This window comes from Brachyhypopomus gauderio, chromosome 14 (genome assembly GCF_052324685.1).
Source record: "Brachyhypopomus gauderio isolate BG-103 chromosome 14, BGAUD_0.2, whole genome shotgun sequence".
NCBI classification, from domain to species: domain Eukaryota; kingdom Metazoa; phylum Chordata; class Actinopteri; order Gymnotiformes; family Hypopomidae; genus Brachyhypopomus; species Brachyhypopomus gauderio.
Window position 1 is genome coordinate 15,271,697 of NC_135224.1, and position 138,182 is coordinate 15,409,878.

Sequence of the window (138,182 nt, forward strand, 5' to 3'; positions counted from 1 at the left end):
ATGCTCAGCAAGACAGGTTGGGAGTTCATACTTGCCTTCTGCTGCTGAAGTTAAAGATATCATAATCCATATGCTACAAGCTACCAAACTGTTTATGAAGGAACTTAACAAATATGGCACATTTCACATTATTTTATGTATATGTGTGAACATTAGATGGCTAACGTTTCACTTTTCTGTATAGTATTTAAAGCACCCTGAATTAAAGACTTCAAATTCAAACTTCATACGCCTCTTTGGGTTACAAATTTAGCACAGACAACTGTAAGGTACCACCTCCATACAAAAATTATGTATATTACTTATTTTACAATCTAGATTAGTATAGCCCTCTGTGACAAATCTTTAAAAAGATAAAAACGCACCCAATTGAATAGATATATCCATTATAGCGGTTTAGTTTTTTATCGGCTTTTAAAAATAATTTTAATATTCCTAGGGATGATTTAGGCTACATGTTTTATTTTCAACATGACTGGAACAGGCAAGAAAGCGGTTTCCTTAAAATGTGGTGCGCCCTCTAGTGTCGCACACTGAGACTAGCACGGCTTTAGCAGTAGGCCCAGTCAGTCTGTTCAGCAGGCATAACTGAGGGCGAGTGATAATGAAGCTGAGGAGAATGACGTAATCCACTAAACCAAAGGCAGACGTGCGGATGAATGTTGGAAGAAAAACACATGGACACTCATTCCAGACTTTATTTCGCTTTTTATTATTAATTTCTTGCCTAATTATCTCTATGCTAGTCATAGCCAAAAATCCCCACGTTTGTTATCGGGGTAAATGAGGGAATGTAGAGGCTTTTTCTAAATCTTCTTCACATCTTTTTTTTTAACAGTGGGCCACACTGCTTCCGCAACTCTTGGTTGGCTGACGGCTTGAGGAAGACTACCAGATTGGTGGACACGATGTTTTCCAGCCAATGGGCACGCAGCCCATTAGACCGTTTCGTGCCCGCGGTACCGAAGGGTGCATAGCACCACTGTGATTCAACCCCACATCCTAGATTCCTTCAGGTTTTGCTTGAACCTGTCTAGACAAAGACACGTGCACGCACTCACGCACGCATGGGGACTCTCCCAGTATAATAAAACTATGTATAAATAAAAAGAACTCTCACCCGTCCTTGTAAAATTTCCCATTATTGCTAACAAACCTTGAAAAGTTATATTCTCGATTTTTTAAAAAGTTGCATTGTGGAGAAAACACTTGGAGAATAAATTTACTGATGCAGGAATAAACAAACAAACAAACAAAACAAAACCAAACCTCCCACAATACACTACAATCAGGCAGGAGACCAGAAACGTTCAGACACTTGCACCCTTGTCTGGACTACATTCAATTCAGTTCGTCTCATCGATCTGCGTCGCATCGTATGATCAAATCCTGTTCAATCATGTTCTCCCAGTAGATTAAATCTCACCAATAAATCTAACCAAGAATGTAATATCAGAGTTAGCGGTAGAGGGAGGAACAGCACGTTTTTAACAGCCCCTTTCAATCCACTGATAAGTGTGAAAGTTCACGTTACTTGCTACCTACACAAAGTTCGTTGTTCGCAACCTACTCTTAAACTGTTCCTAACGTTTCTACTGGGCCATGTTTTGTAGCGTCGCAAGGTCTGGCCACTTCTGCTCCGCCCAATCACGGGCCACCAGCCACAGTCACATGATGTCAACGAAGAACTCCCCATTGGCTGTGCTGCAGGAGCGGCGGGAACCGCTAATCTCGACGGGCACGTGGGCGAGGGGCCGCCCCGAGGGTGAGCCGGGCACCGCCCACGGCGCCCCACCTCGTGCCATCCCACGGGCCTGCGAGCGGGAGCTCCGCACGCTGCCCTCACTTGGTGGCGCTGCAGAGCGCTCGTTGGCCGATCGGTCTCGGCGGACGTCCGGGTCGGGAGCGTCAGGTGGCTCGGGGCCTCCGCCCGGCCTGAAATCGGCTGGCCCCGCCTTGCCCTCCGCCCGGCTCCAGCTGCAGTTCGAGCCGCTGCTCCCTGTAGCAGCAGAGAACATGTGGATTCACTTATTCAGCCCTGAAACCACCAGCTACATGATATTAACGAAGCAAGACAAACCTTTATACTACAGACTACCATTTCATTTCTTACATTTCATTCTCTTAATTCAGTTTTTTTCTTGAAGTATTCCTTTTATTTGTTTTATATTTTTACATTATATGCAAAAAAATATTTCTATATATTTTTGCAGTTTCATATCCTTGCTTGTGTAAAGCATTTTGTAAATTTGTGTATAAAAATGTCCTATGCATTATCTCGCCAGTCCTAACAAGACTCTTTAATGGTGACCAGCAGATCAACCCCATCACCCTGGGACATTGGGGGAGGTTAGGGGGCGTTACCTTCGCTGTGCTGGCTGCCGGCGCTCCCACCCCCTCCGGCCTCTGTGCAGGCGTGGGGGGCATCGTGCAGTGTAGGGGGGGCGGGGTAGTGGTAGGGGAAGCCCGGCCAGGGGGTGTCACCTGGGTTTATGAGAGGGGCCAGAGTGTCCTGGTCGGATGCCCCGCTGGAGCCGTCATGGTCATGCAGGGTCAGGTGGGCCATGTCTACAGACGGAGGGGCGGAGTTTCACTCCATCCATATTGAAATGCATGCGTTTTGTGCAAGGACAACAAATTCTAGAAAAGTGCAGGTACCCTTACCATGTACAGCCATAAATTAAAATAACTCATTGAGCTGACAATAGAACTACAATAGAAATGGTTAGAGATGAGTGGAAGAGTGTTTGCGCGAGGGGAGGGACTCACTGCCGGACAGGTCTCCGAACACATAGTAGCACTGCTCAGAGAAGGTGATCTTGTTAACAGTATGGCGGATAAAGCCCCCCTTCAGCAGGTTGCTGGCATACTTGCGAGCTTCCCGCCGGTCTGCAAAGCCCTCCACATGGTGGAAGAGCCAGTCGACCACGTCGGAACCTGATTGGCCAAATGTACACGCATGCATGCACGCACACACACACACACACACACACACACACACACACACAAACCCCATTTGGAACATTTCATATCTTACGGTGATCTCCGTCTTAAAAAAAAAAAAAATGTATGCACACACACATGTACCCAAACGGCATACGACTGGTTTTTACCTATGAAGGCGTTGGCTATCGTGATTTTCAGCCACATCCTGTCACGGACCTCCAAACCTGAGTCAAGACAGGCCATTGCCTTGGCAACCGTTGCCATGTCACTGTGGACAGACAGGTGGTAGTCGTCGAAACCTGGCGGGAGAAAAAAATAAACAGGCGTCCAGACTGGAGAGGGTGGTGGAAACCCAGACAACCACGCTGAAGCAAACGTGGAGAAAGGAAACAGCTTTCCATCTCGTCTGAAAATCTAGAGCTGAACATGGCGAGTTACAATGTACCGGTTACCATGACGAGGGGGAAATGGCTTCCAAAAGCTTGCAAAATGGGATTATAAGTCCTCACTTCTTTCTGAGTGCCAGGACTAAAGGCAGAACTGATAGAAATGGTGTGAAGATGCAAAATGGAAGGGAAAAAAGGTGTTAAAGTCTTTTCCACTGCCTGATTCAAGTTTAATGGCGGGATAAAAAACACACAGCGGTTCCCTTACGCTCGGTGTCCGGGGCAGAACTGGAGATGGAGGAGCTGGTGGAGGTCACCGTGCTCATGGACGGGCTCATGCCATAGGGTGGGTAGACACCCGTCATGGCCGCCGTGTGGGAGACCCAGGCGGCGGGGTCTATGGGCCGGATGGGCTCACCTGGGGGGCAGAAAGGTGGTGGTGGGGGGGGAGGTGTCACACACATTGAAACTAAGAATTTCACAACAAAATGTTCACTAATTGGTAAGCTACCATTTTTAAGCTTCTGCAAACCTATTCAACATGAATGAATCAATCGTCTACTAAGATCCAAGAGTGTCTGGTATATGTGAAACCGGACCTCTGTAAACAAAGGCATGCTGATGTCATGACCAGCCAGCCAGCCATTTGTTGTCCAGATTGTGTTTTATGGGGTTTTTTTTTTTTATGGGGGTGTTGACTTCACGTTCAACCAGTTTTGCACAAAACAATGCCCCCCCCCCCCCCCCTCCCAAAGTCTGTGTGAGTGTGTGTGTGTGTGTGTGTGTGTGTGTGTGTGCGCGCATGCACGTGCACGCTTACTTCTGGGAAGAGTGAAGCAGCTGTTGGGATTGGGATCCCAGCACTTTGCTACTGTCAGAGAGACGGGTCTGTGAAGAAAAGCAAACACACGCACACCCCACACACGGTTACACAGTTACCCCACACACGGTTACACAGTTACCCCACACACAGTTAGAGTTGAAACCAGGAAATACTAAAGTCCTAGACGAGAGAAGCGGCCAGCGGCGTCTCACCCAGGCTTGTGCACGATGTCCCTCAGGACCCTGACGGCGTCGTCGTTACACATGTTCTCAAAGTTGATGTCATTTACCTGCAAAAGGACACAAGATTCATTGAGCTAGAAGCGACTGAGCGGCGCACCCTACAGAATAGTCTGATCCATCTTAAAGCCCCGCCCCCACACCCAAATCCAAGCCCCGCCCTCACCTGTAGAAGCATGTCGCCAGGCTCGATCCGCCCATCAGCTGCCACAGCTCCACCCTTCATGATGGAGCCGATGTAGATGCCCCCATCACCCCTTTCATTACTCTGGCCCACGATACTGATTCCCAGGAAGTTATACTTCTCTATGATCATATAAAACAATAACAATAAAAGAAACTGAGTGGGAAAATGAGACCAATTAATCATATTCTACCCCATGCTTGGAGACAGTCTAGACCGTTTGTGCTGTGTTCCTGTTCACACAGACGGCCGCTTAAATGTCCAGCCGATAACTCACCCATGTTTAAAGTGACCGTGATTATATTCAAGGACATGGTGGAGTCCGTGATGCTGCTGAAAGAGGAGGACTACAGAGAGAGAGAGAGAGAGAGAGAGAGGAGAGAGAGAGAGAGAGAGAGAGAGAGAGAGAGAGAGAGAGAGACTATAAGTGTCTGAAATCAGTGCGTCACTCTGGAATCCACGTATAGGCCTGCACGACCCGGCCCGTGGCCTCACCCTCTCCATGTGATGAGTCTTGGGCTTCCGGCGCCGGCGCCGATGTCGTCTCATCAGACGGGACGAGCCGCTCTGCTCCGTGACACTGCTGAAACTGCGGGACACCGATGACATGACATCAAACGAACCTGCACTAGTCTCATGTGTATTTCATAATGCGGTCACTGTCTCCTGGCTACAAATTTAGCAACAGCAGACAGAAACCAAAATCTTTTTTTCTAGTCCAATCAGAACTCCACAGACTGCATACCATCCACGTTTGAAAGTAACTGGGGGTGTTCCACCAGTTCACGCGTTTGTGTACAGTCCACATCATATGACTGAGTCTGACCTAACCGCCATGCCCCTCTCCACATGCGGAGTTACTATGGGGTTCACTACTAAAACGGAGATGTCTCTGGGAGGAAACATCACAGAGCAACAGACTTTCAGCTACGGCCCCCATAAGGCATGTTGATATGGCACATCTAATTGCTCTGCGTGAGGGGAAAATTAAATAACGTTCAGACGTAACCATGTACACATAATCCACATATCACACTGCTGGCAAAACTTCCATTACACGGTCACTGATCCTGACTGGCAGTGGAATCATATTTAATCTTTCATTCTTAAGGATTCCTAATCTGTGCTAATATATTTATGTTCATGTCAAAATGTATGGGAATATTTATATTCATAATTCACACTGTCAGTTTCTCAGACTTACTGAAATTACTGTTAGACTCTTCTTTTAAGCACAACCTATTGGGCACCAGACCACCCCAACAATAGCCCCCCCCACACACACACACACACATGCATACACACACACACACACACACACATACATACACATACATACACACATACACACATACACACACTCTCACACGCACTGACTCAACACGTCCTGAACTTCCGGTCCCTGCACCTGAGCCCAGAACTGGGTTCATCCCAGTCCTACATCCTAGTCACAGCCCAAACACCTCAATGGATGCCATATGGCGCAGCTGGGGTTCTAACCTGCATGGTGGTCCTAAACTTCCTCTCCTTGTTAGCTACATTCCACTCAGAGCTTCAGTTCAACTCAGTAAAGAAGCTAAAATACACTGGCTGATTCACAATATTTGAGGCAAGGTGGAAAATGTGAGAGACGTACAATATTAGTCCTGCGGGAAGCTTCCGGAAGTGGGAGAGGGCGGAGACTCACCGGCTGGTGGAGCCATCGTCATCCGAGTCGAAGCAGCTACTGGACTCCAGCTCGCTGCTCATAAGGGAGGAGCGGCTGTCACAGACGCTGTAGCCCCCCAGCTCTGCCCCCCGGCCCACCCGCGAGTAGCCATTCATCCTGCCACCTGCAGGGGGCAGCAGTGCGGGGAGGGCAGGGCTTAGGTGGCTTTTTCATCCAATTCAGACAAATTCACCACCAATCTCAAAACACGTGATTTGGACACTTGATTCGTTACTCTACTGCTTGTTAAACTGATTCACACAAACACATGTTCACTGATTCAGACATTCATGGGCAGACTTTCCATTTAGATTTACATTTGCGTATTTAGAAAATTCAACTTTGCCTAGAAAGACAATAGTGTCAGTAGCTTTTTGAAGCAAACAAATTCAATGAGATTACTCACTATGAGAGTACACTTGGGTGCAGTACACACATTCATGAGACTTAATTTCATAATGCCTGAATTATGGTATCAGAACCGGGACACACTTAATAACCTGCCTGCAATCTCCCAATTCACACTCTATTATATGGCTTAATAAGGTAACCATAACGAATGGTCATGGACGTAGTTTTGATTTCATACGTGGGGGGGACACAACCTGGGGTGGCGAACTGTTGAGCGGGGGGGGGGGGGGGGGGGGGGGGTTGAATGAAAATTGTTGAGCGCTGTGAACAAAAATTGTTGAGCGGGGGGGGGGGGGGGGGGGGGGGGGAGCTCGGAGCTGCATGATCCTAGTGCTAGATTTGTCGCTATTTGGATATTGTTTTTTTAACCGTTAAAAAGTGGGGGAGACATGACTTCGTCGCTACTTAAATATTTGGTTTTAACTGTAAAAACTGGGGGGGACCAAAACCGGCTTTTGAAAAAGTGGGGGGGACATGTCCCCCCCGTCCCCCCCCCAAAACTACGTCCGTGCGAATGGTTACATACAAACCCAGGAACACAACGTGCATAGATATTCATATATCACACCCAACTTCTAGGTAACTGGTACACTTAATAAATTAAAGAGTCAGTAGCTTAAAGAGCAGGAGTAGAGGAAGAGGAAGAAGAGGAAGACATACTGGAATGATCGTGAGACTGCTTCTTTCGGGGTCGCTCCCTCTCCCTCCTGTGAGACACCACAGAATCCGTCTCCGTTTCGTCGTCCACACCATGCCGGCTGCCTGCAGATTTTGGACTGTGTGTGTGTGTAGAGAGCAAAAAATAAATAAATAAAAATCAAATCAACATTTCACAGCAAGTCCCCCATTTAAGTAAGTAAATCATTTAAGGCTGTTTTGACCGTTTTTAGTGTGCAGTAGCAAAACACACCATGAAAGATGTAATGAACCTATAGAAGATCAAAAGGAAAAATCACCACAGAGCTGCAGATTTCCAGCTTTCCGGATACTCACTGGAATGATGGCGGCCTGGAGTCCCCGATGCCCTGGGATCTCTCCCCGGATGGAGGACGCTCCAACTGACTCTCCGCCACCGAACACCCATCCGAGTGGGATCCATCCGCCGACACCAACTTCCAAGAGTACAAATGCCATTGAGTACAGGTCTATCACAGGGCACAACTACCAGTACGGCTCCAAGTTAACGAGAGTAAACGTGACAAATCGTGTCTGGGTTCCAGGCCATAGAAGTTCACCCTAGTGTGTGTGAATCGGAACTCCCCCTCCGACAAAACTCGGGCCTTTTGCTAATCTAGGACATCCCCAACACCTCATGCACGTTTGGAGAAAAAGCCGTTGTCGGGTTTCTGGTGGAGCCGGAATGGAAATGCAGAGAGGAATGTTTTTATGCGAGGACAACGCCTTAACAGCAGCCTTGAAATGTGCAGGTTCCAAGACTTCAATGGTCCCGGTTAAGTGATTAATGTCTTCAGCTGGTGCACAAACGAAATCATTGCCAACCAAAACTGCTTTTCTAATACTGTATTACACCTTCACAGACTGGAAGAACACTGCCAGAAGGGAGTGGTCTTAAGACTCACAATCTCGAGGGGAAGTCATTTTAATGTTACAGGTCCTTTGAACTTATAAATAACATTTTTTTTTTTGTTATGCAACATATCTCTAAACCGGCTAACGCTACATAATGGATATTTGCCAAGGACAGCAGAAACTCCAGGGTACAGAATTGCTTCTTTTCCAAAAACTAGTTCAGGGCACTGTAGAGAGCCCCATTATTTCATATTGATTCATCAAATCTTTGCTGTTCAGAACAGAGAGAAGGGGTGCTTGCAATTTGTAGCAAACAATCTAGCGTAAGCACTAAACACGCTTGGTGTGCAGGAACATGGCAGGACAGCAGGAGCGCATCAGCAGTGCCGTCTTTGTGGTACTTGTGGAAGGAAATCCTGAGATGATCTGTTCAACAATCCAAATATCTTTAATGTGTTTTGTTTCATCTACTGAATATGCAGATGATTAGGAGCAGATGATTTGGGAAATGAGAAGGAACTGGGTGAACTTTCAGTGCAAGTATTGAAGAAGATAACCCAAGCTTGGAAACCAGCACAAAACTCACACAAAACACCTTTCTGATCAATAGCGGTCAAGGAAAGGCATATAAAACGGATTATCTCCAGAATTTATTTTCTTTCTTTTTTAATGCTGCTCCAACTACAGTGCAACTTCCAATAATTCTTATCTATAGCTAAACCATGGGGTCTTCTACACAATCGAAGGGACTGATGACTGCAGAATGACGAAGCCTGTATAAGAGCGAACAGGGAACTGCACCCATGACAGAACCCACTTAACATTGAGCGCCCAAAAACCGCTGTGGAAAATGGAGAGATTTCCAATTCTCTGGTCTCGTTCGTATTCATGATATGCGCCGGGGTCTCTAGAGCCGGGGGGAAGCCCAGCTGCTCATATCTCCAGGATGAGTGTGGCATTTGCTGATTGTTTTACCTCATTATGCTAAGAGGACCTGTGAAGTATGCTGAACGAGAGGTGTGTGCTTGTGCGTGTCTGTGTGCACTCACCCAGCATATCACACGTCCATTGTAGCAGGGCAGTTTGGCGTTGTCATCCGTGATCTCTTCCTTGACCACCCTGCATGTGAAAGTGGAAGAAATTGGCGGGATTAGTAGATCAGATCACCAAACCCCACCTACCGTGGCATATCTGCCCAGCCAGCCCCGCCTAATGTGGCATCAATCAAACAACAGCTTGGCTTTTTACCCCAGGAGAGAAGACTGCTTGAATACATTAGAATAAGAAAATGTAATCAGGTTTAAAACAAAGGAATAGTAGAGGCTGATAAAAGATTACAGCAAACAAATAAAGCAAAAAACACACTCACTCAAATAGAACAGACAAAAGTAGGTCATCGATTAGGCAAGAGGGATACAGGACACCGCAGGGAGTGGGAGAGCCTGCTCCCAAACTCCGCCCATACCAGGCCTCCTCATTGTAATGGTCTGACCAAATAACAAGGAGAGGAAGGTAGAACTCTATAAACTAGCACTCCAAACAAAGTTCATTCTTGGCACGGAAAGCTAACTCTGCCTTGCCGACAACAAGAAAAACCGTTTTCAACAGTTGTCATGTGGGATTTCTCGAACGTGACTACAGGAGAGTGATATAAAGAAGCTCGGTTCCGACCCAGACAGAACCCAACTGAATGACCATGTTAGAAACTTTTGGCTACTTATGTAATTATGAGTATAATCCTTTAATTTATAGAGCTGATCCAAGAGTACTCTACTTTTATATGCTATAGAAATGTAGAAATAAATCAGACACAATTCAAACCATCTTCTACTATTCAAACATGCTATGATTTTTATTATTATTAACCAATTATAATAGAATGTTTTATTATGCTTCTGCAACACAGCCTCTATGAGCTGGTATGGCGTCTGGCATGAAAGGCAAATGTGAACTGCCAACAGCTCGTTTTCTGATTTACATCTATGGCAGGAGATAAAACATGTTCAAGTTCTTAAATGAGCTTTCTGAGGAGGAGCGTCAGGCAGCGAGAGAGGGTGGATCAAACTCGGGACATATTTCATGGTGGAGCACTGGCTGTAAAACTGACAGTGTGCCTCACTGCATTCCACAGCGATTCCTGCCTGCAGTTGTCTCAAGGCAGTGTTCCGTAAAGCCCTTAACGCAACGCGCAGATGAGTCAAGCGCTACAACAGCAATGGGGAAAGATCAGTGGAGACCCTGTTCAATAACGCTTGTGAGCCTGCTGTGCTATACGAACACAGAATTGCTTATAGGCCATTGCAGTCACTATCTAACTCTGTGCAGCCCTTAGAACAACAACAAAAAACCGTTGCATGGTTTATTATTAATTATTAATCATTCGCATTTTTGTGAATTAATACTAGGAGATTTTTTAACCAAGATAAAGAAGGGGTGTATTAAAGGGACATAAATATTTTACCGTGATACACACGAAGAAGATGAACTTGAATGGAAAATATCCGATAAATCGTTCAAGCCTTAACGGGTAGGTGGGCGGGGGCTGACGGGGGGGGGGGCTACATGTAATTTTGGGGACATATGGCTCTCGCTTTGCGCAGGCGCAAATTACAAAGAGCACATTCAATGGACCATATACCTCTTACTTTGATGCTTAAACGTGAATTGACAAAATCGCCTCTTAAAATTAAAACATAGGCTAATCGATGTATCTGTTTCATTCGATTACAGTTTTTTAAACACAAAGTTTAGGGCTATTAGAGCACCAGACTTAATGAAAATCTCAGGAAGACAGAATTTTTTTATGTAGTCATGGCAATTGACACGCACACGCCAAGCAGCAAACCAAACACGCAGGGAGCTCCTGTGACTTTGGGCTGGAGTGGTCTTCGCTTTAACACTTATATACACTGCAGAGTTGCCTGCACCCCACCTTGTGCCGTCAGTCCAAAAGCCATATTAGAAGGTAGTCCAATCTTAAAATGGATGCCGTCGGCAAAATCTGCACTCTATTCACCCCAAATGAACTTCTCGCTCTTAACACTTGGGAGTCTTTGGATTTCAAGTTAGACTACAACGCGTCAATAACGACAGACGATCTTTATTAAAGCTGCTGAAGATCGTTTTATCACGTAGCTCCAGAAAAAGAAAACCCAAACTATTCAAACGTACGTGAAACAAGCCTCTAAAACACGGCCGATGGCCAAAAAAACCGATCAATAAACAAGCTCACCCAAAGTCATCGTCCATAGATTTGAAGAAAAATTTGTAATTTGGTTTCTTGAGCGCATTTTTGAGGTCCAAAAGTGTGACCCTTTCGGCAGGGATGGGCAATTTGACCAGGTATGGAGTTTCCTGGTCGTCGAGATGGTAGATAACTTTGGTCTCCCCCATTGCAGACCGCTGGGGAGAAATGGACGGTGGTCATCCAGCCCGGGGTTCCCTCTGCGCCCCTCCGAGATGGGGCTCCTGCCTCTTCTCCTCGCCAAAGGACTTTTGTTTATCCCTTTCTTCCGTTGCGTTCGAGAGTTCCCAGGAATCTTAAACACGCAAGCACAACTATTCCCACTCACAGTTGTATCCGAAAATGCCTTTGTTCTCCTATAATGGTATCTTATTCCTAATTTCCTCTTGAAAAGAAAAAACAATGGCGAAAATCCGAAAATAAACGACTAACTTTGTATTGGAAACCCGTGGTTCCCAGGAAGCTTGTCCGGTCTTCTCACAGAAGGTTTTGTATTGCTTTAATTGATCTGAAACCGACTGGAAAGGGCAACGTGCTCCCTCTAGAGGAGAGGGGTGGGAGAAAGAAAAAAGTTTCATTGTACCCGCCGAAGACACGATCTCATCAAGTTACATTATTGTTTCTACCAAGTATTACAAAAAGCTCCGTCTCCTAATCTTACGAGTGCTGTTCAAATCATTTATTAGCACACTTCAATACCTACATTACCGTATGTAACCTACACAATACCCAATACGTGATTCTGCACCTGAATCGTTCGTGAGGCTGTATTTTCCCCCCATGAAATATTAGCTGTGTTAAATTACATTATACAACGCTGAAAATAAGACCCTCAACATTGTTACTATGAAATATATTCTCATGTTAATAGTGCCCTTGAATTTATACTTGAAATACATTTGTGAAACTTTTGAAAATTAACCTTACTGATTAAAACATTTAATATTCATGCTAGATTTCAAACTACATTTAAGGAAAGCAATGCTCACAGTAACAAAATGCCAATAAACATGAATTTCAAGATTCAATTTTATTTCATGAAGTCTTTAAAACAGACAAATAAAGCACTTTTTAGGCAAGATCTTTGAAGGGCACATCAGCTGACACCATCACTTAAAAATGAGGGCTGACAATAACGGGCCATTTCAGTGCACCAGGCTAAACAGAACTGGGAACAAGCATCCCTTCATGAGCTTGTGATGCCATCTCGGCATCTCGGGTGGTAGGTAGCAGAGAGACATCCTCCGTGATCACAGCTCAGCCACCTGTGATGAGAACAAGCAAAAGTGATGCCACATCTCCTGGGTGAAATCTCCAGATACAACACATCTCGTGCGTTTCATTTACATGGCATGCAAATGTTCTTTTCACGGCAAAAGCAATGGGAATTGGTGAGAAATTCCAGACATGCATCATGTCGTGTAAAGATCTGCTGTGTGCCTAAGATGACACCACATTCATCATGGTGAAAAATGAACGGGCAACACAAAGGCAAGTCTGAGCAGCTAACATGCAGGTCCAGGTTTCCCCAAAACTACTGGAAGACCAAGACTTGTTAAGTGGTAGAGCAAGTATAACACCAAATACAAACACACTCTCTCTCTCTTTCAAGATGACCTTAACAGTATGTTTTTGGGAAGCAAGGCCGTGATTTTTTTATTTATTTTGCATAGTCACTCAATTTGGGAAAGCCAAAGGGAAAGAACTTTTAAAGAGATTTTAAAGTACAGAGCATCCAAAATAAACAATTTTATGTCAAACTAGCTGCGATTAAATAGTTGCAATCTTATACAACTTTTACCTGGAGCTAACATGAATGTGGCTCGTTGAGGTAAACCTGCTGTCCTCGTGACGTCAGCCACAGGCCTCGCGCCAGCCACGAGGATTAAAATGGCCGCGGCCAGTGTGGCCATAGGCCACATTTCCACTGGGTTTACATTATCTGCAACAGAAAACAATTACAGATCAATTTGAGTAACAACGAGAGGTAACAGAGTGGACACAATCCCGAGACAGTGTTATGCATATTGAGTGTTTAACATGTTCTTGTCACAGCTATTACAAAAAATCACTATAGTGTATTTTCCGTGTTCGATTGTGCTGTTACAAGAGTTACTGTTTGCCTTATCTGACACCACATTCATATAGTTGAAAATGAACGGGCAACACTTAAAGGCAAATCATTAGTTAACGAGGTTGTATTACCGCTTTCTGCTTAACCATACCGACATGCTATTAAGTGTGGAAGATAAATTATTTTTAAATACACAAAGTTGGGCCTCGATTGTAGCATCTTCTTGTAGTCGAAGACAGAAACATACATACCTATTATGCATCACATAATACACAATGTAAAACGGTGAGCACGCCCCGATCTTCTGGATCCATGTGAGCAACTTCTGAGATCAGAATTTTTTTTGTCTAACTTTATAAGGACCCAATAGATGGCTACCGAAGCGCCAGAATAAAATTCACCGTTGGGCCGAATAAAGTACTCCAGGTGCCGTTAAGTGTTCGTGGGAATATGACAAATATTTTTTTTGAGGAAACAATAGAAAGACAGTATCAAATAAAAGTAATATTGCATTTTGATATATGCCTTTTATTTTAAAGAGATATTATTTTTAGTTGATCCAAATTCAGAATGAAACACTCATTTGTTTTCTCCACATTGCTCGATTAAGCAAACTTATTTTATTCATTTTTTAAATTATTATTATTTACGTTCTGGTTAAACGTGACTCTTCGTCTCAAATTCAGGCAATAGTAACATCACCCGTTGGCGTCCCGGTCGCCGCTGTAATCCGCCCGCCTCGGTAGGACCGGACCGGGCCGTTGGCGTTGGCAGTACTGGACGGTACCGGTCAAGCTCGAGCTGCGACACTCGCGACCATCTTAATGTCCGGCTAGCGCAGAGAGTATGTTGTGGTAGTTGTAGTGCACATTATACATCGGCGTACCGGTAACGCTACACGTATTCAACGTCGTTTGACGACCGCACAATTAATCAAGGGTAAGTTACGCTGTTATCTAGCTAGCTAACCGGCTAACTGTAGCAAGATTCAGGTTAAACATATCGTTGTTGGCATACTGGACAAAATAAGTTTGTAATTGACGTTTGTCGCAGTTAACTAGCTTTATCTGATGCTGACAGTCCACCACTGTCTTAAGTATATGGCCATAAATGTGGATGGTTGGCTGTCGCTGCTCGCTGGTTTAAGGGAGATCGAACAGTGTTAACAGCTAGGTTGACTAACCAGGTGGGTGTCAGGCCAGCCAGCCTCTCCACAGTGTCTAACAAAGCCAACTGCTATTTCTGAATCTATTGCCTTACGTGTCTGGACAGCTGCCTCGGTTACTTTTAGAAAGCCTCATCCTAAGACGGTTAACCCAGCTACACGTAACTGCATGCGGACTCTTACAGGTACCTGGACACACTGGAGAAATGATCATGCATAGAAATGTGTATGGGGAATCAATCACCTTAATATATGGAAGGAGACAAGTATACCCAACCTCTGGAGCAGGTTTTACGGTCCTCATCTTCACAGAAATCCAATCCCGCCACGCTCAATATGTGAACCATCTGCTGTTTTTTATTCGTGTAGTGAGAGGTCTCAGTTTGAAAACTAAGTATAACTAAAGGTTGAGTCCAGCCAATGCATTGTGAAATCGTTGGCAGAGGTGCTCTGCTCTCCAAACACAGCGCCTTATAGCACTTCAAAGTTAAATATACTCGTAATCGGTGGTAAAAGAAAAAGAAAACACACATCTGGTCGTTAATGTTTTTCTAACATACCTGGTTTACAGTCCCCTTGTCAGCCTTCCCTTCCTGTTGTGTATGTTAAGTTAAAGATGGATAGGAAACCCTCTTACTGTACCCTTTGAAGTCTAAGGCCTATAAAACCTTTAAAGGTTAGGCTACTTAAAAAAAGTTAGAGTATGTAGCTGCATGCTAAGGACAAAATCTCGTATTGTGCTTACACAGCTACAAATTGCATGATGCTTAATACTTTATCCTTGATTTTTTTAATGGTTAATATTTGTTAGTTGAAGCCTTGCTGGTTCGTGTGAATGCTGCAGTTCATCAAAGTACCCACAGACCACTCCTCTGAGATTGGTCAGGATGCTTATAGCATGCAATAAAAATGTGATTTTGTCAAAGGGTTTTTTTGTGAAACATAGATCCATTTGTGATTGTCATATTTTTCAGAGGCCAATAAATAAGGCCAAATTAATTGAGCTTAAATTAGTTAAATTCTTCTGTATGGTGTCTTATTGATTTCCTGTAATAACAGGAAACCGGTAGAGAAACTGCTCCGCCAGGTTAGACTTCAGTGCCCAACACATCCAGCCCCTTCATTGCCAAGTAGAATGAAGGATAAACCTACAAAGCCAAAGTGTAACGTAGGAGGCTGGTGGTTACCTAAGCTCAACTCCTATTACACTCGCTCCCATTATTACTGACCGCAACATTCACTTTGGCGGCGGTAGCTCAGCGGTTAAGTTACTCAACAAGTGATCAGAAGGTTACTGGGTCGAGTCCTGTCGCTGCCAAGTTGCCCCAGTTGGGGCCCCTGAGCAAGGCCTTTAACTCTCACTATCTCGAATTGTATTTGGTTATAATTGTAAGTCGGTTTGGAAGTTGGGCTTTTCTGCCCATCGTGTTCAGCTGCGACTTCAGTCTGACTTCCTGACACTCCAGAATACACATTACACTGTAACCCGCAGAAAGGAGTAGCATTGTTTGAGGCTGGTTGCATTCTACACAGGTTGCTGTAGATAATGAGATTATTGGCGTGAGAAACCAGACAGACTGGGAAAGGCATGGTGGCAAGGGACGGTGGCCTCGGTGTCAGGAGACAGCACTTGCAGCTAGTGGAGGAGAGACTGCTCCAGTCTGGACTGGGGTTAGGGTTGGTAGAAACGCTGAATCGGAAATTGGAAGAATATGGTTTCTGAGGAAACCGATCCTGAAAATGGCACAGAAACTTATCACAGAACTGCAGGTCATGTGATAACAGCCGGGTTTGTTTCAGCAGGTCATGTGATAACAGCCGGGTTTGTTTCAGCAGGTCATGTGATAACAGCTGGGTTTGTTTCAGCAGGTCATGTGATGACTTTGAGCACAGTTTCTACACATTTTCTGCCGTCGACTGACAGCATTTAAACAAGATAAAATACCGTTGCAGCACTGTTCACGAACACAGATCCGCAGCCAACAGCAATTTACTATTATATAATATTTTTTTAAAACCATACTCTGCTGTTTGCAATTTAGCTGTGAAATAAAGGATTTATTTATTTATAAGGAATTAATTATTTATGAAAAACGTGTCCAAAGAGGAGAGAAAAGTCCTGTCTAAATTCATAAAGTTAATTACTCTTTATCTTTAGAGGCTTTCAAATCACATGAAGAAGTGGATGAAAAGTCTTCCATTAGGCTGTGTAGCAGGTTGGACAGTGATTTACAGCTGAAAATCACAAGCAGAAGAATTAAGTGTTAAGTTAATGTGGAATTACAGCTGCATTCAGCAATGAGAAAAAAATCTGTCGAACTATAGTGTAAATTTCAGGAGTTTGGTGAGTGAGGTAGGTGAGAGTGAGAGAGAACAGGCAGGTGACGACCGAAGCAAATACAATCTCACTAAGATAGAGCCTGTTTTCTCACTGCAAAGGCTAAAACCGTATATTCCTTGAAAACAGTTTTTCCATTTTTTAAAATGTATAATTTATATGTATTTTATGTGTATTTGTCATCCACACATATCTGTTTAAATATGCTGTATATTATACATCTCAAAAACACTTCCTTGGGAAGCATGTGCCCAAAATCTCCATCATATCCACAAAGGTCCGTCTCACATGTGGCACATGGGCTGTGTGTTGAAGGGCCCTGTGGGCGGCTCAGCGTCCCTTTCTGCCTCCGCAGGGGTCCTGATCCGCACGACCCGAATGGAGGCGCACACATCCAGCCGAACCCTCTCCAGGAAGAGGAGGAGAGAGGGCTCCAACGGGGAGACGGAGGAGGGCGAGAGACCGCAGAAGCAACAGCGCCGCATGGTGGTAAGTTGTGTGTGTGTGTGTGTGTGTGTGTGTGTGTCCGATTGACAGGAATGATGCCTTTTCCCCTGCAGGCTCTGAAAGATCCTGCTCCCTATGCGGACCAGCTCGAATCGCTGGAAAAGAAGCCCTACAAACGCGTCAGTATGGAAGAGGCCCAGAGAGGCACACCACGTACGTTTTTCCCCTCCTACATGCACACACACTTTTCACTTTTGTTTGCATACCCCAAATATTTTCTTTCTGTCATTCTGTCTCTCTGAATAAGTGCTCGCGTGTTGACTCATGTTTGTTTACATGTGTCTTGTGATTTGATTTTTGTTTATTTTTGTGTCTCCCCATGGTGCAGCCTACAGGCCAGTGAGGGTGTATGCGGACGGAATCTTCGACATATTCCATTCAGGACACGCCCGCGCCCTCATGCAGGCCAAAGGACTCTTCCCCAACACGCACCTCATCGTGGGCGGTACGTCCATGCTTAACCACAGGACCTCCAGCCGTGTTAGATCTCATGTAAAACAGCATGCTCTGAAACTAGCCTCCTTGCCTCATGAGTAATAATCTGTTGGCGTAGTTAGTTTGGTTAATACAAGGTGTATCAAAATTAAGCATTCATATGAAACATTCATATAAAATGAGTGTTCAGGTTGTTCTTTTTACAAGCAACTCGTGCATTGTAATAGTTTTCATTAAAAATTAATTTCACTTGTACTCCTTTGCTGATTTCAAGTCTCACAAAGTCCATTACTTCTCTCACAGAACCTCATGAAAGTTCACTGAGCTGTAGGCTGCATTGCTGCATGCGACACTCCTCTGGCAGCAGGGGGCGCTGTTGTTTACATTGGCCCCGCCCCCCTCTCTCTTTCTCCGCAGTATGCAGCGACGATCTCACGCACAAACTCAAGGGCTTCACTGTCATGAGCGAGGACGAGCGATACGATGCCGTCACCCACTGCCGCTACGTGGACGAGGTGGTTCGCGATGCTCCGTGGACGCTCACACCAGAGTTCCTCGCCAAACACCGGGTGGGTGTGGCGGCCGAGAGGGCACCGCTGTCGTGGCACAGGCCGCAGAATGAAAGATTGGCCCGTTGGTGGACATTTAACGTGACACGATATTTACGCGAATATGGTAATCAAAGCATTCACCAGAAACGTAGGAGATTAATCAGTATTATCGTGATTTGTTAAAGGCCATGTTTACATATTGTGACCCTTTCGTGAACTTTGATCTCGGGATCAGGTCGGTATTTACATAATAAATATCAAAAGTATTTTGCCGCTACAGAAAAATTATTTGTTTGTGATTGGATGCCCTCAGATCGACTTTGTAGCCCATGACGACATCCCCTACTCTTCAGAGGACAGTGATGATGTTTACAAGCACATCAAAGAGGCAGGTGGGTGCCATGGTAACCAAATTCTCCTGTTGAATCTTTTAACAACGGACGCTGTCTGACACGATTTGTAAGATTATGGAGGTGACCGTTCCTTTACAAACCTGCATACTAGGCAAACTTCTGATGTCTAAAGAATATAACATTTTTGAACAGCAGACATTGTGACACAATTTGTAAGGTTATAGGTCACTTGAGGTGACCAAGTCCTTTACAGACTTGCGAGGCAAGTCTCTCTTCCTTCACCTAGTAACCATCTCTGATTTGCTAATTAATTTATTATTTGTACACAAGGCCTCGCGTTCCGTCTTCTGTGCCAATCTGTAATGGCTGCCATCGGTCAGGTCAGTGGATGGACTATCTTTGTTAACTTTGTACTTTTTCAGGAATGTTCGCTCCGACCCAGCGGACGGAAGGCATCTCCACCTCTGACATCATCACACGCATCGTCAGGGACTACGACGTGTACGCGAGACGAAACCTGCAGCGTGGCTACACGGCCAAAGAGCTGAACGTCAGCTTCATCAACGTACGTATCACACGCCGTCCACGCCCGTAACGGGCAGAGACGTGTTTCCATTGCATTTGTCTAGACGTGGAGTAACCTGATGAGACAGTTCTCAGGGCCCTGTAAAAAAAACACACAATAAAACGAGCATCGAGTGCATTCAAAAAGAACTTTAAATAAAAAACAAAAAAGCTCTGAATGAGTTTGTCATTTAAGTTGCACATTAATGAATCAGAGTATGTGCAGCCACAGAATAGATTCGTGAAGGTAAAGTGAATTTGACAACTGTTCTGTACGTGTTCCAGCCTGTATTGTGTGCTCAAGTCCTAATCTCACGCTACGCATCTGGAACGCAGCAGCAGATGATAAACACGGCAGGTGCTTTGTGTGTGTGTGTGTGTGTGTGTGTGTGTGTGTGTGTGTGTTGCCGTCACACAGGAGAAGAAGTACCACCTGCAGGAGCGTGTGGACAAGGTGAAGCAGAAGGTGCGTGACGTGGAGGAGAAGAGCAAGGAGTTTGTGCAGAGGGTGGAGGAGAAGAGCATCGACCTCATCCAGAAGTGGGAGGAGAAGTCACGCGAGTTCATCGGCAACTTCCTGCAGATGTTTGGCCCAGAGGGGGCGCTGGTGAGTGGCCCGAGGGACAGGCACCCACTGCAAACTCGTCTGGCGATAGTGCACTGGATGCTCCCCTCATCACTATCTCTCTCTCTCTCAGAAGCACATGCTGAAGGAGGGCAAAGGTCGCATGCTGCAGGCCATCAGTCCTCGCCAAAGCCCCAGCAGCAGCCCGACGCGCGAGCGTTCGCCCTCGCCTGCTTTCCGCCTACCCTTCTTCACCAAGGCCTCGCCACCTGGCTCGCCCGGCTTCGGGGACGCCCACCGTCAGCCCATCAGCGAGGACGAGGTGGATGATGACGACGACGACGACGGTGAGGACGATGAAGATTAAGTGAACCGGCGACGACTCCGCCCACGCGTTCCCTCCGCCCAGCGTGTACGCACACCGGCTGTCCGTCCCTCAACGTCCCTCAACGAGCGAATGAAACCAAAAACAAACACAAAAAAAAAGAAAAAGGAGGAAAAAAAAAAAACATGAGAAGCAGCCACTTCCTGCGCTGCCCATACGGTGTTAGGCAGAGGTCATGGGGGTAGAGTGTGTTCATGGTCCCGTTAGGAGCCATAACGGGCCGGGCTTTTACCCCTTCACCACATCGTCAGTGGGACTGGGGCTGGAATGCGGTTTTTAACCTAGTGTGATCACTGTGCATGGCAGCGATTCTGTTTCGTTTTAAAATTGAGTTCATGTCTTGCTCCAGCTGGTGTTATTGCTGGGAGCCGGTGTGCTACTTAAGGACAGACCTCTCTTCAAACCTGCCACACTACGGTTCTGTAATCATTGTCTCTTTTACACATGGACAAGGTCACGGGCTTAGCAGACAAAATCGTTTGAATCTGCTGTCGGATCACGTCTTTTCCTACCAAACCCATTGGGGGCAGTCAGAGTGAGAGTGTACTGAAACAAAGCTAATGGCACATTTCCTGTTTTGCACACTATAGGTCACTAGGTGTCCTGCAGCATCAATGGCTTTATATTATGCAGCTTGTTCCCATTTTTTATTGAATTTGAACGCATTTTGTTTTGGTTTAAAAAAATAATATTTTTAAATTTATTTAATCACGGTCTTCATTACCTTTACCTTTACTCCCTGGCTAATTTAAGGTTTCTCCGACTCCTATTGGACATAGTCATTGTTAAATTAGGTGGGGGTGAGGGTTGTTTCGTTATTGCTTTTCCATGATGGATTGGTTAAAACTGTCCTGAGAAACTGCTTGTCTGTCCGTGTGTCCGACCCTGTTGGTTTTCCAGCGCGCGGAACTGTTGCAGTAGCCAGACTGTTGCAGTAAACGTGCGCCATGCAGAAGGGACAGGAAGCACTTTACTGTGCCAGACTGGCGAGGCTTGTTTACTGTGTGACAGTTGCAGCTGCACTAATAGCCTGTCTGTCTTTGCCTTTTAAATTGGGTCTAGAAGCCAGATTTTCATAGACCTTCACCATATTTCTGTCAGGTTTTCAGGAATGTAAAAAAAAAAACAAGGAAAATTAAAAATAAAGTGATCTAAAGAATAAATATATCCGTGATGCTTTGCTTGTTAAAACTGTTGTAATACCCCTTGAGAAATTTCAGGTTCTCTCTCCCATCACAGCTCTTCACACAGGAAAGAGACAGGATTTCGTGACAGTGCTTTTATATTTTTTACTGAACTTAACCCTCAGCCTACCTCCTAAGTAATTGGAGATCAACCACAGATTAAGTTAGCTAATGGAAGTGAACCCTGGAAAGAGAGCCCTTCTGGGTGTTGGAACGGGGACTGTAGCACCCTCTCTAGTGACTTCCAGGACCTGAGGCTAACACTCCTGCATGGATACCTCTGACAACTAAAGAAGCTTTGGAGTCGGTGTTACACACACACACACCCCTCCCATGAAACCACCCTCTCTGTTCATAACAGCACCTTTCATTAGAGCACTTTCACATACAAATGACCCCTTTCACACTGTACAGAATTCTGCATTTTGTTTGTTACTTGGGATTTTTGCCTTTTTTTTATTCATCCATATATCTTGAGAAGGAAGGAGAGATACACATGGAGTTTGAGGACAGAATACGATTGGTCCCTCCGCTCGGACGTGGGCGGTCAGCAGCGGGTCTCGTATATGCCGCTGCGGCCGATGTAGCGCACCCATTTAATCACGTCGTGGTCGCTGTAGTTCAGCTTCGACTCGAACACCTTCAGGTAGCGCACCTTCAGTCCGGAAGGCGCAAACGGGACCTGCGGGCCAGGCGGAGCACAGGGACTGAGCATCAGGTATATATCGCCATACAATACAATTCCACATGATCCATGGCACAATGTCGCTTCTCTGCCGTCACACAGCACAGGTGCAAATAAATGCCCGTCAGTGCAGGAGCACATCAAAATATCGAATGACAAACACTAGTATGTCGTCGTGTAGTAATGCATGCCGTCGTGTTGACATTTGAACCCCGCTGAGACCACAATAGGTACCCTTGCGGGGAGAGCTACATTGTGAAGGTGTGGCTGACGGAGAAGAGGCTCACCTCAAAGTTCATCGAGATGGGAGGCCGCGCCCACTTCTTCTTGTCGTTCGTGGGCAGCAGTTCAATCTCGGCGCTGATCTGGGATTCCTTCATCCCAGCCATGCGTTTAATCCTAGAGCAAGTACAAGAGGAAGCAAATCCAGCGGCTGCCATTTTGAACACCATGGCATGGTTTTGAAAGCAGAACTTAGTTTTTAAAATAAATAAGGAATGATGACTGGATGGAGGGTCGTGACTAACTTCCACACGATGGCGTTCTCGCTGGCCTTGTATTTAGCCTTGCCCTTCATACAGATCACCTGCACGCCACTCGTGTTGAGGGGGGTCGGGATACGCACCTGGTCAAAATAAAAGTCAGCATTTAGAAAGCTCTAAATATACCATAACTCATTATTCGTCAGACTGCTTTTATTTTTAAAGAACAGAGAAACTCAATCACTTGATTGTAGAAGAAAAGCACTGAACAGAAAAGAAAAGGGTAGAAAGAACGAAAACTGCTTCAGCTTGCCTCGATCTTCTGTGCAAGGAGCGAGGGCTTGAAGTTGGACTTGATGACAACCTTCACCTCCAGCTTGGTGCGCCCGACTTCACGGACCAGTGGGATGACCCGGAAGGGCAAGATGATGTCCTTGGTGGTGCGATACCTGCGAGGTGAGACGTACACCGGGTGAGCGCGTGACCCCAGGGTGAGCGCGTGACCCCAGGGTGAGCGCGTGACCCCAGGGTGAGCCAACGGCCGGGCGGGACACTGACCTCATGAGCTCATACTCTCCATCGGGTGGGATGAAGCTGATGCTTCGCTCCGAGTCGAACTTGCTCAAGCGCACGCACTGGTGGAAGGTGCAGTCGTCAATGGCGATGGACTGCTTCCCACTGCTGGACCTCGCACAAGATAGGCAGAGTGAGGGTGGAGCAAACTACTAGTACTACACCATGACCCCTACATACACATGGACATGTAACGTGTCTTAATAATGGTTGATTCTCTTCATATGATGAGATTTGTTGAGGAACACATACCCAATAACAGCTAAAAGGCAAACTACGTATGTAACAATGGCAAAACAGCTAGTAGTATGAGAAGTAGGTGATGAGGAGTAAAATAAAGATGGCATATTGGGGAGTGGACATGAAGTCAAATATGACACAGTACCTTCCCCCTAACTCACTGAGGTACAGCAAAGAGAAGGAGAGAGAGGAGAGAGCAGGCAACAAAATCTTAAAGCAGCCCACACAACAAACATCCAAATGTCTCTTCTCAGATTCGTTTGGACACCTTTTTTAAAAACACAAGTCCATCCTGTAGAGTAAATCATAAGGGACACGTTCACCTTTTCCCGGCTTCGTCGCCAGCCCCCGCCTTGCCCTGCTTGTCGATGACGATCTTGTCGTTCATGCCAAACTTGCACTCGGGCATCCCGCTCAGGTAGCTCTTCATGACCACGCGGCCCGACACGTGCGCGCTCAGGACCTGGCCTGGAACCAAAAGGCTCGTCAACAAACTGCCGTTAAACTGACAAAAACCGCTAACGGCGCCGAGCCGACACGCAGCCAGCCACCGAAAACGCCTTGGCCGGAGCCCGGATGGAGCACTCCGGGACGGTTTCAGGAGGTGTAGGGGCGGTGACAGTGTGTGCACTGTGGCCGAGACGATCACAGGGAAGGTGGGTGATGGCAAAGGGGCGGAGCCAACAGCAGCAAAAATACCATTTACACTAGTGTTTGAGTGGGTTCCTGTGTAGGGCAGTAATAGTGCTTTACTGCTAGGGTTACTTGCCTGTCGTCAGGCAAGACACAGTTAACGGTTACTGCATTGCTAACCTTTGGCAGAAACACACAAGTCTCCACTATTACACCGTTATTAAAGCTCAAGTCCCCTAGGGGGCGCCACCTCACCCTGTGGAGACATGAGCAGGTTCACGCTCTCCAGCACGTCGAGGAACAGCTCGTTGCGCCGGTATTTGATCCCTTCGCGGCGCCAGCCGATCTGGCCCGTCACCTGGCTGGTGATCTGGGACTGCTCCTCCTTAGTCTGCGGATCCAAAAGACGCTCCGTCAGTGGCGGAACATCCACCACCGCCCCCATCTCACCCACATCGCCATCAACGGCAGGACCGCGCACGGCTCAGAGAGAACGCAAAAGTCTGCAGGATGTTGGTGGGTTTTATTTACCTGATGCTGTCCATTCAGGTCCAAGACAGAAGAACATGGAAAAAGAGAAGGACTGAAGTTACAAAACGTGTTTAAATGGAACAATGGAACAGAGGTTGTTGCTGTCTAGACCGGAGGGTGCTTGTGTAAAGCCTGGGTCCCCACCTGGCTCTTAATGCCCTGCTGGGTGATGAAGGTCTTGAGGGCTCCGGTCTCCGAGTTCTGAGGATATCCAAAATCCAGAATCTCTGTGCGAGAACACACACATACTCACAGTCATGAAACAAAGCATGTCTCAAAAATTCAACAGTTCACTGGCTGTGACCCAGACATTGTGGCCACCATTAATTGAACTCCAGTTATTTATTTAGGCAGCAGGCTAGATTCCTAGACAGCTCAGGGCGTCCACGGGCAGGCGTGCAGGTCTGCCAGCAGTGGCCGTGTTCCAGGAAAACCCAGTTAGAAGAAGCTAGAGTCTAAGAGAACCCAAGACCAGAAGGCCACCATATGGTAGGTGGAAAGCAAACTAGGCTAAAACGGAAAGGCGTGGAGGCGTCTGGGTGAGCGAACCGGGCTGATTGGTGACCCGTCACCAACGCAAACTCACCGTCCAGCAGCTCATAAATGAGCACAAAGTTGTTCTTGATGTTCTCCTCGCTGATCTTGCCGAAGTAGGCGGTCATGACGTCGCACATCTTGTAGAGGAACTCGAACACCATGGCGGCATTGACGTTCTGCTTGGTGACGGCGGCGAGCCAGATGTTGGAGCGCTTGACGTGGAAGAAGCTGGTGCGGGCGATGTTGGTGACGGGCGAGCGCACCTGCTGGCGGGCGTGGATCACGTTCACGCGGAACGCGTCCACCGCGTTCCTCCTGCGAGTGAGAAGGTGGGGGTGAAAAATCAGCAAAGGAGGCTGGGGAAAGGGGGAGGGGCTTAATCATCATCCGCCCCTTCTCCTTTGCTGTGAAGTTTTTGACGTGGTCACACTTCGTGGTTGTTCTTTAGGCAGAACCTTGTAAAGACTTCAGGAACCTCTAACATGTTATTAGCACATGTAGAACAGGAGTTCTGACTTGCCTTTTATAAATAGGCTGTAATTTTTAAGTTTCCTGCTAAGATGGGAAAACAGTAATCACATGCGGTCACAGACTACTACTTAATGAACGCTAATACCTTAATTACAAAGTAGGAATCCATGAAGGTTATGGGAAATTATGATCCATACAAATCTCTTGGTTGAGAAAGCAATATTCCATTCTAGAGTAAAATATTTGCATTTGATGCAGTTATATTAACTAAACTGAATGAACTTTGCACTGTGTACCAAAACCCCAGAAACCCTTGCAAAGAGCAGGAGCTCAGGACCACTCAACATCAACTTCATCAACCTGTTTGATGAACATGTCAATAAATTAATAACTTAATGAAGTTACACTCCTATCTTGCCTTTGGCAGCTCGAGACTTTACAAATCAACAAACTACACAACACTTTTACATCCAGTCAACACACTACTGAGTCGCAGCATGTGAAATGAAATCTCCTGCAGTCCCTTCATGGTGGCCAAGGACAGTGGCATGCATCATAGTCACTTCTAATTGGTTGTTGGGCATTGGGGGTAATTCTTTGTGCTCTCTTGATAAAACAGCTCTTACCTACTGTGACAGTAGCCAAAAGGGTGACAGTGAGACATTAAGAAGAGGATGAGAAGAGAAATAACAAGGACATTGGGATGAGACACATCACATCATGCACTATGAATAAAGACCCTGCCATCCCAAAAGGTTTTTACCAAACCCCTGATCTGTAGCAATTACTCTTCCTGAGAAATAATAAGTAGCCCAAGTAAATTGCCATATTTGTCAGCTGTGATTTTCACCCCAATCGAAATTTGTCCTCCACAAGACCGGGTTCCCCAACCACCAGACCCATGTCACAGATCATGAAAGTAAAAACAGCACGTGAATCAGCTTAAATCAGCAAAAAATCTAAAGCATAGCTTCTCCACACAGAACATCCTGTGTTTCTTCCTCTGACTGTGTCAGGGTGGCCTCTCTGAATAAGAACAATAGAACAACAGTATCTTTCTCTTGTATATCCAAATCACACTTTCCTGAACATGTCACCTTAAATGATTCAATCTCACCAGATTACAAGAACCAGCAGCTCATGCAGAAGTCAAGCAGAAGAAGTAATTATGTCTGTGAGAAACTGATTAACTCTGTAAAACACATTAATCCACTTCTACACCTAACCAAAACATGAACCAACTGTAGCTCAACTGCCATTTCATACAGCTTAAACAGCTGAGGTATATCTCTAGTCTCATATCCAAGATAATATATCAAAACAACGCGGGACTGCCCCTCCCAACGTACTCACCCTATGTCATCGCGGTACACGCGGGAGATAAGCACCTCCCCCTTGTGGTTGTAGATGAACAGTCCTCCAATCATGGTGGCTGCTCCTCAGACCTCACATTCCATGATGGCTTCCTGCACCTGAGGGGGCGGGAGAGTCCACACGCTCCTGAGACTCAGGTGTATGACAGCTACGCGTGTAGTGTTGTGTATGGAGCCTGTCTGGGGTGTCTAGTGACCACGAAAAAGCGAGAAGCTGTAGCCTGTTAAAGGTAAAAGCCTAACGTAGAGGGTATTATTTTGTCCACTAGTCCATCTGTAGGCACGCCAAGAAGGTTTAGGCCCTGGTTATTTACATTTCATGTTGACTTCAGTGAACCTGAACGAGTTGGTTATTCGTGAACATGGCGTGCATTTTTTATCCATTAAACGGCTTATTAAATTATACGTGTATGGACCATGAAAACAACGAAGCTTTACGAGGTTTTAATGTCTACCAACTCACTCCCGGCTAAGACTGAAACCTAACCTAAACCTAATTCTCCAGGAAAGGATTTGCATTTGTTATAAGCACATAGAAAATACGGCTTAAAATGAATAAAGCAGCCCCTGGTGGTACGTGACCAGTGACCTGGCCTGGTACGGGTATAAAATACATACATCTATTTCACGTACATTAAACCTTTCGTCGCAACACCATCTCTGGTCATGATAATAATGTTGTAAAGTGGAAGATGAGCCAAACAGGAAGTGTCAATCCACCGGTTTATTCGCAGCATAATTTGTAAAAGATGTCCGCCTTAACGGAAAGGCGAGTTCATGAAATGTTAACGTATTCCCTGCTAACACCCTAAATTTAGCCTGCCGAATGAATAGCCCTCATTACGACCAACACATTTTGACCTAAATCACTAGACCGTTTATCCAGCAATGTGCCATTTCTTTACGCTTCATTCGAGAGTTCGTGTTCACCCAAATTAGTTTTTACTATAATTGCGGATAATCATGACATAGCATATCTGTCGAGAAATAATACAGCTTTGTTAACGTGTATCGCTGCAAAAAATAAATAAGAAACGACCATACCTCAGTAGTGTCCGCTCCTGCAAGCGTGGAACTAACGTCCCGTTTCCTTGGGCTTTTTCAGGATCAAAGGGATCAGCGGGACATTAGACTCACCAACGCGAGTCCCTCCCTTGGCCAGGAAGTCAGCTGACGGTCTTGGTCGCGCATGCGTCGTGCGAGCTGCAAGATGCGTCGCCTTGCTGCTGGCTCAAAGGGGCCAGGTCACGGAGTGTCCTTCACACAGCATCCCCAAGTTTATGCCACGCTTTCTACACACTCAGTTATACTATACTATCACTTTCCCTCCCAGTTGATATTTACAGGTATTTGAACTATAACTTATCTTTCCCTGATATGTTAAATTAATCCAGCACGCGTCCAAAATTTTATAATTTTAAAATTTTATAAACGCCATTCAATTTTCATAGTTCCCTATACATGCTGGTTCAGCGCAGCTAACTTACTGAAAGTTATTTAGTTGCTGTAGGGACTCAAAACGCCCAACTACTTTTGTGTTAGCGACTGCCAGATGTTTGCAATCATTTGTGTAAAATGGGGTCAAGCTATTCATTTGAAATCATGCACTCCCATCCAGAAATGCTCCAAACTCCAAATAAAGGGTTAAACAGTCCCACCTTGTTCAAAGTGTTCGTGTATGGTAGCCTACATTTAAATTTGGACAACATTACTGATTGTTCTTAATAGGTCTGTTAGTAAAAAGGTCTGTCAGTAAGGCTTGTATTTAACTGTCGCTTTTCAAACGTACCAAAGTAGAGATTGTTATATAATATATAATGTATAGCCTATGCAGCCTATTATTTAACAGATCTAATTGTAATCTTTATGTGAAAGGGGTCTGATTTTCCTGTTTTTCCTAATGTCAGTCTGCAAATAAAACCAATCCTGATGCAAAGACAGCAAGACAAAACATCGCAAGCCATTCTAGTCATCAGAAGGTCACAACATTGTGGTATGAGCACGTGGGTTGATGCTATTTGGTCAAAACAAAGACTGTTTTGTCCAAATTCTCACTATCTTTGTTGTCAGATTTGTCACTGCTTCTCTATACTTATACAATGTTAGTGTATATAGTCTTTATATTCTCATTAATAAAAAAGATATATTTTTTTCTTTGAATATTAGTCAGGCAGTAAGGCACTGCGTTTTGGTTAAAAGTAAATGACTAAGGTAGCCTATCAGCCTACGATTTTGATGCAAACCCTGTCTAATTTTGCAGTGTTATATTGTTGGTTTCAGGAGCAGTGGGTTATCCACGTGTGGGCCATTGGAGCGGGTGACGTCAGCGGTGCAGTGGAGTATTTTTGCTGGCTAGCGCGAGAGGGAAGTAGGACTGGTGTGGCCGTGCGATTAGTAACATCATCCAGAGATGGGCAACGTTCAAGTGGGTAACGTTCTAGACCGGAGTATTTAGGGCTTTATCTAGCGTTAGTGTATTCTCTTTGTAGGTTCTTGTTCTAAAAAAGTGTAATTACAGATTACTGCAAAATTATTGTATACGTGTAATTTATTATTGTTTAATATCATGCGTAGTTTTGCGTAGTTGCTGTTTTTGGAACACTTGTCTTAGGATTTTGGCATTGCGATTGCATTTCCACTGTTTTCTCAAATTTTTACATTTTTATTTTTCATTTTTATAAACATGCGTATTAAAACCTACATACGAGGATGCAGAAATTAACTTTTTACATTTATAATAACTTTAATCGTTGCAATCGTTTACAATTGCTGTATGTTAATGCAATATACGAAACATTTTTTTATAATCAGTACGCTTTATAATTGTTATCACAGGCAGTGGGCGTGGCTAAGGAGATATTTCTCCGCAGCAGCGCACTTAGCCAGCCAGTGACTCAGCAATGGGTGTATGACTACACCCTTTCCGGGGTTTAGCTACAGTGTCCAGCTTAAACAATATATTTAGATAATTTTTTTATTGATACCATTTTTTATTGATACTGATGACTCCTCAGGCATTCACTAGTGCTACGAGCTTTATATGCAACAATTTTACAATATTGGGTTTTGGTGTATGTCAATCTGTGTTTCTCTCTCATCTTAGCCCACAATTGTTCCATATGAGGATTTTGATGTGGTGGCAGATATTAAAGCTATACGCAAAGCCTGCAAGGGCATGGGTAGGTCTACACAAACGCATGGGTAGGTCTACACAAATGTCAAATCCTGCAAGGGCATGGGTAGGTCTACACAAACGCATGGGTAGGTCTACACAAACGCATGGGTAGGTCTACACAAACGCATAGGCATGTCTACACAAATGTCAAAGCAAACTGTATGTAAAAGGCACAGGTCCTCAGTCCAGTCCTTGGAATCTCCCAGCCAGGGTTCAAAAGAGCCACACCCTGATAGCTCTGCAGCTTCTGATTACCTGCTCCAGGTGTATGAAGATCTGGAACAGCACAAAAACCTGGTCTGGCCTAGGGACACCAAAGACTAGATTGAGAACCTCTGTTTGAGGGCTGGAGTTCAGGTCATGTCATGGAAATCACGAAACTGTGCTGAGGTCACAGATGATGTCATTTCCTCGTGCAGGTACAGATGAAGAGATCATCATCGCAATTTTAGCAAACCGCTCCGCCACCCAGCGGGTGGAGATCAAGCAGGCGTACTTTGAGAAATATGATGATGTAAGTAAGGTTCCGTCTTTCCTTACAAAACCACATAATCATCAAGTTTTGAGTGTCTGAAAGCAACACTTCTGCAATAAAACAGTATTGCGTGGATAGTGGTTATTGTAGAGGCTGTCATTTTAGATATCTGCTTGTATTTTTAAGGAATGTTCAAGCATTTCAAAAGTCCATGTAAAATGCAAATTTCAGAGTCTGGTTAAATTCTCATAAGAGCTTGTTGTAGCCTATAGACTTTATTCCATTTATGTGAAACATCATGGTGTATTATTACCTTTACCTTTGATCTTTGCACTCTGGGTGAATGAAAATGAATGCTTGCCAGATTTGGTTCATGCATCCATTTTTCTTCATGACGTGGGAAAATTACATATTTCTAAAATAATGATGTGCTGGTATCCAGTGTTCCATGGCTGATATAATCCCATTGGCACATTTGAAAATGGAATGGGAAGTTGCCATCTAACATTAGCATTGACCTCAGACTAGAATCAACGAGAGCTAACCAACAAGATTAGCTGTTAAGTCACATGTGGTTTGACTAGAATGCTCTCCCATAGGAGCTGGAAGAGGTGTTGAAGAGTGAGCTGACAGGAAGCTTCGAGAATGCCATCATGGCCATGCTGGACCCTGCTCCCGTCTATGCCGCCAAAGAGCTGAAGAAAGCCATGAAGGGGGCGGGGACTGATGAAGACATACTGGTGGAGATTCTGTGCACCAGCACCAATCAGGTCTTTCCATGATTGTATTATTTTACATAAGAGCAGCAGTCACTCAAACTTCAAACTGCAGGCATTTGAGATTTTTGAAAATCTAAAAATACATTAAAGTGTAAAATGAATGTACAATTTCTCAAGCAGTTATACATGTAAGAATCTTTATCTTAAAGGTTTTTACTCCATATTGAAGGTTGCACCTCATTTGTTTAGAGCGTCTTAAAGATACTTTTAAGTTTCCTCAGGCTGTTCAAGGTTAAAAAAATATATTCATATATTCAATTGAATAAAATTTAAGGCACAATTCTATAGAACTTCACAATGTAATTTTTGCTGTTTGTTTAACCAACAGGATATTGTGAATATTAAAGAGGCCTATGCCCAGGGTGAGTCTGGATCCTGTATAAATATGAGAGAGAATTAGCCAGCACCATCATTTGCACTGATGCTTTACTGCTAATGGTTCCAGATAGATAGATAGATAGATAGATAGATACTTTATTGATCCCAGAGGGAAATTCCTGAACCATCACTGTGAGATGCAATGCAACAATGAAGGTAAACACCGTTTGTGTACTGTGATCCATGCAGTACATGGGCAGGAGTTGGAAGCTGACATTGAAGATGACACAAGCGGAGATGTTAGAAACCTGCTCATTTCACTCCTGCAGGTAAGATTGCAATATACAATACGTTACTAAGTACTGTTAGAATCTTTTGGCGTATGTACGGCTACAGCTACGGCTACGGCTACAAGGTTGTACCTCATTTGTTTAGAGCGTCTTAAGGATACTTTAAAGTTTCCTCAGTCTGTTCAAGGCTAAAAAAATATATTCATATATTCACATAAAATTTAAGGCAGAGCTTTTCTATGTAACAGAAACCTCGCACCAACACTGCCTAAAGAAACAACATTAACAAACATATTTGTAAAAACCCAGGGATGTTTGGCCCAGAGATGTTTGGTGCAGCAGAATTGTATTATGAACACCATTCATAATTCCACCAAGTATGAGTTGCTGAGCCACACTTCTCCTCTCATAGGCCAGCAGGGACGAGAGTTACGAAGTGGACGAAGGCCTAGCTGAGCAGGATGCCAAAGCACTGATCGAGGTGGGTCTGGACTCCGCCCCTATCAGTAGTTTGCAGCAGGGCCCTCTGTGACACCGTGTTACTCTGGTTTCTGTAGGCCGGGGAGGCTCGGTTTGGGACAGACGAGTCCACTTTCACCCACATCCTCACACGCAGGAACTACCTGCAACTTCAGGCCACCTTCAAGGCCTATGAATCGGTATGAATCAGTTCTTTCTGACATCAAAAGAGTTGGAATTGTGTTATAAATTATAAGTGGAATATTATGGATAGGCTTAAGCATTATGATACAATTAATATATAACCATATATTAAACTTTACTTTCATTCCAGTAGCTTCTTAAAGGAGTTTGTTTTGTTTCTGTTCAAATGATCTCTGTACAGTTTGATTAGGTTACATGAGTAGAGTTTTCAATATTGTTTCCACTGATTTCTAAGCATGTTTTTTGTTTTAACATTAACAGCTCAGTTATTTGAATAATTTGTTTCTCTGCCAATGTAGCTTTCTGGAACAGACATTCTCGATTCCATCGACAGTGAGGCCACAGGGACATTAAAGGACTGTTACATGACACTGGGTAATGTTTCATGATTCTGAGTAATGTTACACGTCTCTGGATAATATTACATGTCTCTGGGCAACACTACATGGCTCTGGGTAACGTTTCATGATTCTGAGTAATGTTTTATGTCTCTGGGCATCGTAACATGTGTCTGGACATCGTAACATGTCTCTTGGCAACGTAACATGGCTCTGGGCAACGTTACATAACTCTTGTTAATGTTACATGACTCTGGGTAATGTTGCTCTTGTTGACCATGGCCTCCACTGGATCCCTTGGATCCTTGTAGTGATCACTGCACTTGTTTTGCTGTGTGTTTTTATTGTTTTACACTTGTTTTTGTTGTTGTGCTCTCTTGGTGGATCAGTTCGGTGTGCCAAAAGCCCCCAGCTCTTCTTTGCTCGTCGCCTGAACGCAGCTATGAAGGGGGCGGGGACAGATGAGGACATTCTTATTCGCATCATAGTGGGACGCTCTGAGGTCATTTCAAAGAGAAACATTCACACTTCTGATTTAGGCTATTTTAAATAATATTCGTTGTTTTAATGCTTGTTTTTCTCTTGTGCACCAATAAATAAAATTCCAGATTAATACTATTGCTACCATAAATCCATAAATTCTCTATTCTTCTTCTTTCACTGGTTAAGCCATAACAGTGTCAACAGTGTGAACTCAGTCAGAATACAGTTTTTTGTTGTCATTTTTCCATTGGTTTACAGGTTGATTTGGAAACCATAAAGGACATGTATCTGGAGAAATACGACATGACTCTGAAGGACGCCCTCAACTCTGACTGTGGGGGAGACTTCAAGCGCCTCCTGCTGGCGATACTGCACTGAACACTGAAAAGGCAAACAAGAGCTGCTCTATGTAACAGAACCCTCTGACCAACACTGCCTAAAGAAACGACATTAACAAAGTGCCCACTCTGAATTCACTCTGAACTCACTCCACAATTCACTTCTTCAGTCGATCCAGCCATTCGCTGCCATACCACCTCTGAGATATATTCTAAAAACAAATGGTATAAAATAGTTTTGGTATTTAATTGACAACCATTTCTACTGACATTTCATAGCACACCATTCGTGGCTGAGATTAGATCTAACCAGCGTGTTTTCAGCCTCAGAGGAATGTGGTTTTTAAAATACAGATTCACTTTGTCTACTCATCACGACAACTTTTACAGCATCGATCACTAAATCTTTCTCTCTTGCCATAAATCTGTATATTAAAATGGCATTAACAACCAAATATCCCTGAACATAACTTCATATTTTATGCACTTCGATTTGTTACTGCGTCTGAAAAGTGTTAGGCTAGTGTCTTGCATTTTAAATTCATCTCATCAGACAGAATGTTTAAGTGCTCAAACTGTAATATCTTTTTTTAAATAACCTACTTCATACTGTCTGGCAAACTTGTAGCAAACTTCTCTAGGCTTCTTTGTACTGACAGTTTTCATATTACCTTTTAGTAACAACAGACCATGTTATTATTTTTGGTGTTTATGTGGTCATTCGAAAGTCTTCTCTCCGTTTTGACGTAACCTATGCTGCTGAATGTCAGCCTTACACATGCTCTCTCCAGCGTAGCACCTGGAGGACGTGTACGCCTTATGAAGACAGATGTAGTCTAGTACACTGGCGATTTAGTGTATGCTGTTTTGGTGTAACCCAAATAACCATCACTTTCCTCTCAATACTTCCTGGACACATATGTATGACAGTGACTGCAAAACATAAGTAATAAACAGGTTGAAGAATAAATCGGGTCTCTTATGCTAGCACTCAAACGAAAGCATGGTGATGAAATGAATAAATAACGAAAAATGTCAAACTCGCATCTTCTGATTATGTAATGTTTATCATATGTAAACATACTTATGGTTTTGTTTTGGTCTTGAAAGGCGAGCCCTTTTAATATGTGAATCATGTCTGTATGGCGGGGAAGTGCAAGAGTGGCGTGATGTTGCGAGTGGGATGAGAGGGGCAGTGTGAAAACAGGAATAAATAACTGAGTGGTGGGTTTGAGTCTGAGAAAAGCTGCCGCCCAAATGGATTCTTAATTCAGTGCCTAATTTTGCCGGTGTTCGTTTTCTGTGGCCCAGTGGGATGTGTTCTGGGACCTCTTCTGCGGCAGAGATGAAAGGATTCATCGGTACAACCGTGTTGTGTTTTGTTGCCGTTCAACCTGTGCTGTATTACAGAAGGTCTGTGCTGAGGTAATGGGAGGCTGACTTTAGCGTTTTAATTACAGCAGGGCTGTGCTGCATAATCCGCAACGAGATAGTTAAGCGTGGACTCTCTGCTCCGCATATGAAACGCTTCCATATGTTACTAGTCCGACCCGGACCTTTTGAGAGAGCTGTTGCCATATTCCACCTTGTCACCCAAAATTACTGTGCCAGTGCAGATATATATATATATATATACAGGGCCGGAGTGGGACACTTTTTCAGCCCGGGAGTTTCATGCCCAAATCCGGCCCAAAATTATTTTCCCCTCCCAATCGGCCCAAACTACAGACTGACATGAGCCAGCCCATCGGGAATCCTCCCGAATCTCCCGATTAGCCACTCCGGCTCTGTATATATATATATATATATATATATATATACACGGACGTAGTTTTGGGGGGGGACGGGGGGGACATGTCCCCCCCACTTTTTCAAAAGCCGGTTTTGGTCCCCCCCAGTTTTTACAGTTAAAACCAAATATTTAAGTAGCGACGAAGTCATGTCCCCCCCACTTTTTAACGGTTAAAAAAACAATATCCAAATAGCGACAAATCTAGCACTAGGATCATGCAGCTCCGAGCTCCCCCCCCCCCCCCCCCGCTCAACAATTTTTGTTCACAGCGCTCAACAATTTTCATTCAAACCCCCCCCCCCCCCCAGTATATATATATATATACTGTACATGCAGTGCCGAGATTAGACGTGTGTATGTGCGCCCACAAAAGCAGAGAAGCACAGCAGGATGCCGTGCCACTTATAATGGGGATTTGAATTTACAAAACCTACAAAAAACATTTTCAAGTACCTACGTGAAGGTTTGATTATGATGTTTTGTGTGGGTGTGCATGTTTCATGTCAAAGTTTTTCTGATAATCAAAGGACTCAATGATAATAGGACAAAAATGATCTCCATGAGGGAAAAACCCCCCCTTTTGTCTATGAAAAACTACAGTAGAAACATTTTATGAAACTGAATTTGGTGTCAGCATAACGCTACTTAGCTGCTGAAATACACAAACCTCTGGAAATGCTCCACAATGATAGTAATACTAGACAATGTGTAAGGATGTCATAGGGTGACTGGAGTTCAAACTGGGTGCCGGTCAGTTCTGAAACCCAACAAGTCGACCAGAACAAGAGATAGGAGACGTGTTTTGCTTTAGTAGATGTACGCCTCTTCCCCAACATGTGTGAGACAGGCCTCAGTCAGTGGTCCCAGGATTTTAATGGAAACTGTCAAAACGTACAAAAAAAAAATCAATGTGCTGAGAACAAAGAGTTTCACAAACCTCTTGGGGAGAGGATGCCGAAACCTGAGACGTCATGAGGAAAAAGATTAACAACCTTTAAGACAAAAACCCAAACACATGCAAACTTTCTTCCATCTTCATACAGCAAGACTATCAAGACCCTAGTAGGTTCAAAAGTGCTTCACCTTCCCATTACCCATCGGGTTCAACGTATTTTCTATAAGAAAGTATAACAAATACTTTATTTCTGCATGGGTCTAGTTATGGAAGAGCATTAACGTGATGGAAAGCTGAAAGCTGATGGCAGTGGGTAGGATCAGTCTTAACCCCCAGACAGATAACTGTGTTTTACATTAAGTCTGCAAAATTCTCCACTGGCAGATTTCTTTCTCTTATAGTATAACTCCAGCCTGAGGTCACACACAGCTCCTAGAAGCACAAATGTTTGCCAGACGTGTTTGTTGAAGATTTAGGTTTGTGCTAATTAAAAACAAAAACTATAATTTTTTCAAGTCTTTTATTCATTTATTGGCTGACTGAGCAAAGTGAATCCCTTTTCTCTGTAGATTAATAAAATTGATCACCAGTTTGGTTTTCAAGCTACTTTAGTCAACAGGAAGCCATGTTGGGTTTAATATAGAGGTCAGTATAAAATCCCCAATTCATGTTCTTTTAATGTTATTTGTGCTTGCAGACAAACACAGCAGGGCTCCAGTGTAACTTTATGCTGAAGGAGCCCGAATGGTGATCACCCCCATGGTTTCATGTATATTCCACTTATAGAGCTGCTCTCTGATCCGCAATGAAAACCACGTGTGGCCGTGGGTCTGGCGCACCTGCTTTAGATTCCCACTAGCGCAAACGGAGACGTTCATTGTTCCTCTTTGCCTAGAGACAATGTGATATGAGACCACAGCCAAGTTTGAGATCTCAACAAGGTTCTAAGCCATGTTGTAAACATAGGAGAAAGAACAAACAATTAGCCACTCATTCACAGACATTGGCAAGATAAAAAAAATAGTTTTTATTCTTTCCCTATAACCTGACATCTCTTTGCATTTCCATAATATTAGTTACCGGTAATTACAATTAATTAATTAATTAAAACACAGCCATGTGCGCCAGGATTATTTCATAAATGAATACTTCAGTAATTCGAATGCAATCCAAAAGAAAAGACGATTATAAAATATTAGACAACCTGACAAATAATTACAAAAATGTTGAATAGCATAACGTAATAAAGACAATACAATGGCAGCTTATGAAATATTCGCTGGGACATCTCAGTATAGTATAACAGAAAGTAGATAGAGAAGTGCTAATTCAAAACTAAAAAGTTTTGTTTTCTGTAAATACAAAGCATGAGCTCAAATGACAATGTCTCTATTTGACACCCTGCAGGTATTCTTAACAGTGCCAGTTATTAACACAACTTTGTTAATGGACCTTAAAACTCTAGTGCCAGTGGCACAAAAAAACTATAGTAAAAACTTAGTCATACACTATATTGTCAAATGTATTCACTCACCCATCCAAATTATCGGAATCAGGTGTTCGTGAAATTTCATCGCTCCTACATATTCTACAATCAACTGTCAACTGTATTATAAGAAAATGGAAGTGTTTGGGAATGACAGTGGTAAGTCACATAAACTCATGAAGCGAGATCAGCGTATGCTGAAGTGGCCTTCAAATTAGCTCAAAAACAGTGTACAGAGAGCTTCATGGAATCGGTGATATTGCAATATGATGGACAAGTCTGGGTTTGGTGGTTGCCAGGAGAACGGTACTTGTTTAACTGCATCGTGCCAAGTGTAACGTTTGGTGGAGCTCATATGTGGAGCACTTAAGTTCATATGTGAGTATAGGAAGGTGAGCGAATACATTTGGCAATATGGTGTATTTTCAGGTTATATTTCATAAATGCAATTACACAAAGCTATTATTGATAGATTGCTATAATTCAAATTAAGGAATTTAGATGAACTATGAACCATGGCATGCCGTAAATTGATAATGGCTTTGATTATGCAGCTGTCCATAGGATTGAAATGCCACTGCCGGCCTCATGGGCGATGTGGTTGAGACGTCCATGCATGCAGTCCACCGTGACGAACACTTCGGTGCCGTTGAGGACGGAGAAGGACGCCCGCAGACCCACGCTGACCCACTCGCTCCCTTCTAGCATCGGACCTCCAAGCTGCCGAGCGACAACCATGGGTGGCGCCCCCTGCTGTCTGGTCTGCTGGTGCAGGGTGAGCTTGATTGTGTTGCATGAGTGGATGAGCTTGAGGTCGAGGGCCACGTTCGCCACGCCCGCCTCCCGGAAGACGAAGTTGCGGTGAGGGTGCCGTCCTCCAGCACCGGGTAGCGCCACCTGCTGTACTGGAGGAGACGTCTGGCGGAACAGCAGGGCCTTGTTACGCACGGCACCGGTCGGCAGGCCCGCGCGCGAGACGGCGGCCGACACGGCGCAGGACACCGCAGACGGGACCCAGACCAGGCTCAGCACGCTTATCCCGGAATCATCGCCGAAGTAGCGGACGTTGCACTGCGTCGGGGCCAGGATTTCAAAGCCAATGGAATCACCGGCGTCCACGGCTGTGGCGGCGGACATCGATACGGACGTGTCCCGGTAGTGTGCACCGGGCTTGAAGACCCGCGTCAGCTCGCTGCTGTTGCCGCCACGGTCAATGTACGCCAGCAGGTGGAAGCCCTCAGACAGGCACGCCTGGCCCATGGAATACAGGGCCTGCTGTAGGACGAACTTCACTGTGCCCCTCTCCGCAAAGCGCACGCCCCGACCATCGTGGTTCAGCCCCACCACGTAGGGATCGGAGACGAAAGATATGCGGAACGCCGGCCGGTGATTGGCGTAGAACTGCGCGGAGGCGACGGCCTGTGCCGACATGGTGACGGCGCCCGTGTCGTGAGACAGCCACAGCAGGCTGAAGGGTGAGACAACGCCGCCCTGCAGGTGCACGGGCTCACCCTCGCCGTCGCCCTGATGACTGCCGCGCTTCAGGACCAGGGCGAGGGCGTCGCCCGGTTCCGCTGCCAAAGCCCCGCTCACGGTGACTCCCTGCAGGGGCCCGCCGTCCCGCTGCTCCACGCGCACGCCGCTCAGGTCCCGCACGCCGCCACCGGCTGCCTCACTCCCGTTCAGCTGCAGGCACGCCTGGATGAAGCTCCGGCACCCGTGCCGCAGGGCCAGGTTGTGGTCCACCCAGACCAGACCGTGCTGGTGGAGAACCAGCCAGCCATCGGAGGTGGTGGAGGCCAGGCCGCTGTCGCCGGTGCCCTGGAGGGGAAGCTGCATGCTGGGGAACCCGATGTCCCGAGGCGGAATCACGTCGCCGGACCATGAGAGGGACAGATGGGCACCGGATTGGCCGGCGCACACGGTGTCGCTCAGGGCCGAGCAGGGAGACGCCATCGGCTGGGAGTCACACTCAGAGCAGGCCTGGCATTCCCGAAGCTCCACGCTGTAAAAGTAACCGTGGCCACACAGGCCGTCCGCTGCCTCCTTCACCGACATGCTTGGGCATCTGAAGCCACCTGGTTTAAGAACACACACACAGAATGGGGATTTTAAAGAAGATTCCCCAATAAAAGATCCGGTGAGGAGAGGGTCCCTTTCAACTCACCTGGTGTGTTGAGACACTGGCCATGCCCTCTGCATAGGTTTGGTATCTCCAGGCATTCATCTCTGTCCTATGAGATGTATGTCATTGTCAAAAAGAGATATATCTGAAAAGCACTCAAAATGTCACCAAAGGTTTAAGCACTACATTCATAACACGCAGAACTGCATGCAAATCCTTTTTTTATCAGTGAAGGCTTTGAACATACCAACATACACAATGTTATTTTTGGTCAAAAAAACTTTTCAAGTAGGTTGAAATTCAATTATGAGTTCAAGTGTTTGAAAATACTGGTAGATAAGCACCTGACAGATCCTCTCTGCACTGGGAGAACACTGGGACACCAGGAAGAACCCAGGAGGACAAGCAGTGCATTTCTCACAGCGTGGCCAATTGCCAGTGTAATCGCAGAACTCATCATCCCCACAGGAGCCACAGGGCAGCGGGGGTCCGCCCACCTCCATCACACTGGCTTCCATGTCCACCTTGTGCATGGCATGAGCCTCCCGGCTTTCCTTCTGCGGCCCGAGGTTCTCGGGGCGAGCTTCGAGATCCCCGTGTCCTCCTCCCCGCAAGGACGAGTGCCGGACGCCATCCAGGAGCATGTCGTACTGGGCCTTGACCTGCTCCATCTGGTCAAACATCTGCCGCTGCTGCTCCAGGATCTCCCTCTGCTGGGCCACCAGCAGGCCCTGCTGCTCCGTCAGCCGGCCCCGCAGCCGCCCGACCTCCTCCTGCTGCTCCCGCAGCGTCTCCACCAGCTTCTCCTGGCCCTGCCCCAGCCGAAGGTGCAGCACCAGGGCATCCTCAGACGGCACATCGTTAGACCCTGGCCAGTGTGGCAAAAGCAAGTGGCATGAGGGGTGCAATGGGAAAATGCATTGATTTTACAATTGAGATGGGTGGATAGATGGATGGATAGATGGATGGGTGGATGGGTGGGTGGATGGATGGGTGGATAGATGGGTGGATGGACGGACTGCACTATTTAATACACCTAACACATTAATCATTAATGCAGGACTTGATAATAACCCAATGATCTGATGGTTCATACCAACCATGAAAAATGTATAGTGCATGAAATATTTTTTACGAATATGAACAAAGGTTTAAATAAGTCATATAACCTAACTAAGGTGTCATAGTAAGATGTACAACTCTACTAACTATGATAATCATATCATACAATATCCAGTTTACAACAGCTAATAAAATAGATGATCAAATATTCCTCCTCACCCGGCTTGATGTCACAGTTGAGTTGAATGCTGAACTCTGACCCGACATGTCCGAACTCCGGTAACTCCCCTAGTACCTGTTCAGCCCTGTCTTGCATTTGTACAAACTTCGGTCTACGTCCTACAGAACCCGCTCTCTGGCAATCGTCGCCGGCGCACGAATGTGGTTGTGGGTTCGAACGAACACCGAACGGCAGTTTACACTCGATTCCTTTGCATTCTTTTGTGGCATTATTGGGTTTTGGTGAACCACGACTGTGGCAGCCTGCCGTCTTGCATCCTGGATTGTAAACCTCAGCCGTTATGGTTCTTGGATTCTCTCTTGGGCTGTCATCTTTGCCACGTTGAGGATGGATAATTGTGTATGGCACAGCGGGACGACTTTGGGCAAAATTGCGGTAATCACTCCGGACAGTGTGTGGCGCGGTGCTGTCTTGTGTCGAGCGCATGAGGTGGCGGAAAGCAAACCCGTGGGCACCCTGGCAGTACCCCCCGCCGCACGGTCTGTTGTCCGCGCCAACGCAGCGCGCTCCCCTGCAAATTTCGGCCGTGTTTTCGGCGCTCCGTACTAACACCGCCACCCAGATTACAAACCAAAGCGCAGCGTTGGCCATCTTAATCCACACTCTATAGAGGCAAAAAACTGTTCACGCGACTTTTGAGTTCCACGAATAAACATGGGCATCCCGGACCCTCCGTAATCCAAACTATGTACTGGTCTGCATTACACTGTCCCTGTGCGATGTTATAGCATTTCTGACTTGCTTTATGGAGAAGAATTTTAAAAGCGAATACCTGAGATCGTCTCTATATGAGGAGTCTCCTCTCCGAGCGCCCTTACGCATCTGTCCTGAAGTAACGTCTATATGTGCCATCGACATAATTGGCAACAGGTTTTCTTCAAGCGCTAGTGTTAACCCGTGGATTCCCCGGGACTCTTAAACTCTTTGTACATATTTTCACACCGAAGTAGAAGAAGAAGATAATATAATATGGATTTCTCAATTTGATTTATGCAACTATGATCGTGAAATGTGCTTGCTGATCGTAAACATGCCCGAGCTCTTTTAGATTATTCTTTGCAAAATATAAATAGCTTCTTTTTAAATTGCTTATAAAATTGTTGCTTTCTTTGACCTGACAGCAACAATTGCTCTCCTGGAGGGATTAGCCCCAAATGACCCACAATTGCCTAGTGACTCCACACAGACCTGTCATAATGCAATGTGTATTGCACGGACGTAGTTTTGGGGGGGGGGACGGGGGGGACATGTCCCCCCCACTTTTTCAAAAGCCGGTTTTGGTCCCCCCCAGTTTTTACAGTTAAAACCAAATATTTAAGTAGCGACGAAGTCATGTCCCCCCCACTTTTTAACGGTTAAAAAAACAATATCCAAATAGCGACAAATCTAGCACTAGGATCATGCAGCTCCGAGCTCCCCCCCCCCCCCCCCCCCGCTCAACAATTTTTGTTCACAGCGCTCAACAATTTTCATTCAACCACCCCCCCCCCCCCGCTCAACAGTTCGCCACCCCAGGTTGTGTCCCCCCCACTTATGAAATCAAAACTACGTCCATGGTGTATTGTACCGTATAGCACAAAATAGAAGTCAAACCCTTAAGACCTCAATGAATACTGGAACCAACTGAGCCCCCCCCCCCCCCCCCCCCCGTCACACCCCCACCCCGTCACACGCACACACACACACACACACACACACACACACTGACACACACACAGACACACAGACACACACACACACACACACACCCTGACACTGCCATTAATTAGCAGTGATTTAAAAAGACCGGATTTAGATGTTATGTGAAAATATTTTCACAGATTTTCAACGTTAAACTTTAAATACCACACTGTATAAAGACGCCATGTGGAAGCATTTTAGGCCCACTGTCATCTGTGGTGTTAACTGCAGTCCGGTCTGAGCACATCAGAATATTCGGTTAATTCCTCGAACTATACATTTTATACAGCCTTGTTCCTTTTAGTAGTCAGCACCAACATCTAGACACGCCTCACATGCAAAATAACAAAGACTTTAAGCTTTTTACTACGACACATTAATAATACAAATAAATCCAATGCTCAGTCCCTTTCACAAACCCAAGGACACATATATACATATTTTGATCGGTACACACAAGGACATGCGGAAAGCACGAAAAGACAAGATAATGGTTAAAAAATTCAGTTGTCGACCGATATGTTTATGTTGACGCCCTTTCTCGAGATAATTCTATCTACACCATTTAAATGGTTTTGGTTCTAACATTATGCATATAAAACAACATATAACAAAATAAATATTATATAGTGGTCTAGTAATCGCTTTCAATCAAAACAGTTTCGATCAGTTCCAGCTACTTTGAATGAATGGAAGCGATTATGGGATATTACTGAATGAAATGCTGCCTGAATGGTTTATTACTGCCATCTACAGGGTGGAGTGAGTATAACCTTTTTTTCTAGAGAAAAATATGTCGAGGTAATTATTCCGGGGAGATATGTCGAGATAATGAAACATGGACAATTTTTTAAAGATGCCGATATAATATGGGCCAAAAATGTAAACGTACTTTTAAAAAACAGTCATACCATGTCTCACGGGCTACTCAATAACATGAGGAATTCGGTGACTGAAATTGTTTATCGCGGAACTTTAACGCCACCTACTGGCAATGTATCTTTAGTGCTTTTGGCACACACACACACACACACACACACACACACACACACACACACACACACACACACACACACTTTACAGCAACACGTGCTTTACGCTTAAATATTTGTTTGGCTTTTCAGTGAACACACACACACACACACACACACACACACACACACACACACACACACACACACACACACACACACACACACACAAAAGCCTACTTCAGAAAGCTTACTTCAGTCCTTGTGTGGTGACATCTAAACATAAGCGTCATGGTATGCAGGACAGTGCTTTATTATAAAAAATGACTGTACATAAATTGAGAAAACAGATTATATACAAGACGATGAGGTCGCAGAGACCTTGCCAGTTCTCACATCCTCTGGCAGGGCCTTACTGACACTGACTGGTCATAATTCACACAGTTCTAAGCGAGTTACATTCTCACGTATATTTAACTTGATTAAATTAGTACAACAAAACCTCACATTGTTCTTCAGCCTTAAACAGCGCCTGAGACACAAAGGCTTACTCTGACTCTGTTTCGTCCCAGTGAAAGCAGGAATTCAGTTTGTGCTGAAACTGATACATGCGTGAATTCCGCCCATGTTTTTTTTTCTCCCCGAACCTATAATAGCAACCAATGACAAAAGTAGTTAAAATAACTCAGCAGTGCAAATAGCGATCCACACAGATCACTGGGATGCAAAACGTAAATTAAACTGACATTCACGCTTGTCAACATTTTCCGTTTCTTTATAACAAAAACGTTTTTAATATTTGAGTAGTTTTAATGCCTTAAATGGTCCTTAACTGAGCCGTGACTCGGACAAAGCGCCATCACTCAGATTCGTGGCTCCATGGCCAGTGTCGTATTACATAAACAGTAACATTTGACGAGGAGTTTCAGAGTATCCCGCCTCCTTCATCAGCCTTGGCCTGACAAGGACATAATAGGTGCAATTTAAATATAATGCAGGCAAACCTGGGGTTATTCATCAGCCAGGTATGAATCACATTTCAATTTCAGGAGCATTTTCCTGACATGAGGGGAGAGTCCGGCAATCTGATTAAAAACAAAATCAATCAAACAAACAAAAACCAACAAGCACTTTTGAATAAAAAACAGGCCCTAGATGACACAGGGGTGAACTGCAAAGACTGGCCTTGTTACAATAACAAAACACCCACAAAAACACACACTAGTAACAACCTACGGGCGTCTTACAGTACTGTATGTACAAAATATTTGACAAAAAGAGCTAACCAGAAAGAAGTGAAAATTTGTTCTTATTCTTCCCGCATTTGCTTGTGTTCATGTACACACAGTCCCTCAATACACCGAGCATTGTAAATACTTAAATACATTGGTATTTGGACAGAAACGAACATTCGATCATATGCTAATGCACTTTTGTAACATTTGTTGTACAATGGCATCAGTCTGCGTAGTGCATGATGGACTCGACGTAGTTGCCGGGAAACAGGCCTGTGACGCCGTTGCACACGCCCTCAAACCAGCCGTCATCATTCTTCTTGATGATGTAGATGATGGCTCCTTCCATGAAGGAAAGCTCATCGTCCTTGTCCTTGGTGTAGTCGTAGATGGCCACCACTGAAAGTTGAAAAGGCGAACAGGTTGACGTTTGGTTGAGCTTCTAAGCTACGCCTTTGTGTAAAAGGCACCAGCTTACGGAAATGTGGCTGCTTATTTACAATTTACATTTTCGACATTTAGCTGAAGCTCATATCCTGAGTGACTTTAAAAAAGTGCTTTGTCATCTACTCTGAATGTGTGCTAGCTAGTAGGTTAGAGTCAAATTTTTTGTTTGTCTCACAATAGGACATACTTCAGAGCTGAACAGGCCTAGAAGAGAGTGGTTTAACATACAATAAGTCACTAAATATGAACAGACTACAGATTGAAAACAGAAAAGCAAGTCTGTATAAGTCATGTGTAATAGAAAAATAATACACTGTGTACATACGGTTCATGTTTGTATTCAAACCTTTCTCCACAGTATTAGTTATAATAACTATCAGAAGAAAGGGGGACACACCCTTCTCTATGTAGGACTTTGGGGCCCAGTGAGGATCTCCGTCGGCATAGGGGTCATTGTAGTGCACCATCGTACCGTCCTCTTCTTCGTAATCGACAGGGGGAGGGGGAGGAGGCGGAGCTGCCTCCTCAAACATGGGCGTGTCTTCAGGGAGTGGGGGCGGTGGAGGGGAGGGGCTGTCTGATACTGGGGAAACAGGAGAGTGAGGGAGCTCTGCTATCAGGGTTTCAGAAGGGATGCAAAGATTCAGAAAGATTATCAAAGGCAAAGGGATCAGTTCTACTTGATTCATAGAACTCGGTTCATACACTCTTAAGGCGGACATGATGTACGATCTTGAAAACTACCAAATGAAGGCCTAGAAAATCAATGCTTCCAACTAAAGAGGCCTTGTGGCTCATTTGTTTCATACAGTAACCGTGTGTGTGTTTGTGCGCAGTTGCAGAATACTCACTGTTCTCCTGAACCCTGGCCACAAATCCAGTGAGAGGGATCTGCGGGGTAAGCTGCACTACAGGAGGGGGCGGTGGGGCGACAGACACTGGAGCACGCACGCACACACGCACAAAAGCATAACAGATCAAACAGGCTAACAGACACAGCAATATGTAAAACCAAAAGCCAGACTCAAAAAGTCAAAGCAAAGCAGAACATAAAACTCCGGTTTCCAATGCTGCAGGTTACACAGAAAAATACATACACACCCACCACAGTGTTGTGTAAAACCTGTAGCCGTCTGTCTGCTTTAAGCTCCCTGTGTTCAATTCCAATGACCTGTTTTATATGCCACGAGGTGTTACACTTTACTTTCAACTGTGGTATTAGTGTGGTTTCCCTTCAATGCCCACATTCAAACGCAGTTTCATCTTTATGTAATACAGGGAGAATACCACATTATTACATCCTCTCAGGAAGAGAAAAGGCATAGCAGCTGAAGACACAAGCAACACAGTATAAAATTGCTACATTCAGTTTGCTACATACATGTATTTTGAAAATGGCTTCCATCTAGCAAAAAGGTTTTCTTTTGACGCGTTCCCTGATACAACAAGCTGGGATGCGGTGTGACTCTCTGCATGGTGGTAAGTGCCCACCTGTGGTTTGGGGATAAGTGGAGCCTCCGTTGAGGTGGGGCTGGGGCAGGGAGAACTGGGAGGAGCTGGAGGGGGCGCGGCGGTAGGTGCCCGTGGCTGACACCATGGAGGCAGAAGAGGAGGCACTGGAGGAGTTGTGTCTGGAGATCTGCCGAGAGATGGTGCCAAACTGAGACATTGGAACAGGACCAAGGCCTGGACCTGGGGGAACCACTGTGAATTCAGGAAGAGAGAAAAAAGGTTAGATACAGATATCATACTACTAATGACCATAACAGGGAATGTCTTTTATCTGACTTTGCACATTTGACCAAAAAAAAAAGGATGTTAACAGATGAAACTCGAACATGACTTGAACATAATGTCATTTAGCCATTTAACTAGATGCAAATGAACTAAATTAGCCAATTAGCGGATGTGGAATTATGTGCTGATTGGCTAATTTAGTTAATTATTATATAATTGAGCTCCTTGCATAACCTCTGCCATTTTACTGGTTCAAATCCTTGTGACGAACATGACTAAACCTCGTAAATAAGTATGTTAGCATGATCCAGTTACCATGCTCACCTGGTGCCATGCTGGGTGGGGAGGGTGTTGGAACAGCCAGAGGGATGCCCATGCTGTTCCCGCTGTTCTCTCGACCTCCACTCCCCCCACTGCTTCCACTGCACAAAAAAGAGGGAGTCAGCATACTAGGCTTACAAAATCCACTCTTAAAAGTGAACACACCATAAACATGTAAACGGTAAATGGTTGCGGTGTTCCAACGGTAAACCTCTTTGAACTTTTGATTACAAGCTTCTGTGTGAAGAACAAATGCTTTATTCAAATTTGCCTTCTTTGCTCTCTCTTTGTGTAAGAATTGGCCTACAGCAAGAAAGAATATGAGCACTGAATGGAATTGAGCACCAGCACTTAGCTTAACAAGGTGGAGACTTTGGAAGAGTCCCAAAGGCTCTAACAAGCCTACAGTTATAACCTGCACACTCATTGAGACCATTAAATACATCTCATAACTTACAGCACACAAGATGCATAAAACCAGTAAATAAACTTCATAGGGTACAAAATGCAATGTGCCGGTGCTAAAGATCTAGCCATGGTCCAGAAAAGGATCTAGACCAAAACTCACATTTGCTCCAGCAGAGCTGATAATCCTATCATAATCATAATCATACAAAAATACTGCAACTCGCCAAGCCCAAAAGCAACTATCCATACTGCCGATCTGCGCCAGTGTTGGTGTATGTATATAAGACGGACCTGTGTGTTCTGGGTCGCTGGTTGAGGGACGCTGTGCGTCCAGGGCTGTTCTGACAGCCCGGTCGTGCCGGGCTGCTCATGTAGTCGTTCGGTACCACAGGAGGCTTGACGGGCTCCAGGGTTTTGTAGGGTGTGTTCCTTCTACAAGGGTCACATATATCCAGTGATCTTCAGGTCATTGTGAAGTTGTGAGATTGCTCTGCGTACTTTGTATTGGACAGTTTCTGAAACCTCTGAAGAGGGACAGTTCCAACTTCATAGGCATCATTAACCCCACTGCAACGCCTAAGTCACATGCTGTCCCTTTATCCACTTTTTTGTCAGTTGAAGCCTGATCATAACACTGAAAGTTTCATAGTAAGGTAACAAATTAATTACATTTAAAAGAAGGTAGGTATTGCATGTAGGTACTGAAAGTAGGTATCTTATTGCTACTACCAATCTCTGGGTGAGTAGCTAGCATAGCTAGGTTAATTAGCCAAATATTATGTTCTCATATCTAATTAACATAGCTAGCTAGTTGTTTAAAGATATCCACTTGTTTTATTCCAGGGCTAAATCCAGGGCAGGGTTGTAAATGGGTGTGTAAAGTCTCATCTGGACATTTTTCACCTCCTACCATATATTCTATAAAGACATCAGAGAACAATAAAAAAAACTAAACAAATGCATTAGAAGGCATCTTCAATACACATCAATACATAACCACACATCGTTAGCCAGTCTTGGAGAACACTTACCCCAAGGTGCCCCGCCCTGCCATGGGTGGGCTAGGTGGCTTCTGTGTCGGTGGATTGGTCCTCGATAAAGTTCCTCCCCCTGCTCTGGCAGGCTGGCTGTTCCCTTGCTGAAAAAAATGTAAGGGGGGTAAACCCAGATGTAGTGCCTCCAAATTTGCCCCAGAAAATAACACTACAGTCATTGATTCTGAAAACATAAGAATCAATATTTTGAATATGAGGTTAAGTAGCTAATATTTGGTTGCAGTAAACATACAGTATGGCATTACAAAGCAGTCGGGTTCTTTGAGAAGTGTTCTTGGAAATACATTTGCAGTTCTGTATGAAAGCTCATGCAATGTCAAATAAAGTCAAACAAATGCACTTTTTAAACCAACTGAGGCAAACTGAGGGGACAAGACTTCACAACTGGTGCTGAAGCTGAAGATAACCCTCAAGGGTTATGGCCCGTGTGAGGATACACTTACCTTCGCCTTCAGCCACTGAGCGAGTGCAGCAAAAAAGAGAAGAGACAAATGACACAAAGGCTGTTCAATTAAAAATACTGCACAATAAGGTACAAATACCTTCTCTAATTGGGCCACAAGGCAAGAGGAGAGAGAGAAAGCTGAAAGACCATAGCAAATTAAGACAATTAAGAGAGAAACACATAAATGTCACTTGTAATAGTCTCTAAATAGCTCCATGACTAACATGTTTGTAACACGTTTATAATTATGTAATGAGATTTTTTTTCAGATGCTTCCATGATCTGATCAACAAATTAACCACGCAAGCATAATTTAGTAGAACTTTAAAAGGTAGCCTTAATTTAATTAACGATTAACTGTACAGATACTACTATGGTTTCTGCATTATACTTCTAAAAAACATTTTAATTATATTTTCAACCAATTACTCAAAGTTTAGTACAGTATGATAGAGAAAGAAACTCATTCTCTGTCTGAAAGAGCTATTTAAGAGTCAATATCAAAACATCTGAATATGAACGGACAAAAAACTCGCCCCTGAGGTACGCCAAAGGCCAGCCCCAGAACAATAAAAACCGAACACAACTCAGTAACTGAAAACTGAAAGCATATTCAGCTGTTGTAGATATTAATTCAGTTATGACTAATAACATCTGGTGATTATGCGCAGTTCTGAAAAAAACACAGTCTAATTGGGCTCCGGATTGGCAGTAGGAACACTACCTGACGTGTGGATGCTGAGCGCAGAGAGCCATGTTTAATGAGCACCAGGTCAAATACTCTAATGGCACACTTGCGGATAGACAATAGCATTCAACTGCTTCACCTGGCTGCAAGGGACACACAGGCCAGTGCCCATCCACATGAGCCTAATGAAGAGTTGAGATGTGTGCCCAGGGTGCACTACCACCACATATACAGTAGGGGGAGTTGGGACAGGACTGTACAACATGATCTAAACTAGATCTACCTGAGTCGAACACACTGATAATACTGACAAAGTAAACCATGACAATTACCTTAAAACTCTTAAAATTACTTGCACAAAAGATGCACTATATCACGCAAACCATGCATTAGGTGAAAATCATGAGGAATCTACATTATATTTCAGGAATGGGCCAGAACCTCAGCAACTAGAGCTCCTCAGGTCCCACTCACCTTCACGCCATGACCCACGTCATCCAGGAGCGTGTAGTCTATGGGCTTTCTGATGTAACGCACGGGCCTCTCCATGTTGCCAGGGGCAATTATCTTGTGGGTCCGGGACGTGTTCTTGTTCGTGGTTAAAATGCCAATCTCTCGTCTTGCGACTTTCTCTTTGTGGATGTCCACAGTCTACAAGACATGAATGAGAATTGTGAGTGAAATTTCAGTATAAAGCGATAACGATAATAACGATTACATAATTAACATCCAGATTGTAAGACGTGTCATGACATGGGCAAGCATGCCCTCAAAAACTTGTCATTCTTTGAACTAATATCACACTGCCGCAGCATTTTATACTAATTCAACTGGCACAGTCTTCCTGAGACAGCATTAAATATTCTAGCATTTAACCACTTGCTCAGAGAAATTAGTTTTTGTAAACAGGAAGAATTGAGTGTGTTGAAACAACTCTCCAGAGTGTAGCTGTACAAGAGTTTGGTAGCCCTAAATGACCGTGACTAGCTGTTACCATCATTTACCCATCACTCCCGCACCTTTGCTACCTTGTGCTTAAACACAACATCAGGGTTTCTTCCAACAAACAATTTCTCCACTTTTCCTGAACCAACAGGTGAAAAAGTCGAGCAACTGACACCAAACAACCAAGGGCTCTCGCCACACATTTGTGAGAGTGTCTGCTCCGATTTGATTAACCATGTCTAGACATGCTGGGAGGGCACAGGGGAATGTCAGGAGAGGTCTCTAGGGAAACGTCATAGCCAATTCTGTTCTTGGACCCATTCTCAGCTGAAGCCACCAAGTTCATTGCCATTGCCTGATCCCTATTGAGTGTTTTTTATTATTGTCTTGGTCCAATGTTGTCCACTAAAATATTAGTGGCTTAAAAAAGATAAATGTTTAATCATCCTCATAAGTTTTTTACCACTATATTTAAGTTTTAACATGGTAATTACAAATCACAGATTTTTATTTATTTAGTTAGTTTTTTTTTGTTTGTAATTGTGTCAGTGGATTTATTGGTTTTACTGTAAATTGTGTACGGATATTGAGGGCTAGGTCTTGGTGTGCTTGCTTTTCCTTGTGGTGAGATGGTTGTTGTAGATGATTGGTGACAGGTATCCAGACTCAGTCAAAATGAATTATTTTGTCTTTGATAGAAGCTACCAATTTTGCCTCTTCGATGTTAATCCAATAGTAAGATTTTCCGTTGAGTAATGGAAGTGGTATTTTAAACATAATACTTAATTTATTCAGCATTTGTATCCATGTTCTGATGTAGCAAATATCTGAAATGTATGTTCATTCTATGTATATGAATTGTTACATTATAAAACTTAAAGGGTTGGAAAATACATTTAACATTTATGGTTTTTCTATGTTTGCAGTCATCTCTAACAGGCTACTTGTTTACTTATAAGGATGGGATGGAGTTAAAATGAAAAAAATAAAAATGAATTAAGCCACTGGAGAAAGAAAAAAAAACTTGTTCCCCAAGTCAAAGGTTTTGGTGCTAATTAAACTACATGAACACGAATTCGTTTCTTTCAGTACTGTTAGTATTAAAGTAGCTGAGTGATCCACTGCAGGCTGATTTACACACAATTTCATTCACACTGATAAGTGAGCTGGAATTAACTGCATTTAGACTGTGAAATGAGTGTGTCAGAGCTTTGGAAAGCCTGGGGGAGACTGGGAACTGGGCATCTCGCAAATTAAAAGTCTCCACCGTAATTTCCATTCAACCTGTCAGTTCACATGACAGTGTGAATCCAGAATTTGAGACATTATGAAAGAAAGAACTACTGGTCTGATATGGTAGCAGTATGAAGCTGGTGGGAGGTGTGGTTGATGGTCTGATATGGTAGCAGTATTCAAGCTGGTGGGAGGTGTGGTTGATGGAGACAGGCTGACCTGGGAGATGTGGTTGATGGAGGACTCCATCCTGCGCAGCTGGGAAGCTTGGATATCCAGTAGCTGTAACACATTGTTGGCTAAGGCGTTGATCTGGTAGGCCACGCTGGCCAGAGACTGGGTGGTGTAAGCTTTGGTCTCCTCCAATGCTTTCTTCTTATCTGGTGCCTGAAGGCAGAAGGAGAGAGGGAGCGTGCAATGGTTGAAGAGATATCCTTGTAATTCAGCAGCCAATCCATAGGCTGAAGCAAGTGACAAAACATTGGAAACCTAAAGGTAGATAACACCAAGCACTTGTACCACCACCCATAATGGGAAACGTTTACTCTTGTCTGAAATTCTTACATTTATTAACTGAGCTGAACTTTTCTGTGTGAAAGCCCCTGCCACCTTTCTCTTCAAATACTGAAACTAATGTTCAAAAACACCGTAATTTATGACCATCATGATTTGAATTAATCACACTCTGGAACAATATGTGTGATTAATTGCTTTGCCTCTTTTAATAACCACCAAAAAAACCTTTCTCAACTGATGCGTGACATATTTTTTGAAATGGTTAACATTTGACCAAACACAAATTAACAATGTAATTAAATATGACCTGGACACCAAAGCAATTAGGTAGTCATGACACACATAGCACGGAGAAGGACAGGAGAAGCTGAGACTGTCTCATCACGAACTCAACCTGCAAACTTATAGAATAACCTCTCTTTTATAACCTCAAAAGTATGCTTTAAAGTAACCCGGTCCTCTTTTCCTTTGATAATTCTAGTGCTGTTATCCACTCTTTTCTCCTGAATTTGGTGCTCAAAGGAAAGCGCAGTGAGCAAATGAATCACTTGGAGTTCTGTTGTTTGTTGTTCGTGACGAATGAGTCACCTGGAAACGATGTGATTCGGTCGGTGGGCTGTACTCTTTAATGAGCTCTGCTTTCCAAACTTCAGGATTAGTCAGGAAATTCAGCATTGCAACGCACTGTGCAATCTGTTCACAGAACATCTAAAAGGTTGACTGGGATGGTTATGTATGGCCAAATGAAAATTCATATTTCATAGTTTGAAAAACCACAGGATATTGTGACATGGTATTATACATCCCGCCATGGCAGTAAAAGTTATGTTTTATTCTCACTGAGCAAGACTTGGTGAGTGGAATGTCTGGATTATTATGCCCCCCCCCCCCCCCAAAATAAGTACCAGCAGCTGTACAAACTACATCTGTTTTCAGATTTTAGCTAATAAATCAATAACAATCAATATCTAGATATTCCAATATATTGGATGGAAAATAACAAGCTCACCTAAGTTGATACACTACATAAATACTTGTGCAGTCAAGACTTAAGGTTTTAGGTAAAAAAAAAACACCAAAGGTAAAGTTAAGTAACAGACATTAATCCTATGTATTGAGCTGTACTCATTATAAGTTTGAACAGGGCCTTAAAAAAGAATAAAAATGCAAGACAAGTAAGGTTATAAAGATGAGTGAAATGCCAAAATGGCTGCCTGCTGGGGTCTGACTGCCCCTTCAGAACAAAGATGGGGAGATTAGATTTCAGTGTGACAGGAAATTATGAGCCATACATATCATGTTAGTGGTTGAAGCAGCACTAAATGCAACTTCAGATGGTTAGTGTGGAACAATGATAGAATTACACTGGTTAACCTGTGATGTACGCAGCCAGGATGAGCCAGACCAGTAGATTTATTTCCTGGCTTTTTTACTGATCTCTTTTATTTTATTTTAAAAAACTCTATAGAAGTCTGCCTATAAAAATTCCTCACAAACCAATCAACATTTTTGCTGTAATATCAAGGTGTATGTGTCGGAGTATCTTAAATGTATGTTTATTACTAATTCTTTTCAATTAAGCAGATTTATTTACAACAATTAAAAAAAGAAAGACATAAAATAGCTCTCAATTTTATGCATATTATTATAAAAACTTATAACAACATGCAACAGGCCCTTGTCTGAATCCTGCCAGTCCAGACAAAATGCATGAGATTTTGCTTTAATCTCTGGTACAATGATCAAAAAGGTCTCCTTCTTAAACACCATTCCCATTTTTTTCAGTAAAACGCCCCATCAGGCACTGGCTGGGGTGAATTTAAGCTCTGTACAATTACTGCATTAGCAGATAATATTGATATTTTTCTCCTAGCTAAAATGGTAGTTACTTGATGTTTAGGTGGGGCCTGTTGAAAGCTGAACTCGCACCACACTACATACTACTTGTGCATTCTGAAATGTTACAACATGATCACATATGTGAATACACTACATGTCTCTATTGCAGTGCCCTCCACCACTTATATATATATATATATATATATATATATATATATATATATATATATATATATATATATATATATACACAAATGCATATAGCAAGCAGTGCATACACGTGCCAGTATATTTAAATGTTTAACATAGACTATACAGCTATACATATCAACACATCACATGTTCTCTGCAGCCTTAATCTCTTAAATTACCTTGAATCTCTTAAGTTCTATAATTTCCGCAGTCTCAGAGAGTTCCAAGATGACAATTTGGGCAAACAACACTCACAGTGATTGGGATCTGGCTCCTTTTATTTTCGTGCTCTCTTCAGCATGATTCAGTGCTGTGATTTAAAAGGATTGTGCTTTTGAAAAAGCTTTAATTGCTCGTTAGCCCACATATGTTTGAGCAACTATCTGATCGGCCGTCTGACCGCGTAATGCCAGTTATTTTGTATAAGGAACAGGTCAGGGATACCTTTTCTCCTGCTGCAGGAACATTTTAAATCCAGACAGGTGTATCCCCGATCACGACCATGCGGTGCATACCATACAGCACAGTGGTAAGACAGGCCATAGAATAACGATACCACATGACGCATGGAACTCTGCATGGAAGATATACAAAATTGCACCTTTGCCTATATCTATTCACCCAGTCTGCTGGACATGGCCATCAGAACAACGTATATGACATCAAACATTCCCCATCCTCGTGACACCAAACAGCATCCTCCATCCTCGTGTCATATGCATTTTTTGGCTATAAAAAGCGTTTGCGAGGCATCTGTCCAGGAAGACATTTGTGATCGCCGAACACAGGCGTGTCCGTCATTTCACCAAATGCACTGCAACTCCAAGCATGGTAGACTATTTAGTGGAAGGCGCGAGACTAACCACACGGGTGCAAAGGCGTCACGCGCAGAACCATTAAAATGAAATCCCTGCGCTGTAGTAGATGTCCTAATAGATATCATCACAGACTTTATAACGGAGTAGAGGAGTGTGAGAAGAGGAATCACTCTCAACGTAGCTCGCACCATGTCCCCCAAATCTAGTTAAAACCCAAGCTGAAATATGATGAAACACGAGCCTATGAATCGACTCGGAAATAAACGGGCTTTCGCAAAATGTCACCAAACACTCGAAATGATTTGAAATGAGAATCTTCTGCATTAACTCAGCCCAAAGTGCCAGATAGACTGAGCTATAACCATGACGCAAAGGCTCACTTGCAGAGAATTCAAAGATGTTAATGGGAATGAACCGTGCTATCAAACACCCGATCGCGTTCACATTAAAACAAATTTGGACACTGAAGCATGTTTTTTCTCTCTCACAAATTCTGCACATGAGATTCAGCTTCCATCCATTTCAGAAAGCAATATGAAATAGCGATAACAGACACACCCTCCGGGTAGCTTTGTAGCTGTATGCGTGAAGTGAATGAGTGCATACCGAACGTGTTACCCCTCGCAACACGCGAAATCGCACCGCAAACTGTACATTCACAGTGCAAATTCGATATAACTGTAATTACACCGCCGTATATGATACGAATTGTGTTTCAAGCTGGGCTGGAGTCCGCTCATGATTATTCTCTCTAAAATCGTCCAGTTATCTACGTTCCCTATGTCCGGCTTCTCAGAGTCTAGTAACATCAGCAGTCTCTGATATATAGACAATAACCGAACAAAAATAATATGGCATTATGGTAATTACCTGCACATAATTATTCTCACAATATTCGGCAACCCTTGAAAGATTTTGGTAGCTCTCGACTAAGGCTCTCTTCCCAGCTGGAATTTCTTCCTCTAACAACATTTGTAGCTCTGCCATCTTACATCCCTCCGCATTACTATTCTCTCCCTTGTTTCATTGAAAGCAGCCGAGCTTCAGCCCGCGACAGGAGGTCCCTCGCCTGCTATTGTGGGATTCCTGGCCTGGCTTAGACCAGCACGACTATTCGCAACGTAGCACTGTTCGTACTGTGCTGTGATTTGCTGCTTGGCACAAACCAGCGCTTCTGCCCCAATAGGAGAAGAGTGCGTTTTGTAGAGCGATGAGAGACGCCACGAAAAACTGATGGATTTCTCTACGGAGCGTATTTTTTGTATAGCCTAACGGTTTTATTACATATTTCCATCTGCGGCCTTTTGTGTAAATGTTTGTATAACGCTGTCTATTTTGAAAAGAAACACGCACACACTTTCGTTCACCATATATACTAAATATGTATCATGTCTATATAATATATTTGGTGTTTCTTCTATGATCTGTACAGAGGCGATACTGCGACTCTGAATGAAGCACGTTTTCATAGTTTTTTGTTGAATCGCTTCTGCGCGTTCGTCGTGGCATATATTTTTAAATATCCTTTCGCAAGGCATTATGGGTCTTGTAGGACATAAACCTATTAGTTTCTTGTGCAAATGTTTTTGAACCCATGTTCGCAAGGAGCGCGTGCCCCATATCGTTGCATTAGATTGATAACATGCAGGTGGTGAGTTTTTTTTATTAATCTTTTAAAGTTTATAAGAAGACTGAAGCATTAAACCAGTAAAGCATTAAAGCTTTATGCATTTCTGATTTTTTTTGTTCAGGTGCTATGTTTAATTATTTCCTGTTTCATTTAACTGAAATCATAGCGTATAAATATAAAAATGTAAAATAAAAATAATGTAAAAATAATAATAGTTTTATGTCATATGTCATATATCCCGCTGTACAAGAATCAAAAATGGCTGCTGAAATGCAGGTCCATCTTGAATTTATCGTAAACTTTAGGCTTTAGTTTGATAATGCACCGTCTAGGAACAATACAGCAGTGATGCGTCCCTTCTGTTTCGATTGAGAACATCCGCCACATATTTTATGGAATGACAGTGAGATGCAAAATGCATGTGTAGGATAATCCTATCTAAAAGTCCAATATGAAACTTTTTCCACAAGATTACAAGATTTGGGTATGTAGTATATGTGTTTGATAATAAGCAGCTGGTGAGTGATGAATATCTGTGAAGAGGATGAGAATGATGAAGATGGCGAGTGATGAGAATCTGTGGTGAGTATGGTGAGTGATGAGTATCTGTGATGAGTATGGTGAGTGGTGAGTATCTGTGATGAGTATGGTGAGTGATGAGTATCTGTGATGAGTATGGTGAGTGATGAGTATCTGTGGTGAGGATAAAGATGGTGAATGGTGAGTATCTGAACATTTATGACCAAAACTGACTCAGCGACTGACCTTGGTTAAGTCCCTGGTGCATTTAACCTGCCCCATACTCCACAGGTTCATTTGAACTCTTCATTGATTCGCTGCCATTATTTTGCAGTTACTACATACAAGCAACAAGTAATGCTACAAATCCAGATGCATGGTACACAGGTGGTGAAGGCACATGGTGAGCATTGCCGTCTGATTCTTTTTTCAGTGATTGTAGACATAGTACATGTCTGTTCAGGTGCCGTTATGGTTCGCCCTCCCAGACAGACCACATTTACAATCACATCACACGTCATCTCCACTGCAATTCATTTATCGGCTGAGCTGAGAGAATTTTATTTGATGCAAAATTAAATCTTCCCTTTGAAATGTCCAGAGCGAGTAACAGCTCTGAGGAAATGTTGCAATCATGTCTAATTACGCTGAAAGGAGGGATTAGAGTGAAAAGCAGACTAATACTTTCATCTCCCATGACACAACAGCTCCACTTCAGACTACGTTCGGAGTGGGCACGTTTTCCAGACGTGACAAAGCTATGTGGATCAACTAGAAATTACTTTCCTTTCTCTGTCGCCTTTAAGTTTGTTTGTGTTTTTGTTCAGAGAAAATCCACCCGCTAAGGGTTGTTGGTTTCGTCTACTCTCTGTACACTCCTAAAATATTCAACCTTTTATTATACATACCACAGATAAATACCACCACACTTTTCAACTTATGCATGCATTGTATTAAAAAGGGGAGTAGTCTCTAAAAAAGTAGAGACTTTATAGCTCTGTAACTATAACCCTCCAGTGTATATTGTATTGTAAATCTGTTTCCCTCATACTGCCCTGTACAGAAGCATGGAGCACTTTGGGTTGCACAAGATGTTGAAGGAGCAAGCAGTGAAGGAGTATGTTCAGGAAATATGTTCAGCTTGTCAGTTGTTCAGAAGAATTAGACCTACTGCCCTGTATCAGATTGGAACCTCTGCACAATTCCCCACACAGCAACACCTGGCTGATCCAATAGAGCTTGATGAGATGTTGGAGACCATGCCAAACAAACACTGATGAGGTAGCCGACTTACCGGACTTGCTCGAACCGCTTTATGAGCTGGTGGATGATGAGGGTTATGATGCAACTATCTCCTGCTATGAGAAGCAGGTAATTCAGGGTGATGAGCAGTGTGAAAGCTTTGAGGAAGATAAAGAAAATGTTAACCATATGTCAACACTTATGTACTGGTGTTAATTGCAAGAGGCATGGCTTCTGTTACAATTGTTTGGTGTTTTAAACCGTTTCTACATCAAACCAGTGATCTTCCAGTCAACATTGGTTGTAAAAGAATATGAAGTCAGTTTTGTTGTATTCTGTAGACCAGAACAAACTGAAAGTTGTTGAAATAGCATTGAGAGAAAAGTCACCACAGTGGCAACCCAGACCACAGCATCCTTCAACACGGTGGAGGGAAACGAGCAGATGGTGTGAAGCAGAGAGCTCCGGTCACAACCTCCAGGATTCCGTCCCCTCACTGACCATGTCAGTGACCACGTAGACCTAGACCATGTAGACCTGGACCATGTAGCCCTAGACCACATAGACCTAGACCACTTAGCCCTGGACCACGTAGACCTAGACCATGTAGACCTGGACCATGTAGCCCTAGACCACATAGACCTGGACCACGTAGACCTGGACCACGTAGACCTGGACCACGTAGACCTGGACCACATAGACCTGGACCACGTAGCTCTACACCACTTAGCCCTGTACCACTTAGACAAGGACCACATAGACCTGGACCATGTAGCCTTAGACCACATAGACCTGGACCATGTAGACCTGGACCACGTAGCACTAGATCACGTAGACCTGGACCACGTAGCCCTGGACCACATAGACCTGGACCACGTAGACCTGGACCACGTAGCCCTAGACCACATAGCCCTGGACCACATAGACCTGGACCACATAGACCTGGACCACGTAGTCCTGGACTACATAGCCCTAGACCACATAGACCTGGACCACTTAGCCCTGAACCACGTAGCCCTAGACCACGTAGCCCTGGACCACATAGACCTAGACTATGTAGCCCTAGACCATGTAGCCCTGGACCACGTAGCCCTGGACCACATAGACCGGGACCACGTAGCCCTAGACCACTTAGACCTGGACCACGTAGCCCTAGACCACATAGACCTGGACCACTTAGCCCTGGACCACGTAGACCTGGACCACGTAGACCTGGATCATGTAGCCCTAGACCACATAGCCCTGGACTACATAGACCTGGACCACATAGACCTGGACCATGTAGACCTGGACCACGTAGACCTGGACCACATAGACCTGCACCGCTGCCTTCCTACTCCGCACTGATGGTAATGGGCAACAATGTGAAAGGAAATGTTTTTTCACGCTTAGCTTAACATGCCATTAAAGCAAAGCAGTTCATATACTGGCCGTGGGTTCTGGAGTCTTAATATATTATTAATAGAAAGATATTTTATGCATAGAAAGATAAAAAATTTACATAATATGCACATAATGATCATCTGCATGACTGGTATCGGTGCGGCGATGATGCTGTTGATGATGTCATATTCTGTTGCAGATGGCAGTGAAGTCATTGAGCAGAAGCAGGGTGATGACTCCAACAGTGAAGTGTACAGTGGATCACCGGAGCACCTAGGAGCCAGAGATGAAGGAGTGTTATGGAGCACACCATCGTTCAGCTGAGCACTGAGCATCACCACAGCCTGCTTGGATTTCCACTTAGATTCTCATAAGTTGATTGATGGCATGGTCCCAAACGGCTTCAATTTAAAGACAGGTGGCTTGAGGTTTCTGAATTGGCTTGATTCCATAGAGCTTGTAGCTCACATAAAGGTCAATCAGGGTTAATGCTGTGTATATTAGTACAGCTCCGAACGCAATGCTTGGCAGAATGAGAGGGATAGAAGATGAAGCTCTTTTTGCAGGGTAAAGAAAGAGGGAAGGAGAGAGTGATGTGTTTTGCAACATTGCAGGATGTCAGAGCAATATAAATGAGGGCTTGTGACTGTCTCACTAGGGTTCAGGAGTTCCCAGGGCCTGTTTGGCAGGGCCATGCATGGTTGGCGCCAAGAGGCAGGAGGAACGAGGGGGGAACAGAGAGGCTCAGTATGGGAGTCAGGATGGAAAACCACAGGGAGCACCCTCTCCTCCCCCAGGCCACTGGCGTTTGGAATAGTCCAGCCTGACAGAGTCCCAGTAAGAAGAGGAAGAGGTGGGGGTTTGACTCTGTCAGGAACATTATGAGAGCCACAGGCAGTTTTCCCATGTGGTTTGTGCTCACTCAAATAACCAAGAGTTCCAGGGTCTTATACAGACAACAAAATGTCCAGTGTCAAATAAACTTGTACAGTGATTATTTGAATCCAGTTGGATTTAATTAAGCACTGTATGTGTAAACAGCACACTGTGGATGCTAATTCAGAACAGGAAAAATGGTTATGCTGAACGTAATGTGAAATGCCTCTACATTTAATCTGTAGAGTACTATTTAGATACATAAACTAAGTTGCACTTTTGGTTTTAGCCTGTTTTCGGGATGTTCGTTTTGTCAGAGGCAAATACGTAGCACAATATAATAATGGCATTTCATGCATGTCCCGAAATGACATGTCGTGTGAATGTTGGGTTTGCTACGTGCAGAAATTCACAATATGTGCAGAAATCCAGAACATCTCTTTTGCTTTTCTTTCAGGGCATATGCTTTAACAGGGAATGATCTGATAGCCTGTGATGATGTTGTGACCATGGCACCGGGCAGAATGTGGAGATAGGAACAGTGTTTAACGGGAATGTGCAGGTGGCCACAGTGTTGTCACGGCTGCGGGTGTACTGAGTGTACTGAGTGAACACGCTGGAGGCTCTGGTTGCATCACAGGTGAGCGAGAGAGCAGAGAAGATGCTGAATCAGGGCCTTCTGCTCATGCATATTCATCAGGACACAAATCACACGACCGATTTCCATATTCATCAGGACTAAAATCACATGACCTGTTTCTGTATTCAACAGGACCAAAATAACACGACCTGTTTCGCTGCGTGTGGACCATTATGGTTAGTTACATTTGGATTTGCTCGTAGCCTGAATATTCAAGATCATGTTATTTCAATGTCTGCAATGCATTGCACACAACACCACTGTGAAATCAGGACACACAACAGGAACAGATACAAACCTTTCATAAGACTTTATTCGAAACTACACAAAGACAAATACATGAACGTCAACAGCACATAATGAGGAACGTGGAAGGCTTAGCCTGCAAGACCAGAAAAACCCACTCCACAGAGATGTAAGTCAAAAAGGGCTTGTGTATACCAAATATTATGAAAGCATTAACAATCAGAGGGGGTGGAGCCTCCAGCCACTTTGCCAAACCACACCCACGACACTTTTGAAACTCCAATGACATTTCTCAGAGAGTTGAAGATCTCAGGGTCTCAGGTATTTTCAAAGAACCAATCACAATCAAAAATGGTATACTGTGAATCTAAACATGATTAAGCATAAAAAACCTAAACATGCACTGAACATGGAAATATTGTTTTTGCTCTTTTTACCACTTACACTATTGTTTGCGCACCAAGCACTGATGTAGTTAAAATTTGTTACATTTACATCATCTGCTGGGTGGTCACATTATACCGGAGTACACATATCAGCTTTAATCACAGGCCTAAAATCAATAGCTTACTATTACTACTACTTGGTTTAGTGTTTTGTTGGTTACAGCAAGGACCAGTAGTGCTAGTAGTAGAGATACATTTACACCATTAAGGCGCTCACGCAAACTCTAAAGTTCTGTAACGTGAATGGGCATGATGAGATGTTTTAACATCAAGCTCCCACATCTTCTCTCAGCAGATGCCGAACAGCACAGTCTTTTACAGTCTTAATGCCTCCTGTCCGTCCCACATCAGGACTCCATTGTGTGATCCTCATTCTGATTCAGCAAAGAAGGTGATGCTTTTTAAAAATAGAATAGTACAGGATTAATAATGATTCAGGCAATTTTGTAAATGTGTCCCTTGGACTGTGCCTTAATTTGTTTAAATCAGATAAGGAAAAAGTCTGAAGGTGAATTTAGAGTCATATTAGACATACGGGATGAGATTAAGACGTTGACCTTCAAAATGGCAGCCATAGTTTATGACAAATTCTGACACAGTAATATGAAACCATTTTATTTAAAATAACAATCCGGCATTTTTAAAGTAACCATTCTCTGGTCATTTATTTTGCCTTTGGTGTGTATTTGGTAAAGATCTGACTGGTAGCCATTGAACACCTCCCATTGTGCTAGCACTGGTGTACGGCTGCCCCTTTGCTGTACACTGGCTAGTGCAACTTTACCTGCAGAAGAAGATAACCTTAGCGTGTGCTGTTTGTGCTGTTACTTTCCTACATGCAAAGCATATGATTCTCCTTGAACTCAAAATGAGTGCTCGGCACGATGCCTGTTTGGGCTAGATTTGAGGGAGCAGCCCAGTGTTCTTGCTGTTCCCAGTATTGAAGCTCTTCTGTACTGAGACTGACGTCATTCTTGGGATCTGCTGGAGCCACTCCCTCCGGTTTAGGGGTTACATCTCCAAGTGCTCTCATCACCACAGGGACAACCACGATGTTGACCTTCCACATCCTCTCTATTTCGTCTTTCCGTCTCTGGTATTTTCCCACTTGTCATACTCCTCCCTTTGGATCGAGTGCTATAAAACAAATGGCCCGTCGTGCATATAAATTCACACACCTCATCTTGAGAAAACGATTGTTTGATGAGATTGTGTTTACCCATCATGCTTTGTTTCTATTCTGAGGATAATTTGAAGATTACACCTGGAAACCTATTCATGTTTAAGGCGCAGACAGTCAGTACCCAAGGATAGCAAAGATATCTGTAAATATTAAAAATGCTTAAAACAACACTTTACTGTCATATAAACATTCAGCACAGACTCATAACTCATGTTTTGTGCTAATCAAGCAGAACTAAATATAACACACAGAATGGTGCAGCCATATGTACAAGCCTAACAATTTAATATAATTTGAAGGTTTTGTCAAAATCTACACCATTATGCTGACATGATAGTAGAATGTTTAACGTTTTCCATCAGGATTAAACTCTAGGTTTAGACAGAAACGTTTAGTTCCATAGATGGTGAAGAACTGTGAGCGAATCACTGTAAAACTTAACAGCCTAGAACTGGCTCTTCGAGTTTGTTTACTTTTGTTGGGAAAACTTTATGTAAGTCTTCTGTAAGTCACCAGTTGCCGTAACTGTAAATGTAAGTCTTCTTACCATTATAGGACCAGCCGTTTTACGTATGGTCATTTACTGGACTTTGGAACAGCATTTATAGGACATACTTCTGATGTGTAAATTAACACTTCCGATATGTAAATTGACACTTTTGATATGTAAATTGTGTGTACAAACTTAATTAGAAAGACAATACAGGTTTCTTGAGATGTAGGTGTTATAGTTATATTCTGTAGTTAACTATTTGTTACCGTTAACTCACAGGCATAGGCTAGCAAAAGTAGAGGCCTGTATTTTTTTCAATAGATTTTAACTGTGTCTTGTATAATTACGTTGCCACGCGCATGTGTAATCGATAAACGCTATCCTTGTTTATAACCGCTGTGAACTCTATTTTATTTACTTCGAATAAAGCAATTTGTTGACTATATTGGAATAGAGTACATTAAAGTAATTTAAACTGTTTTAAAAGTAGACTAGCCGTCAGAAAGGTCACTAATATATTTTCACAATCAATATTTTTACAAAATCGCCTCGGAGATAACACTTTCATAAGTACAGTTATTTCACGATCTTAAGGCGGAACTCATGACGTCTACTCATGTTCCCTCACGGTAGGTTTTGAATGACGTACAGTTAGAGAAAAATAGCACGAGTAGGTTGTTGTTGGTGGCTGGACAGCCAGATTTCTGCCCGTTTTTCTACATGGGAAGTCTCAAGAGAAGTAGTGAATATAACGATGGACGAGGACAATCGAGAGGTTTTACCAGGATGGATAACGCAGCATCCCATGGTACGTTTAATAGTGACTCAGACCTCTGATGTTTGATTGTCTAGCTAGCGCATCTACCTAATTTATTAGATTAGATTAGATTAGATTAGATTGGCTCTCTACTGTTTACCTGCTGGCTTTACTCTGTGATAATCCCTTTTAGTACCGAGAACTGATGCTCCTGGATGTAGGTGACAGTGCTCAAGTATACGCGGCCTTCTTAGTTTATTTGGATTTAACGGAAGGTGAGAGTCGACGAAAATATCTGCAATAATGAGATTATTTACCATAGCTAACTTGCGTAACTATAAGGACCTCACAACTACCTTGTGTTGTAGTTCGTAAGTGGACAGATGTGGTGGGTACTCCTTGCCATGAACTGCAGGCGGTTCTGCTGAAAGGTCGCGAGAAGGAAGACGGGTTGGTTCACGTTGTCTTCCCGCTGCCAGCGCACAGAACTGTCAGTCACAAAGAGTAAGTAAATACACGGGAAGGTTTGAATCTAACTAGCGTTCAGTAATCATTTGTCTGATTGTAAGGAACATATCAGTTCCTGGATTGTTGAATCTGTCGAGTTATAACAATTGCATAATTGGCTGGACCATCCAAACACCATTTAGGGGAGAAAATGTGGACATGTAGCAATGCCTTTATAAGTTCGCAACTAACTTGAAGTAAACTCTTTGTCTCAGCTTTAGGTGTATATTGGACAGAGGAAACCCCATGCTTCTGTGTGCAGTGGCAACCGACTCCACTCTGGTGTACCAGAGACTGTGTGATGGCCTGTTGACTCCTGATCCCCCAGTGGACATCAAGGATCAGGGCCACCGACACCACCGCAAACGGAGACTCCAAACATGAGGAACAGCAAAATGGCTGTTTGTCTTGCCTGAATTTGCTATAAACTAGTTTCCCGTTGAACTTTCTTGAAGCACTGAAAGAGACTGCAATTCAGAAATGATCCCTTAAGTGTTTTTCTTATTGTCAAGTTACCTGATACCTCGGCTGGGGAAAAGTGGAGTCTTTTAAGAGCATCAATATTAAATCTGAATACTTCATGTTAACAGTATTTTGTGCACTTACATCATGATAATCATGTGATAAAGCAAACAAGAACTCTAGGACAATTTTGTTGCCCAGTCATTACATTTTGTACAACTTTGCTTGAGCTTGATTGATATATCAGTGCACTCATACATTAGGCTCATAAGTGAACCACAACTCTGAAGCTGAAGGAGACCACGAGCAGCGAGAAACTACACCTCACCATTGTTTTGTAGTGTCATCTTCCAGCAGTCAGTCAAGTTCTGTTTTTTGCAAAGTCCAAAACAGTAGCTGAAAGACATGGAGGCATTCCTAAGAGGCAAAATGTTCATTTTCCAATTTAAATGAAAGATCTTTCCCAATTAAGTCAGAATGCTCACAACAATACTAATGATCACATTTTAGAAGCCAAGATTAAACCTTTTCCTCATACATGAATGTGTTTGTACTTGATAAAGCATGAATAATTAACCACTTACAACCATCTTCATGTTCTTATGTGTATTTTCTCCTCCAAGGAACAGAAATACAGTTGAGCAACCTGCAATTAGCTTTTGCACCGAATCAAGTCAGACCCAGAATCTTATGTTTGAAATCCAGCAGACCTGTATTGTTCAATTGTTAGTGTTTTACAGAATGCAAAAATATGTGTTTTGTGTCATGGAACTACATGATTCCATAATGATACTTTATAACTGGTCCCTCTATACTTGGTTATGCTTGACATTGTCATCATTCATCTTAACATGACAGCACCTGTAAGTTCTAAAGTCACGTTTCTCTCAAACAAGAACAAACATCGAGAACTGCCTCTAACAAGAAAAAGTAACAGCACAACAGTCCTGAGCAGTGTTATACTTAAATCCCAAAGAAATGGCTGAAAAAGTAATAGACTTGGAAATAAATCAGGGGGGGTACACCCTTTTCCCAACATAAAAAAAGTCTTCCTTTGAACTCTGTCCATTTACTTGTTTTAAGGTCCAATGTAAAACTGAACTGAAGGGAGGAGGTCTTCCTGTTTTTTCCCCACAGAAGAATGCAACATCTAGGTATGTCAGAATTAACTAGTCCTTGTCAATTATCTCAGTTTCATTCTCACGCTGTCACTCATGCCCACTTTCATTCCCCCTCTCTCTGCGTGCAAAGACAATATGTGCTTGTCCACCAAATCTCTAGACACAAGAGTCACTTGTTCCAACACGCTGTCTATTCCATGTCCCCTTCAAAAGGCGAATGAAGTCCAGGACAGTCTGTTAGTGGCTCTCTCCGGTTCCTGTGAGTCAGTGGGAAACAGAAGGCTTATGGGCTTGTGTAGTGTAAGGCAGGGCACAAAAGTACAGTCCGACAGCAGCTTTCGTAGTGGAAATCCAGCACACATCCCAGTTCCCTTTCAATCTTCCCTTGCCAAATGTTGTCCAGGGGGCCAGTACTAGGATTTGAGATTTCAGCACTAACCATAAAGACCACTGGCTGTGCTGTAGTACATGTAAACGAAGGGAATAGGGGTTAAAACTTTTTTTAAACAGAGTTCTTTTAGGGAACCAGAACAAGGAAAGGAGCCATCTCAGGAACTTTATGGTAGGACCAGTTTCTCCATTGGCCTGATCTCAACCCTGCCACGCTATGTCACGTCCTCCTCTTCCGAGCAATAGTCCCGTCCCTGGGAGAGTAAAATGGGAAAAAACAGCATGTGAGCTGAGTGACGTATTCAAGAGGGAGCTGAATGTGAGAACTACCTTTGTACAGTGAGTCCTTGCTTAACGAGGGACCTGGTTAATGACGGACCGGAGTTACGACCGACTTTTTTAAAATTTCACGCGGTGCGCGGAGGAGCAGTGGTACCACAGTGGAGTGTTGTGTACGATAAGCTGAAGCAGCACGACCTCCACCGCAGCCCATCACGGCAACGCGATCGCTCTTTCTCACGCTGTACGCAAGCACGAGAACATTGTTAGTTTTTTTTCTATACTGTATTTACGATCAAAGCGTATCTAAATCTAGGGTCACGCTTAACGACAAAAACTGCTTAACGACGGACTTTTCAGTCTCTAACCCCATCGTTAAGCAGGGACTCACTGTATTGCACGTGAACTCACCTTTTCAATCTTTTCATCCAGCATCCTGAAGAACTCCTGTTGGCTCTCTGAGGAGTGGATGCTACCAACAGCAAATACAAACGCGTTTAGTATGCACATGCTGCACTTTAGAAACCCACAGTATATCTGTACTGGGCTGCATTCACACATTCCCCAAGTGTTTTTTTTTTCTATAGAGATGTGGGTAAAGAGGCTTATGCAATGTAATTACAAAAAAGCCCCTCAGTTCTGCTTTGTATCTGATCATATTGGCTTTCCAGCTACCCAGCTTGAAGTATTAAATTTTATCCTCAACAGTGAGAAACGAGGCCCATTGCAGTAATACCTCCAATTTGACTATCCATTATAGCTGACTGACTCACTAATGAAACTAATCTTTCAGATGGAAAACCTCAGCACACCCCCCCCCCCCCCCCCCCAAGCAGTCAATTATTTTCTTCATCATTGGTTAGCTGATGAAACATGGATTTTAAGGTCACACTGCGCCTTCCTGAAAAGTTTCGGCAGAGAGGGTGGATTACATTGACTGCGTTAACCGTCTTTGGCTTAGGTTTGCTCAACTCCCGGGAAGGATCTCCACTCTGCCAAAAAATAGTGGAGAAGCCACATGCCACAGAGTTCCATGCAAAAAGGTACACAAAAAGAAAAGAAAACTGTGTTAATGCAGCTTTAGATCATACGTCTGTTGCGTGCAGCTTTGACATTCTTCCCCACTCACCTTATTTTGTTTGTGTTGCCACTGGCATCTTTGTGTTTCCCTTTATGGAACAATGTGTTCTTTTCCTGAAACACACAGACGATGGCTAGAGTTCAGCAAAAACAAAAAAAAAAAACTGCCACTCTTGGACATTTGAAGCATGTGACATGAAAATACGAAGACGTGCGTGCTTGTGCGAAGCGTTCTTGTGCGAAGCGTGCTTGTGCGAAGCGTGCTTGTGCGAAGCGTGCTTGTGCCTGTTACCAGGTTCTCCTGGTTGCGCGTGTTGGTTCGCTCCTCCTCCCTCTGCACGTACTTCACCTTCTCAACACCTTTCATTTTGTACTCATCTACACAGAAGAGGGACCAGTGCAATAAGTTTAATCAGCGACGCTCGGAGTCAGTCCCTGAAATCAACACCTCAGAGGTTTTACACACAACTTTGATGTTCCGTTAAAGACAAAACAAAAAAAAACAAACAAAAAAACAAGAAAAGGATCAAGGCAAGAAAGATTATTACAGTTAAGTTACTGTTCGAGTAAAACAGGAAAAGTGAAATTTTCATAATAGATTCATTGCAATTATAATACACGGCCACAGGTCATACCAGTTCAGCTGTTTGGGGAAGCTAATGAATATGAGCAGTCCCACTAAGTACCATTTGCCCCACACAATTATCTAAGCAAAATTATTTTTTGTTATTATTAAAAGAACCTAAAATGTGAGCACCTTTCCTTAGCTGCTTTCTAGAACTTTCCTTAACAAGTCTAATATTCGATCCACGTGTAAACATACCAGGCGAGCTTCAGGCACTTTTTTCAATGCCCCTGGTCCAATCAATGTTTAATGCTACAGAAGGCAACCGACACTGACCGGACAAGGCTTCTCCGTTGCCGTAGGCCTTGCCACGGCCCTCCTCGTCGCCGGGGACGGCCGACAGCTGCTTGGCTGATGTGCAGCCCATGTCCTCACTCCCTGCTGTCTCTCCCCAGCATGGCACACTTTACCACAGCTGTGTGTGTGTGTGTGTGTGTGAGAGAGAGAGAGAAAGAGAAAGAGAGAGAGAGGTCAAACAACAAAAAAGCACAGAAGATACGGAGTGATAGATGGGCACCAGGTATCTCCTTAACAGAGCTGATTTCGGCTTAAATGACATCACCAGAATGGACACCAGATGTATAGCACTTTTCTAAGTGGTAAGAAGTCAGGACGCATACAGAATGTCAGTCAATTTTGCTACTTCTGGTACAATGTAACTCAACAGTTTCCACCAGTTGTCTTTAGAATTATTTAGAATTTAGTTTAGAAATGCTGCTAATAACCAAAACACTGCTGATATACATGTTGAACTAGGCTACTGCTGCTTTAACTCTAGTCGACTACAGCATTAAACAATAGGTTCTGCTGTTTTTCATCAACTAAAATATGATGCAATATGTTAAACCACTTTTCTGAGCAGTAATAATACTGATGTGTCACTTTATAAACGTTAGAAAACCACAATTTAAATAATAATCACATACAACCTCATTAAGAACCCTGGTTCTCCTCTGTATCTCTTCAATGATCCTACAGTCTACCGGAGCAAAGGCGAAAGAAAGAGGGAACTGGGAAACCTGCACCATAGTCACACATTAATGGATGCTTTATGGGAAAAGCTCATAACCTATATCAGGGTTTACTACATTGCATTTCTGCAAATCATTCTGCATTTTGTTCTGGCTAGAGTAGGAAATTGTTTTCTAAACTGACATTATTGTTATTTACAACATCTTCTGAGTACATTTATAAAGCATAAAATACATCAGTGTTTCTAGTTAAAGGGAGGGGGCAGTTCAAGGCCAGCGAGAATTTGCAATAGAGGGGAACGTTATCAATACTGAACTCATCAAACAAACTCAATTGCAAATGACAACCATTTCCCAAAGGTCTGGACTGAAAATAGCGAATATTTAACTGCAAGGAGACGTGCATGACAGCACACAGCTGAACATGGGGGGGGGAACCGTGAAAACGATAGTGCCACCTTCACACGCGTAAAAACTGTCACATTTTTTAAATGGCGCTTATAATGAGTACAGAAACATCCCGTGTTTTATGTACAATCCAGAATGTAGTGGGCTGTCCGGTATAGCAGTAATTATTTACTCTAACGCCTCGGCTCCAATGCAAAGACGCTCACGAAACCAACGGCGGTCTATACATTTCTGCACAAACCCCATTTGAACGAGGCCTTGTTTGTGTGAAAAGCTCTCCCACAAGTTTCGACCAATCAAAATGTCCTCTAGTGCCACAGAACCGTTAGACGGGTTCAAGTGATGCAGCCCACGGCACCAGAATAGCGCATGTAGTCCATGTCATCGTGGGCCATGAGAGAGCCAAGAAGGCGAGACTGACGCACGTCTGCGCCCAGATGTTCAGGACGATCACACACACACACACACACACACACACACACACACCACAATAAAGCTCAATTCGTTTAATGATTCAACATTCGTGTGTTAAACACACACTACAAACTGGTTCCCATTAGATAATAGTAATCTAAGCCTCGCTCCGGGCTAGATGGGCGAGTGAGTGATGTTCGCTAAAGCCCGTCGGTGTTGAGGCGGAGTGTGTGAAGGCGTGATCTACACACACACCACGCAGCGACGCGACCTGCGTGTCCCGTGTTGGACGGTGTGAACGTGGGGAAACAACAATGGAAAATGCAGCAACAACAACAACAAAAGCCATTTCGGTGGAATGCCTCAATTACACACTGAAATCAAAGCGGAGGCCCGTGCGTGTTGCGTATTGACAAAAAAAAAAACACATCAGGTCTTACCTTTGCGCAAACTAACGACGGTGATCGTGGGCATGAGGCGCTAACGGGCGCTGAACCCGCACACGGAGCCGCTCGCGCAAAACCCGCTCGTGTCTCGCATGTGAATTCCAGCGGCAGACATGAGTAATCGAAAAGGAAGGAAGTCTTGTTTGGTGGAACAAAGGCGACGGATGCCCGTTTCTCGGCGTAGTCGGTTTAGGAAACGGCGGCGACGGGTTCAGCCCCACGTCATACCGTCACGAGAGCCGAGGTTCACGAAACGCCGCGGCCAGCCACCGAACTACACGCTCGGCCAGGGAACAAAGTCGATGTTCGCCATAACCGACCGCCGCCGCTACCAGGCGCAACTTGACTTACGTGTAGCTAATTATCCCGAAACTACGCTCGAATAAAACCCCTTCGCTTCGTATTGTAAGCGCGGCTGCGTTAGAAACGAACCACAGTCGCGCCTGAAACGAAAGTGAAGATTATATGGCGACCGAGAAGGGTGAATGTAATTTACAACGCAAAAAGGAAACTAACTAGCTAGTACGCGAAACAGAAAGGAACCTTCGGAATGCGGGCGCGGCGGGGCGTGTTGAGTGTGACACACCCTCCCCATGACAACGGCGCGCGGCGGGGCGTGTTGAGTGTGACACACCCTGACCATGACAACGCCGCGCGGCGCTATGCTTCGCTCGTTTACTGTTATCCAATAAGTTAACCTGATGGCGATAACTAAAGTTTACAGATTTTTAGTTCTACCTTCAACAGTAAACAGTGAGAACGAATCCAGTTAATATTTAAAGAAATAAAGCGCACACACACTGTCTTGTTAAAAGACACATGAACCATTAATCAAAAGTCACAGTCCTTTAAGTTAAGGACTAACTTCTTAGTTTGGCCGATGCCTGCAACATTATCAGTGTCAAGCTAAGCAGTTATGCCGGAAACTCAATGAACAATTAAGTCCTACTCGGTGTACTTTAGAGGCTGGTGCTGACATTTTAGCAAGTGTCCTTACTGTTCATTTGTACTATAACATCTTTAGTTTCATAGGACACCATGCACTAAAATTGTACATATTCTTTGTGTTTTCCTAGTTATATGATTGATAAGGGAGTGTGTTATTTGACTTTGTGTGAAAGTGGATTTTCAAAGAAGCATGCGTTGGCTTTTTTGGAGGACCTTGAAGCAGAATTCAGTGGCCGATATGGAAGAAAAATAGCTGCTGTCTTACATCCTTACCATTTTATTGAATTTAGTAAGAACAGTTAAAAGTGTAGAACATATACACACGAAGTGCTGTCTTTTGTAGTGAAGGTCTCCAAATATATACGCCCAATGACCCCTGTAATTAAATATTTTTTGGTCCACCTCATACTTGGACAGATGCACTGATGCAGCAGCAAAATGCTGCCCATTGTATTTAAAAGGTACACAATTACACATCACTACATTACAAAGTCACCAGTAGAAAACATTACATCAACTGCCTGAGATGACAATCCCTAGTCAGAACATAGTTAAGAGTTATGGTGTGCATGTTGACGAGAACAGATGTGAAAAAAATATCAGTGTAATATTCGCCAACTGATAAATGAGGGGAAATGGTGTAATTTGGTATGGGTATGTTGAAATGGTCCTTGATGACTGTGGTAGCTGTACGTGTTAACAGACGGGCTAGTCGGTAACTACACTTAAACTGTAAAATGCGCAGGACACTGTGGCCAATGTAAATGTATCATGTGAATTAAGATGTCAGTCATAAAGAAAATTACTTCAGTATTATGTTTTATGACTATTATGGAAGTTTGTAAATGAACATTACAGCACTTTCCAGACATATATACAGAAAACAAAAAAGTCCTACGTGGACAGCTGAGATCGAAGGAACCTGGGGAGCATCAACATGGAGCTGCAGGATGTAGGATCATGGTTGCCAGTGTAGAGGAAGTGTTGCAAAGGGGAGATAATCTGTCTGGTAACTAAAGGCTTCACTCTTCATTCTTTCACAGAAATGTTTGCTGTTCAACTCAACAGTTGGCACATTAAACATTGACATTGTGTTGAAATCCCAAGATGGAACGAGCAGCGTTTTGCAAACTTAGGTGTGTTTTTACAGCAGGGCATGTTAGTGGGTTCTCTTGCTGGGCTATCAAAGGGGTGGAAGACATAGTTTGTTTCTGCACGTTTAGTCTAGACTCAGTGCTGCTGAACTCAAAATTTGAAATGAGTTGACAATGCATTTTGAATTTTGTATTAGGCCTTGCAAATCTTGAGCCACATGGGGGCACTACTGGCAAACCAACATACTAATACCTGGTAGGAGAAAGAGTGAGATGGAATTGTATAAAAATAATAATAGTAAATAATAAAGGGGCTGAATGAATGTTGTTCAATCATAGGCCAGTATCTTTTTAAACATGTAACAGATATCCTGGGTCCTTTTAGTGTGATTCCTCACAGTTGGGTTTATCTACAAACCTGTGTTTCCATCATAGTTTGTGGATTATACTAACAGAGGATGAGTCTGTGGTTCACAGATCATCCTCTAGGAACATAAAATGTTATTGCTAGGAAAAATATACATTTTAAAATATAAAATACTCAACACCCTCTAGGTTCAGCACTACTAAACATTTCTCATTCACCTGCAGCGTTGGACTCCAGAGCTACCGGTCTGTCCATCCTCTCAAAGAAGTACAGAAGCAATGCCCTGTACACTCGTGCCATCTACGCTAAAATGGCCACCGCCGCACTCTTCCTCCTCATGTTCGTTATGTGTTCGCTTCTGGTGGTTCTGAAATTCTGGGGCGACTCCGTGACTTAAAGATGCTCAAGCTGTGACTAATGATTATAGCGCTAGTTTCTGTCCAAATACTTTTAAGGGCTGACAATATTTGAGGGATGCGTCAAGCATTATTTTTTATAGAAATATTTCTAAGATCTTGCTTATACTGGTTCATTCTTTAGCTTTTTTGTATGACAGTATTAACAGAGAGATTTATTTTTATTATGTAGCAGACAGCCTGCGTGCTGTTAGGAGCATTAAATGTTAGAGAATTTACAGTATGGAAATGGAAGATTGTTTACAAACTGTACAGTTCTTTAAAAAAAAAAAAAGCAAAACAAATAAATTCACTGCAGTGCTTGCGTCATGCTCATAGAGAGCAGCCGTGTCATGGTCAGATACATGTTACCACGACTGACGGTAACTGGTGGTGTTTTGGCCTGTCTTCCATCTGCTGCTGAGTAGCGCCTGAACTCTTCTTTGGCTCTTCTGAGGACAGGCCAGCCCTTCATGTGAAGCCAACCACTTTAAACCACAAGATCAAAGTCATCGCGCTGGGAGGGTGTTGAGGGGGAGGAAAAAAAAAGAGAAGACAATTATGAATTGCCATGTTCTATATAACCAGTGTCTATATAACCAGACAAAAGGTCCATCTAATAAGGGCAAGGCATGCCTACTAGCCTACCTATCATCTTGTGCACAGGTTTGGAGGAACCACCATAGGGCGGGGCTGTGTTTGGCTGTTGATTTTAAAATACCTGGTGTCTAAAGCTTGTGTCCTAATTTCAGAAGTCTGAATCTTGAACCAAATGAGATGATTCTTTTAAAAGACGGTCAGAAAACAGTGTTGTGGTCCTGGAGTTTGCATTTGGTAGTCTATAAGCTCTAGGCCATGGGTTAGTGTTTGCAATGATGCCAGTCTAAAGACCCAGCGAAACGCTGCCCGATAGTCAGCACGGAGCATCATTCATACTGTTTAAAAAGGCTGCAGCTTGATATCACACATGGATCATTCATAATTCTCCAGTGCCTGAGGCACAGTTACAGGGGAGGATACATTTCAACATCTGCCATTTCAAAATCAAGATCTTCAAAGTAATCTTCGTTGGCCTACTAGATATACTCCACAACAATTACTGGGCACTGCAGCAGTGTGAATGAAATTGTTCCTGACCACAAAGCATTCTGCTCTAAACACTTGCAGCTTAAAAGGACTGCATCAAAAATCCTGGGCGAAATCCCATTAGCAAGACCCTCGTCTCCACCATCTCCTACCTCCTCATTGTAAGTCATGACATGTTGTTTGATCTTGGAGGAATCCACCCAGGTCACAAAGTCCTCCATATTCCTGTTGGTAGATGATGGTTATAATAATGTGACCGAATAATATCTATAGCCTATATTTCAATCAGAAATAGTGAGAATACAGCAATATTATTATTGTTAAGACATTTAACCAGTATTGTTAAACAGACAAGCACTAAAAAACCCATATCAGTGAACAAGAACCTTGCATAGGCCTGTATTCCTATTGCAGCTGAAGCTAAATTTCAAGCCCACGTACTAGTTCTTCCCAGACACTTAATAGGATTGTTTTATAACAAACTGCTTCAACTTCAGTTACCACAATTTGATTTCTCCACTACCAAGTAGTTTTGCAGTACTCTCTTCACAAATGTTGAACGAAAACGAGCTGACCTTGTAACCAGAAAGGCAGGGTCAGTGATGATCTCTGTCCCAACGCGAATATCTGAAGAGAAGTGAAGGAAATGGAGGCGATCCCAGTGCAACACCAGCACAGACAGACATACGAGGCAGGCTATTCAGGCACACTTCCATCTGCAAATAGAACCCCTGGCAAAAAGTATGGAATCACCAGTCTGGGATGATTCAGACATTTTATTCTGTAGAACAAACTCATATCAAAAACATTACACAATAATGTCATTCCAAAGTGCAACCTGTTGGCTTTCAGAAACACACAAAAAAATTTGTGGAAACAAAGTAAATGTTACTTTTATTGAGCAAGCACAGAGAAAAATATATGGAATCACTCAATTCTGAGGAAAAAAATATGGAATCATGAATAACAGATAAAGAACATTCAAAATACATACTAGTTTTTAGTTGCACCACCTTTGGCTTTTATTACGGCTTGCAGTCTGAGGCGCATGGACTTGATGAGTGACAAACAGTATTCTTCATCAATTTGGTGCCAACTCTCTGATATCAGTTGCCAGATCAGTACTGCAGGTCGGAACCTTCTTGTGGACCATTTTTTAAATTGGGTTGGACTATTTGCAGGCCATGACATCGACTGAATGTGTCTTTCTCCAAGGAATGCCTTCACTGTTTTTGCCCTGTGGCACGATGCATTGTCATCTGGGAAAATTATTTAATCATCTCCAAGCATCTGTTCAAATGAAGGGATGAGAAAACTGTCCAAAATATCAATGTAAACTTGTGCATTGATAGAAGAATTAACCACAATCATCTCCCCAGTGCCTTTGCCTGACATGCAGCCCCATATCATCAAGGACTGTGGACATTTGGTTGTTTTGTTCAGGCAGTCCTCTTTATAAATCTCACTGGAACAGCACCAAACAAAAGTTCCAGCATCATCACCTTGTCCAATGCAGATTCTCGACTCATCACTGAAGATAACTTTCAATGATGGTTTTCTTTTAGATTTCCTGTATTGAAATCCCATTTCCTTTAGGCGATTTCTTATGGTTCGGTCACATACATTGGCTCCAGTTTCCTCCCATTTATGCTTCATCTGTTTAGTTGTACTTTTTCGGTTTTCAAGAAAAGTTGCCTTAAGTTCTTTGTCTTGACGCTTTGAGGTCTGTCTTGGTCTACCAGTACGCTTAGCTTTAACAACCATTCCATGCCGTTTGTATTTGGTCCATATCTTGGATACAGCCCACATCTTTAGCAACCATGCGTGAAGTTACCTTCTTCAAGAAGTTTCACAATCCTCTCTTGTTTCAAGAGACATTTCTCTTGTTGGAGCCGTGGTTCTTGCCACTCCACTTTGTTCAGCAGCCCTCCAAGGTCATGACTGCAGGTGTTTTTAACTGTAGACGAACAAGCAGATCTAATCTGAGGCAGGAGTTCATTTAGGGAAAGGAAATTGACTTGGTGTGTCCTTATTTTCTACCTCCAATTTGAGTTATTCCATACTTTTTTCCTCAGAATTGAGTGATTCCATATTTTTTTCCGTGCTTGTTCAATAAAAGTAACACTTACTTTGTTTCCACAATGTTTTTTTTTTTCATTTAGTGTTTCTGAAAGCCAACAAGTTGCATTTTGGAATGACCTTATTATTGTATCATGTTTTTGATCTGAGTTTGTTCTACAGAATAAAATGTCTGAATGAGTGCTCATCCCAGACTGGTGATTCCATACTTTTTGCCAGGGGTTGTATAACAGAATTTTGAGCCCTGTTTGATGTGTTTTCACCATGTATAGATCCAGGTTTTCAAGTTTCCTTCTCGTGACTAGTAATAGAAAAATGTAACTGAATTGGGAGATATGTCGTTAGCTAGCGAACCAAAAAAAGAAACAAATGGACTAATCTCTGTCAAAAATACCTCAGGGGAACAATGTTTTTTTTTTTTGCTCCTTTTTACATGAAAAATGCAGTTAGTATCTCAAGCTTTTATCCAAGGTGTAGACTACAGTTCTTTATGTAAGCCTAGTTAATAAGTTAGAACTCATGAGCTATGTTCAGTCACATGGTCATGGTGGATACGTCCTTGTTCGATGAAAGTGATGGCGGTCTTCAGGTTCTGAGCCATGCGCAGCTTGAGCATAATGGAAGGCAGACGTCGCCTAGAGGTCCGATTTAACAGACCAAGAGCAAGTTAAAGGACACAACAAGCAAAAGACACACAAAGGCACAGAGAGGGTGAGTAACGAGAAATTCATAATAAAACAAATCTGTTCTAGGACAACAAGCCTGTGATGGGTGAAAATTAAAAATCGTTCCCACATTAATGCTTCATCTCTGTAGATGAGCTCAATAATCCAATCCAATGAATATATACAGATTATTCAAGGACACATGAACACACCACTCTAATTTCTTAGCTCAGGATTAAGGTCATACTCAAGCTTCTCGTAGACTGATAAAGAGGTGCATTTAATAATTGGTGGTTCAGTAATCGGATTTCTCAGTGCATGTGTCTGAATACTCTGATGCCCTTCAGATTTCTTATGAAAACATACCAGAGTAGACAAAGCTGTAGCAGAAACCCCAAACATAATTTTGAACAGCCAAAACAAACAAAGACCAACTCCAAGGGCAGTATTATGCAAATTAAATAATGAAAAAATAAAATCCATATTTGCCAGTTAATTACCCTATACATGAAAAATAAAAAAAAAGTTCTTTCTTGCCATTATCAGACCACAGAGTGCAGGCAAACACTGATGTTAATCCCATTCAATAAAGAACTGTACAAAAGGTGTAGTCGCTTACCTACAGAAAGAAGATGCATTGACTTCGTTCGCAAGAGACAGACTCTGTTTGGTGGGGATCAAGCCAACACCGTAGCTGTTATAATAAGAGATTGTGTCAGACTGCACTTCGCCTGCGCCTCACATGTGGTGCAATGTAACCGCTGTTTAGGTCATCTAGCACTCCTGCATTTGTGTGAATACACAGACAAGAAGAGGAGAAGTTCTCAAGCTTACAGCTTCTCCAGGAGCTGAGAGGTGCTCTGAGCTCTGAACCCATCTTTCTCATCCAAGTCGCGGATTTTCCGCGCCACTTCTCTGATGTTGCGGCTTAGCTTGTTGTACCTACAGAAACGATCGAGTATGAAATAACACAGGCTGACACGTCATCTCGTTAAACCCACAAAAGGCTGAACCATCGGCTTGAACAGAGCCTCCGAATCCAGAGTCTCCCAGCGCAGTGTTACATGCGCTGGAATCTGTGATCATCGGATTATGTGACTGCAGACCACTGATGCACATTTTCTGCCTGCATGTTGTTGAGAAAAGGCACAATAAACAGCATTTACACAAATATTACAGTTCGGGTTACTCCATGTCCAAGCTTGTAACTGTTGGATATCATTGCTTCCAATGGGAAAAGAGGTAACATTGGTCAACCATACCAGGCATGGTTTGTACTAAAAGTACAAAAATGAACATTTTAGCCAAAAAGGATTTACAATAAAATTAAATTTAAACTAATGATGTTTATTTTTGTCTGCATGCATGAGATGTGATTTAGACGTATCTAATCTTTTAGAACAGGCTTACATGAACTTGCTTCTAAAACTATGCGCAGTTATCAGAATATGTGACAACTGAACTGTGACAGTAATGTGGTTTCTGGACAATACACACACACACACACACACACACACACACACACACACACAGAGAGAGAGAGAGAGAGAGAAGGCGTGCTACAACGGTCACAGATTTCGGTGTAACACCGGCCTTGATGCATTCCGGGACGGGCCGGCTGGAATTACAAGGTTCTGTTAAACATGAGTGATAGCAAGATGGTACTTCGGTCCCCATAACTGTCTCCACGGGATTTCAATAGGCACACTGACAAGGAATTGATCACCCTGGAATAATCCTTCTCTCAAATCCAAACAACTGACGTTTATTGTAAATAATTAACACAGAAATTCTGTAGCATATAGCCATGTTGCTATTTATGCAGGAATGAGCACAACTTGAGTGGTGCATGGAGAATATTTTTGTATTCAATATTGAACCTGCTTAGCTAAGTAGCACAGCTAAAATAGAAGTAATAAACTAGCTATCACCAACTAGGAAGAAATAGGAGTGGATAACTAGCTAGCCAAGTTAGCTTACTTACTTAGTGTAGTCTTCTCTTTTTTCAATGTGATACTTTCGTAATACTTTCACTTCGTGTAGATTGTTGTCAACTTCCCAGTTAATGAAATCTACCTTCCTCAAGAGCTTCTGCTCATGAAACTTCAATTTACGAACCATTTTCTAATTAAAAATGTAAACTGTTCAACATCAACTTGCACTGACCATGCTTGATTATTTTTGGTTCTTTGCACTCCGGAACCACATGGCTCACTGGGGAAACTGAAACACTGCCCCCTAGAGCGTCGGATGAGCAACGACGGGAGTAATCTGACTCTTTCCGTGCAGACCTCACGTTTTCCGCTTCTTGATGAGAGTAGGTTGCTTACTAAGGCGATTGAACTGTGAAGATTGCACTGTATCAGTGATGGACGCTTTGACTCTTTGAGTGATTCATTTTAATCGGCTCAGTTCACAACACTATACATTTCACTTGCTCTTTTCCTCTGTCAAGTAGGTTATGCGATGCTGCATTGTAGCTGCTAAAATGAACATTTGTGAAAAGCGGCGGGTTGTTTCCATCAAACTTTTAGTGTTAAACATGCATTACATGATAATGGAGTTTCCTGGGTTGCTGACAAAAAGTTTAGGCCTTCCATGTTTCCATCTCTAATCAATGTCACACATTATGTATGTTCAGCTTTCTTCACTCTCCCATAGCCACATGACAAGATGGACAGACTCGGACAGTTACTAAATATATTGACCAAAGCATTCCAAGGATGTACCAAATTAATCACACCCACATACATAGTTTCCTACTTCCTGCACCACTTCCTACTTTATCTGGTACAAATGTATATTCATCTACAATCAGGCGAAATATCAATAGACATGGCATTCATGGGAGAGTTGCTAGAAGGAAGCCTCTGCTCTCGAGAAAGAACAACGTTTAAATTTGTACAAAGGTACAGAGGCTTTCTGGAAGTCCATTTTATGGACAGATGTCTCTAATATTTAATTATTTGGCCACAATCCCAGATGCCATGTTAGGAGAAAAGTCTACTGCATATAAAGAGAAGAACCTCCTCCCAACAGTGAAGCGTGGTGGTGGAAATGTGATGGTCTGGACCTGCTTTTCCGCCTCTGGACCTGGTTGACTCCATATTATCCAGGAAAGCATCAATTCCCAGGACCATCAACAAAGTCTTGACCAGAATCTCCTGGCATCAGTCAGGGAGTTGAAGCTGGGATGGAAATAGGTTATGCAGCAAGACAACCACCCAAAGCATTCCAACAAAACTACCAAGGAATGACTTAAGAGGAAGAAGATTTGCACTCTGGATTGGCCCAACCAAAGTCCAGACCTTAATCTCATAGAAATGCTGTGGCAAGGTCTGAAGCAGGTGGTACGTGCCAGATGTCCCCGTGTGTCCCTTATTTGGAGGGTCTGCTTTACAAATTGAGATTTGGAAGTTCGTTTCATCAGATTATTTTAAATTTTCTATTACAAAACAATGACCATTTTTGGGTTTTTCACAAACATTCAAACTTATAGGCAGCACTGTACATCTTCCTGCTAAGGAATACCTTGGGGTTCCCCAGAAGGAGCTGGAGGAAGTGCCTCAGGACAGAGAACCCTGGGCTTCTATGCTCACCATACTGCCACCGCCATGAATTGATTTAGCAGAGGAAACCATGAAGAACCCTAGATAGAAGTAGTCTGACCTTCACTGTTTGTATCATTTATTACAATCATAACTGTATTAATTACTGTCATAATCTTAAATAGATTTTTTTTTCTTAGAACTAAAAACAAACACCAAACAAATGTTATTTTACAGTCATCATGTGAGCTTGTTTTCAAATTGACTAGTTCACAAGTTGATTAGCATGCCATACAGGTTTGTCTGCATTTATCACCAAAGAACCTATAAATGTGTCCAAGTAAAGCATGTAAATACACTGCTCTAGAATTATGTAGAGGCAGCTACATAACATTTGACGATAAGGATACAGTTTGCATCTGCATATGAAATGGTGCAGAAGCCCTGATAGAGCTGAACAACCTAGGAAGAAAAGATTCATTAATTCATTATTCATTAATGATAGAGCTCACAGTGGATATAGTCTTTTATGTGTGCATGTTAATCTCACCAGGTGTCTGAAATCCTAGCGTTCGAGTCTATGAATGAAGGTCCCTGACCCATCTCCAGGCTGCCATCAACTTGTCCATACCAAAACAGAGGTAGATACTCATCTGTTGTGTTGATCAAATAGCATTAGCTCAGAAACAAGATTCAAGTTTCAATTCTTGACTTGCTTGGCCTGGGCCTCTTCCATGTTCTCTTGAACCTTGTGAATCAGATGATGTCTTTGGACTAAGCGGTGGGTAGCATGCTCCTTATTTCCTGATTAGGTGGTTGACCCAAGAATCTTCCCAAAAGACCTTTAAGAAGAAGTATGCAAAAAAGTGAAAAAGCTGTTCTGTACTTTCTTGGATTCAAAGCTTGCAATGTTTGAGCAGGTTATTTATTAAGGACTACCCAGAACAAAACTACATTCCTAAGTAAATATTGGCTTCTGTCTGCATGTGATTGTTTTATTTTTTAGCCTCCTCTCCTCTCTGACAACCGGTACCAGAGCAATTTCTTCATAATCCACTGGGAAATCACCAGGAGGCTTTAGAAGGTCTCAACGAATAGTAATAACCCAACTACACAGTGTTAAGAATGGGGTTACATTTGCCTTTCCTGTATTAGACATCAAAATGGAATCCTTTCAGGTGAATAGCCCACTAGATCAAGAAGGCTTGGGGTGACTGAAAACCCAAGTGAGTGCTCCATGGATGGTAACTTATTTGAAGTGGTATCTTTGCACAATAGTAACGTCTGCCTTGCTTGCCTCTGCCTACTAGGCTTTCCTATCTGCTTTTGTGTTTCAGATTCTGTAGGCCTGACCAGATCCTGTGCAACATGAAGAACTTGTTACAGGATCTGCCAGCTATATAGTACATATAGTGTTATATTTATAAGGCACAGGGCATTCCCAGAGAGAGAAAGCTACTGACGGCCAGTGAGCATTTATAAAGCAAAGCTTTTTCTACATTAAAAGCAACTAAACTTACCGTTGATTCTAGTTTGATGAATGTTATTTTTCCGAATTGCTATGCTTGTCTTTAATACTTAAATGTTTACATGATTAAATGTTTGCATTTAATGCTTATGCTGGCATCACCCTGTCAGGGACAGTGTCGCTTTTAAGGCAATCCTATATAGGGTTGTCATATGTATGTCTATAAAACTTGGTGCCTATTTCAGAAGAGTAAGGCCCAGATGAGCTTATCACTGCGAAATTGGACACTAGCACACCTGACTCAGCTTTTCACAGGAGCAATTCCATCATGTGCTGATCCATATGGGTTATAATGGAAAAGCCCCAGTGCAGCACTGAGACTTTGGTGCAACACAGCGTGTTAGCAGGCGAGTGGATGAGTGAAGAGGGGAGTTCATGTGCCTTGAGTTCATATCACTCCTGATAGTATCACATGCCGTGTGTGTACTGAACTAAGCTCTTCAGTCTTATCTATTCAGAATCACGTACTGTACTTATACAATGATTCTCTGTGTCCCAAACTATTTTTTTTAACCTTTTTGTATGTGTGGGGACAATATTTAATCTTTTTGAACCGAATGGATGTCACTTGTCACTGCAAATATTTCTAGGAAGTCATTACCCAACCTAAACTAAACACAGGTAAGACGGTTGACCTAAGGGTGTGGATGTATATTTATATATCCAGTGATCTTCCTGAGAGAACCTACTGTAAAATAGCTGTTGGCATGTTTAGTGCAGTTCAGCCGTAGGACATTCACCACGGCGTCTCCGGACTCTTTCATAGGGGCGCGGTGTGGCGTCAGTCATAGGGGCGCAGTGTGAACCTGCTCTGTGAAGAGGATGAGCCGATGAAGGCAAGTCCAGCTGTGCTGTGCTGGGCTGGGCTGTGAGCACAGGTCCCAGCAGATGACAGTCACACTGTCTGCGTGGTCAGAACTGCGCACAGCAGTCGCCTGCCGGAGGTCATTTTGTAAGACTCTGACGATACTCCCGTGACCTCCGTGACCGCACTGGAAGACCTTCTTGCAATCTCACGTAAGGATGTGACATTCTGGAAGAGCTGGTGCCACCTCAACGGGCTGCATGTACTGCCTCACGATATCGGCGCCGATAAAGACACAAACAGAACAGAAAAAACTACAGCGCTGTAGAGAATAATCTACAGGATCAGTCAGAAAGGATAAGGAGAGAGTAACTGTCTGTGGCCAGCAGCTGCAAAACTCCCTTATGGAGGGCTGTCTTACTTGTGCTTTTCTAGTGCACCTCTATCACTTGCTCCAACGAGTGTGAAACTGATTCACAGTGGCTAACACTCCCTGAGTGGACAGATTAATATACTTGATGTTATATGACTTATATGTTATATGCAGGTAGAGGCACAACCAGAGAAACAGAGGGATGTTAGATGAATACCCTATTCAAACACACCAGTTGTATTACCACTTTCAGTAGATGTGTTACAGCAATAATGTCACTGTGTTAAATCTGGACATCCGGGACCATAACTGGGCATCCTTGGCATATGCAAAGACACAAAGATGCAAATAAACATATTATCTGAACACCCTTTATCCAATTTATACTTATGTATGCTTTCAGTTACAGCTCACTAAGTTCATCAGTCAAGTGCATCTGATCCTAAACAAATGCAAATGATCACCTTGCTGTTACATCTAAAATACGTATAGTATCTCAAGTGTCTAAAGAAAGAAAAAAGAATCAAAAGAATAACACATTTGTAACAAGATGGACTGACAGCTGATCTATCTGATGAAAATGAAACCAAGGTGGCATTGCCTGTAGTCTGCTTGACAGTCTGACAACTGTTAATCTGATAACATGTGCTTGATGTCATTTGTGTTTTTTTTCATTATACTGAACCATGACCTACCCGACAGTAGTTGCTCCAGGAACTCTATATTAATGTCTAGTCCTGTATTTCCTGTTTGAATCTGAATATGTGAGGTTAAAAATTACAGCGTTTACCATCAACAGAGAGAACAGTGCCAGTGGACATCAAACTTATCAGATGATGATGTATATGTCTCCTAAAACTGCATCATATTTTTATCCAATCTTAAAAGACTGAAAGAAAGAAGCTCTTCCAGATTAATCAAATGAAACAAGAGAGGCTTCTGGTATTGGATTCACTTTTGGGATGGGATTATCAATTTTGGGAAGGGATTATCACTTTTGGGAGTACTTAAGTAGAACTTAAAATGTCAGATACAGATGTAAGAAATGGGGATGGTGTGCTGCTGAACTCGTACATTGTTCATATATTTGCAATTCTTGACATCTCTTTGACCTCCATGTGCCCCAAAAAGCTTTCAGTACCTTCCCAACTTGAAGATCAGTGGACACGTATGGCAAACAGGATACGTGTGCCCTGTGGTTCCTCCACCGTTCCTGACATCACCTCAACGTTTAATGTCCAGTTGGCTCCATAGCCCACGCTGCTGCACGCGTGTGCACTCATACAACGGCGAGTGTGCTCACACACCGACGCGTGCGCTCACACACTGGCGCGTGCAATCACACACGTGTGCAGACGGGCTGCCAGAGTGCGGCTCTCCCTCGTGCCTATGTGGCAGATTCGTTTGTGGGTGGAGAGTGTGAGTTCCCTGACCAGCAACAGATCGTACGACTGAATCCTGTACACAGAGAGGGATTGTCTAGACTCCGTCCTTCTCCACCCCTCCCCCGCCTGGAGACCTGCCAACAGAAGGCGTACAGCGTGCTCCAACTCTGACTCCTCCAGGCTGTCGGTCAGGTTAGACTAATGTTCTCCCTCCCTCCCTCCCTCCCTGCCGGGCATCCCAGAATTACTCTCAACGTCAACTGCAATGTCAAATGCAAGCCGAGAAGCCACGTGAACTGTTTCTTCGCAGTGGAACTTCTACCAAGTAGCAGCGTCTTCGCTTTATGGCGGTGTTGCGTCACAGTGACAACACGCTCACGGATCCACAGCTTGTCTGTCTCCTGGCAGTCTTTGTTTCAGTGGGCGTGACTGTCAACTGCTCCCCAAAGAACTGCTGATTAGAGAAAAGTGGAGAAGTGTGGGTTTAGAATACAGGAGTTTGCTTACCTGTAAGTGAGAAGACTGGTACTTACTGGTACTGCAGAAGGACTGAAGAAGGTGTCTAGGAGACTTTGGACTTCTAAACTCGGCCATGGTGCATCTTGGGTGGTGATGATGCCAGTTGCTAAAGTAAGTGATGAAACTTCATCCATTTTTGGTGGGACTTGAAAGAAATGCTTCCAATGTCATTAGATTTTTAGATTATTCTCTTGAACATTATTTACTATAAACAGTTTTCCACAATTTTCAATTGACAAACGTCTCAAAATTTCACCAATGTTCTTTCACCCCCAGTATTTAGATGACTGGTGCACACCAATTTGTTATACTGTCCAAATATCTGGCTTGTAAGGAGAAACCACTTGGCTCTGTATTTAAACAGCAGTCAGGACACAGAGCCCCAGTATACGTAATGCCACCCACATACTGGTATCGGTTGAAGTAAAAATGTTTTCACATTAATGATTGTTTCCTCATGTCTCATATTTTGTATTATTGTATTACCCTTTGTCTTCTATGAGTGAGTCTGTCCATCTAGACATTCAGGTTAATTATGTTCAATCAGATTTCTGGATTGGAGAAATGTAATTCCTCAATTACGAGATTTCAATGAATTTTGTTTCCAGAAAAGGACGAGCCTGTAGGCCTTCATGGAATGCTGCTATACATGCTTTGAATCAAAAGGAAAGTGGACCTCCCTAAGAACACCTCAGTCATGCCGAATGGCCGGGAGCAGGTAGGTTTTCACGCTTTTTTCAAAAGAAAAATCCACCTGGATTATGAAAAAGAAGCGAACAACAGCAAATCAGATCATTTAACTCTCACGGATCTAAGTGTTACATTGTGGCTATCGTTTTTCAGGGTTATTAACACTGTGTGTGTCTTTGTATGTGCTGTTATGTGCTATAATGGGTTCACAACTGAACTGATATTGTGCAGATAATGTTACACAAGATCGAATGACATGAAAGTTACGTAAACCCCTTTTTAATCCTGCCTAAGCTGTTTGATGCTGTGACTTGGTCTTTCAAATGGATGACACCGTTTCGTGATCCTTTTCTCCATCAGCGAAAAGCAACTTTGAATATGCATTCAAAAAGTCGTTGGTTGGATATAGAAAAAAACTACATCTGCTATATGGTTTCTGTTCCTTTAAGCCACATTAAATTTGGTCATGTGAAAATTTGAAACTAGCATGGGAAGCCTAGCATTTATTTTTCCTAGCATGGAATTAAATTAAAACACGTTCACTTTTCTCACTTAATTGTCTTTTTATTCAAGGGTATATAATACATATCTCTCCACTCGCAGTTCATACTTGGTCCTGGCGAGGGTCCCGGGGTGTCGCGGGCGACTGTGTCCACCCAACAGAAGTACACGTCTCTCGGTTTGCTGGTGCTGCAAACTACCACCCTGGTTCTGACCATGCGCTACTCGCGCACGCAGGAGGCAGAGGGCCCCCGCTACCTGGCCTCGTCGGCCGTGGTCTGCGCCGAGCTGCTCAAGATCTTCGCCTGTACCTTGCTCATTTTCAACGACAACAGTAAGTCTCTGTTCAGAAGACTGTGTTATGGAGCTTAGGTTGGCTTTTTGGGAATTAACCCCATCTAGAGGTTGGTATAGTGTAGTGCGGCACAACGCTGCCGGACCTGTAGAGTTCAAACCCTATGGTAAATGCTACTGTACTGTACCTTCTTCTACCAATTTAAACCATTATTATAGGGCCAAACATATTATGTTTTCCTGTTTACTTACATATTTATTGCTTAGCGATTCTCACAGGTGTGCTGAGATTATTTGGACTCTTCTGTCGGGTTTCTGGTCTCATTGCCTTCCCAGCCATGGTTACACCTGATATATGTCATGCCTTAGACCCCAAAACATGGAAAAACAGTTCAGCATAGCTCTGCAGCTTGAGATGATTCCAGCACTTGCGTCCTCAGGGTTCAGCGTACAGGCGCTGAATCGGACTCTCTGGGATGAGATTGTGTGCAAGCCCCTGGAGACCCTGAAGCTGACCATCCCATCGGGCATCTACACCCTGCAGAACAACCTGCTTTACGTGGCTCTCTCCCACCTGGATGCTGCCACCTACCAGGTGAACGAAGCAGAAGGACCCTTAGGAATTGCTCTGCAGAGGCTGGGGCAGACGTGCTGTGTCACCATGGGCTTCTGCTGCGCGTGTGTTTGTTCTGAACCCTGTCCCCCATTCCATGGGTTTTCCAGGTCACGTATCAGCTGAAGATCCTCACCACTGCTCTCTTCTCTGTGTCTATGCTTGGCATGAGACTTGGCAGCTACCAGTGGCTGTCCTTACTCATTCTAATGACAGGCGTGGTGCTCGTACAGGTAACGACCTGCTGATAATTACCATTGTGATATTTCACTGGGATGCTACAGTAGAAGACAGCATGATGGCTTTCAGACTCTTTTTTTGTCCCCTCCATCTCATTCTCCGTATCTGTGTGTGTGTGTGTGTGTGTGTGTGTGTGTGTGTGTGTGTGTGTGTGTGTGTGTGTGTGTGTGTGTGTCTCTTCCCCCCCACCCACAGTGGCCTTTGGAACCTACTTTATCCCCGGCGCTAGTGGACCTGTCTGCAGGAACTCAGTTTGTGGGGTTGGTTGCTGTGTTAGTGGCCTGTTTGTCCAGTGGGTTTGCAGGTGTTTACTTTGAGAAGATCCTCAAAGAGACTAAACAAAGCGTCTGGATCCGTAATATTCAGTTAGGTCAGTGAGGTTGATTCTTCTTCCACGGCTGTTTGTTTGCCTGGTTTTCGTTACTAAGGCTAACCAGAACTGAGCTAATATTCACTCTTGGTGGAGCATTTACCTTTATCTTTAAGGTTCACAATGGGGAAAAACAAGTATGTGTGTTTGAACAGGCTGGACATTCAGCCCAGTCTTCTTTGTCTCTCTTTGTCCCTGTCCCTCACCCTCGTTCTGCCTCTCTCTCTCTCCCTCTGTCTCTCTGGTTGTGCCTCTACCTGCAGGTTTGTTTGGCCTGGTTTTTGGTCTGTTGGGAGTGTTTGTGTATGATGGAGAGAGGGTGTTAAAGGATGGATTTCTCCAGGGCTATAACAGCATCACCTGGACTGTGGTACTTCTGCAGGTGTATCAACGTCAACTCCACCTTTTCCTTCTGTATTCAGACTAATATAAAGCAAAACAGACCAAGGAAATAAATGACAAAGTCTAATGTCTGTTTTTAACTAAAGGTTATACTTCTTTTGCCTTTGGATTTCAGGCTTTGGGTGGGTTGGTCGTTGCAGCAGTCATCAAGTACGCAGACAACATCCTGAAGGGCTTCGCCACATCCATCTCCATCATTTTATCCAGTTTGATTTCATACTTCTGGTTAGATGACTTTGTTCCTACCAGGTATTTCTTGCCATTCCCGAAACAGTATATGTGTTTTGTTATTTTGCAGCAAAATGAAGAATCTGCTAATCTTTCCTCAAATCTTTCGTAGACTGTTCTTCATGGGGTCGGTGCTGGTCATCACAGCTACATTTCTGTACGGGTTTAACCGGAAGCCCATTGTCAGCTCTAATATAACGTAGGAAATAGCAAAGCAGACAGGGTGAGTATCACGGGACCAAAAGGCGCCCGCAGAGACTCTTGAGTCCCTGAGCGGAGGGGAGGATCTAGGCTAGCATATGAAGGAGGGCAGGAGAATGCACAAATGTAAGTGGGCTGAGAAATGGTGAGAGAACCACGTAAGGAGCACTTTGTTAGGAGAACCACGTGAGGAGAACCACGTAAGGAGCACTTTGTAAGGAGAACTTTGTGAGGACTTTATGAGAAGAATCACATGAAGAGGACTTTGTGAGAAGGACTTTGTGAAGAAGACTTCATCAGGCCCACACAATAACGTTTTGGTTAAGTTCCTTTGAGTTTACGTCATATGTGGTCGCTCTGACTGGAGGAAAACATTTTTTTTATTTGTCTTACTAGTATCTGGTATAAACTTATAGTTTACATTAAATGTTCAACAAAGGCCCTTGAATACAGAATCAAGGAACGCTGTCAATTTTATGCAAATATGGTAAAATTAAAAGGTCATTACTTTCAAGGGCATTAGTTGCGCCTCAGTAAATATACATGGCACAATAAATCACTCATCCAGTTCCGACGTGCACCCTCTAGTGGCACTTGTAAGAACTGCTGAAATCAAACTTGTCAGATGCTCAGTGTTCTTTTATTAGAAGCTCAAAAAGGAAAGGTGGTTTGAGCTCTCTGCTCTTAGCTTGGACATTTAACAGAAACATATGTCACATCACAGTTTGTTTTATGCAAACCCACTTGCATGCAGGAAATGAAAGCAGTGAAAGTTCTCTTTAGTTACTGCACATACCTAAGTTCCATGCTCGCAGGCCAAGGCTGCCCGCCACAGTTATCTAGTACTCTGACATTGCATAGACTTGTTTTGTAATGGGAAATTATATAAACATGAACAAGCGATTTTTTTAATAGAAGGAATCAATAGTTATGGCATTAGAGTTGATCTTTGTAAATCTTTCTTCATAATATTCTTTATCAAAAAGTGAACTTTTAAACATTTTCTAAATTAAACATTTTTTAGTCATATGTTGAAACGTCATCATTCAAGATCAAAATGCTGGAATAAATGCTTTTCAGGTATATATCCAAACCACACACACTGCTGGTGTTCTGGGCCCTGGTTTCTCGGAAACTGCTTCTTCCAATACTGCATATTCTTATCATTCAGGTGATCATCTCGACGGCCTGACAGGATTAGACTGGAATGCTCTGGATTCCCACCAGCTGCAACTAAGAAATGATTGCCAATGGTTGCTAGAGGGTAGCTGAGAGGAGTGATCCATAGATTCTTTAATAGCTTAATCTTTATCTTCAGTACCTTTAGTTGAGGTAAGCAAAAAAGCTATTTTTCCTGTGTGAGGTAGGGGATAGGTAACATTTTTTTCTCAGACACAACTTCAGCTATACTTGACACCTTGTACTTTTGCAAACACTTTCAATAAGCAATCAGGGATAATCGCTTAGCCTGACAAACATTCGTCCATCCCGATGTAGGGGGCGGATAAATCTAAATTTCATGCAGCTAACTAACCACACCCTCCCTCCCCCCAGCCTGTCTTGCTACACTTCCTGTATTTATGGCATTACATTTGCAGCAAGATTTCAGTCGTGAAAAACAATTCCATAATCTGACATACTGACAATGTGCCAGGTTGGGGTCAAGAAGATGTTAGTGAAGGCATTTATTTATTTTTAGATATAAAACTGTAATGAGAGCCTATGGAGTCTCAGGGAGAGCAGAAAGGGCACGACAGATTGAAAAGGCCACGTGGCAGCATAGCACAGATGGAGAGCGTATGGCTAGTGACTAATCTGGAAAATGCCTACGGTGTGGTGACCACCGAGCGAATGGACTCGTTCGGACTCTCGGCGAGGATAAACAAACTCCTACCAGCACTCGCGAGCCAGCGTGCGTGCGAGCGGATGACGCCGGCAGACACGACCCGTGGCGTCAGAGGGCTCGGGCCTCGCCGACTGTGCTCAAGCTCTCCGCGCCGTTTCGACTTCGCGGAGAAGCCGCTGACTCCGTCGGCTGACGTGTAGCGGCCTCTGGTGCAGCCTTGTTCAAGTTCCATGGGAGCGTCGAAGGTTTTGTGCAGCTGTTGAAATGTCGAAACAGTGAATTTCCAAGTTGATATAATGGACATGGGTCGATGCCACTTAGTCCATTTTGTGTCATATGACATCAAATGCACAGTGTCTCTCATGCAGTATGTGGTGTTATTAGTAAAATCCAGATACGATCCAGCACCGGATAAAGGCAGTCATGTGGTTTGGATTAGTCTAGATCTAGGAGAATTCCTCTCCCGAAGCAGTCCAACACCCAAATGCACCATGTAAACCAGAAAGAGCATACTCCTACCTCCATGCCTACATTTCCCATGGTCCAATGGTGTTGCGTACAGTAAGGATCAGGAACTGTGAACTCAGGCCTACTTGGAGGGGATGACCACTAGGGGCGCCCCCCTCCGTGGCCTCCACATCAGCACCTGGGCGTCATTGGCGTTGGGCCTACCCAGCGCGTTGGGGGGCATGGGCTCATTGTTGGCAAGGATGTGGGGCTGCTCTTGGTGCGGTCGGCCCACCAGGGTGGCGCGGGAGCCCAGCGGCATGGAGGGGTCCACCGCGATGTCCACGCGCATACGCCAGCGCACCGTCTGCAGAACGATGCGCTCCTTAGTGGCGCCGTTGAGGGCCACCAGCCACGTGATGAAGCTCTGGTCGCGCGTGATGTGCGTCAGCATGGGTGCGTTGCTGTTGCTCACTGGCACGGCCCACGTCACACTCGGGTAGAAGTTGTCGTTCATGCTCACCGTCAGCCGCGACGGTTTGGACGTGGGGCCCGAGATGGTCACTGTCTCGGTCGTGTTGCCGTACCATGGGTAGCTGACACCGTCCGAGTCACTGATGGCCTTCACTCGGCCCTCACGGAGCTCTGGCAGCTCCCAGCTGGACCTGCAGCAAGGTGGGGGTGGGTGAGGGTTAGGGTGGAGGAGAGAGTCACGGTAAGAAGAGACTAACGAGAGCCAACTTTTCAGATGAAGAGATGCAGCGTTGCATCATGGGAGTAAAACTAGAGTAGACAGAGAATGGAGAAGATGAAAGGATGAATGCGAAATGTGTTCATTAAGTGTTTCATTCAAACACTTGAAAAACGCTGTATGAAAAAAGACTGGAGGTGGAGCTGATCTGTGAATTAAATTGATCTGATTGTTATTGGTCTGTTTCCTCCTTTTTTTGCAGTTATTTCATGTTTTTATCCCATTTCCAGAGAGCAAGGGACAAAACAATCATTAATAAAACTCAGAACAGTTAACCACCAAATCTGTAGGTAAACAGGCAAATAGATATGAAGGATATTGAGTAAAAACGTAATTTGCAGATATATTACAGGATTGTCTTTTTCTTCAAATATTTTAGACTTCTGCTCCTCATGTGACATTTACGCTGAAGTATGTAATGTCAGGTACTCAGTATGTCTTACTTACAGAAAGCCTGCTTAATAATTAATGTATTTGGGTCAACACCCACTACTCACATCCCAATATCGCCGTATGTATTGTAGAATTCCATTTGGGTGCAAGCTTGAATCCAGCCCACGGTCCACGTCTCGTTTCTCGGAACCGGCGGCATGACGATTCCGGCCGACGCTCTAAAGTACGGAGTCTTGTAACGCAACACGATCGGCGAGTTCTCCTCAATTACTGTTGGACACTGGTCAATGGAGGCCGACACCTCATACACCACGATGTTCTCGCGTCTGATACGCGGTTTACAAGCGATACTTTGAATGCAACCCATTGCCCTGGTAATAAGGAGCGTCAGTATGACCAGCGACGGAAAAATGTGAAAATATCTAACGTTCATTGGACCCTTGTATAATCAATTATTCTGGAAACGCAGACCCGTGTCTCTGTCCCCAACTCACAGTGCGGTCGATAAAATCACCGGCGTGCAAAATAAACACCATAGTTGATGTAAAAATATATCATGGCATGTGGTCGAATATTCGTGCCCGGGACTAAGACATAATTGAGGAAAAAATCGGAAATGCAGTAGCGACGAGGCGCTTTTTCGAAAGGGGTTGAAAGGTACACTGACACCTCTCTTCGCCCTTCCCCGAGCCGGAGTGCCGCACTGCCCTTGGTGCTTGTCCCCAGCAGATGCGATGCGGCCTCCCCCAGTCCGGACACCCGGCGGCAGCCCGTATTGTCTCCTCTTCCAATTCCCACGTCCGACTGTAGGTCTGAGCCCTTTGATCCTTGTTTTTTTGCTGGGCGCTGTCATGTCAGTGGTGAAGAGGGAGATGCGACGGCAGGGCGGGTGTTCGGGTGGCTTTCCTCGGAGTGAGCGACATACCCGATATTTTGTTGATGCAGTTCCTTTTGCAAATATGCGCTCGGTAGTATAGGCGAGACATCAGCTCACCCGGTTACCCTTTCTTTCTTAATTTACAGGAGCCAAGCGGAGAATACGTTAAACACGCATCCTTCTTCGTGAGTCAAATGTATATTTCTCTGTTTTTCCTTTGTGTGTTCCCGACCCTTATATCCATTCCGAAGAGATCCTGCACAAGTGAGAGGTGAAACAAACACGCACAACGTGTTGGTGAACTGGAATCTGGTGAATCTTCCAGACGCATTTTAGATGCGTGCAGTAATTCTTAAGAACAGACTAATTAATCTGGCGAGAAATAAGCGGAGTTTAATCGCGTGTGATCGCAGGTTGGTGGGGACGCTCTCATTTCCGCGAGGACGGTCGCTGTTCAGGGGACCAGTGCTGATGCGAAGGATACACGGAGGGGGGCGGGGCCAAGCGCTCCACAGTGCCTTCAGAATTGTGGGCGTGGTTTATGCTAAACGACCGTCCCTTCTGCTCGCTCATTGGCTGTAAACGTGTACAGCGGAAAGGGACCAGGCGCACTTCCTTGACACGCACCTACCAGTCATTCAACTAGCTGTAGCCGACGCTTGGGAGTCGGTCGTCATTCATTTAGGGAAGTAACCTTTCTAGTCGTCCTGGTTTATGATCGTCGGGCCACTTCGGAGCTTGTCTGCGAGAGTTCCGGGCGCTGTGCGTAGGATCGTGCTCACTATGAAGCCGCAAGTTGTATTCGTTCTGGGCGGGCCTGGCGCAGGGAAGGGGACACAATGCGCTAAGATTGTGGAGGTAAGAACGATGGAGATCAGACGTTTGCGATTACGGGATTGTAAAGTAATCGGTACCAAAATGAAACGGATGTAGACAGCAGTGTCCTAACATGGCCAGCTCCGACACACCCTGACTTACTTTTCTGTGCAGCGCCCGATGGGGCTATCCTAGCTAACGCACTTCCGCATGTCCTCTAAAGCACACTTTTCATTTCTTAGTGAGACACCAAGCTTTTGCTTTTCTTCCTATTCTCCAGAAGGGCTAATTAGCGAGTTGTCCTACAATTCATATGGCCTCCTTTTAATTCCGAGAAAATATATTATTCAACCAACTTATGACTGTAGTTGTAGCTCAAAAGTCCTTCATTTACATGTGTTTGTAACGTCTGTGCTTCATCCTCTGTGTCGGTCAGGACTGTGTGTCCTGGTTACCCTTCCTGACCGCCACGGTGTGGTCCCAGCTTAAGATACATTTAAAATAGTGAGACGCGGCACCTCATGTAAGGTTGACCCGTTAAGTGTGTGTGTATTTGTGTTGTTACTTGTAAGGCGAGCGCGAGCAGTAGAAGGCTGGTGGGATGCGCGAGACCCCGCCACACACACACACACACACACACACACACATACGGGTGTCGCTGTCAGATGAATCATGAAAGGAAAAGAAGTTTGAAAGGAAAGTTGCAGCTCAGTAAACCCCCAAGACGCACATGTTTTAAAGCCTTGTCATGCATTCTGCTGATCCAAGATCTTTTACAGACCTTTTATCACCAAAATCTTTCCCTTTAGGTTTTTGTGTCATAACTGTATTAACCAGTGGAATTATTTGTTGTATTCCGTTATTGTCGCTACGAGTGATAGACCTTGTTTCGCCGTCCATAGTGTGAATGTATTGGTTTAAATTAACGACGTTTATTATGACTCGTAGACCTACTTAATTTACGCAGCTGGATTTTGCGTCGCAAATGTTAGGAGTGGAAAGAAAAACACATAACGGTAAATGGTCCTGTACCCGGCTGAAGGAACGTTTGTATATTTAAAACTGAACAGTGAGTCAAAGCATTTCATCCACACTAGTGAAGACCAGCTTACACCACCCCCTTTATCTGCCTCAGGAAAAAAAAATGCAGCATTTTTTAACAGTAGCATAGAATTTAGGATAAATTACAAAGTTTAGCTGCAACCGGATAAGCGGACGCTTTCTATTCTCTGAAATCGGTATTATATGTCTGTATGGGGAATGGTATGTAAACGGCAGCAACCCTAACTGGTCTTATCAAGGCCTGCGTCGGCCAGTGCTAACGCTCACCTTGCCTGTCTGTCTCAGCACTACGGCTACACTCACCTGTCCGCCGGAGACCTACTGAGGGAGGAGCGTGGACGCCCAGACTCCAAGTCCGGCCAGATCATTGACAGCTACATCAAAGAGGGCAAGATCGTTCCTGTGGAAATCACCATCAACTTACTGAGGAAGGTACTTGTGGTTCTGTGTAGCTGAACGCCATGCATGGTGTCGTGTCATGCCCCCAGTCACCCCCCCCCCCCCCCCCCCCCACCAACTCTAGCTGTAACTTTGTGGAAAATGTCATAATTTGAGAGAATCTTTAAGCAATACATGCTGTACATGCTTGATCCATGTCGAGTGATCACTATTCTAGGTCTACTTGTAGTTGTAGTTGAAATGTCTAATTACATTTCTGAGTCAGGTTGTATACTGCAGCTCCTGGCACTGCTGTTGTACTGGCATTGCTGTAGTAGACTCCTGTACACTGTACACGTCTCTTTCGTGAGTGACCTCATTGCGATCAAAGGGCAGGCGTTAGCTATAAGCCATTAGCCCTTATAAATGGCCCTATAAGCACTGTCTCCCACTCCCATGTATGTAGCATGGTGAGCCGATGGCTTGCTCGTGTGTACATATGTCACACACGGATGTTTGCCAGAGGTTTGAGGAGATCTGTAAACTCTCTGTGTTTGTCTGGCTTATATGACTGAAAGGTAGCATGGTTGCTACGATCCGCATATGAATCTCATTGGAACAAGGGGCCGTGTGTTCAGTAGCTGGACTGTCTACAGTAAGCTAGTCTGCCTACAAGTTCCTGAAACAGCTAAGCTGGCAGACAACTCATCAGTTGTTTAAAGACTCAGAGTAGATTAAACTTGCCTGCGATGACGACCTTCAGCTGTGCCAATCTTTGATTGTACAGTTCCCACCAGGTATGACTCTGGGCATGCTCAGTCAGGGTCAGAACGCTCTACATGAATGTGGCAGGAACACAGAGTCGCTGGTGCTTCAAAATTGAAACATCTGCTATACAGAAGGATTTTTTTTTTTTGAATGGGTTCAAATTCTAAAATAAGGCTTAGATGATCAAGCCAGTGTGAGGACAAATATTTGCATAGAGAACCTGCTGTATAGTTAGTGAGCATGAAAGTACCTGAAAGTAGTGTGAAGCAGTCATAAAGTTTTAAGAATGACCTTTAACCCTCTACCTTATGCATTACGTGGATTTCAAACAGACCATTCATGAAAGGGGCCACTGACATTGGTCATTTATCTTCTGAGTAAAAAGAAATGGCTAAAAAAAGAACTTGTAGCCTATGGATATATAGATACAGTCATATAACATGGAGTGTAGATAATGACGTATCCACTCAACAAATACCCAGCAAATATCACCAGAGCATTACACTACCAAGCACTAAGCCCAAGCACAAGCACTACCATTTGTACCCCGCCTTTAGAATATTGCACTCAGTTTGGTCAGAATCTATAAGCAGTGTTTAATGGCGAGCCCACAGGCTAGCCGACCCGAAGAGTCCTGAACTGTGACCCCGGCACCTTCCTGGGGTCAGGTCTTAGCCGTGGGAGCCTCTGTTTTAGACTCTGGCAGCTGAAAACCACTGTTTAGAGTAAAACCAATCACCTGAAGAGTTGTTGTTTTTGGAGGTTGTCTCCAGATTCAGATGGTTATTGCAGAGCTACTGTTGACTGTGTGCTGGTTGAAGTTGGCTGACATGCTGCATGGCTACACCCTTGAGTCCTTATCTCATGCTGTATCTCCCCCACCCTCCCCGATAAATTGTATTACTTGATAGTACCTTTGGATAACTGCTCGTCATTATATAGCCCTGTATTATAGCAATATACATATGGTACATTGTGATAATTCTAAGCATAATTACTAAGGATATGTAAGCACTTATGTTTTCAGCATTACTCTTAACCAGAGCTCCAAATATTTATTGGTTTATTATTACATTTCCTGGAATTTGAACCCATGACCCTGGCATTGGTACACCTGCCAGCTGCTACACCAGGTGAGCTATAGGATCACTACAGCTGCCCCTGACCCATACTCTATCATGTCTAGGCAATGGAGAAGACCATGATGGCAAACGAGAACAAGTTTCGGTTCCTTATTGATGGTTTCCCCCGGAACCAGGACAACTTACAAGGTTGGACAAGGGAAATGGATGGCAAAGCCGACGTCAAATTTGTGCTGTTCTTTGACTGCGATAACGAAGTGAGTTATTTTGTAGTTTTTACTCTTAAATATCTAACTTAGCAGGGAAATGCGTTTGACAAGAAAATACGCACAGAATAGTTATTGTCTTGTTTTAATGAGAATCACAATGTCATTCAGTGTCCCTTGATGCTCCAGTGTCTGTTATTTTTGACCTGGACTAAGACGGTGTCCTGGGTTCCCTGCCGCAGGTTTGCGTCGGCAGGTGTCTGGAGCGAGGGAAGAGCAGCGGCCGCAGCGACGACAACAGAGAGAGTTTGGTGAAAAGGTCGTCCCTTCATCACTGCCCTCTGCATGCTGCCCGGAACAGTGCACGCGTCCCGCTCCGGGCCGGCACGGCCGGAATCTGGCCCAGCTTGCCGACTCCCCCGCCGAGCGTCGTGTCTTGCGTCCGGCTTGGTGGGAAATGGCCAAACTGGGCGGATTTCCAGCCCTGACGGCAGCCGGGCCTTGTGCGTTTGGCCTGACCCCTGACCTCCGTTTTTTGCACGTAGGATCCAGACGTACCTGCAGTGCACCCGTCCCATTATCGAGCAGTACGAGCAGCAGGGAAAGGTGCGCACCATCGACGCCTCGCGCTCCGTGGACGAGGTGAGGTCGCCACGTCTGGTCTGGCTTTGAGATGTGGGGATTTTATTGCACGTTAATCATTTATGTTTTGATTCAAACCTGCTGAGACTTTTCTCTTTGTGTTTATTTTGATGCGTTGGTTCAAAGTATTTAATTTGCTGGAGGGTATCAGCAAAAACATTTTCATTTGAAAAGGGGTCGATAACATTCGCAACATTGAATAATTTTACACAAATGTTATTCTTCTTATGTATCTGATTTACACTCCTTCATACTTTACGCAGGTGTTTGACAGCGTGAAGAAAGTTCTTGACAAAGAGGGTTAATGCAGGAGCTGCGTGGCCAGCAGCATAAACCCTTTTTATTGATGTCAGCAACACTATTCATTTATTTACATGGTTCTTTTTACTTATCTATGTGCATTTTTGTTTTCGTTTAGGGGTGTGTGTGTGCGTGCGTGTACGCGCGCGTGTGTGTGTGTAGTCTGCGGGGGTGAGTGGGTTTGTGAAATGGGGACATTAAGTTGCTCCACATTCTTGCTTAATAAAAAAAGCTTGAGAAGAACATTTTGATTTTAGTAAGACACCAGTTGAACTAGAGCGCTTGGAGCCCGTTTTAAATGCAGGGTCCTCATATGGTCGTCCGTTAAGTAATGGCACAGTTGCAGGCACTTGTAGCCTAGAGTTCAGGACATGTTTATGTCATTTCTGCAAAGGCCTGTCCGTATCCTTAACCATATCAGACACGCTGCACACCAAAATTGGATGAGGGAGGCAGGCAAAATCTGACTGCAGAAAGCTGCCATGCACAAATGGTACACTGTGCCCATGGTACATACATGTAAGCAGTTGACCTGCACCTGTGTCAGAGCCCTGCTGTCATTCATAATGTAGAACCCACTAAAACTAGGCTTTACATGTTTAGAATCATCATGGCATTGGGCTCATATGAGGAGATGACCAAAATGTCCTTCAGTCATGTCTTTCTCCAGATCGTACTGTAAGATGTTCAGTGTTGAGTGTTCATACCATAACTGTGCTTGAACATCTAGTGGTCTGATTGCGTATACAGATGTTGCAGTAAAAAGCTCTGAATGAGAATGTCACCCACAAAACAATAAACGTTTTTAAAAAAATGAGTCATGACTCGTGATTCGTCTTATTTATATAGTGCGGTGTTCTGCAGAATACTGTACACAATAGGAGTGTTCTGTCAGGAAGTGTTATAATGACAGAAAAACCATCCACATCCACAACCACTTTCTCTTTTCTCATTTGAGAGCTGCTGTTGTTGCCGTCGGACTAAACCTGGAACCACACATGCCATGTGACCCCCAGTGTAAATCAACCATGAGAGAAACTATAAAAGGTCAAAGCTGCTACTGCAACAGCATCGAGATCCCTAACATTTCAGTTAATGGCGGTCTGATGTAATCCAACAAGGCACAGGCTAGGACATTCTGAAATCTCTTGGAGCTTTCAGTGTCTGGGATTATTTTTGAATTTTCCTATCAGCTGTGGTCCATATTACTTGGTTGAAACTATATTACCAAATACCATCTAGATTCTTTCAAATCAGCCGTTACATGTATTCATTATTATATAACCAGATTAGATCTGAATGTCAGGGTGCACAGTCAGGTTTCCGTTTCCTCCCTTGATAGTGGTGACTTCATGTTGCCTTTTCCACCCTTCACAGTCTTATCATTTACGGTCCATCACCACGGCACGCATAGATAACAAACTGCCCTGATTACCTGTGTATTCATCAGAGGTGGGACCAAGTCAGTGTTTTGCAAGTCTCAAGTAAGTCCAAGTCTTTATACCTCAAGTCCCGAGTCAAGTCTCAAGCAAAGACACTCAAGTCAAGTCAAGTCTCGAGTCAAGACAGGCAATAGTCAAGTCAAGTCCCAAGTCTGAAACCTGGAATTTCAAGTCCTTTCGAGTCTTTTTTTTTTTTTTTTTACCTATGTTGCAGGTATATTTTGAATGTAAATAATAGACATGCGTTCTTTTTTAAATCTGTATTCTCCTCAAATCTTGATAAAACATGTGCAACTGAAAACACAAAGTATAAAAAAAAATTAAAATTACACCTCTTTATTGCACAGTTCAATTTGTTAAACTTAGCTGCAAAAATATTCATACTTTAAACTACAATTTTCCAGAAATAAATATTCTGTGAAAAAGTCATAAGTAGAACTCCATGTTCAAATAAAAAGTGCTGATATTTTCACAGTACAATACAAAGAACCATAACAGCATTTTCCCTCTCTTCTCTTATCTGGTTTCTTGGAGAACATGTGTGAGTGACACAAGACAAACAAATATAAGAACTGAACAATTAACAGGAATCTGCAACTTTAGACATTTCAGTAAACTATTCTGCATTGCATTTGCTGGCCAAAAGTCTGTATGTCATTTGTGCACGATGAATGATGTCCCCATAGCTGAAAACTCGCTCCACTTTTGTCAATATATTTTTTTCTCGACGTAGATGTCTTCAAATACACAATCCATGCTGATATAGAACTGGATATTATGATGGTCACAGAGAGAGGCTCTCTTCCCCGAGTTCAGATACAGAACCCAGGGTTGCCAACTCTCACGCATTGAGCGTGAGACACACGCATTTGACCGTCTTCACACGCTCTCACGCCACACATCCGATTTCTCACGCCGGAAAAAAATCTAGTTTATTTACCTCTGATCCACATCTATGATTCAATGAGTTACTAGTTCGCTCTGGCACCAACCACTGGCGATCGATCGATCGCGATATAATACTTAATTTGTGTCCATTTTACACCCGCCCGGTAAAAATTTACGTTCGCCAACCCCCCATTTGATTGGTTGTGCTGCAGCTCATGCACACACACGTACAGAGTGTAGAAAAGCAGAGGACCGGTCTGCGTCAGAAGGACGGAAATGAAATTAATGGGGCGCACTTTATAAATATTAATATGCGTTTTAAAATTTAGATTTGGGGTAAAAAAAATCAAGTCTTTGCAAGTAAACAGGTTCAAGTCCAATTCAAGTCCCAAGTTATTGGTGTAAAAGTCCAAGTCAAGTCTAAGTCTCTGAATATTTTTTCAAGTCAAGTCAAAAGTCTTAATATTAATGACTCGAGTCTGACTCGAGTCCAAGTCATGTGACTCGAGTCCCCACCTCTGGTATTCATTGTCACGTAAATAGGGAACCGTTCATTCAAATTTAACTATGGATTTCATCTGCTTCCTGTGGTTTATCCCACTTGGTGCAATATTTCATGTGTGGACAACAAATGTTTTTAAATATTTAATTTGAATATTAGGACATTATGTTCATTAGAACATTAGCTGTACCAATACCAATAGATAAGACTGGTGTAGTGTTACTGCAGTTCTACACTGGTATCAATAATACAGGTAATAAGATTATCGCTTATTCGCTTATCACAGGAGCACTTCCACCCTTCGTTACCACCTCAACGCAAAACGTGTTGGGGCTAACGTGCAGGTCAGTAATGATAACTTAGCTGCTATGTATTCCTAGTACGATAGGGTGACCAAACGTCCGTATTTCCCGGGTCATGTCCATATTTCACATCCTGTCCCGGGTTTTTTCCAAGTGAGTAAATGTCCTGGTTTTTAAATTACCTTCATTGGACCATTAAGACTGGATTTAACTTTCGCGAGTGACTGTAGCGCGCGACTCCGCACGCGTTTATACATGACGCGTCACATTATTTGCAGTGTTGTTCGCTCTCTGTGGTCGAAGATAAAGTCTTACAAGAAGCGCTACACATTGCGTCAACTGATGCAAGTTACGAACTGCCGTACAGAAAGACAATGTCGAATAAAATCCAGCAGCTGTATGATGAGGAAAGGGAAGTAAAACAGGTTATTGTGAAGAGCGCCACAAATGTGGCTCTGATTGGAGATCACTGGACCTCTGTTAGTATGGAAGAAAAATAGTTCCATCGGATTTTGAATTCGTATTTGAAGCACTGAATTTGTTTGCCCTTGAATTTGAAGCTCTGAATTTTTTTTGCACTGAAATTATGCATCTGAATTTTGTTGCCTTTGAATTTAATGCTTATTAAAATACAATGAAAAAAAATTCGAGCGTTAAAAAATTCAAAAGATTTTTTTTCAAGTTGCTCGAATTCGATTGGTCAAATTTGGCTCACAAAATACGCGTGCAAAATTTCGCGTGCTAAAATACGAGTTCAAAGATATTCAGAGTAAACATCCGGGACACAAAGGATGAGCAATCGATTCAAGACTCCAATCGAACCAAATCCAACCAATCACGCTCCACTGGTCACGGCGCTGTTTGAAGCCACAGGCGGAGAGAGAAAGTGAGTTATGTCGGCGCACGGGATCGGCTCCTCTTCGGTGAGTGTATTTACTCCTTTATTTGTCTATTGTGGTGTTTTTAAGATTCAGTAAGATACAGTAAACGACGTGTTGCACATCAGAGGTTTGCGCTGGACTGATCTTTTTTTAACTCGCTCTGAACTCGCTATGTAGTCAACGTAGCTGCGTATGTGTGTGTCCGTCAGTCCACACTGTGCTTTATGATATTATATTTATCATAAAATCATTACATTCGTTTATTATTTCCTTACCAGTCGAGTAGTTTACAACTGTTTTTAACTCTCCGTGGGGTAATGGTTAGTGACGAGAGCTCTCCGTTGCAGTGAACATAGATATAATCAATCGCACTATTTCTCCAGTGCTGTCACAATAACTTAAACACAGTGTTGTAGTAAAGTTGTAAGAAAGGTGAGGATTTTGTGTGTTTACTGGGTTACTGTTTTGAAAGCATTCTTGAAAGTTTTTTACATTCTTCAGAGATATCTTCAGCGGTGCCGCGGTTCTCTCTCCGCGTTCCCATTGGCTGTAGCTAGACGCTGCTGCCGACTCTCAGTCGCCGACTGCTAGATATTAAACATGCTAGATATTAAACATGCTAGATATCTGCCGGTCGTCTGCGACGAGTCGGCGACGGCTCGGCGAGCGTCTTTCAGCAGTTCACACGAGTGATCGCCGATTTGCCTCCGACCACAGTTTCTGTCGCCGATCAGTCGGCGACTGAAAAACCAACCTAAAATCGTGTAGTGTGAACCGGGCATTAACTGCTTGATCTGTCTTGTGACACGTCCAACTACCTGTTTAGAGTAATAAACAGAAGAGAAAATGAAAAAATAAATTCCTTATCCAAAAGTAAACTCAGAGAGAAAGATTTTATACATATAATAATAATTTTAAAAAACAAATCGCTCGTCAGGCCCGTTTTGTCCGAAGCTCTCGTCACTAACCATTACCCCACGGAGACAGTTGAAAACAGCTGTAAACTACTCGACTGGTAAGGAAGTAATAAACGAATGTAATGATTTTATGATAAATATAATATCATAAAGCACAGTGTGGACTGACGGACACACACATACGCAGCTACGTTGACTACATAGCGAGTTCAGAGCGAGTTAAAAAAAGATCAGTCCAGCGCAAACCTCTGATGTGCAACACGTCGTTTACTGTATCTTACTGAATCTTAAAAACACCACAATAGACAAATAAAGGAGTAAATACACTCACCGAAGAGGAGCCGATCCCGTGCGCCGACATAACTCACTTTCTCTCTCCGCCTGTGGCTTCAAACAGCGCCGTGACCAGTGGAGCGTGATTGGTTGGATTTGGTTCGATTGGAGTCTTGAATCGATTGCTCATCCTTTGTGTCCCGGATGTTTACTCTGAATATCTTTGAACTCGTATTTTAGCACGCGAAATTTTGCACGCGTATTTTGTGAGCCAAATTTGACCAATCGAATTCGAGCAACTTGAAAAAAAATCTTTTGAATTTTTTAACGCTCGATTTTTTTTTCATTGTATTTTAATAAGCATTAAATTCAAAGGCAACAAAATTCAGATGCATAATTTCAGTGCAAAAAAAATTCAGAGCTTCAAATTCAAGGGCAAACAAATTCAGTGCTTCAAATACGAATTCAAAATCCGATGGAACTATTTTTCTTCCATAGTTAGCCACAAGAATTATCTTGGTGTGACAGCTCATATTATAGATGATGAATGGAAGATCCAGTCATTTGCTTTGAGCATGCAGAAGACCACTTCTAGGCACTATGGAGATGCCTGTGGCAAAGGCCTGGGAAATTAAAGAAAGTCTACCATCTAAAATGGTATTTAAAAACATCTTCTGATTTACTTCAGTTCTTTTTATTCTTCCAATATCCTGAGCAAAACTCCTAAAATTAAACAACATTTTTGGTCAGAATTTCCAGTGTTCTGAAAACTGTTTGCTCTGTTTTCTGCACTCATCTATTGGTCTGTGTAGTAGACTGGTGGAAAAATAAACAAGATGTTGAAGTTTATGCTTATGTTCATTGATTCATTCATCATTCAAACTTAAATTAATATTTCTCATGTTAAATACTGAAATGCGATTAATTTCGATTAATTAATTACAAAGCTTCTAATTAATTTGATTAATTTTTTTTATCGCATCCCACCCCTAATATATATACACTGCTCAAAAAAATAAAGGGAACACTTAAACAACACAATGTAACTTCAAGTCATCCACACTTCGTGTTCAGATAGGAAGCAACACTGATTGTGAATCAATTTCATCTGCTCGTGTGCAAATGGAACAGACAACAGGTAGAAATGAGAGATTTTCAACTGATTTCAAAGATGTTTATTAATTGAGATCTAGGATGTGTTATTTTAGTGTTCCCTTAATTTTTTTGAGCAGTAGGCTATATATATATGTGTGTGTGTATTAATATATTACATAGTATTGTATGTTCTATTCTTATTATAATAGTATTACAACATATAGTCTGGAATATTCTGGAATTTACTCCTAAAAGAACATTTCCTTTTTAACATTTCTGTCAGCATTCAAATCAATTCTTAACAGATTAATAGGCAATAAACGAGCCTGTTGCTGCAGTTGCAAAAAATGTCGGCAGGTGGCAGCAATGTCCTGTTCATGGTATAACAATTTTGTACTCTATATCCAAACATCCTGTTTATCACGACTAAACATTAACATTATATCACCAATAATGTTAAACTCTCCATTCTACAGAACTCACAGAGACATAAATGAAGCCCAGCAAATTTATATTAAATATTTTATTACAAGAATCATTGGCCCTTAATACCAAAATACTGTACAATGTCAAGTGCCCATAAATAGAATTTTATATATATATTTTTTAAGTACCCCTAACATTTACCACATTCAGCAGTTGCAAAAATAAGTGTCGCTTGATTTCATACTCATAAAAATGACATATGTACATACAGCTCTAATACATTCGGCTGTGATTTGGTTTACAAAACGATGCAGGTAGTAATGTACTATTTTGAGCCAATCAAATATAAAACGTGTAGAAAACCCATCTGTAACATTGAACAAAGGCCAAGGCCTGATTCCCACTACTTTATGCACCAAGGTAAAGAGTTTGGATGAGATATTATGATATCCAGCACAGGTGTGAGAAGGTGAATTATACGGACATTGCAAGCGCACATGGACCTCAAACACTGCACTGTGCATAGTGTGCGTTTCGGCTCGGTCTGCGTACACCACTCTCGGTTTTTTTTTGGGGGGGGGTTTAGGTCAGCGCTGGGGCCCCGGGCGCAGGGCCTTGCTGTTGGTCACGGCGCCGTGTTTCTGCCGCAGGTGTAGCCGGAGCTGGCTCTTGTGGCGGAAGTGTAGATCGCACGTGTCGCACTGAGGACAGAGAAGCGGGTTAGCGCTCGAGCGTGCCGCGAACGCGCGACATGAGTGAGGACGGGTGCGGAGGGACGAGCCCCGGAACTTACGTGGTACGGCTTCTCGCCCGTGTGGATGCGTAGGTGACTCTTCAGCGTCTGCAGGTGGCGGAAGCGGGTGGCGCAGATGTTGCAGGCATACGGCTTCTCGCCCGTGTGGATCAGCACATGAGCCCTCAGGTGAGCGACCTGTGAGCAGACGAACAAACGGAAACGTGAAAAGGCAGGTCGGCACACGGAGGTCCCCATGCCGGCCGAGTGCCGGAAGAGGAGTGGCTACCTGGACGAAGCAGGAACCGCACGTCTCGCACTTGTATGGCTTCTCCCCCGAGTGGATGCGCAGGTGCGTCTTGAGGTTCGCCGGTCTGTTGAACTGGGCTCCACACACCGAGCAGCGGTACGGCTTCTCACCTGGGTCATCGACACGAGACCGCACCTGTCATTTAAACCCTGTCCACATGAGACGAGAACAGTGCAGGCGAAAGGGCGCCTCGGTTACCTGGGCTGCCGGACTTGGGGCTGCTGAGATTTCCCTTAACGGGGGTTTGGCAGCGGGCGCACTTGTATGGATTGACCTGTGGGAGGCGCAGGTGAGTCTCAGAGCTCATCTCCACTCTGGAACCACACTGGCTGCAGACAAGGCTGCTGTTCTCTGCGGAGGAACGGAGAGAGAAGCGGTTTACCACTCTGCTCTGGAAGTCAACGTACATCAGTGTAGGATGTAGTGCGAGCAGAGGTGTAGAAAGTGAAAATGGAAAGTCCTGTCATCAGTAGGTATTAGCCAATTGATTCCAGAAATCCTCTGGAAAGACAGGCAGGTGTAACTAAATCCTAAGGGTAAGAACCTGATCTACACACTTCTGAATGAGATGGGGAACAGAAAACACTCACCATTGGCCTCTGAGCTGTCCGTGTTGCTCTCCTCTCCATGAACGTGTGTGGGTACGTGGAGCGATTTATCAACCCCAGCATTTTGAGCGCATTCTTCAGCAGATCTACAAACAAAACGCAATGACACCACAAAGCGTTTGCTGTCAAAAGTGCTTCAAATTACTGATGTGCTACATGCCAACATTCGCAGGGCAGATTGCAGCGGTCCTGGTACCTGTCGGTAGCGTTCGAGAGGCTGACGGACAGATGCTCGCTGCTCTTGGTGGTGGGCTCTAGGACAGTGTAAGAGGGGCTGTCTGATCCACGGGTCTCCTCTCCTTCGGACGAGTTCAGGGTGATGAACTTGTACTTCTTCCAGTTGTGCACCTTGGAGCCACCTCCGGGTCTCTGAGGGTCGGCCGTCTCCCTGCTGCAGCCGCTGGATTCGGCCGGCGAGTTGGGCTGGCAGTCCGACCTCAGCGGGCTGTGTGGCCCGACGGCCTGCGCGTGGCCAAAGTTCTTCACCTCCTCCTCCTCCTCCTCCACCTTCGTCCCCACAGGGTCCCTCGGGTGTCCCCGATCTGATGGGATCTGGTGGACCACCGAGGGACGGTAGAACTGGTGGACGGGGAAGACGCCGGAGGTGCTGGTTTGTACGGAGACCTGTCCGTCCAGGGGGGAAGGCGGTTGGTGGGTTACGGCGCTGGTGTCCGGGACCTGGCGGCGCAGTGATCTGACGTCGGAGGGGCTGCCCGCAGAAAAGGGCAGGTGGCCATAGTAGCGCATGGGGCTGCTGGTGGAGGTGCTGACGGCGTAGTGCAAGACTGGAGGGCCAAGGCTCATGACGTCGGGCGCAGGGTTCCTGGGAACCTCTCTGAGGTCGAGGGTGAGATCCTGAGGTAGGAGAGCAGCACTGGCTGTCACTTCTGCTCTGACCTGTTTCACACACAAGCCCCTGTGGGATGGAGATCAGAATGATTTGACTACTTATACTCCACTAAATATACGTCAGTGGAGTAAACACCTGAACGACAAAAAGCCCAGAGCCTTAGAGTACCTGGACTCCATGAACCTCTCACAAATCTCCACCATGTGCTCCATTTGCAGGTACATGGCTGTGTTGAGAGTGGCCAGGATGGAGCGTTCGTTGAGGGTGAGGCGAGAAGTGTACATGAAGTCCAGGAGTATGGCAAAGCCATTTGGGTCCACCTTCGGATCCAGGCTGATCACGTTCTGATCACTTTTCTGGGTGTTTACGAACACGGCGTAAAAGAAGCCACTGTGAAAATACAAAGAGGGAACGCCCCTGGGACGTTATCACACCGAGAACCTGTTGTTTGGGGTTGCGAGGGTGGTTTCCTAGCAACAAATCGGGAAATTCATTTTTTTTTGTTTGCCTTCTTGGTTAGGGAAGTGTGATCTGAGCTGGGAGTGGGTGATGGCAGTTTGTATTACACTGGCAAAGTAAAACAATGACAAGGAAGCCTGATGATAATCGTCTGTGCTAGCCTGGAACGAGTCGGTCTTAACCCCAGCGCACGAGCTCACCTGCAGGCCATCAGCACGGTCTTGTGTGCGTGGAACTCTCGGCCCCCGGCCAGGACTGTGACGTCTGTCAGGATACGCCTGAACCGCAGGCGGTCGAGGTTGAAGAGCACGTCGCCCGCGTGGCGAGTGAACTGGACACAGCCGTCCCCACCACTGCTCATGCTGCCGCGCGCTGTTTTAAAAGGGAAAGACCACAGCTGTGACAACAGCGACGAGACGTGCGCACGCTGCTTCGCTGGATGTGAACATTTGCTGGGTCGTATGAGGTCCAAATGGAATATGGCACAAGCCCTCAGACAGTTTCTATGGCGCCCAATGGCCATGTTAACAGCAGGCCTGAAAGTTGATTCATATTGTGTTTTGACAAACCAAACATCAGTAAAATGTCAGTATTCAGTCGTTGTGAGAATTGGTGATTCTGAATGGTGCTACCAGCCTAGTAATAATAGTACTGAATTTCACAGGCCTTTATTTCTTATTTTCCACCCTGTCATAAATTTCATGGGGTCTTTTTCCCATGTGGGAGTTGTTTCTCCGCCCATTTTCTATTTGGACCAATTAAACGCGTGCTCTGATGAGCAAAATGGGCAGGTCAGTTGAATAAAGCAGTGTGGTGAAATGAGAGAAGAAACCACAGAGAGATTGCAGAGGGTGTTTGTATTTAGTGTGGCTCTTATGCACAGATGGTGATGTTGAACTCATAGTGAAAAGCCGTTTTTGAAGGTTACATCAGGCTAAAGAGGCACAGGCTTAAATAGTAAAGTGAGAGGCTCCTGCTGGGTTTACACGAAACTGGAAAGTAAAAATAGTAAAAACCCGTTCATAACGTTTTACGGCACCATAATGCAGAGCCTTCGACTGTAATTGAAACGATTCTCCTCTGAGGGGCAAACTTACCCGCCGTAGAAACTTCGATACATGAACAACACAATGAACAACAGATGGCAGTGTAATGTGCAAAATACGGCTGTCGCTCAAAAAATCTTTACTATATGTATCTGAGTAAGCGCGACGTCAGTTCATACTTCAGACTAAAATTACGTTATTTATATGTAGTGTGTAAAAAACAATTAAAACAACTGTGTCAACAGTGGTGTAATAAAATAAACTATAAAATATTATTCAAACTTTTACCAGAATTAGGCAGCAGAATTAGGCGAGCTACGTATGACCCAGGCTAGACTCATTTAGCCCAAATCAAACAACACATGGCCCAATATAACGTAAATGTTGATGGTACTATGTAATTTAGCTGTTACTTAAGTAAAAAATTGACTAGATCAATTCTCAAACTGAGTAAGTTTTGTGGGGGGGGGGGGGGGGGGGCAAATGGGGATAAAATAACATTTTCAAGCGCACTTTCTTAATGATTTATTAACGAGTTCTGATCAGGTAGTTGTTACACAGTAATTACAGGGTACGATCAGGCATCGCCTATAAACCTACAATATAGCCAGAATTCATAGATTAAATCAGCAGTTTAAGGTAAACCAGATATCACTATGGGAGTTTGTCCATGTCGCCCCTGGCTGCTCATTAGGGACCTGGACCCATGCGCTTGTAAACATGCGTTGTAAAAAAACCGCTATATAAATAAACTGGACTGATTACGGATACTACGTTTCTAGCATAATGACAGTTCGCTACGTGCTTTATCGAAGTTACAGACTAAGCCACTACTGCTTGTAATGTATTATTTTATTAGATGGTATGTAAATAAATCACACATGGCGAATTGCGTTGCCTATTGGCGAACACATGACTAGCTAAGATAGCCAGTTTCAAACTTCAGCATATGTCCATGTAAGAAAACTGAAGTGACGTTTGTGCCTATAAACCGCACTCGGGCAGTCGACAGAAATGTGTGTTAACGCCATTTCACAAAAGTTCACAGTGGTGTTTGTAAACACGGATTGTTTTATTTACCTACGTACCCTGAGTTAACGCGGCTAACGTGAACACCTTGCGTGAAACACGTTAAGAATAAGCGATTTCGTTAGGCCACCGACACCAACTTTGACGCTAAGACATAGTAGGATAAATAAAAGCATAAATATAGCCGAGCGGAATCAAATATACAAAAAAACCTCTAGAATTTCTCGAAAGCGTCTCGCTATAGTGTTGTTACTGGCGGCCAGTAGATAGATAATCACCTGGTATATTTTTCTTGGAAGTGTCGTCCGAAAGCAGTTCTTGGAACCAGACTTCTGCGAACGTTCAACACTTAGTTCTCGGAATTCCACCATCTGGCTGCACCACTTCAAGAGCTTAGGGGAGGCAGTTATTTCCTTGTCGGCCCTAATGTTATTTAACTATGTCAGGTCACCGCTTTTAAAGCAAATTCAGTCGCATATAGGTTAAATATTTTAAGGGTATAAGATAAATTATTTCGTTTGTTGTTACTGAGATATTTTGTAAATATATGCCATCCTTTGGTTTCCCTCTGTAATGGACTAGTCCAGACGAGGGCTCGAGTACTACGTAAACTATCCTTTGTCAGACGGCGAATTCATAAAAAGTGTGTCTCATCGCGATATGGTTTCATTAGCTCCCGCGAAAAGGTAACTGACAGTGGGAACGTCTGAAAACGAGCTTGTTTCACTGGTTTGACCGCTTGTTTCACAACTTATTATGGGATGGCAGTACAGTAGCCTAATTCTCATGAAATACGCATTAAGTATTTACTTAATTGTTTTTATTTATATTGAGCCGCGTGATACACATAATGCATTGCAAAGCACATCCTACATATTAGTTCAGACAAGTTTCTTCTTGTCATGTCATAGCACACACACACACACACACACACACACACACACACACACACACACACACACACACACACACACACACACCCAACACACACACACAACCCAACACACACACAACCCAACACACACAAACACACAGAGACAGACAGACAGAGAACTTCAGAAGCACTTTGCCTGCACAGTTAATTGAGGACACTTGAATTAAGTGTCCTGTTACTTTAGCCACTTTATTAGGTACACCTTGCTTTTACTGGGTTGGACCCCCTTTTGCCTTCAGAACTGCCTTAATCCTTCGTGACACAGATTCAACAAGGTACTGGAAACATTCCTCAGAGAGTCTGGTCCATATTGACATGATAGCATCACACAGTTGCTGCAGATTTGTCGGCTGCACGTCCATGATGCGAATCTCCTATTCCACCACGTCCCAAAGGGGCTCTATTGGATTGAGATCTGGTGACTGTGGAGGCCATTCGAGTACTGTGAACTCATTGTCGTGTTCAAGAAACCAGTGTGAGATGATTTGCGGTTTATGACAAGGCGTGTTATACTGCTGGAAGTAGTCATCAGAAGATGGGTACACTGTGGTCATAAAGGCATGTACATGGTCAGTAACAATACTCAGGTAAGCTGTGGAGTTGACACAATGCTCAATTGGTATCAATGGGCCCAAAGTGTGCCAGGAAAATATCCTCCACACATATGCACCACCACTACCAGCCTGAACCGTTGATACAAAGCAGGATGGTTCCATGTTGTTGGCTGACCCTACCACCCAAATTGAAATTGAGAAATTGAGACTCATCAGACCAGGCAATGTTTTTCCAATCTTCTATTGTCCAATTTTGGTGAGCAAATTATACCCTCAGTCTCCAGTTTCCTGACAGGAGTGTCACCCGGTGTGATCTTCTGCTGCTGTAGCCCATCCACCTCAAGGTTGTGTGTTCAGAGATGCGCTTCTGCATGCCACAGTTGTAACGACTGGTTATTTGAGTTACTGTTGCCGTTCTATCAGCTCGAACCAGTCTGGCCATTCTCCTCTGGCATCAACAAGGCATTTGCGCCCACAGAACTGCCGCTCACTGGATATTTTCTCTTTTTCAGACCATTCTCTGTAAAACCTAGAGATGGTTGTGCATGAATATCACAGTAGATCAGCAGTTTCTGAAATACTCAGACCATCCCTTCTGGCACCAACAACCAAGTCACGTTTAAAGTCACTTAAATCAACTTTCTTCCCTATTCAGATGCTCGGTTTGAACTGGCCATGTCTACAGACCTCAATGCATTGAGTTGCTGCCATGTGATTGGCTGATTCGACAGTTGCATTAATGAGCAATTATACCTAATAAACTGGCCGGTATATATATATAACAGGGCCGGAGTGGGCTCCTTTTTCAGCCCAGGAGTTTCATGCCCAAATCCGGCCCAAAATTATTTTTCCCTCCCAATCGGCCCAAACTAGAGATTGACATGAGCCGGCCCATCGGGAATCCTCCCGATCCTCCCGAATCTCCCGATTAGCCACTCCGGCTCTGTGTATATATGTATGATGAGGAAAAGGAAGTAAAACAGGTTATTGTGAAGAGCGCCACAAATGTGGCTCTGACTGGGGATAACTGGACCTCTGTTAGCAACAAGAATTATCTTGGTGTGACAGCTCATATTATAGATGATGAATCTATAGATGATGAAGATCCAGTCATTTGCTTTGAGCATGCAGAAGACCACTTCTAGGCAATATGGAGATGACTGTGGCAGAGGCCTCGGAAATTAAAGAAAAATATACCATCTAAAATGGTATTAAAAACATCTTCTGATTTACTTCAGTTCTTCCAATATCCTGAGCAAAACTCCCAAAATTAAACAACATTTTTGTTCAGAATTTCCAGTGTTCTGAACTGTTTTCTGCACTCATCTATTGGTCTGTGTAGAAGACTGGTGGAAAAATAAACAAGATGTTGAAGTTTATGATTATGTTCATTGATTCATTCATCATTCAAAGTTAAATTAATATTTCTCATGTTAAATACTGAAATGCGATTAAAATGCGATTAATTTCGATTAATTAATTACAAAGCTTCCGATTAATTTGATTTTTTTTTATCGCATCCCACCCCTAATATATATATATATATATATATATATATGAGAGATATGCTTGCACAGCTGATGAAGGTCCTCTGTCTGAAACCTTGTGTACTTTACTACAATTTATATATATACACACACACACACACACACACACACACACGTGTGTGTGTGATACATCTAAATCTGACAGGTGACGTAAGGTTGGCCCAGCATATTCTTTACATTGCTTACATCCGCAGCCTGCTGCTGGCGGTTGGACTGAGGTTTTGGAGTAATGGAGGAGAACTCTTCTGCTCATAGGTGCAAAGCCACAGCCATGACCAGCACACCCAGGTTCCCCTGACCTTGTCACACAGATGCCTCCAGCATACGGGGACCATTACCAACCTATTTCTCTATGAGTTGGTCAAAATGTCAATTTCCCTTTTACTTCATTTTGCAACTGTCCCCTCCCACACATTCTGACACACACTGTGTCCCATACCAGCTCCACACAGACACAGACAGACACACACACACACACACACACACACACACACACACACACACACACACACACACACACACACACACACACACACACACACACACTTCCTCATTCCTTAGAAACTGAGCACTTTCTCAAGTTCATATTGCCAGTGTCGTCTCGCTCGTATGGCTTTTGGCCGGCAGATCACAGGACCAGTTGACCCTGTTTCTGCTTTTGCATATATATATATGCATTTATATATACATATATAGGTTGCACCTAGAACATCCTTCTGCACATGAGCATTAATTATAATGTTTATAGATTGATTATAAAGTTTTTTTGTTGTTAATGCTTTTGTATTGTTCTGTTTGTACTGAATTAAACAAAACTTTATTAGTCCCCCAAGAGTAATTAGTGACAACAAGCAGGTATGGTGCACAATATACATAAATAATAAAAACCCACAAAAACACCCCACCTAAGAAATGTGAGTGCGTATACTGTATAGAGTCTGATGCAGGAGTTACCAGCTAGGACAGCAGGATACCAGCAACAGATTATTTGAAAGAGCAATTGTGACAGGGATCAAAGTTATGCAAAAGGAAAAGCATTCAGAAACAATGTGTAAAATATGTGTGGGACCTTTTAAAAATAGAACTGATGGAATTTTGATGCTATTTTCTGGTAATTTCTGTATATTTATTAAACTTTATTATGAGATTGAATGTACATGCTCAAATACTTACTGAGTTAATGAGTGAACTTTTTTGACACAATTACCATTATTACATGTAAGTCTCTTCACAGGCTAAAAATCAGAGAAAGACACAACTGCTAAATGACTGCTATAGTTTGTTTAGGTAAATATTTCCATCTCTCTGTGTGTGGATTGAGTTGGTATAGCTGGTTAAATCACTTTTCAAATTGGGTGTGTATGGGGTACTTAATTGTACTGAATGCTGAACAGTGAATACTGAAGACATGCAGCAGAAACTCCTGTGCTGAGCACTTTAATGTTCATGTTGTACTAGAAAAAACAGAACAGTGTAACATATATGAGGGAAGGAGGAAGGAGATGCGTTCAATCTGACTCTTCTCACAACAGGTGGTTGCCTGACTAGACGCGCTGCTGAAATCTCAGGTTTGGGGTGGAATGACTGGCTGAACTTGAACTGTTTTGACCCCCACTGGGAGAAACGTAGCACTGATCCTAGATACGCATTTACCTTGGCATCTCTCCCTCTGATTATGTGTGGGCTCTGACTATATCATTCTAATGGTAGCTGTGATTTCACACTGAATCAGGACTGTGTCTGGTCTGTGTCCAAAAATCCTGACTTGAGGCTAAACAAGTGTATATGTGTTTATATGCACACATACGTTATTATGAGGTACAGTGGTAGTGATTAGAACAAATTCATACCCCTAGAAAATATGCTTAGATGTTTATTACCATATTATCTGTTCAGGCCCACAAAAGATGATTACTGCACATTCACAGTTTGGGGGAGGGGGTCAGAGTAAAAAAAAAAAAAACTGGTGGCTCACAACTGATTGATGACACTCACATGATTTCGAGACAGATCCCTTCACCCAGGGGCTTAGACTTATATGCACATATGATCCATGAATCATCACTTCCTTATAATTTCTTACAAACTAATGACCTTTTCCACTCTACTTGATTAATGTTACTGTAATAGAAGGTTTTGCAATCCTTGAAATAAGGATTACGTTTCTGTTCTTAAAAATGTTGACAAGAGTTTTAACCCTTAAATGTATGGCTGTACATTTGGTCATGACCACTTGGCCTGAAACAAGTAAACGTGACTTACTGTATGTTACTGATCTTGCTGAATTCCGCATGCAACTTGAAATGCAGATGTGAAAATTCAGCTTAAGGCACACGCAAGCCAGACCACAAAGTCTAATAATAACAGAAATCTACTAACTGGTATATGTGAATCAACACCACGGAAGCTGTGGTACTCACCAAATGTCAGGGCGCTGGGGTGCTCCCTCATTATGCCTCTCTTCACACACTTTCTGATTCACTGATCTGGCTGCTGGAGTTGTTGCCTAGTGTATTAGGGCCCTCGGTCCAAGACAATATGATGTTTTTTCCTTTTTCCTCTTGGTTCATGCGAGTGAAAGCGTGTGTCCCATGTGATCTGACCTCTGTCATATGCGGGGGCCCTAGGTCGTTGCGTGGGGGTTTCAGCGAAGGTTGGATCCCTTGATTAAAGTCCAAACATGCAGCTCCTTGCTTGCCGCTAAAGTTTTGCACAGTGAGTTTCTTCCTCCTTCTGCCTTTGTGTTCCTGGTTTTTCTCGAGGATTTCGCTCGAAGAAGGGGAACTTCTTTCTAGTTTGCTATTCACTTTAGTTGAAATATAGATTAAAAAAAAGGTTAGGCTAACTAAATAGGAAAAGGTTTAAATTGTGGCGATTTATCCCAAACAGTCTGCCAGTTGCCTCTGGAAGTGGCAGTGGTGTTTCAGTTCAAGGACAGTGGACAGCAGTTCTCTCCTTGGGAAGGACTGGTTATTCCAGTCTGTGGGCAGAGTGCCGTAATGGAAACAGAAAAACAACGGACAGTAGTAACAGATGGGGGAATTACATGAAGCCCAGAGACAATATGAGAAATGGGAAATACGTTCTTTAGAAATTTCAACTGTAAATGTGTATATTAGGCCCTGGAGAACCTGGAACATATAAGGTTCTCAAGTGTGTCACATGTCCAAAACCTATGATCTGGTTTCCTATTGGTTGAGCCTCTTTTGGGACTGGGCCACCTATATTCTCTATGGTTTGTCAGAATCATCTGGACCAGCTAACAGTGCCCTGGCTTTGGAAGAAGCTCCCAGCATGACTTCTCTTAATCTCTTGAGTCTGACCACTCAGGACAGGGTTTGTTCATACAGTTAAGGGCACTTTGAACTTACCCTTAGGTGACCCCATCAGTATAAGATCAGCACATCTCTTGCTGATTGGTTTATTCCTGGTGTCTAGACTCCAACAAAGAGAGACCTTTTGAACATGACCAATTTCAAAGCGTTTAAGTGACTGAATTTGCCTTGCTATTTTTGCTTGGGAACAACCATACCAAGTGTTAGAGCAGTTCTCAAAGCATTAGAAATGTAAAAAAAAAAGCCTCTGTAGTCCTGTTCATTCCAACTTGGTGCTTTTGACCACCTGCTGTTTTCATACAAATCTACTTTTGTCCACGGAGGCACAGACAACTTGTCTGAGCTCCATGCACACGAGTTTCGGCAGGCAGGAAGGCGGCCTTATCTGCTCCGAGTGGGGAATCGTAGGACATACCGTGCTTGGGACATCACGAGGACGAAGGATGGTGTTTTCACATGCAGCTGTTTGGTAATGGAGCTTTACACATTGCGAAATAGCAGAGGTAAGGACAGGCCTTTTGGGTGTACACACATACTCATGTACACGCACAGACACGTGCACGCAGACATATGCACACACACACACACACACACACACACACACACACACACACACACACACACACACACACACACACACACACACACACACACACACAAAAACATTGGCTCCTAAAATATGATCTGATATTCTTCTGATATTCTTCTAGGTTGAAATTATTTAACAAGCAATGTACACAACATTTTATTGTTTATGTGATATATAGTTTAAACAATCACTTGTGTCCTCTTGGAAAGGTACCCTCTGCTTGAGTGAATAATTGGAGTCTAGTTTCCATTCAGTTCAGGTGTGGGCTTGACCTGACCTGCCAAATTTAAACAACACTGCTCTGGTTACCTGCAGTCTGCAGCATGGTGCAATATGGCCTGATCAAAACAGGTCAGAGAGAGCCTTCTAAGTAAAGCTGCTGAAACAAACCAGAAAAATATTGTGAAAGGTAACAGAAAGATACTTGACCCTATTTGTCCAGAGCAATGCAGAGAAATGGATGGAAGAGGCATTATTTGGGATGGGTGTCCTGCTCAGCGGCCGCACATGCCAACAACACCTTGAACAAACAGCAGAGGCTCTTAGAGTGACAGCTAATGACCTGCATCCCTTGCACTTCATAGCGTCTGTGTGCTCGGGCCTGTCATATTAAAAGATCTCAACATGAATGGTGTTCTGTGGAATTCAGTGGAAGGTTACCAGGTTACCGCTTTTCCTAAAAAAAAAGCTTGCTACCTTGAAGTGTGTACAAGTTTAGCCAGATTTTCCACACCTCTACTGATGTAATGTTTTTTTTGACAGATGGTGGAAAGGAAAAGGTTTAGCTTTATTGTAAATACATGTGGCATTATGTTTGGACTAGTGCTGTCAATTCCAGGTGCCGCGATTAAATATCCTCACCAGGATTTTGCTCAAGCTTGCTAGATTTTCTAATTAGCAATCCAGGTAAAATTAGAGGAATCAACACAATCCAGGAAGCCTGAGCAAAATCCTGGTGAGGACTTTTAATCCTGGAATTGACAGCACTAGTTTGGACACATTGATAGAAATAACTGCAAACCACCAAATTTCAAATCTCAAAGGACAAAGTCAACGAATAATGAGATGGTAACAGCACATTTCATGCAGCCATATAGTTCACAAATGGCTTATGAATTTTTTCTTGTATAGCTGCCTGCTCATCTTTAAATCACTGTCACAAAAATACAAGATGAAATCTATGCACTATATTGCTCTTTTGTGACCTTGGAATGTGTTCTTCAAAATGGGTTGTGCATCATTCTTTTATCTTGACGCACGTAGGCCCAGCGGAAAAGGTCCACAGCTCTGAATTATGAGTGCCAGCCTTTATTGTTTTGTCTAAGTCATAGTGGCAACATGGCACACCTGTCTGAAAAATCTTTACTATGAAGCACACAGTTGTTTTCTTCATCTTCAGACTTCATTGATTTAAGAGCTGTTGACAGCCACTTGACGGTACTGAGGAAACATGAAACAATCTTTATGATGGCTTATCTTAAAAGGATCTTTAAAAAAAATAAACAGAAGCTACTCTTTTCATGAGATCTTTTACTTTCTTGAGGTCTCTTCCTCTCTCTCCAAAGCTCACATGCTGAATCTAACCTGATGACCTGATTTTGCAGTTTGACCTTAATGGTGTCCATTAACTACCACAAAGCCTTGTCCTGTCACTACTGTGGGCTTCTCACATCCAAAATGCTACCATTGGTAGCAATTTTGTTTACCTGATAAGATTAATACTGAGATGTCTAGCCTTCTAAATAGTAAAAGTTTTTTTTTAGTAAATGTAAGGACATAACTTTAGTTATGGTGGTCTTACTCATATATGATATTTAATGGCCACTTTGGAATAAGTTTGCCTAAAAAAAGAGATTTGGATGCTGACGTTAATGAGACCTTATTGGCTGCTTCTGGAAACACCTTTCTGTTGTTTTGCTGATGTTTTTGTTATTGTTTCATTGTGGGTTTCCACATGAGGGCGAGTTTCAACAGGACCCAAGCCAATGATATTGCATAATGTTATAGATTCAAACTTTTCTACATCATCAAAAACACACAGATGAAGAACATTGTGAGCAAATGTTCAGTTGCCGTAAGATCTCTTACCTGGGAACGCTGTCTAGCATAAGTGTTTAGTCCCCTTAAAACTCACTTTGTCTGAATTACAAATGATACTTTTTGATTGATACAAATGATTTATATTTTTATTAAAGGGTTACAATTGACCTCAATCTGTAAAAATGTATGAAAATAGGATAAAAGTTCAAGTACCATGGGTCAGAGCATGAATCTGAAGAACAGCTGTGAAAATTAAGACCAAAGAAGGTTCTAAGCAAATTAGAAAGTTTAAAGTTACAGTCATTCACAAGTTTGGACAAGTCTACAAAATAATTTTAGCACTGTAACCTATACATAAGTACTATACATAAGTACTATACATAAGTATAACCTATACACATGTACTATACATAGTATATATAAGTATAATCTATACATAAGTTCTATACATAAGTACTATAAAATAAGTATAACCTATACATAAGTATTTGTGTAAACAAACAACATAATATGTGCAAGATAAAAGTAGATCTTCATGGTAAAGCAAGATTATGATCTGTCTTTTGTTCTGTGGTTCATGGCATCCTTTACACCATGACTTCTCTGAAGTAATCATTCCATGCACAAGTTCAATATTATGTTCAACTGAGCATGTGGGGGAAAGGTGAATCACCTTGAGGCAACTTTCTTCAAGAAGTGAGACTAGAATGATCAGCTTATACTGCCGTCAAAGCCAAACAAGCACACGCACACGCCCACACACAAACATGAACACACACACACACACACACACACACACACACACACACACACACACACACACACACACACACACACACACACACACGTCACTTTTTCTCAGTTCCTTGAATGCTTTTCTTTGAACCATGATCTTTTTGTAGAATTCTAAACATAAAGTTAAAAGTTAAAAAATGTTGATCACATCAGTAGTTACAAAACAGAACCACCACCACCACCACTTCCACAACCTCAACACTCCCTTAACCCCGCCCCTTACAATGCCAACACCGCCCTTTAAGGGAACAACAAGTCCATGTTCAGGAAAACGCACAACAGGTTCGGTTACATTGGCAATCAAATATCATTTGCTCCAAAAATGCATTACTTGTTTGGTTACTTTGGGAACCAAATTTCATTTACACTTAAAGCAAAACATAATTTCTAATTCAGAGATAGCAAGCTACATTTCAGATCAAGAGATGAAAAGTAGTGCCTTATTGATCATACACTGTATTGCTAAAAATATTCGCTCACCCATCCAAATGATTAGACTCTGATGTTCCAATCACTTCCATGGCCACAGGTGTATAAGATTAAGCACCTAGGCTTGAAGACTGTTTTTACAATCATTTGTGAAAGAATGGGTCGCCCTCAGGAGCTCAGTGAATTCCAGCGTGGAACTGTGATAGGATGCCACCTGTGCAACAAATCCAGTCATGAAATTTCCTCACTCCTAAATATTCTACAGTCAACTGTGAACTGTATTATAAGAAAATTGAAGTGTTTGGGAACGACAGCAACTCAGCCACAAAGTGGTAGGCCACGTAAACTGATGGAGAGCAGTCAGTGGATGCTGAAGTGCATAGTGTGAAGAGGTCGCCAACTTTTTGCAGTGTAAATCATTACAGACATCAAAACTTCATGTGGCCTTCAGAATAGCTCAAGAACAGTGTGCAGAGAGCTTCATGGAATGGGTTTCCATGGTCGAGCAGCTGCATCCAAACCATACATCACCAAGTGCAATGCAAAGTGTCGGATGCAGTGATGTAAAGCACGCCGCCACTGGACTCTAGAGCAGTGGAGGCATGTTCTCTGGAGTGACGAATCGCACTTCTACATCTGGCAATCTGATGGACGAGTCTAGGTTTGGCGGTTGCCAGGTAAACAGTACTTGTCTGACTGCATTGTGCCAAGTTTAAGTGTTTGGTGGAGGGGGGATTATGGTATGGAGTTGCTTTTAAGGAGGAAAAGAACTCTGAATGCTTGAGAATACCAACTTTGTGGGAACAGTTTGGAGCTGGTCCCTTCCTCTTCCAACCTGACTGTGCACCAGTGCACAAAGCAAGGTCCATAAAGACATGGATGGCAGAGTCTGGTGTGGATGAACTTGACTGGCCTGAACAGAGTCCTTACCTTAACCCGACAGAATACCTTTGGGATGAATTAGAGCGGAGACTGAGAGTCAGGCCTTCTCGTCCAACATCAGTATGTGACCTCACAAATGCGCTTCTGAAAGAATAGTCAAGAATCGTCATAACCACACTCTTAAGCCTTGTAGACAGCCTCCCCAGAAGAGTTAAAGCTGTTCTAGCTGCAAAGGTAGCACAGTCTTCACCCCTCACTTGTTTGTCACCTGTAGGAAGCTAACAAACCTCCCAGGAAACCTACCAGGAACAATTTGGTAGTGTTGCAAATGGTAGGAAAATGCAGCTGAAATCTGCAAGTTTTGTCCATAGTAGGAGTTATGAACAAATGACTAGAGGTTTAAATCAAACATACATTTGATTTATACATTCGTGTGTCAGTAAGATTTACACATGCCACTTCCCTTGTGTGATTGGGAGAGTCAGGTGTCATTTATTACAACATGACCAATACATAGCCATGACTTTACTAAGTATTTACACCTCATGGAAGAAGGCAGACACAATTCTTTCCTCATTTGAAATCTGTAATAGTGGACTTATATATCTAGGTTCACATTTAGGCACGACGTGTGCTACTAGCTAGCTAGCTGGCTAGCTAGAAGCTGCTTCTGTGCAAAACTAGTGTAATTGATTCCTGATAAAGTCATGACTTTTCCTTAAACCAACTGTCCATTAGTAAACATTTATTTTGTAGGTTTCCAAGTGTGAAAGTGTAGTAGCCTATAGGAGCTTAGAGAGCTCTATGAGGCATGGTGTGAGTATTTTTTTTCACTTGCACATATGAAACTTGATATAGACTATTGATACTCCAAAATCATTGATGAGTCATATTTTATCTCATTTTTTAATGCAATAATATAAATATTTTTATGCATTTTCTACACATTTCTATACTACTTTATTTAACTGTTTTTGTGAAGCAAACACTTCTGTAAACTTATTTCAAATATCAATATAATTCATTTGTTTCAGTAAAGGTATGTTTTCATATGAGTTATGAAAATAATTTGAAAACCAAACCTCATATTTTCAGCTTTAGAACCATTTAATTTATTTATGCAATACTCTGTCTTCTAATATTACATATATGGGTAAAATGCTATAAGTATGTTTAGAGACAAATATATGAAAACATGCTTAAACAAAAAAAAAAGGCCCGTAGACCTCAGAGGGATATGGTAGGTCCAATTAAACTTTAATGAGCTCAATGAAACTTTATTGAACTAACATTTTTGTTTTAGAAGTGATAACCAAAACATTTGTACCACTTTGAAAAGAGTAGTGAAAAGAGTAATACTCGTTTGTGGCATTTGTATAACATTTTACTTCATTTGTATCAAATATTACTCATTATAATTCACTTTTTGTTTAGTTAACTGCTGTTTAAATGTTCCCTTTTTTATTTCCATCTGTGTTGTCAAGTAATGACTTCAGTGGTGATTTTGTCCAATGTCTGATATGTCTGTTTTTACTGAGCCATGTCTGATATGTTTTCTTTTTCCCACATTCCCAGGGAACACAGGTCTACATGAAGGACCACAAAACAGCCTCAAATTAGGTGCAAAATCAGCTCAAAATAGGCTCAAAATGAGCTCTAGGAAAATTCCAGAAAAAACTCCTGCTACAGTTCCTGACTTGCAGGTTCACAGTCTCTAAATCCCAAACCCAATCCTCAATCTTTAAGTTTACAATCAGGAAGTTTGGAGGTTTATGGGTGGATCTGAGTTCTCTAGAATGCTGAAGGCATGGCTGCATGCGGCTCCCACAGACACAATTAGGCATTCAAGACCTACAACTCATTGACATGAACTCCCACATTTTTGACATTTTCAATCACATGGTAAAGATGCGCAACTGGACAGTGACTAAAATATGTAAAGTTTGAATCATTCATAAAGATAATGTTAACAAAATGTCTTTAGTAATAACAATACACATTTGACATTTAATTCTAGTGGAATTAATCACAGATTGAACTTTTACAACACATGGCGAGAGCAGTCAAATAATGAATAAGAATTTGCATTAGGCCTACAGTGAGACACCCCGCTTGTCGGATTTATCTCGGCATGGGAATCTGACTCTAAAGAGCCCCCTTCTGGGCAGTGAAGTAACTGCAGAAGGGTTATGAGCTGACCATAACCCTTTTGATTCTCAAAATTTTGGCCAGTGTTTCTCAACCTAGTTCTTGAAGCAAACCAGCTGGTCCACATTGTTTGGTTTGGCAATTTCCATCACACCTGAACCAAGTTATTAAGAATGTTGAATACCTAGTGATCTGGATAAGAGAAAACTGGGCTGGGTTGAGAACTAATAGTTGAACAACTGCTTTACAGCCACAATCAAAACCTGACTGAACACCACAAACCAGGTGTCATTTGTGAATGTCTGTTTGGAAATAGGATAATGTGTTTTCCACATTCTTCTGGAAAGTGTGGGCTATGTCCCTTGGGTCTGTGTAGCATAAGAGATTATTAACCATGGTGCAATAATGAAGAAGATAGGCACTGTCACAGCTGAGCAAGAGGTGTCATCAAAACAAGTAGCTTGGTGAAAAATGTAGTCAGACAGGGTCAGCGCTGGCATTTTCCAAACCAAAAACACAGGAGACAGGTATATCGTCAATGTCAAAGAGACCAGGAACTGATATACACAGGGATTGTTCAGAAATGCCAGAGAGCATTGCAAGACAAGGCTAATCTAGTTCCACCCTAGCTGCAAACATCTCTTCCGTCCTCAGAAGCACTGGACCATCAGGTGACCCATGCCTTGTGATGTGATTCGTGTTCATCTACGAGTGTGGGCAAACTGTAGTGATCAAGGTGTGAACCTGCAGCAATGTTCAGATGAGGAGTGCCCTTTAAACTAATGAAAGTGCTGTGAGTTAAGAGCTAAGGACAGGGGCGGACTGGGGAGAAAAAGTGGCCCGGGAGTTCCTGACAGACTAGATATGACAGATATATATATATGTGTGTGTGTGTGTGTGTGTGTGTGTGTATACTGTATATGAATCTATACATGGCACGTATAGTGTATATGATGGCGTTTATTGTCATATGGACAATATTAATTCCAGCAATAATATGATTACAAAGCCACATAGTGGTTTTTAAATAGTCCACCATAAGACCACCAAACAAGTTGTTTTACGCAAAGTGCATCCTAAAGAACAACCTACAACTTTAACGTGGGTATTTCTTCCTCTTACCTATTTGTGGAGTTTAGTTTTAATCTAAGAATTTCAATAGCTTAAAAAAAAACTGCTCAGCGCGGCCGCGGACTGATCCTGTAAACACATGAACGAGTTGGACCGGGCCGCGGACTGGGCCAGCTGATGCGGGCTCACGGTATGCAGCGGAGATCAGAAAAAAACCCAACTTGTCCCAGAAAATTTGGGCCGGACTACGAAAACATACAGCAGTTTAAATTGTAGATATGTTATTTTAAATGTACTGCTGTCGCCTCTGCAACGTTTAAAGCACCATGTACAAATGACCTTAACACGGTTAACACGGACGCAAGTGGCGGTCTGACTGGAACGGGGGGAGGTAATACTACACCAAACAGCAGCGTGACTACGGGCCGGGGCCGCAGTGTGCGGCAGTGGCTCCTCCACGGGCCGAGTTAAACTACCGGCGGCCCACCGGCCCACTAACCCATCGGCCCACCGGGAAAATCCCCGGTAGCAATGTATGCCAGTCCGCCCCTAGCTAAGGATGACATGTCCTATACTTTCACATTAATATAAAAAATTATAAAAGCATTAAAATTATTAACGAGTAAAATATCTTTTTTTCAAATATGCTGTACGAATTTCCTTCCCATACAAATAAAGAATTACGTAAGTAATACTGTATTCAGATCAGCAGACAGAAGACAAAAGTTTTAGACACATCAGTGCTGTAATGTACTGTCGGTCTTATCTTTGAAGCGAATACAGAATACACAAAGTAAGTCTTGATTAAATACTGATTTCCACTAGTAAAGAGGGCTCCATTAATGGTATTACCCCCCTCATTTTGACTTTTAAACACAGTATGGACATTCCTTGGAGAAATTTTATTAACCACACAGATATGCCCCAAAATCTAGTCATAATATAAAATTGCAATGAATGCATGAGATAAATAATAGCCTGTAATTTAATAAGGCTATTTCCTTAAAATATAGACTAAGACTGATCATCTTTCATCATACCCTATTCAGTTTTATTTGGATATCAATAACAAACTAAGCTTTCAGTTTAGCAGTCAATCTATGTCTCAACCATCACCTATGGTCATGAACGCTGGACAATGAATGAGATCTCAGATATAAGTGGCAAAAATGAGCTTTCTTGCCACATATTGTGGCTCCATCTCCATGACAGGGTGAGGACAAATTGAGGAGCTTGGCTATCTGGTAGGAGCTTAGAGATTAACTGCTACTCCTAGGGCCAGCCGGAGGATCACATCTCCTCATTGGCCAGGGAATGAGGAGCTGGAGGAAGTTCTCAGGAGGACCGGGAGGAAGTTCTCAGGAGGAGCTGGAGGAAGAGGATGAGAAGTGAAACATCTGGATGTCTTTGATCACACTATTGCCAACAGGAACTTGAAATGGATTAAGTGGAGAAGAAGAAGATACAGTATTTATTGAATGCCTATAATCTGAATCTGAATCTGAATCTACCCAATTGTTTAAGTAACTTGTTAAGTAAATTGTTTAAGTCATGTAGTTCTTTCTTTTCAATATACATGCTTCAAATCAACCTTTATTTCACGGAATCAAATTCCCTTGGTATCAATCACTCCAGTGACTAGCCCACAGGAAGGGACATATTTGGGAGGTATACATAAAGGAAGACATGGAAGTTAAACATGTCAGGTCTGTTTTTCCACACAGAGAACCTCAATCTCACAGTGAAGTGATACCAGATGTTATGCAGACTGATGGTGTCTGGGATCTTTTTGAGGCTATCACAAGACTGGTGGAAGACTGAACGCCTGTCAAAAAATTTGTTGTTTTCAAGGCAAAAAAAAACAAAAAACAAAAAAAAAACACGTTATAACTGTACATAAGTTCAAATTTGGAATCTGATAAAAAACATTTTATAAATTGTTGTCTTTGTCATTATTGTGACCAGGAGAGAAGGTATTTCTAAAACGTTGGTTCAGATCAATACAATAGTTATGGCAAACAGTAACCAAGTTTAAGTTAAAGGTACCATCAGACCATAGAAGGATTGTCTACATCTTTAACTATTACTGTACCAAAACATTAATATTTTCAATAATTAGCTTTTCATTCTTCACACAATACCACAAACAGACCTTTTAGAATCAATCTTTTAGTATAACAGCGATGTTTGTTCGTGTCACCACAGGCAAGGTCGTCCGTCCCACACCGTGTCATTCTGTAAGGCGATCATCATTTTAGATGATATTGACAATGGTTTAGACAAGGTAAGTGCCGCCATTATGCTCAAACAACACCATGCTCACAAATGGGCTTCCTCCACATGCGTGTTATGGTCTCAGGTCAGCACTAGCCTTTAAAGAGTCATTACGGCCCACTCTCCCAATGCAACAGCAATAAACCCTCGTTAGAAAAATGTCACTAGAATTATTGTTCTACATGGATCTTCTGTGAATTATGTTATTTGGTCAAAGCAATCATGACATTCTAGAAAGCCCACCCACTAGATTTCCCACTCATTAATGTTACGTGAGGAACAGATGAGCAAAACATCTTTTCCAGAGTCATGGAAATGAAGCAAACACGTCAAGGGGAGTGCGCAATCTTGCTGTGCCCAGTATAAAAAAGAACGAATGGATGTGCCAAAGATCTGAAGAGTTCGCCCATCACCCCACCCAGAGACACCCGGACTTGACGGACGTTGCAGAAGAAGTGCCTGTGAAGGGCGTGGAGAATCTGACCCAGGCATGAAGGCCCTGCTGTTGACATCACTGTTGCTGCTGGCGTGCACGTCGTGGGCACGCGCCTCTCAGTCCCAGCATGCTGTTAGGCTGTGCGGGCGGGAGCTCGTACGTGCCATTGTCTACACCTGTGGAGGGTCTAGATGGAGGAGGAACCTGTCTGAGTTCAGCGGGGACGGTCAGTCATTGCCACTTTTCAGCTGTCCAACATACTACCAGACATTCTATTGTTTTTTACAGACCAGATGCTATGATATTGCTCCAATTTACACTGTGATACAATATGCAGTTGCAAACACACTGCTGATAGATTTGATAGACTTTTGACCAAAAGTTATTTTTAGTCTGAGGGATCCTGTGAAAGCCATCACATCCACAGAACAGTAATCTGGAATTAGTCAGGACACTCAGACCACATAATAAAACGTAATTTGATATATTCTCGTGCAGTCTGACAAATTATATTGTAAATTTTTGCGGTACAACTATCGCAAATGTTAGTACTGCGGTAGTAATAATAAAATTACATATACTGATGGAATTGACTCAGCAACATCAAAAAGTCAATACTATATGATTGCTGGTTACTAAGAAGTTTATGCAAATAACTACTAAGAATTTTCTGCATGTTTCCCCTGTTATGCTGTGAACAGACGGCGAGATGGATCGCACGCAGTCGTTCGCGGCAGGCTCTCAGACGAAGCGGCTCAGAAGTCTAGACACAGAAGTGTCTGTCAAGTGCTGCAAAGTGGGATGCGGCAAACACGACCTGACGCTGCTGTGCTGAAGATGGAATCTCCGCCCCACGCGAAGCGGCTCGCGCACCGTTTTGACGTTCAAAGTTTGTAATGAGATCGTTAAACCTCGCTAAGCTAAAAAAAAAGGGCATACTGTCACTACTGCTTCTTCTCACTATCGCTTTCTTCGGTAGACTGTTAACACGTTTTAAATACATCTGTTTTTTCCCACAATTTCCAACATTTACTACAAAACTTTTAGTTTGGGTACATGGAAGCACAGATTAATCACAGAGAAATACAAAAGGCTCCCATATAAACATTGTGCCGGGTAACTCAAATTAAGCACAAAATAAAACAGATGTAGCCTATGATTGTCAGACCTACAAGACACGTTTCAGTCGATAAACAATGTAAATAATGACCTATGAATTCACAATGTATTGAAATTAATCTTTAAATAACATTTACAGTGTATACCATTTACCTGTATGCCTCATTAAAATGTACAAGAAAATTTAAATTGAAAGTTTAACGAGGCTTCCTAGGACCTAGTGTAATGATATTTATTTAATGTAATTTAATTGTAACACTAGATGTCACTAGTGAGATAACGATAGTTAAGCAGAACATGGATAGAGAGAAGCAAACGGGAAATAAAACAAGATAAGTTTCTTCAAGTGTCTATCTTTATTGTATTAAGAACGAATGCAATAAGAACGTAAGAACGTTACACCTAGATTCACCATACACCTTAATTATTAGTAGTGCAAACTGGTTTTTTCCCACTTTACAAAGATGCTTCAGAGGTGCTCTTTTTTACCCAGTCCTACCTGCTTACACTACACCAATATTTAACTGGACAAGCCAAATAAGATTATGAATAATAAATGAATAAGGTTGTAAATAACAGTCAAGCATATCTAAAAGAGTCTTTCTCCGCAAAGATGGATTCCTGGTTGAGGAATGCTATAGTCACACTAGGGACAGGATCTTTATAAGTTCAACTCTGCTGCAAGAAGGAGCTCTGCATCATTCGAAATAGACACCATAGACGTTGGCCACAGCAAACAGCGAGCTGTTTTTGAATGTGTGTGAAGCGCAGGTGTCATTGGCCGCGTCCCACAGACACCGGCTGCTCATTTGCATGCTGTGGTCCGCCAGCTGTCCGATGCTGATCACCACTATGATCTTGTAGCGAGGAATCATCAAGTCCTTCACGCGCGCCTTCACCACCTGCACACAGGGTCAGCAGAGGCTCGTCAGAAACGGGTTTAGCATGGAGGCCTAGGTGAAAGGTCAACGGTACTGCCTGCATCTTTGACAGTGCACCTACAGCTCAGAAAGACCAGAACCAGTATGAATGAAACTGCATTTATCTAGATCTTTATCTAGATCTTTCTAGGGTTCTTTCATCAGACTCGGACCTCTGCATAATTTCCACATCACGTCATCATTTCCACCTTACTGCATTTTTATGTGCCAAATTCAGAGGGCGTTTGGTAGCAAGCAGGAGCCAGCTGACCTCTGCTATGGTTTTGGTCATCTGTCTGCTCAGCTCTGGCTCGTACTTCTCTTCCTGGAGGTAGTTGGCCAGCACGTCCTTCAGGATGTCCCGCACTGTCTGGACAGGAAAACGCTTTGTGGGCCCTTCCCAAGTGTCGCACACCACAGACAGACAGAAAGGCAAAATAAAAGTCAAAGACTTAAAGGCTTCACCTCATTACATTGTTTTCAGATTTAATCTGGGATTTGTGAAGGGCTAACTATAATTATCCCCCATTCATATACACTACAAGTTAGGGACATTTGGATTTCAGGTGAAATTGATGGAAAATGTAAAAAGATCACACTACCGTGATATTATATCTTGAAAGTAGGGCAAGCTTAGGTAATCTTGGGCCTACTTCTGCCTTATAATATATGCTGAGATTGGAAAGGATTAGCTATACTAATAAATGAATAATCTGTTGGTATAAAGCAAAACACTAGCCATGAATTTGAGATGCATAGCAAAATGACAGGACTTACCAAGTTGATAAGTATTCTCCATCTGGACTGGAGGTCGTGGAATATCGTCATGGTGACCGTGTTCATCGATGTAAGATACTGTACTGGTAGAGCTGAAGAGAGAGGGGTTGTAGCAGTCAGAGACAGTTTACATTTGCGCTGACACACTGGCCAGGTGACCTTTCTGATAGCCTTATGTAGTTACAGTTGGTAAACATGAGTAAAAGGTAGAAAATGTAAAAAAAAAATGTATTACAGTTTTTCCACACTGTATACACACAAAATGTGGAACTATGCACACAAATCCAAAAACATGAAGATCATGTGTCAACATTGTGACCCCAAACTGCTAAACTCTAAGCACAATTCCATGTTTTCACTTAAATATCAATCTAAATCACAGCTTAGCAAATCACCATACACAAATATTTAGTACACCTTGGTGACCTAAGAATCACTGACTTTCAAATACAAAACCCTAATTTTACCAAATAGTCTCGTACAAGTTGCACCTGTGCAAACTTAATTAGAAGAATGTTTCAATCATTTGTCAGAGTATAAAAGAGGCCTCAAGTGACTGATACAGGTGTTACGTGAGATGATGGAGCAACAGGAGCACAGAAGAAGAGGAAGAGGAAGAGTAAGAGTCAGAGGGGGCCTATAGCAGGCCGAAGAGGATGAGGAAGAGGAAGGCAATGCCGAGGCAATATTTCAAATGAAATACGGGCAACCTTAGTGGACCATGTATTGAATCATGTCCTAACCATGACTGAAGCTGGGCATCGAGTCCAGCCAATTTCGAGCCGCTTTACCCTTTAGCCTCAGTTATCCGGGCTTTTACAGAAGAGAGTAGGTAAGTAACCACTTTTATGGTTTTAGTGTTCACAGAAATGTGCACTATGGTGCAATGTTTGTCTTTACATTTATGTAGCAATATAGTGAAATGCAATATTTATAATGTGTGTATATACTTTTATCAGAATAGAAAGACGGCCAGCAAGAAGGGGCAGACGCCAGAAATTCACACTTGAAGAGACCACCATAGTAAAGATGGTTTTGGAAAACAATGCCTTTACCCTGATGTGAAATCAGGGACAGAGTCCTGGAAGATAATGTTCATTTCACAAACATTGACCAGGTCAGCCTGTCCACAATCGACGTCACCAGCTGAGTATGAAGCAAGTATATCGTGTTCCATTTGAGCGCAACTCTGACCATATGAAGGAGCAACGATACCAATATGTGCATGTGAGTACAGCACCGTCTCAGTACCCTTTTTGGACAGATCCCTGTTTACCTCGGTGTCGCTAGTTTGACCTTTTGTCTATGGTAATTTTCCTTTTTTCTAGAGAGTGCTTGAACTAGATGCCAGTGCTGTTCCCTATGAATATATATTCATTGATGAGGCAGGGTTCAACCTGCATAAGATCAGTTGGCGGGGGAGGAACATCATTGGCAACCGTGCCATTGTTAATGTCCCTGATCAACATGGTGGAAACATCACCATGTGTGCTGCCATTGGTCACCGTGGGGTCATACATCACCATGTGTGCTGCCATTGGTCACCGTGGGGTCATACATCACCATGTGTGCTGCCATTGGTCACCGTGGGGTCATACATCACCATGCACAACTTGGGCCTTATAACACTCCTTGTTTGGTAACATTTCTCGATGAACTCAAAAACCTCCTCAACCTCCCACAGGAAGAAGAACCAGAGCAGCCCTCTGGGATAATATAAGTTTCCACCGGGCAGCTCTGGTCAATGACTGGTTCAATAACAATCCACAATTTGTTGTGCTGCACCTTCCACCCTATTCCCCATTTCTCTGGCCTGACCGAGATCAGAGGTTTGATGAACAGTGATCTGTTTTTTTTTTTTTTTTTTTGCATTTTGCAATAAATACATTTGTTACCTCTTTGTATGGGAACTGATTTTCCTTGTCATGTTTCTCATTGTACATACACAGGTGAAAATTAGTTTTGCAACATGCATACAGTAGAAAAGGCTTACATTTGTCGCATATACAGTACATGTAGTACTACAAATGCTATATGGGAGGGTGGGGGGTGTCCTACACCGCACCAAATAAATATAAAGAACAGAAAACCAACACATTTTCATGGACTTGTATACAGAGGCCTCAGGAACTCAAACATACAAATACTTCTGATAATAGTCCTTTGAATTGATCTTGTCAGTGTTTATTTGATGCTCTCCAAGAGAAGCTGTGTGTGTTGTTTTGGTGGAAGGAATCAGTTTTGCTAGAGATTTGTGGAGTTTCAACAAAGCAGTTAATAATTTTCAGTTTGTGTGTAGAGTTTTGAGAAACTGAGCCAAGTTTCTAGAAATGTTTAAACATTTGGGAAAAACTGTAAAAATATTAAGTGTACTGTCAAATAACCTTATGGCCCAGTTTTTTTAAGGAAGAATGAAGAGATTGTGATTCTGTTCTTGAATGACAGAACTGAAGAATTGAATAGGTCGTTTATTCAAAGCACTGTAAATCTAGAGCGAGGCACCTACTCCTTGGCTTTGTAGGCAGATTCCTTGGCTCGCACCTCATGACTGCCAAGCGAAGACAAGCTTGCTCTCTTCTTAACCAGTTGTGCGGCTTTCTCTCTAGCGAAGTCTGACATTTTCCTAGCACGCGCTGTAAATAAGAAATAAGCATATGCAGTGACCGTTATTGGCTCTATCTAAACCTTGATATTGAGAGAAAAGATGCTTCTTTCAGATCTCACCCCTTTATCTCTATGGAGATTATTCTTCATCTGCTGTCTGTGTATATACAATCAACCCCTGATGTGGCAACCATCAAAATCCCTGAGAAGTGTTGATGGTTGCCCACCTTTGCATGCCCAACACCTCTGTCCTTGGTTTGTATATCCATTGAAGTCTTAACCCTAAGGTGACGACTATCAACTACCCAACCCAATGTAGATTGCCCAAGTGCCCTCACCTTCATCCCACAGTGACCCCTTCTTAAACTCCTCGTCTTCCTGCTCTCACATTCCACTATGTATATAAGGTCCTCCCAAATAGACTACAGGAGAACCGGTTGTGATCCACTTTGTTACATGCTCTGTGTGTCAATAAACTTGTCAACACTGAAGCCATCCAGTCTCCTGACTCCTGAATCTGATTCATGAAGGCCAAATGTCTAACATTATCTACATCTCGTTACACGCCCCGTAATAGGCTAGTTTAGATCTCGGGCTACACAGTTCAGTGCAAAAAACACCTGACAGCGTTCTACTGAGTTGGCGATCTTTATCTGTCACCTATGATGTACGGATCAGTCTTCAATTCCTACTTGCAATTACTCATAAACCAAATGGGCTTGAAAAGAGATGCAAGTCTTGTGTTTGTAGTGGGTTTGACAGACGTGTGTGAGAGTGATGTATGTATGGTTGTGTGTGTGTGCGTGTGTGTGTGTGTGTGTGTGTTTGTGGAGTGGGTATGGGAGAGAGATGTTTGTGTGTGTGTGTCTGTGTGGAGCTGGTATGGGACACAGGTGTGTGTGGAGTTGGTATGGGACAGAGGTGTGTGTGTGTGTGTGTGTGGAGTGGCAATGGGACAGAGATGTACAGGATGTGTGTGTATGTGCATGTGTTGTGTAGTGGGTTTGATAGACGTGTGTGTGAGAGATGTGTGTGTGTGTGTGTGTGTGTGTGTGTGTGTGTGTGTGTTTGGAGTGGGTATGGGAGAGATGTACAGTATGTGTGTGTGCGTGTGTTGTCTAGTGGGTTTGATAGACATGTGTAGACGTGTGTGTGAGAGAGATGTATGTATGTTTGTGTGTGTGGAGTGAGTATGGGAGAGATGTACAGTATGTGTGTGTGTGTGTTGTGTAGTGGGTTTGATAGATGTGTGTGTGGGAGCAATGTATGTATATTTGTGTGTGTGGAGTGAGTATGGGAGAGAGATGTACAGTATGTGTGTGTGACAGAGATGTATGTATATTTATGTTTGTGTGTGTGTCTGTGTGGAGTGAGTATGACAGAGAGATGTACAGTATGTGTGTGAGAGAGATGTATGTATGTTTGTTTGTGTCTGTGTGGAGTGAGTACAGTATCGAACTGTGACCATTAAAGCTGGGCCCGCTCCAGCTTTTAGTGTGATTTGCACCATCCGAACTAACGGTCGTAGTTCGGGATACATGTAATTTATCTCTTAACTGAAGAGATTGTGTGAGAGAGGACCCCTTGCTGATGGTTTTGGTGTAATTGTGTGTGGTTTGTTTGACTCAAAATTGACACAGAAAAATCTCAACAAAGCTGATTCTGATTCTGAGAAATTTATATAGAGGCCAATGGTCCAGTTTTCTGTGTCTAATGCAAAACAAATGTTCATAACTAAAACTAATTGATTAATTGATTAACTATTTCGACGTGCCAGAAAGGACAAGTTTCTCTGCCATTTAACATTTAAATGGCGCTTGAAGGTGTAAGGATTTTACAGCAGTTTATCCAGGAGATTTCTGATCATTTTTAATGCCAGCACACACTTATTAACAATGATAAGTTAATAAGACTCTAAAAACGGATAGCACACCTGTCAGAGCAGAGACCTTCGAAACGCAGTTTGAACGGAGTCTGTAGCGATTCGGGCCGCATTAATTGCATACATTTGGAGAATAATAGGCCTAATAATACTACTACAACTAATAATAATAATAATAATAATAATAATAATAAGTATGAGGAATAACAATATAGTGCTTTTCAAGCATTATAATAACATACCGTTTTGATTCGGGTCGTCAAACCTTGGGCAAACCGCAAACAGTGCATTCAGTTAATGTTGTTGCGCCGTTGTCCTGGCAACACAGGCGTTACCTTTCGTTTTGAAAGAGGGTGCAGGGTTGCGCGATATGTTGAATTTCCACGTTTCATCTTACTCGTAAAGTCGCAAAATGACTTTGACGAAGGAAATGAAGAACAAGAGCTTTATGTAGGAGTATTTTTTATTCTATTTTTTGGTGATACATTGTTTTCCACTTTGTATATACCTATCATTTTAAATCTTTATATTCTCTTAAAACATTGGAAGGCCATATCCTACACATGAAATGTTTGCATATTGCGTTTTTTCCCGTGATGAACAAGATGCAAGTTAACTGACTGACAAATACAGATATTTCACTCATGAGGATAAAAACGCAACGAACACAGGACTTTCTGTGAAATGGTCGCCGTACAACATGGTTTCAACGGCACGAATCATTCACGAGGAAAACTTTTGTCGCCTTTTCAGGTTACATGAGGCCTTCAGAAATGCAATATAATCAAGTCCACTTAATTCAGTGAAGCCCCAGCATTGGCCTACAGTTCTTAGCAATGCAATCGCAAACCTCTAATTCATCGTTAAGTAAGAACATACTACCTATACCAACACAGTCCGCATCCATTATTACACTGGTTAATTTAGGCTTCTATGTACAAGTTAATTCCTTTGAATCTGACTCATGCCGAAAATGGAAAAAATCCAGACATTCTGAATGAACGTGATACAATGAATGAAAAATATATAGCATTCAGAAAGCAATGATTCACATACTAACTTGGTACGGGCTTGTAAGGCCTAGAGCACTGCAATCACAAAGCGCGTTAAATAGACACAACCAATTTCTTAATTTCCAAACTACTTGATAAACAACAAGTAAAATATGACTAAAATATAGCATATTTGCCATAGCATCATACAGTACTAGCCAGTGGAGTTTGGAAAGTGTTTTGGACTTTAGATATGAGGAGATCCATTTATATGGTTAAAATTGATATACAGTAGATGACAACAAAAACATACAAACAAATCAGTAAACAAAAATAAAGTGCTGTTATTAATTTGAAGACTTACAATGAAAATTTAACATTAAAAAATCTTATGATACATTTAAGGTCTATATCCATTTGGATATACATATAACAATTCTTATGTTACATTTATACATAATTTTTTTATATTGCTACAGGAAATAAAAATCCACGTAGTGGAAAACCAAAGTGGAAAAACGTTTACAGTGAGCATAAGCTTCAGGGATGTTCCATCCTTGACTCCAACTCCAATTCCTTATACAGACATGTGAATCAAGTTCTTAGCAGTTGTTTTGATGCAATAGGAAATGGAACAGACATTGTTTTTTTTTTTTTTTTGCATAAAAAACAAATTCCGGGGCTGTAACTATGCATATCAACATCTAGCTATGTACTGTCATGTCTACCATAGTAACCCTACATCCTAACCAAATGAACACTCTATCCTTTGACATATAAGCCAAACTCAACAACATCTGAAAACCAACAATGTCAAAATGAATACATTACAAATCCTGTTATCCGAACAAAGACAGTTGGTCACAGACTCCTACGTTTTCCTTTCTTCTTTGAGTACAAGCAGTCCTGTAAAAATGTTGTTTGTAGTTTTTTTTTAATGTTTCCTGTTTATTTGCACCAGTTTTAGTG

At 43.1% G+C, this 138,182-nt stretch overlaps 16 protein-coding genes, 1 long non-coding RNA gene and 2 other non-coding genes across 25 annotated transcripts in view; 6 read left to right on the plus strand and 13 right to left on the minus strand.

The window, feature by feature from the left end:
* Positions 1-685: 685 nt before the first annotated feature.
* dvl3a (dishevelled segment polarity protein 3a) lies at positions 686-11,975 on the minus strand. Its single transcript, XM_076972473.1, has 15 exons — positions 11,460-11,975; positions 9,277-9,346; positions 7,691-7,809; positions 7,358-7,473; positions 6,266-6,410; positions 5,074-5,167; positions 4,856-4,925; positions 4,561-4,700; positions 4,368-4,444; positions 4,153-4,220; positions 3,601-3,750; positions 3,114-3,245; positions 2,770-2,937; positions 2,365-2,568; positions 686-1,999 (listed from the first exon to the last, which is right to left on the minus strand). The coding sequence occupies exons 1-15, from the start codon at positions 11,618-11,620 to the stop codon at positions 1,668-1,670; spliced, it is 2,046 nt and encodes a 681-aa protein (XP_076828588.1). The 5' UTR covers positions 11,621-11,975; the 3' UTR covers positions 686-1,667.
* Positions 11,976-12,486: 511 nt separating this feature from the next.
* LOC143474459 (uncharacterized) lies at positions 12,487-13,938 on the minus strand. The gene is made up of 3 exons (XR_013120781.1): positions 13,797-13,938; positions 13,273-13,413; positions 12,487-12,736 (listed from the first exon to the last, which is right to left on the minus strand). It is a non-coding gene; the product is annotated as an uncharacterized LOC143474459 (long non-coding RNA).
* Positions 12,828-12,965, minus strand: LOC143475825 (small nucleolar RNA SNORA13). Its single transcript, XR_013121137.1, has one exon. It is a non-coding gene; the product is annotated as a small nucleolar RNA SNORA13 (small nucleolar RNA).
* Positions 13,510-13,649, minus strand: LOC143475824 (small nucleolar RNA SNORA13). The gene has a single exon (XR_013121136.1). It is a non-coding gene; the product is annotated as a small nucleolar RNA SNORA13 (small nucleolar RNA).
* A 304-nt stretch (positions 13,939-14,242) lies between the features above and the next one.
* On the plus strand, positions 14,243-21,587 carry pcyt1aa (phosphate cytidylyltransferase 1A, choline a). The gene is made up of 9 exons (XM_076971917.1): positions 14,243-14,484; positions 17,404-17,537; positions 17,609-17,708; positions 17,884-18,000; positions 18,408-18,559; positions 18,855-18,933; positions 19,317-19,459; positions 19,877-20,065; positions 20,157-21,587. Exons 2-9 carry the CDS (start codon positions 17,427-17,429, stop codon positions 20,388-20,390), a joined length of 1,125 nt encoding a protein of 374 aa, XP_076828032.1. The 5' UTR covers positions 14,243-14,484; positions 17,404-17,426; the 3' UTR covers positions 20,391-21,587.
* Positions 21,588-22,011: 424 nt separating this feature from the next.
* ap2m1a (adaptor related protein complex 2 subunit mu 1a) lies at positions 22,012-28,319 on the minus strand. The gene is made up of 13 exons (XM_076971920.1): positions 28,162-28,319; positions 27,098-27,216; positions 25,323-25,588; positions 24,881-24,963; positions 24,737-24,742; positions 24,461-24,596; positions 23,896-24,040; positions 23,718-23,732; positions 23,318-23,440; positions 23,073-23,208; positions 22,805-22,902; positions 22,565-22,676; positions 22,012-22,274 (listed from the first exon to the last, which is right to left on the minus strand). Exons 2-13 carry the CDS (start codon positions 27,169-27,171, stop codon positions 22,140-22,142), a joined length of 1,329 nt encoding a protein of 442 aa, XP_076828035.1. The 5' UTR covers positions 27,172-27,216; positions 28,162-28,319; the 3' UTR covers positions 22,012-22,139.
* A 1,078-nt stretch (positions 28,320-29,397) lies between these two features.
* anxa13l (annexin A13, like) lies at positions 29,398-35,016 on the plus strand. 2 transcript variants are annotated; one of them, XM_076971918.1, is made up of 11 exons: positions 29,398-29,542; positions 30,221-30,296; positions 30,712-30,806; positions 31,367-31,537; positions 31,875-31,908; positions 32,114-32,193; positions 32,567-32,635; positions 32,712-32,813; positions 33,117-33,192; positions 33,545-33,657; positions 33,897-35,016. In XM_076971918.1, the coding sequence occupies exons 1-11, from the start codon at positions 29,528-29,530 to the stop codon at positions 34,014-34,016; spliced, it is 951 nt and encodes a 316-aa protein (XP_076828033.1). In that variant the 5' UTR covers positions 29,398-29,527; the 3' UTR covers positions 34,017-35,016. The 2 variants fall into 2 exon arrangements, with proteins under 2 accessions (XP_076828033.1, XP_076828034.1); XM_076971919.1 differs by lacking the exons at positions 29,398-29,542; positions 30,221-30,296 and adding an exon at positions 30,348-30,356.
* A 2,654-nt stretch (positions 35,017-37,670) lies between these two features.
* On the minus strand, positions 37,671-42,410 carry LOC143475455 (uncharacterized). The gene is made up of 4 exons (XM_076973309.1): positions 41,556-42,410; positions 40,619-41,142; positions 40,317-40,383; positions 37,671-40,227 (listed from the first exon to the last, which is right to left on the minus strand). Exons 1-4 carry the CDS (start codon positions 42,166-42,168, stop codon positions 38,696-38,698), a joined length of 2,736 nt encoding a protein of 911 aa, XP_076829424.1. The 5' UTR covers positions 42,169-42,410; the 3' UTR covers positions 37,671-38,695.
* A 2,123-nt stretch (positions 42,411-44,533) lies between these two features.
* Positions 44,534-57,190, minus strand: abi1b (abl-interactor 1b). 2 transcript variants are annotated; one of them, XM_076972908.1, is made up of 11 exons: positions 56,978-57,190; positions 52,962-53,129; positions 51,039-51,215; positions 49,875-49,889; positions 49,408-49,514; positions 48,668-48,808; positions 47,972-48,069; positions 47,402-47,614; positions 46,762-46,848; positions 46,308-46,493; positions 44,534-45,862 (listed from the first exon to the last, which is right to left on the minus strand). In XM_076972908.1, the coding sequence occupies exons 1-11, from the start codon at positions 57,092-57,094 to the stop codon at positions 45,687-45,689; spliced, it is 1,485 nt and encodes a 494-aa protein (XP_076829023.1). In that variant the 5' UTR covers positions 57,095-57,190; the 3' UTR covers positions 44,534-45,686. The 2 variants fall into 2 exon arrangements, with proteins under 2 accessions (XP_076829023.1, XP_076829024.1); XM_076972909.1 differs by lacking the exon at positions 49,875-49,889.
* Positions 57,191-65,386: 8,196 nt separating this feature from the next.
* Positions 65,387-67,470, plus strand: tsen15 (TSEN15 tRNA splicing endonuclease subunit). The gene is made up of 4 exons (XM_076971915.1): positions 65,387-65,573; positions 65,716-65,797; positions 65,891-66,026; positions 66,245-67,470. Exons 1-4 carry the CDS (start codon positions 65,520-65,522, stop codon positions 66,411-66,413), a joined length of 441 nt encoding a protein of 146 aa, XP_076828030.1. The 5' UTR covers positions 65,387-65,519; the 3' UTR covers positions 66,414-67,470.
* Positions 67,180-72,814, minus strand: LOC143474454 (uncharacterized protein C1orf21 homolog). Its single transcript, XM_076971916.1, has 6 exons — positions 72,220-72,814; positions 70,263-70,401; positions 69,654-69,739; positions 69,411-69,475; positions 68,693-68,753; positions 67,180-68,256 (listed from the first exon to the last, which is right to left on the minus strand). The coding sequence occupies exons 2-6, from the start codon at positions 70,351-70,353 to the stop codon at positions 68,218-68,220; spliced, it is 342 nt and encodes a 113-aa protein (XP_076828031.1). The 5' UTR covers positions 70,354-70,401; positions 72,220-72,814; the 3' UTR covers positions 67,180-68,217.
* Positions 72,815-73,975: 1,161 nt separating this feature from the next.
* On the minus strand, positions 73,976-81,117 carry imp3 (IMP U3 small nucleolar ribonucleoprotein 3). Its single transcript, XM_076971914.1, has 7 exons — positions 80,844-81,117; positions 79,694-79,801; positions 79,479-79,553; positions 78,750-78,829; positions 76,691-76,742; positions 76,268-76,340; positions 73,976-75,546 (listed from the first exon to the last, which is right to left on the minus strand). Exons 1-7 carry the CDS (start codon positions 80,978-80,980, stop codon positions 75,520-75,522), a joined length of 552 nt encoding a protein of 183 aa, XP_076828029.1. The 5' UTR covers positions 80,981-81,117; the 3' UTR covers positions 73,976-75,519.
* Positions 81,118-86,715: 5,598 nt separating this feature from the next.
* slc35a3b (solute carrier family 35 member A3b) lies at positions 86,716-91,583 on the plus strand. Its single transcript, XM_076972633.1, has 9 exons — positions 86,716-87,128; positions 87,626-87,735; positions 88,311-88,542; positions 88,943-89,097; positions 89,226-89,348; positions 89,551-89,725; positions 89,989-90,107; positions 90,243-90,376; positions 90,468-91,583. Exons 2-9 carry the CDS (start codon positions 87,715-87,717, stop codon positions 90,556-90,558), a joined length of 1,050 nt encoding a protein of 349 aa, XP_076828748.1. The 5' UTR covers positions 86,716-87,128; positions 87,626-87,714; the 3' UTR covers positions 90,559-91,583.
* Positions 91,584-92,553: 970 nt separating this feature from the next.
* On the minus strand, positions 92,554-95,321 carry fam78ba (family with sequence similarity 78 member Ba). Its single transcript, XM_076972634.1, has 2 exons — positions 94,098-95,321; positions 92,554-93,514 (listed from the first exon to the last, which is right to left on the minus strand). The coding sequence occupies exons 1-2, from the start codon at positions 94,424-94,426 to the stop codon at positions 92,992-92,994; spliced, it is 852 nt and encodes a 283-aa protein (XP_076828749.1). The 5' UTR covers positions 94,427-95,321; the 3' UTR covers positions 92,554-92,991.
* A 141-nt stretch (positions 95,322-95,462) lies between these two features.
* On the plus strand, positions 95,463-100,941 carry cmpk (cytidylate kinase). Its single transcript, XM_076972635.1, has 6 exons — positions 95,463-95,728; positions 97,034-97,180; positions 99,081-99,233; positions 99,425-99,501; positions 99,728-99,824; positions 100,088-100,941. The coding sequence occupies exons 1-6, from the start codon at positions 95,585-95,587 to the stop codon at positions 100,127-100,129; spliced, it is 660 nt and encodes a 219-aa protein (XP_076828750.1). The 5' UTR covers positions 95,463-95,584; the 3' UTR covers positions 100,130-100,941.
* A 6,432-nt stretch (positions 100,942-107,373) lies between these two features.
* On the minus strand, positions 107,374-117,834 carry bcl6ab (BCL6A transcription repressor b). 2 transcript variants are annotated; one of them, XM_076973071.1, is made up of 9 exons: positions 117,341-117,834; positions 110,011-110,182; positions 109,520-109,741; positions 108,698-109,417; positions 108,484-108,587; positions 108,092-108,244; positions 107,873-108,003; positions 107,644-107,781; positions 107,374-107,551 (listed from the first exon to the last, which is right to left on the minus strand). In XM_076973071.1, the coding sequence occupies exons 1-9, from the start codon at positions 117,369-117,371 to the stop codon at positions 107,438-107,440; spliced, it is 1,785 nt and encodes a 594-aa protein (XP_076829186.1). In that variant the 5' UTR covers positions 117,372-117,834; the 3' UTR covers positions 107,374-107,437. The 2 variants fall into 2 exon arrangements, with proteins under 2 accessions (XP_076829186.1, XP_076829187.1); XM_076973072.1 differs by lacking the exon at positions 117,341-117,834 and adding an exon at positions 112,164-112,536.
* An 11,139-nt stretch (positions 117,835-128,973) lies between these two features.
* On the plus strand, positions 128,974-129,754 carry insl5b (insulin-like 5b). The gene is made up of 2 exons (XM_076972083.1): positions 128,974-129,145; positions 129,621-129,754. The coding sequence occupies exons 1-2, from the start codon at positions 128,974-128,976 to the stop codon at positions 129,752-129,754; spliced, it is 306 nt and encodes a 101-aa protein (XP_076828198.1).
* Positions 129,755-130,371: 617 nt separating this feature from the next.
* Positions 130,372-136,573, minus strand: dynlt5 (dynein light chain Tctex-type family member 5). Of its 3 annotated transcripts, none has more exons than XM_076972903.1 (5): positions 136,464-136,573; positions 134,242-134,368; positions 131,736-131,827; positions 131,276-131,328; positions 130,372-130,940 (listed from the first exon to the last, which is right to left on the minus strand). In XM_076972903.1, the coding sequence occupies exons 2-5, from the start codon at positions 134,352-134,354 to the stop codon at positions 130,737-130,739; spliced, it is 462 nt and encodes a 153-aa protein (XP_076829018.1). In that variant the 5' UTR covers positions 134,355-134,368; positions 136,464-136,573; the 3' UTR covers positions 130,372-130,736. The 3 variants fall into 3 exon arrangements, with proteins under 3 accessions (XP_076829018.1, XP_076829016.1, XP_076829017.1); XM_076972901.1 differs by having other exon boundaries at positions 131,230-131,328; XM_076972902.1 differs by having other exon boundaries at positions 131,230-131,354.
* Positions 136,574-137,533: 960 nt separating this feature from the next.
* The window catches only part of sgip1b (SH3GL interacting endocytic adaptor 1b), a 14,199-nt gene continuing 13,550 nt past the window's right edge, over positions 137,534-138,182 (minus strand). For both annotated transcript variants that reach the window (XM_076972549.1, XM_076972548.1), the window contains one exon: positions 137,534-138,182. This exon is cut by the window's right edge and continues 695 nt beyond it. The gene's annotated coding sequence lies outside the window, so the exon portion shown is untranslated.

Excerpts from the sequence above, each read along its gene's own strand:
- bcl6ab (XM_076973071.1), bottom strand. The coding sequence starts at position 117,371 with ATGAGGGAGCACCCCAGCGCCCTGACATTTG. Across the intron at positions 108,588-108,697 it reads CTCTCGAACGCTACCGACAG|ATCTGCTGAAGAATGCGCTC; the intron begins GTACCAGGACCG and ends TTTTGTTTGTAG. Across the intron at positions 107,552-107,643 it reads CGGGCGAGAAGCCGTACCAC|TGCGACACGTGCGATCTACA; the intron begins GTAAGTTCCGGG and ends CTCTGTCCTCAG.
- imp3 (XM_076971914.1), bottom strand. The coding sequence starts at position 80,980 with ATGGTTCGTAAATTGAAGTTTCATGAGCAGAAGCTCTTGAGGAAGGTA. Across the intron at positions 79,554-79,693 it reads TCTCAGCTCCTGGAGAAGCT|CTACGGTGTTGGCTTGATCC; the intron begins GTAAGCTTGAGA and ends TTATTATAACAG. Across the intron at positions 78,830-79,478 it reads AATGCATCTTCTTTCTGTAG|GCGACGTCTGCCTTCCATTA; the intron begins GTAAGCGACTAC and ends TCGGACCTCTAG.
- LOC143474454 (XM_076971916.1), bottom strand. The coding sequence starts at position 70,353 with ATGGGCTGCACATCAGCCAAGCAGCTGTCGGCCGTCCCCGGCGACGAG. Across the intron at positions 68,754-69,410 it reads GGCAACACAAACAAAATAAG|CATCCACTCCTCAGAGAGCC; the intron begins GTGAGTGGGGAA and ends TGCTGTTGGTAG. Across the intron at positions 68,257-68,692 it reads TGGATGAAAAGATTGAAAAG|GGACGGGACTATTGCTCGGA; the intron begins GTGAGTTCACGT and ends TTACTCTCCCAG.
- pcyt1aa (XM_076971917.1), top strand. The coding sequence starts at position 17,427 with ATGGAGGCGCACACATCCAGCCGAACCCTCTCCAGGAAGAGGAGGAGA. Across the intron at positions 17,709-17,883 it reads GGCCCAGAGAGGCACACCAC|CCTACAGGCCAGTGAGGGTG; the intron begins GTACGTTTTTCC and ends CCCATGGTGCAG. Across the intron at positions 18,560-18,854 it reads AGTTCCTCGCCAAACACCGG|ATCGACTTTGTAGCCCATGA; the intron begins GTGGGTGTGGCG and ends GGATGCCCTCAG.
- ap2m1a (XM_076971920.1), bottom strand. The coding sequence starts at position 27,171 with ATGATTGGAGGACTGTTCATCTACAACCACAAGGGGGAGGTGCTTATC. Across the intron at positions 25,589-27,097 it reads GTGTACCGCGATGACATAGG|GAGGAACGCGGTGGACGCGT; the intron begins GTGAGTACGTTG and ends TCTCACTCGCAG. Across the intron at positions 22,275-22,564 it reads CCATCTCGATGAACTTTGAG|GTCCCGTTTGCGCCTTCCGG; the intron begins GTGAGCCTCTTC and ends CCTGGCCCGCAG.
- insl5b (XM_076972083.1), top strand. The coding sequence starts at position 128,974 with ATGAAGGCCCTGCTGTTGACATCACTGTTGCTGCTGGCGTGCACGTCG. Across the intron at positions 129,146-129,620 it reads GTCTGAGTTCAGCGGGGACG|ACGGCGAGATGGATCGCACG; the intron begins GTCAGTCATTGC and ends TGCTGTGAACAG.
- abi1b (XM_076972908.1), bottom strand. The coding sequence starts at position 57,094 with ATGGCAGAGCTACAAATGTTGTTAGAGGAAGAAATTCCAGCTGGGAAG. Across the intron at positions 53,130-56,977 it reads GTGAGAATAATTATGTGCAG|GCACCAGATAAGAAGAAAGC; the intron begins GTAATTACCATA and ends TTCTGCCTTCAG. Across the intron at positions 46,494-46,761 it reads GGCCAGGGTTCAGGAGAACA|TATCAGACAGCCCCTCCCCT; the intron begins GTGAGTATTCTG and ends CTGTTTCCCCAG.
- tsen15 (XM_076971915.1), top strand. The coding sequence starts at position 65,520 with ATGGACGAGGACAATCGAGAGGTTTTACCAGGATGGATAACGCAGCAT. Across the intron at positions 65,798-65,890 it reads TTATTTGGATTTAACGGAAG|TTCGTAAGTGGACAGATGTG; the intron begins GTGAGAGTCGAC and ends CTTGTGTTGTAG. Across the intron at positions 66,027-66,244 it reads AGAACTGTCAGTCACAAAGA|CTTTAGGTGTATATTGGACA; the intron begins GTAAGTAAATAC and ends TCTTTGTCTCAG.
- anxa13l (XM_076971918.1), top strand. Across the intron at positions 31,538-31,874 it reads TGTGCACCAGCACCAATCAG|GATATTGTGAATATTAAAGA; the intron begins GTCTTTCCATGA and ends TTTAACCAACAG. Across the intron at positions 32,814-33,116 it reads CCTTCAAGGCCTATGAATCG|CTTTCTGGAACAGACATTCT; the intron begins GTATGAATCAGT and ends CTGCCAATGTAG.
- LOC143475455 (XM_076973309.1), bottom strand. The coding sequence starts at position 42,168 with ATGGCCAACGCTGCGCTTTGGTTTGTAATCTGGGTGGCGGTGTTAGTA. Across the intron at positions 41,143-41,555 it reads CAACTGTGACATCAAGCCGG|GGTCTAACGATGTGCCGTCT; the intron begins GTGAGGAGGAAT and ends CACACTGGCCAG. Across the intron at positions 40,384-40,618 it reads GTGCAGAGAGGATCTGTCAG|GACAGAGATGAATGCCTGGA; the intron begins GTGCTTATCTAC and ends TACATCTCATAG.
- dvl3a (XM_076972473.1), bottom strand. The coding sequence starts at position 11,620 with ATGGGGGAGACCAAAGTTATCTACCATCTCGACGACCAGGAAACTCCA. Across the intron at positions 4,926-5,073 it reads AGACTCATCACATGGAGAGG|TCCTCCTCTTTCAGCAGCAT; the intron begins GTGAGGCCACGG and ends CTCTCTCTGTAG. Across the intron at positions 3,751-4,152 it reads CTGCTTCACTCTTCCCAGAA|GTGAGCCCATCCGGCCCATA; the intron begins GTAAGCGTGCAC and ends TCTGCCCCCCAG.
- dynlt5 (XM_076972901.1), bottom strand. The coding sequence starts at position 136,511 with ATGCACTGTTTGCGGTTTGCCCAAGGTTTGACGACCCGAATCAAAACG. Across the intron at positions 131,828-134,241 it reads TCTGCCTACAAAGCCAAGGA|CTCTACCAGTACAGTATCTT; the intron begins GTAGGTGCCTCG and ends CTCTCTCTTCAG. Across the intron at positions 131,329-131,735 it reads GGAGAATACTTATCAACTTG|ACAGTGCGGGACATCCTGAA; the intron begins GTAAGTCCTGTC and ends TTTCCTGTCCAG.
- slc35a3b (XM_076972633.1), top strand. The coding sequence starts at position 87,715 with ATGCCGAATGGCCGGGAGCAG. Across the intron at positions 89,098-89,225 it reads TGGATGCTGCCACCTACCAG|GTCACGTATCAGCTGAAGAT; the intron begins GTGAACGAAGCA and ends TGGGTTTTCCAG. Across the intron at positions 89,349-89,550 it reads CAGGCGTGGTGCTCGTACAG|TGGCCTTTGGAACCTACTTT; the intron begins GTAACGACCTGC and ends CCCCACCCACAG.
- cmpk (XM_076972635.1), top strand. The coding sequence starts at position 95,585 with ATGATCGTCGGGCCACTTCGGAGCTTGTCTGCGAGAGTTCCGGGCGCT. Across the intron at positions 95,729-97,033 it reads AATGCGCTAAGATTGTGGAG|CACTACGGCTACACTCACCT; the intron begins GTAAGAACGATG and ends TGTCTGTCTCAG. Across the intron at positions 97,181-99,080 it reads CCATCAACTTACTGAGGAAG|GCAATGGAGAAGACCATGAT; the intron begins GTACTTGTGGTT and ends TATCATGTCTAG.
- fam78ba (XM_076972634.1), bottom strand. The coding sequence starts at position 94,426 with ATGAACGTTAGATATTTTCACATTTTTCCGTCGCTGGTCATACTGACG. Across the intron at positions 93,515-94,097 it reads ACATACGGCGATATTGGGAT|GTCCAGCTGGGAGCTGCCAG; the intron begins GTGAGTAGTGGG and ends ACCTTGCTGCAG.